The 143540-nt window shown below is 45.3% G+C and overlaps 1 protein-coding gene across 2 annotated transcripts; it reads left to right on the top strand.

The window, feature by feature from the left end:
• The first annotated feature begins 82520 nt into the window (after positions 1-82520).
• Positions 82521-119242, top strand: CD82 (CD82 molecule). Of its 2 annotated transcripts, none has more exons than XM_058026020.1 (9): positions 82521-82539; positions 101486-101567; positions 106632-106704; positions 110016-110140; positions 111234-111308; positions 115981-116088; positions 117746-117937; positions 118230-118313; positions 118816-119242. In XM_058026020.1, the coding sequence occupies exons 2-9, from the start codon at positions 101505-101507 to the stop codon at positions 118891-118893; spliced, it is 798 nt and encodes a 265-aa protein (XP_057882003.1). In that variant the 5' UTR covers positions 82521-82539; positions 101486-101504; the 3' UTR covers positions 118894-119242. The 2 variants fall into 2 exon arrangements, with proteins under 2 accessions (XP_057882003.1, XP_057882002.1); XM_058026019.1 differs by lacking the exon at positions 82521-82539 and adding an exon at positions 82717-82801.
• The last annotated feature ends 24298 nt before the right edge of the window (positions 119243-143540 follow it).

The following is a 143540-nucleotide window of genomic DNA, read 5'->3' as shown; positions in this document are numbered from 1 at the left end:
ATCACTTGAGTCCTATTTCAGCCCTCTAAACAAAACAATGGGCTGGCTTCTACTGCTTCAGGGTACTATCACTCTTCTTTTCTTTACCTGTGATTCTGCAGTGGGTCCTTGAAAGCATGTGCAGGAAGTCAAAGGGAAACTGGTGAAGGGCTCACAGCAAAGGCTAAAGCATTCCTGAAGGTAAGATAATACAAGGCCCTCCGGTCTGGCAACAGCTTTGGCTTCACATGCTGGTGAAACAATGATTCTCTAATGCTCTTGAAAAGTCAGCACCAGGAGTGCTCCAGGGAAAAGGATTACTTCTGTCAAAGTTTCCTGGGCCTCTGGGATGGGATGTCTGGGCACCATCCATGGACAGGCTCTGCTCTTTGGTCCTGAGGTGAGGAAGCTCTGATATCTCTGCATGCCCTACAATCCACGGAAAAACCAAACTGAGATGTGGTCAGCTAAAATATTTTTCTTGGATCACTTTGGTTTCGTATCTATGAACTGTGGGAGAACCCCTACATTTTCCTGCTGGAGATGCCAATAGAGGATAGGATGACCATTGTTTCTCCTCAGAGTTTTTCAGTCCAGAGGAGGCTTTGAAATTAGCCCTTTCCTGGAACTGAAATTGTTCTGACAAAGCCAGAGCTTTTTAAGGAGTGTATGAGTGTCCATTAATTTCTTCAGAAAATGCCCCCTGAGCTCTTCCTCAGGAAGGGAGCTATTAGATATAGAAGGCTGAGGAAGGTACAGAAAGAAGATCTGGTGCTGCCCTTCCTTTGGCTCATGGACAAAACAGTCCTCTCATGTCACCAGCTCCCATGTCTTGCATGCTGGGTGGCAGTGGGGACCCTTAGCAGCAGACAGAAGTCTGCTCCCATCAGCATTAAGCCCAGAGCTCTCCAGCGACTCAAAATATTAAATACCCTCCTCAGGCTATTCCATCGGGGCAGAACAGTGGGTGGTGAAGCAAAACCAACAGTTACAATGTTTAAATTACATAACAGACTTCTTCAGTGTAAACCTGGGCTCTCCTCCTCACTTCCCCTTACCCGGCACATCTCTTCAAAATTGCTTTTGTCAGTCAAACATTGTTTTTTTTTAATATTCATGCTTTTCCCTCTTTGACCTGGTTATCTTGGCACTCAAGGCCCAACTGCTAGCCAAACTAAGTTTAATCCATGCATCAATGCACCACTCCCATGTATTAAGCTTCAGAGAAAAAAAAAGGCATGAGAGAAATATATTGAATATGCATTTAAAATATGTATGTTTGAAAAATCTATTTCATTAAACAAAATTAACTCTGAGGAAGAGTTGGTGAGAGGAAGGGCAATTATTTTTCCTGACAGGTGAAGATGTTACCAAAGTATTTTTGTATATGTCATTATAGAGATGTGGTGATTGGAATTCTCCATAAGAAAAGCCTCTTGAAGATGCTGGCACACTGTTGGCCCAGCAAATAATCTTCCATCAGTGCTGCCATCCATCCCATCATCCATGTAGGTTCACCTGATTTATATTCAAGAAGTTATAGAAGCTATAGAGGAGGCTGTATGCTAAAAATGAGCAGTCATAATGCAACACCATTGCATGGTGGTGATATTTATCAGGACAAACTAATCAGCAAATTAACTGGTGTGGTTCCAGCTGTGGTGCTGAGGCGTCATGTTGTAAATACCTATCATGATACAAGCTGTGGTGTTGCTAGTTTGCTCTACTGTGTGCAAACAAATGAAAGGAGGTTGAGATGAATAATGCACCTTGGACTAGTGTCAGTCAGTCCTGAGCAGCTGCCCAGTCCCAGTCCTGCACTGTCTGTTTTGTTAGTCCCTAGGGAAACCAAGGCAGGAGGTCACTCACTCCAGTGGGGAAGTGCAGAGGACACCAGCATTTAAAGCTTCCATATTTTGTATGAGATGATTTTTCTTTAAACCAGATCAATATGTTGGATAAGGCATGTGTTTCTGCTTAGGTCAGGAGTGAATCAATACAATCCATGTTTGAGGAAGTGCAAAGACCAGGCTAGAGAGAAACTCAAGGGAGAACAAGCGAGTTAGTGAGCTCGACTGAGCTTCTTCACAATTCAAAGGTTTCACTCATTCAAAGGGCAGTCATGGATGACCTACCTTGTGCAAGGTCTGGGGTGCATCAGCCTGTGGGCTCTCACAGACTCTCCTGTTGAAAGGGCCTCAGGTTACACCTGGCAGGATAAACCAGCCATCAGACTGCTCCTTTGTGCATCCTGCAAGTAGATGCTTCCCAGCATGATATGACTGAAACCTCCTGAAGCTTCAGGCAGCCAGAACTGCTTCTGACAGCATCTACTACTTGTCTGACCACAGCTGAGGAAGTAGAAGCTGTTCATACTGTGCACAGTTCAGCTATGTAACAACTGAGCGTACATATACAAAAGAAATCTTCTGGCAAAATGAGGATTTAATTTGTTGGTTATAAACTTGGAAACCAAGTTACAAAAAGAAACCCCAAAAATCCACCAAAAAGCCCAAGGAAAGCAATGAAATGCTGACCAGTAACCTGACTCCTAATTCCTTTTTCTAGCTCTCAAGGAAGGTATGTCAGCTGAAGCAGAACAGGAGTCATTTGGAAAACACTTACTTATTACCTTTCTGCATCTAACCACCTTGAAGATATATTTCTCCATGCAAGCTAGAAGACTATGTTAATAATCCATCTTAAATGCCATCTTCCTTCCAGTGATGATTTTTAAAGTTAAATTTGGGGGAACGGTTGACCTTGTCAAACACTTCACCTACCCCTACTGCAGGAAAAGCTTGCTCTGGGCAGTCCCCCACAGGGCTACCTCCTTTCTTGCCCTTCAGCCAAGATGAAGCTCTCTGATTTCTCAGCTCCTGCCTGTCTCCAAACACTTTTCCCAATTCTTCTGTCCAACAGCAACATAAATACCAAAATGAGCAGGAAGGTGGTGATGATTTTGAGACATTTGAGGGATTAAAGCTTTCCAGAAGTGAGGGTAGCAAAGCATAGCCACAAACTGCTTGAGGAAGTTGCAGAACTTCTACTGCTTGCAACTTCTATGGAAACAGTTGGACAACTGTTTTGTCAGGAAGGACAGAAATAGCCTGCCTTCCCCTGGCATAGGAAGCTGGACTGGACAATGCTTCAAAGCCTCCTACAGGCTGCTTTTTTTTATGGCTTACACTTCTGGGCAGTCTCTTTTTATTCTTCCAGTCTTATGTGATGGCAGTGAATCCAGGAGTGTTTCCCTTAATACTGGCAGAATGCATGTGAAAAAATCCTATCCTGCCTTATCTGGCAGGAGTAGATGACAACATTTTCCTGACTGGTGCAATGCCAGGAAACCAGATATTGTAAGATGCAGACTTTATGTATCTACCTTATCAAACTCTCAATCTTCAGATCACCATATGATGATCTTCATAAGATATACCACATATGACATAATAATTATGTGAATGACCTCCAGCATGTTTTTCAAAGTCACCACTATCCTTACCTTTTCCTGAGTTTCTAGGCTAAACCCATCACACAAACATGGCCTTCTCATTTGGTACTACCAAAGGACTTCAGCTAGGGAGACTGAATGGTGATCTAAAGCAATCTGTTGTAATTTGAACACCAGGATCAATAATTGAAGCAAATACACATTTTACCACATAGCCCAGTATAGCTTTCCTGCCTTCTTATTAATTCATCTGCAAAATGACAAATAAAACAGCCCCAAAATCCAAACCTTAAGTAGTTTGGAAGAGTTTTCTTGGGTTTCAAGGCATGGACAATGAAAAGAGTCCAGCTTGGTTCGAAAACTACAAGTTTTTCACATGTACTTGTATATATGAGCATATCCCTAGGAATGCATATAAAATAATGTACTGGGAGGAGGTACATACATATGTGCATAAATAAAAGAAATAGAAAGGGAAGAAGGTGGCAGACTATGTGTTTCATGTGCATGCATTTGAACATATTTGCATTCAGGCACATTCACTCCAGAAAGAGCAAGTTAAGAACAAAATACAAAAGTCAAATTTCTAAAGAAAAAAAAAAATCACATTTTTGGGGAAATGAACATTTTATATCAGTGAAACATTGAATACCACACAGTCAGGCAGTCTGTCAAGAAGGAAGCGGTCATCATCCAAATGGTTTAGAAAAGAAACCCAACAGAAAAGTGATGTGTAAATGTAAAATAAATAAATTTAACATAAGGCAGTCCTGCTTCCAGTCTTGTGTTAATAAAGCAGCTATTAGGTGGAGACATTGTGGTGATGCCTGAGTTGACTTGGTTGGGTCTTTTTCAATTCTTGCAAGACCCTAATCAGTGTTACTTGAAATGATTACGTGGGTTTTAAATAGCAAGAAGCAGTAAGTTTTAATGGCATGTCTGAATGCTGTTCCATTTAATTTCTATATGGAACAATATTAAACCTCTAATAAATAACCTGTGTCTGAAATGGTCTCCCTCCCTCCCTTTGACACACACAGGCCAGCTCCTAGAAACATCTTTGATGTTTTTGCCATGTTCTGGGGAGAGATGGCAGAAGGAAGAATTAAGGTGGGGTATGGATCAGATGAGGACAGCATTCTACAGGAAAGAAGTATGTTTCTAATTTTCTAATTTTCCCCTTACTTGTCCCTTCCAACCCCCCCCCCCTTTTTTTTCTATAGGAAAATATAGTTTAGGGAGTAGTGAATGAAAATAACATCTCTGTCATGGGTCAGCACTAATCTTATTTTATGCTAAATCCTGCTTTTTAGCAACTAAAAGCCAAGATAAGTGGTGCTTGAGTTATTGTGAGCCTGGGGTGCAAGATCCAGACAGCACGTTCTGGGACATAAATAAATGAGGGCTTTCACTTCAGACAGATATGCAAGCTGAGAGTTTTCCATTCCTTTGGGTCCAGGCATAGCTAGATGACTTTAATAAATGTCACAGAGACAATGTGGACAAAGGCACAAAAGGTGTGATCATGATATAGTCCCATGACATCATTCAAATCTCTGCCCCAGTTCCCACCTCTGAGTAACTTCTCAAGGGTAGTCCTCCCTTGAAGCCCCTTCCTTGTGATATTTTCTTATTCAGATGCTGGCAACAAATCTTGCTCCCTGTGTGGCACAGCCAGTCCCTGGATGAGAAGGGATTGATCCCTCCTAACAGAGATTGTAGAAGGAACAGTGCAGCAGTGCCTACCCCAGCCCCTGGCATTCCTCCTCCTGCTTCACTTCTCTCCATCTTCTCTCCACTTTTGGCCTCCACCATCCCAGTCAGGCTCATCTCCAGTGCTTTCTAACTGGAATCTCCTTGGAGCAGGGCACTGGCACTGCGCCATGCAACGTGCTGTTTTGCAGCCCTGAAAAGGATTTTTCTTTATGAACAGTGGCAGACTGTCCACAAAAGATCTGGATGTGGATTAAAATCATCTACTTTAAACACACAACAAAAAGAACTTGCAGAGGGAGTCAAATATTGTAATCAATCAACCTAATCTGGAAAATCATAGGAAGCAAGGGAGGGAAAAAGGAACTGCAGGAGAAATTTGGAGGACAGAAGCAAGGATACAAAGCCTCAAGTGGGTGGCTATTTGAAAGCCGAAGGCTGTAAGTGGGAAATCCTAGATAAACACAAGGGTGTATTTATACCTTCCTCCAAGCTGGCTGACACAGGTGCTCACCAGACATGGGTTACCTGGGTGGGCTGATCATGGGGCCACACTGCTGCAGGGAAAGCAGATTGCTGCAGGGAGCATCACATGCCATCTGCAAGGTGTGTATTTGGAATGTGCTGCCAGTCCATTGGGTACAAACTGCAAAAGTTCATTTGAACCCTGATAGTTTGCTAGGGGAAATAATAGACCTTTTATTTTTTTTCCCCTAACATTGATACTATTTCCCCACGTCCACAGCCTGATTCCTCACCTGGGCATTCCACATCTGCAAGGCTTTTGTTATTAATGTCATAAATCATGGTTAGTAATAAACAGCAGAGAAGCTCTGAGAAGTGGGAGGCCAATTTCCCCACCAAGGTGGAAGCCCCAGAGTTTTGGTTCCTTCTCTTCTCCCAGTGGTAGTTGCCTCCAGCTCTGACTGCACAGGGGTTTGTGTGTGTGGCAGCATCCTCCAGCTCCTACGTCCCCGCCAGGCCTGACTGTCACTCGGGAATGAAGCTGTCACTGCAGAAAAAGCCTTTGACTGTTCTTGTTGGCACCCTGGGGGTGCTCCATGCTTACCAACCTCCCATCACACTATGGAGGGACGGGCCTTTTTTGAGCTCTGCGTGTGTTCAGCACAGAGAAAAATGTTTCCACTTACTTTTCCCCCTCCTCTCTTTGGAATATGAGGCACACACTTGTCATGCTTAAAGGAGTGGATTTATGGTTGACTCTGTCTCTTATCTCCCCACAGAGCTCACTGGAGCTGCTCTCCAGATGGGACAGTATTACAAGCTTCATCATATAAAGCCCAGTTCAGCCTACAGCCCAGATGTTCTTTGTTCCCAGAAATATTCCTTCCCAACATTAAGTAAAAGGGAACTGGTGCTGGTATGCAGTCCCTGCTCCTTCTGTTTCCATCGCTTGTTTATGGGTTACACCCCCAGTTCCAGACAGCACACTTACCTCCCCAAAAGCCACTGATCAAACCTGATGTTGGGACTCTGGGACCTGAGCAATGCTGGGACATATGTGGGGAGACGGAGGAAAGGATCCAGCAAGTCCCTCATGGACTACCATTGCAGACTACTCCTAATGTGAAGGGTGCCTTTGCCTTTCAAACACAGATATGGGTCTCTTTTTTCAGGACAAAATGAAGGTACAAAACAAAGCTCCTTTCACCCAGGTTTCAGAGGGGAAGATGTAGGGTCTTGCTAATGGGAGATTCTGGCTAAGAAAACCACAGCTCTCAAAGTCCACCAGTGGCAGCAGTGTAAGAGCTATTCTTCTGGCAGAGCATACATTTGCTGCAGCATCTCCAGGACATGCTCTGCACAGGGTTGGGGGCCATACTGATAAAAAACATCAGTTCCCTCTCTGAATGAATCCTGCCGCTCATGGGAGCTGGTTTTCCCACTGCTAACTTTCTGGTAGGACCCAGGGAGCTGGCTGCAGCAGATGTGGAATGATGATGTTGCTGCCTGGGTCAGTAGGGATGCTCTTGGGAGCTTGCAGTATGGCCTGGCTCGGCTGCCAGCAGCATCCCTGCTCAGGCACAGCCCCCCAGCTGCCCCTGCATAGCTGCACAGCCACGGGGCCAGGCTGCCTCGAGCCCTGCCCGGTGCTGGTGGCCGTGGAGAGCTGGCCTTGCCTCGTCACGCTGCGTCCAAAGCGGGCAGGAACCTCCTGAGGCAGCGGATCATCCCCCTGATAAAGACTTCATATTTATGCAGCTTTCCCTGTGCCCTGAACTTTGCCTGTGTCTCTGGCAAAAGGGCAGTTACCTCAGGTCAGAGCACTGCCTCGAGCCAGCGCAGGGAATCAGCTTTCAATTTCAGCAGCGACTTTCCTTCCCTTTTTTCTCTTATCCCCCCAGCCATCACAGAATAATTCCCATCCCTATTAGCTTACCCCCCTCCCCCTTCCTTTCCCTTCCCCTTTGAAATCCTCCCGCCTGTCCCCAGGACAGGGCAGGGGGAGGCGGGAGGCGGCGGGAGAATTCCTCCAGATATTACACAAAAGCCTCATGTATCCCCAGTGTCAACCCCAGAGGGCGGCTGAGTAATTTAATTAAGGCAAAGGAGCTTTTGTTTTACTTGCTTTCTTTTTTGATTTTCTCAAGTTTAAGACAAGAAAGAAAAGAAAGAGGGAGAGAAATGTTAGCCCTCAGAGGAGGCGCAGCGATTCCAGCTTTCCAGTCTCTGCTCAGTCTCTTATTGAGGAAAGACCATGGGCCTGTCACCCAGAGTCCGTGGGGCTCCCCAGCCTGGGATGGGTCCCCTCCTGCAGTGGTGATTTAAGGGATTGGCATATTCCAAGAATTAGTGGGTATTCTTCTGCAAACACATTCATGCCGTTCCCTCCATCTACCCCACACCGCTCTTTGTCCTCTTTGGTATCCGTTCCTCTGTGCCTGTGTCTCATCCTCTGCAACTGCCCCTTCCTTCCCCTTCCTCCTCCTGTGCACCCTGCCTGTCCCCTCTGTCTGTCCTTTCCTGCTCTCCCTTTTCCTGTGCTCTTGGCATACCAGTTCCCTTTCTCCTCTCAGTCTTCCTCTCCACACTGTTCTTGATGAGGGAGTCTATTTTTTCCCCCCAAGTTAATAACATTTTTTATTCCTCTGCCTGATATTTATTAATTGCAGATTTTTCACAGCTGATGAAGGACATTCATGGCAGGGTAGACTCAAATGTTGGAGAAAGCAGTGGCTGCTTTCAGGCATCATGATGGGCAAAGCATCAGTCCACCCCTGTGTTAGTGGCAGCAGATCTTTTCTCTCTGTTTCTTGTCTGAGGAAAAAGAAATGGCGGCATGGAAGGGCTGAAAGCAGTGCTAGATCCATCTTCTCGTGGTGTTGCAGCAGAAGGACATGAGGACATTGTATCAGCCCTGTGCATGGGTGGAGTCGGCTGGCAAGCCCTGATCTTTGCCCTGGGGCCTCTTCTAGTGATGGGCCCAAGTTCAGCTTTGGGCCAAGTCCACAGGGTGCTGGAGAGGGGGCTCACAGGGGAATGAAGCCCTGAGGAAGCCAAAATTACCCGTGGTGTCAATTATTAAACCTGTGAGCCAAAACCTGGCCCCTGTGCCCCATCAGGAAACCCTCCTGCAGCCAAAATGTTTGTCCTTGTTCTCTCATCAGCATCTCCTGAGGGGAGGCTGAAGCCCTCACAGGACACAATCCTGCTGGGAGAGAAGGGGGCCTGTCCTTTTTGGGGCCAGGACAGCCACAGAGTCTTCTCTTTGAAAAGAATCTCTTTTCCAGCATGGAATCCTGTTCAGGTTAAGAGCTGAACAGGCCTGTTCATTCATGGGATGCCCCTTTGCAGTCCCCAGGCCTAACACTCTTACACAGGTTCCTTGGCCCAGGGACTGGCATCAGCCCCAGGGAGTGGCTTTGGGGGATACGTCCTGTGCCATCAGACCGGTGGCATGCTCCTTGCTGTTGCCCCATCACCACATCTGGAGGGGATGTTTTTCCCAACTGAGGTAGTAGATAAGTTATCAGCACTATCCCCATGTGAGCAGAGGTTCACCCTCAGAGCCAGGGCAGTTCTGTCTGTGGGAGTGACAGCAAAGCCCTTGGGCTGGGTTTGGCTGGCCAGACACCCCTCTCCTCCACTCCTGAGCTCAGCAGGCTCCTCATGGACTCCTTGCCTCCATGCCTCTGCTGCCAGGCTATGGCTACTGGGCTGCTTCCAGCCCAGCCTGCCCCTGCTCACAACCCTAAGTTCCACATTCCCTCTTCTGGCATCCCAACATGCGCAGCTAAACCTTCACCATCCCCAGAGCTTGGGGTTAGGGGTGGTGTTTATTTGTCTTTTGGTTCATAATCTCTCTGAACTGTTCACCCTCCTGCCTCCCCTCAGCCCAGTTCCCTTCCCGAGGAGCTGCGCGCACGCTGGGCCTGCGCTGAGTTCCCCTCGTGTCACAGCTCCCCCCGGCCAGGCGGCTCCTATGGACTCCACGAGCCTCGTGTCTGTGGCAGCCTCACCTTATTGAAGGGGACATATAGACCAATTAGTTGTTATACAATAGCTCTGGATAGCCAGGCAATGGGACAAAGGGCATTTGCTCAAATTAATAGAGTCTGGAATTGATTTAACTCCAGGCAAAAAAAAAAAAAAAAAAAAAAAAAAAAAAAAAAAAAAAAAAAAAAAAAAAAAAAAAAAAATCGAATTCAAACTTTAGTATCTCCTTGGTATCTCCTCAGACAATACAGGACAAGTTTTCCTTGTACCCATGTTGAATCTAGAGGTATGCACCAATACACACTGGTTAAAGCCCTTGTTCCTAAAGAGAAAACTTTGACTTTTAACTGACAAAAGGTACATGTTTTCCCTTGTGTTTAGTCCATGTGTACAAGAAAAGACCACCACTTTCAGAAAAAACAGTGCACTCAGCATAAGAGGCCCTTTTCCCTGAATAAGGAATTTATTCATATAATAGAAGGCCCAGTAGTGAGGGATGTCATCGAACTTCGCTGCTTAGAAAACATGTAAGCTTGCATCTTGTAAGTGCATCTGCAGGCACCAAAATGTGCAGCCCAAAAAGATGGGGAGGAGGGTCACAGGCCCTAGGGCAGACAGAGCCAGAACAGTCTCAGCTGCAGAGGAGGAGAGCTAGCTGAGAGAGAGAGTGGGCAAAGGGCCTTGGGGACACACTTGTTGGGCCCAGGGCACACCGGCCCAGCCGCCTGTCTTGGAAAAGCCCCCACAGCTCCACTGGGGTGACATCAGCTCACATCTCTCTGAAGCCATCTGCCTCCCCAACAGTATGTGCCGTGGACACTGAGCTCCTTTAGTCTGTTAAAGACCTCTTCATATGGGTTTGACACACTTAGAAAATACAGACCAGGAAGAAATGGAATTTTCTCGAGTGGCTAACTTCTTGTGAAAGGAACCAAGGCTGCAAGATGGCAGAGACATGTTTCCTACAGTACATGATGTTCATATAAAATGTGTTCTTGGCTCCTTCCACACACTGTTTATCCCGCCTGTGAAGCAGGAGGCAGAGAAACGGCACATAAAACTGTCCACACGAGCTGGCAGTGCTGGAGGCCCTACATCCTGCTAGCTTGGCTCTCATGGCTACCAGGCTGTGTGTCTGTAACCCTTGCTGTTCCCTCTCTGTGTGCTACCCTCAGCCTTACAGAGAGACTAGAGCTGAGATCCAGGAACTTCCATGGTGCCATTGATGTTCTAAGTGAGAAATCAAACCACTTCTGTATTGAGTAGGAATGGGATTGGGATTCATACATTAATGAACAGCAGGTCACAAATACCAGAGGTGGTTTGCAAGTGATTTTGCAAATTAAAGCACTGATGCCATGTTGTATTGCTTGCTTGCTGGAGAAGTTCAGAGTAAGACGAGGTACACAAAGAAATATGCAGGTCTCCAATATTTCACAGGTTTTAACAGCATACACGAAACACTGAAAAATCAGTAGCAGCATTTTTTGGCCAGTGATTACCCTATTGCAACAAAAGAAAGTTCTCCAGCCAGGAAACAGCGTCTCTGTCCCCAGCCTTGATCTGTCTTGCAGTGCAGAGGATGACAGTGCACATTATCATTCCTACAGATAGAAAAGTATTCCTCACTAGTTGGAGAGCTAGCATGCTGAGCCACTCTTACTGTATCAGACAGCGAAAATGACATCACCCAAGAAGGGGCAAAACACTAATTATCACAATTTTGAATATTACAAATGTTTAAAGAGCTTTTGGTGGGAAGTGTGAGAAGATCTGGAGGATATTGACAGATTCCATTGTTATGGAAGGCTTTGAATTGACAGCATTAAAAAAGAAAAGCTTTTTAAAAAAATAAAATAAACCAAACTATGAATTATATTGTTCAAGTATGTGACCCAAGTAAGAGAATCAGGGAGGTTTGTCTTCAGGGAGTTGTGATTCCCTTAGACAAGCCTGCCTGGAGAAGTAGTTCATTAGGAGAGTAAAAATAACCCAGTTTCTGCTGCTTGCTCCCTTTACTGGTACCTCTCTTGTCCCAAACACACTTTGCATTTTGAAAGGGTCAAGTAACATTGGGCTTTTGCTGCCTCTGAGCCCCAGTCAAGCCCCAGAAAAGAGCAGCAGGATCTCATGAGGCCCCTTTTCATCTTGGCAGCTTGTTACTTCTGACACAATGCAGAGGAGAAAGCTCATCCTTTTTGTGTTCCCTCTCTATCCTGGCACTACAGCCAGTAGGCATGTGCCCAAAAGCATGCATACAACTTTCTATGAAAAAAAGAAGCCATAGGAAGTACATTAAGCCAAGTTGTTACACTGTTTGATATGCTGCCTCTATTCAAATAATTCCACGCTCTGCTCCTCCAGCGCTACAGTCAGTCAGCTATTTATCTCTGACTGTTTCCATTAATCACAAGGGTATGTTTGATGGGCTGTGGGGCAGATGGGGGGCCAGGAGGGGAGCAGCTCTACTTGTTGGAAGGTGGGATGGAAATTCTTGGCTCCCCACTCTCGCCACTGCTGGTGCCTCGGCTACACCACAGCCCTCAGAGAGGGCTGGAGGATTAGGAGGCTGGGGAGACGAAGGGTTTGGGAAGAGTGCTGTCTGTGGGAAAGAAGTGAAAGCTGGCAGTTTAAGTTAGCACATGCACTGTGAAACATCATCCTAGCTCTTCTCCCTCTCTCCTTTCACATACCAGCTTTCCAGAGCACTTCACAAGAGTCTGGGACAAAGCCAAAGCAGCCAAATCAGAAAGAAAACCAGGCATCTGGCACCCAGTACCTCTGCTAAGGGCTCCCTTGCTCTGTGGCTCTGAAGAAAAGCTGTCACACCCGCAGGAGCCAAGGCTGACAGTGAACTGCTTTCAAGAGTCTTAAGCATCTGACTTTACAAGGTGTGGGGGTTTATTTCTGTAATACTGTAAATTATTACAGAATTCTGTACTTATTCTATAATAAATACATTCACAATGTAATGTGTAGCATTTTAGCCCCACGTTTTCAGGGTGGTCACCCTGCAGGCTGAAGGGCTGCAGGATGCCTTGCTGCTGCCAGGTGAAGGGCATGGGCCAGACCCAGACATTCCTGTTGCTGCAGTGCCTCCAGAACATCCCATTCCCTTCTGCAAACCCCCCACCAGCTCCTCTGCTCTGATTCTTCACCTTGCTCATCTGCTCTGGACAGCAGGTTCTTCTGAGGACAGTGAGTTTTGGAGGTTTCCTTTATTTTGGGCGTGAAAGATCTTCCCAAATGTCAGAGGCTGAGAGAAGTCCTTTTATAGGTCCAATTTTTCAAACAACTGGGGTTTGAAGCACATCTATAAATTTCTTCATAGAGTTCCAGAAATTAATCTTCTGAGGACCGCAGACAACAATAAAAAACCCAAACAACCCAACCCAAAAATAAAGAAGAGTAATGGCAATTGATCTTAAAAATCCACCTAAACCAAGGAACTGGAAAGGAAACAGTAACTTTGCCAAAAGGCCTTGAGTACAGTGGTATTTTCATTCTGGTTTGCACACAAGCCTACTATTGATATACCAGGTCAGAAGTCATATATTTCTCTCACTTTGTAGTGCTGAACTCTCTGAATTAATTTGATGCTAGAATTATTTTTTTTAAATGGGAAATTCACTTAGAAAGCATTAGGAGAATGAAAGGAATGACAAATATGAGTCAAGATTTGAATATACTCTCCAGCTTAAGAGCTGGAAGTTAAAATACAGAATTTTTCATAAAAGAGATTCTGAATTTTCTCTTTTAAATATATGTTTTTATTTCTTTTAATGGTAAATCTCTGAAGTTTTGTTCTTTTGTTTTGTTTTCTTAAAGGAAGATAGAAAGAAAAGACTGTGTTTCGGTTTGTCAAAAGCTGTTAAAAACATCATCCAGCTGCAGGTCCCACAACTGTAGATGACTTTTCTGAGAGACCTTCCTGGAAGGTTGGAGGAGAGAGAGGAAATCTTCTGAGGGGCAGTTGGCATTTGAGCAGGACATGGAGTAAAGATACAAGGGGCACTTTCTTCCCCAGTTCCCCTCTGTTAAAGGCCATGGGAACACAAATTTTGACTAACATCACTAAGACAGAAAACACAGAGAAGTAGGGGTCTAAAAACCAGCACAAAGGTAGACTGTGGGGACAGCTAGTATGTGATTCTCAGGGTTGACATCAGCATGCTGGATGGGATCCAGCAGGAGTTTAGGACAAAAAAGTGAATTGTGTGTTGATAGAATTTCTGGGATCCTAACTTGGAAATAAGCTTCTCCATTTACATCGTTGGGCCATGATCTAGCTACATGCTCAGAAGGTGAGTTTGTGTATCAAGAACATGAGTCGCATGAACAGGACACGTTGACAGGGCAGCCTGTTACAGATATGTTCTAACAGCTACGTTCTAATTTTGTCAAACCCGAAGTGACACGACCCACAACCCTGCAGGAGCCCAAATCTGGTGGCAGGCACAGTGAGATGTTGGGGAGGTGGTGAGAGCAAGAATTCAGTGGAGGGCTCTCACAAACTGCTCGTGTTGTAGATGTGGGCTGCTGTCAGGCATTTCCAGCCTGGATCTCTTCCTGGACCTGCAGATCTCCTCCCTGGCAAAGAACTGTGAAACGTTCTGGCTGATTGATGGCCATTTTTCCAGAAAGACATGTACCACAGGGGTCTCCCAGGGTGTCCATTCTCTAGGCAATCATGCCCACCAGAGCAAAGCCCACTGCTGTGGCCCGTGGAAGCCCTGGCAGCAGGTTAATGTCTGGAGTCGCTGTGAAGGTTTCTCTCCAGCTGTGGCACCAGCCTTATCGCGCTTGTGCTTTCCCACGTTGTATTTACCCTCTCAGGTTTCGTGTGTTTTCCTTGGGCTCCCCTTGGTAAACGTTTGGCTGCAGCATATTATTAGGGATTATTAGGGAAACAAGAGCTTGGTATTAAGTGATGATTATGCAATTTATTCTGACAGCGAAAAACGTGAAAAGAGGAAATTGACATTTGTGATTTTAGTTATGCGCTGACAACTATAATTAATCTTAACTCCAGCAAGTACCAGATAAGTGAATGTGATGGGAAAGCTTGCATTTTCATTGCTGCTGCCTAGGGACAGCTACTTAATCATGGCAATAAAATGGCATGAGTTAAGGAATTAAAGAGAGCAGAAACTTTAAGCTAGATTAAATGCAAATAAAAGAGAAAGACATGAAAGTGCAAAGAAATTCAGATGCATAAAATACACAAGTGAGCTATATAGAAAAATACCACTGCACAAGAGTAAAATAGCAAGAGATTATTTTATTAAAGAAAAACAAAATTCTTTCAAAAAATCAAGCTAAAGGCAATTGTAAATAAAAACAGGAAAGGGCTTACTTAAATCTAATACACAGAAAAAGGCAGAGCAGCTATTTTTCACTGTATTGATTTAAAACATTTTAGAAAAGTGAATGAAGATTGATCTTTTTGTCTTTTGAGGAGCAAAAATTGTTTTTTGATATGCCATTATTTTAAAATGAAAATGACTGGTGATTTTGATAAGTAAAACGCATCGACCATTTGCAGTGAAGAGGTCTAAACCAGCTTTAAACCCATGAAGTGAAAACGAATGTTTTTTTGGTAAGTCCTGGTGGGAAAAAAACCAGTCCTTCAACCCATAATTTCTGTTCATTGGGTATCAAATTAAGAGATGGTACCCACTGCCTTCAGGCAGCAGGACAGGCTAGATGACTTCTTAAGCTTGTCTTTCCCTCTGCTTACCGCTGGTTGTAATTGAGTGGAATAGGATACATAGTGTTCCCTTTCCCTTTTCCCACTGAGCTGTTTTCTTCAAGCTTGTTTTAAAAATGTGCTTAGTGCAGGGAGAGTGCCTTGCTTCACAAATACAGCTTTGACTGGGGTCCCAAGCACTGCCATAATGGAGATCAGAAGAGAAGGAAACCATCTTCTGAGGAACATTTCAGAGGTGTTATTATCACTCTGCATAACATCCAAGGCCACGGGCTCTTCCACAATGCAGATCTACCTAGAGTTTTGGCTATCTTCTGTCTTCTAGGAGGTGGCTTCTCCTGAAAACAAAATGTGCCTTAATTTTTCAGAATTTAGTTTGATACAAGCTAGAGTGAGACTATTGTTTGCAGCATGTCCTGTTTGGGTGTATCACTGTACTTGATCTGTGGCTCCTGCAGATGGTGGAGAGGAACCCACAGGGGCAGTGCTTTTGGACATGTGTCTCACAGAATGTGCACCACTCTGTGGAGCACTTGTCCTCTTCCCTTGCATCCATTCACTGTGGCATGTGCTTCACCATTAGTGAAAATGGAGGCCGTATGTTAGTCCATGGGAATGATCATCCTGGGCAGCAAGGTACACTTTACAACTCTTCTTCTTAAAGATTAATTTTAAAAGGTCATCTATTCCATCCACCTGGTGGATAAATCAGAATACAGGACAAGATTTAATTTTTTGATCAAAATCTCTGATTTCTGTGATGTGGCTGGAAATGAGGCTACCAGTGCTCCAAACATCTCCTTGCACAGACAAACAGGTTACTTTTGCAGGGTTAGAACTGAGAGCCTACAGACTGCAGTACCTCATCTGAGCCATGGAACAAAAAGCCCTTTGTATCCTTAACTTCTACATCCATTACAAGAAAAATCTTCACTGGAATAAATTTTAAAATTACAACAAGGTAATTGTGTAACAATGCTGACATTTAAACAGTGAGATGCTTTAATAACATGTACCAGAATAACAATTTGATTGAGAAATCAGATGTTTTGGGACAGATTTAATTGGACATTCTGTGATGTGTTAGACCATAGATAACCAGGTTCATCAGCTCATTTAGGACTGCTAACTCTGCACTTTTTATCCAATTACATGCCCAAGGGAAGGCATGTTAACTTCCAATAACTTGACTGTTATGGTGTCTCAACAAATCACTGAAGGTGTCTGAATGGTGAGCGAAGGGAAGTCCTTGCTGTATCTCAGGAAATAGCTGCAAGTGGGTCGTGTTGCCCACCCTCTTAGGACTGATAGATTGTCAGAAAATTTGCCTTTTTTACAACCACTGAGTAGATAAACTGTGTCACGAGTTTTGCAAAAAGGTGTGAATTCATTGACAGGAATTGATTTCAGCAGTCTTCTACTGTGGCTGAATTTGGTTTTTATGCCTTAAAGGGAAGAGTCACAGTAGTTATGAAGAAAAGTTATTGACAAAGACATTTTTCATGTAAATAGAAGCCTGCTTTGTTTTTAGATCTGCCAAGGATGGCAGCTTCCATTTTTTCTGCAACAACCTTGCATAAGGATAGGATTAGAAGGCAGCATTCATGTCTGGCAGAACAGCTTATGATTCCACCCATGGACATGGGAGAAAAATTAAAAACTCCTGAGCTTGAGTAAGAACTTGACAGGTAGAAGAAAACAGCCATTTCTCACTGCAACACAATGTTAAATAATTGTTCATATTGCCAAGAGAAAAATAGAAAAATCCACCCAGTCACATGATTTCAAAGCAATTTCTGTGCTGTACAGAGGGTATAGTGGGTGCACTAATTATAAGGCCATTTCTTAGTCTTGTAAGTCACAAGCAGGTCAGAAAATGAGAACTTCAGTGCTGTGTTCTGGGCTTCACCATGTCCTATCAGGCTTTGTGATGATCTGACAAGATGTTGGTAAAATGGAGGTAATGATGCTCATCCACCTGGTGGGGAACAGAGCTGAATATTGAAATTCAGAACAGTGATACTAAAGAGCTGTGTGCAGTCTTCATAACTGGCTTAAAAATAGTGTCTTCAAGTCAAGACTGCCCTTTCTACCCATCCTCTCAAAAAAAAAAAAAAAAAAAAAAAAGAAAGAAAAAAAAGAAAGAAAAAAAGATTGAAATGCCATAAGAAAATTTGAGAAACACACGGAGCTTGTGATATTTGGCAATATTACCTTGCAAAGGTTTTCAGTGCTCTTTGACAACTGGAGAGATTATCTGGTCCAAAGCATTCCTTTCTTAGTCCAAGTTTTATTTCAGAAGTAGCTTCTTTAGGAAAGGCTAGCTGCCAGCCCTGGGCATGGTGTGTCTGCACTGATGAACAAACATTTGGATCTCCAATTTCAGCAGGACTTGGAGAAAGCACTCCAAATTCAATGTGTTAAACATTTCCATCAAGATACATAGCACAGACAGATAAAGTTAAAAGACAGTTTGAGCTGATTCAGAGGCCATGTATATTTCCAAATAAATTCAATTTACCAAGACTGACTCATAAAGGGAGCCTAGTGTCAGTAAGCCTTCTAATAGAAAACGTGCAGTCTTTGTACTTTGTGCGCTGATGTGTACCAAACCAGATGGCACTGGCTCTGGGATGGAACAACCAAGGCTCCTTTCCCTGCAGGGACAAATGTGCTGACATTACATAATGCTTACAGGTGTTATTCGATATAACAAACACTAATAACAGACTTTCATCTGCAGGAGGACCTTGCCCAAAGGCCTCCAAGCTCCTGAACATAAATAAACCCCAAACATAATTTGCATTAAACAGGCAAAATGCCTCACTGAGAGACATAACAGTAACAAAGTTTGGGAGAAGACTTGGCATACTTTGATCACCCATCTGTAATGCTCAGTGGCAATATCAAGAGCAAGAGAGATGCAGTGGCCTTGTCTCCTGTTCCTTGTGCTCATAACAGGAAGGAATTCTTCCATCAGGGAGAACTCTGGCAACAAGGCGCAAGCTGCAAGCAGGTTCTTTGCTCTGTGGGCAATCCCTTAGAGAGTGTCGTGACTGCTTACTCATTCCCTTTAAGATATATGCAGGCCTCAAGGATTTTTCAGGTTTGGGTGTGATCCCAGTCTCATAAAATATCTGGGAAGGACGCTCTGCAAATAAGACCTGGCAATCTCTGAGCCTAGGTCTTTGGGTTTCCTTCTGGAGGTGAGAGGTGGTTGGCCCTTTTCAAGCATCTTTGATCCTTCTTCCAGCCCAAGCAGTTTAGATCCTCCATGCAGAGACCTTGGGTGAACCTGCAACTACAGGCATTGATGTTGCCTACTGGGAGCAGCAGCTGAGGTTTGTTACTGTAGGGTTATACTGAAACCATTCCACCCACAGACTCGATTGTGGCTCCTCACTGGTGGCAGACAAGACATCAGGACAGTCTGAGAAAGACAAGGTCTTAATGATGAGGAAAGGTAAAGGCTGTTGTATTAACCAGTTAATTCAGTCTTAAAGGTGCAGGTTAGCTCTCAATGCTCATACAGGGCTAATGCTCATCTTGGAGAGGATACAAAGAGCTGGATCAGAACTACTAATGACCCTCTTCTATTCCAGATGGGTCAGTTTGCAAGTAGTTTGCTGGCATAAACCCAGAGACACATAAAGCATCAAGTCTTCGGTCTTTGCTGGAGGAAATGAATTACAAAGAAGATATTAAAGCAATGTGTCTGCACTCATTTTGCATCAGAAAGATGGAAGGAGTTCATTTCAATCCTCCCTCCCCCTGTCATCAAGTGTCCTAACACCAGTGAAATCCCTTTCACATCAGGTCAGGCAGATCGCCTTTCAGCGGCTGCTTCCCGCAGCCAAGAGGGAGAGCAGGGCTGGCCAGGCAGCGGCTGGGAGCTGGGGTAGGCAGCAGGTGCTGAACACTTGTGGATCCCCGGAGTTCCCCAGCCCTGGGACTGGGCAGCCAGCAGTGGGGAGAGGGCTTTTATCAGCTCTTGCTCTGCATGGGGCTGGAGGAATGCTGCCCTGCACCGGTGTGCATGCTGGGGCAAGCAGGATGGGTGGACGTGAGGGGCTGCTGGGGATGGAAATGCTGCCATTGCTGCCCCAAGCCATTTGGGGCTGCAGGAGAGTGAGCAACTCTTGATTGCGTGAACAAGATTGGGCTAGACAGGGTGAAAGTTGCAGAGTCTGCCCCTCTGTGCTGTCACCTCATATGGAGTCTGACTCTTGCATGCTCTCTGCAGCACAGAGTGTTTGGGGCAGATGGAAAACACACAGGAGAGGTTGTGGCAGACGGGAAAGGGAGGAACAGCCCTGTGCTGAGTGGTACCGACAAGGGGTGGTGAACTCATGAGTGGGCAAAACATGTCATGTTAAACTGTACCTTACCTGCAGTGGCTATTCAGACATGTTTCTGTGATGTGCATCTACCTAAACACACATTCACAAACTTGCCTGCTGTCAGCCTACTCAAACCAGATGTCATATGGAGCAAAAGGCTTCTTTTGTGTGAAAGGAACCACAGGCACAGAGCAAAATGAGGTGTAGGCAGTGGTGAAAGACAGACTTGCAGAGCAGGACTCCACTGCACATGTGGCAGTGGGAGAAGCCATGGCATTGCAGTCCAGTCTACAGGCTCTGGAAAGGAAAAGGTGCCCAATACCCTCATCACATCACAGGCTACATCAAGATGAACTGCAAAATGAAGGTGAAACAAGATGAAGTGATTTTCAGATAATATGAATCCCAAGCAGATTTTGCCACTGGTGATAAAGATTAAGGCCTTGTTAAACACAGCAGACCAAATATTTGTGGAAGATAAATTTGTGCTCCTGACATGAAACGTTTTGCAGAGATTTGGGGAGGTGGCATTTTCCCCTGCATTCATGGATGGGAATAGCAGATGGACAAAAGAGGAGTTGCAGTCACTCACAGGAACCTGATGCTCATAGACATTCTTGTGTTATCACTCCTTGGTTATTGCCATGTCCAGGTGCCTCACAGTACTTAGGCAGCTCAGTCTGCAGCAAGCTTAAGAAAAGAAAAAGAAAAAATGTGTCCCTGAGCATATTGAACAGGCAGCTTCTCTGCCTTGGGCAGTCCCTGCTGGAGAGTGCCCTCCCGCAGCACTGCTGTGGATTTGTCTTTGCTCTGCATGAAGTTCATTGCACTGTCTGATATCAGATATTGTCTGCCCCCCAAAGGACTGTTTTAATGGTCATTGAAACTGGGTAAATTATATTTCTGATACACACCATCTGCCCATAATAGAGCTGAAGAAGCCATGCCACTGAGCAAGTTTCCACTGAATAATAGCTAACATTTAATTTTGAGTGTGAGGAGTAATTTTTAAATTTTTAATCCAAGTTTCAATCCTTACCAACACTGAGAACTTGGATTAAAAAATTGCAATTGGAACTCCAGAGGTGGAGGGGTATTACTATCTCTCTCCATTGTTGCTTACTAAAGCTGGGGCAGTGAGAGTCCTAAGTTGGTCCAGAGGGAGCCATGCTTGCCTTGCATGACCTGCTTGTCTAACAGCAGACACAGGACTTTTCTGGTTTAATTCTCAGTAGAACATGCTGGAATACAAATGATAAAGAGAGACAGTAGATCTTTGGTCTTGACTTATGTCCCGTGGACCATGGGACTGTGGGACAATGCATGATTTTACCATGATTTCTTGTTTGATAGCATGGACTTCATAACTCAGATGTTCCTAGGACATTATTTCCCTTCTTTTTCTTCACTTTAAATTCACAATGACTGCAACTATTTGCCCTGCTGCAGCTTCAAGTTTTGGCCTTATTTCTCAGCTTGCCAGCTCTTAAGTCTGAGTCTCAGGCAGGGCCAGACACAACGAAATCAGGCCAGCTGAGCAGCAATGAGGAACTACAGATTTTCAGATGGGCTCCACTGAATCTGAAACCCAAAACTTCTGGCAGGGATTGAGGAGAATAACAACATCAAATAGCAGAGTCCTACAAATGTAACAGTGCAAATGGGACATAATATTTAAAACCAGCAATGCTATTTGTGGAGAGAAAAACAAGAATCATTTGTACTTAGGCTTCAATTCAAGTTGTCCTTTAGTGCAATAATTCAATTAGAATAACATGAATTGTTTGCCCATTCCAGAAAAAAATTAGATTTCTTTTTAGTTTCTCTTGTTCTTTTACCAAGGGTATCACTCATGCATCCAAACAGTCTCCTCATTACCTGAGAGGAATATTCCTAATTTCACGCACGGCCTTTGCATTTCCCTGGGATATTACAAAGGAAAGAGAATGTGCTTGGCATATTGCAAAGCCTAGAAACCAGTATTGCTCATCTTATTAGACACAGGCAAAAGATAAAACTTTCAACCTCAAATTTTCTGGGTTCTAAGGCAGGATTTCCTACTGCTCTGCAGTGGATCATTTCCAAGAGCTTAACAAGAACTTCTCTGGTTTGGAGGCTACACAAGATCACGTCTCAAACTAGACTCCTTTTACTCATGCCAGAGGAGTGGAGCTGTCACTGTCTCCTCTCTTTTTGTTTTTTGTTGTTTTTTTTTTTTTTGTTGTTGTTTTTTTTTTTTTTTTTGTGATACAAACCAGGCACAAGAACTCCTCACTACCTAATTTTTCCTTTTCAGAGGAAAAATGTTCCTACAATTCATTTTCCACAGGAGTTTACTTTTACAGTACAGCTACTTCTCAGTTACACATGAAGACCCATGAAAGGTGTTGCTGGAAAAAAGAAGAGGCTTGGACTTCTGATCTTCTATTTTCTCCTTTGTTCTTGAGAGCCTTGTTTTGATTGATCAGTTTGAAAGCGAGGAAAAGAGAGAAAACACTAATATTTACCAGATACACTCACTCCCAGATTCTTCCATTTCTATGTGTAGAAGCATCACCAGGAGTCAGTGGTGTGGGGAACTTCTGCTCTGCCTCTCAGGTTGCTATGAGGATACCTTACCACCACAAATGGAAGCTTTTCCTCTGAAGGTGGTAACCTCACATTTTTGGCAGAACAACGCACAGGCACTGCAGAGCTGACACCCTTTATCAAGCAACCTTGCCCAAAAAGCCGTGGCAATTTTATTCCTTCAAGCCTATCCCTCTCAGAAAGGAAAGAGACTCGGGGTTCCTCTGCAGAGATGTAACACAGTGCTGAGTGTGACACAGTCCCAGCTGGACTGACATGTCTGAGAGCAGGGGGACAAAAGATAAGCTAAGTGATGAACCCCTGGTGCTGGCAATTTGCACGTTGGGGTTGTTGATGGTTGGCTGGCAGCCTGTAGAGTAAGAGTGGAAATGAACCTCAGCCCCAACATGGGAACACACCTGCTTGCCCAGTATCAGCAGAGCGGGTGGGCTGTGCTGTTGCTAAAGCTGTGCCTGCAGGCAAGGTCTGCTGGCCCCAGTGGTGCAGGCTTGAACAAAGCATGGCTCAGGTGTTGCTCAGGCAGATTGAGCCACTTGTCCCTGCAACTCAGTTGAGCACACCAGAGGGCCCACACTGAGGTTCCCTTTGGAACAGAAGTGGTCTGGGAACACTGATGGTGTGCTCTCCTTGAAAGATGAGGGTAATAAATCCAAGGACATGACCTTCTAAACAAGGCTGGACTGCTTTCAAGGTCTGTGCTGTAAACATGCCCTCAATGCTGCATGGGTGTAGGGATGGGGCAGCTCCAGACAGCCGCAGATCAGACACCTCATCCCTGCTTGAAATGCACAAGCTTGATAATAAGTTTTCAGTAAAAAAAGCTCAAATTATATGAGAGAAACAGGAGAAATTATCATAGCTTAAGTTTTACTGGAAAAATGTCTTTGATGAAGACTGCAGAATTAGTAAAAGGGTACAAGATTCTTCTCATCCCTGCTTTATCATTTGATCTGCTTTTAAAATGTCTAGACCACTTTAGATATGAGATGTCAACACCCTGCTAGAGGGGCACAAGTCAGGAACTGCAGAATGAGGGCATCCAAAGTTGATAGTGATTTGCAAAGCCTTGGATAGAAACCAATCTTTCAAAATAAGTTACTACTTATGGGGCCTCTTTAAACACTGATACATGTATTTTCATTGTTTTCATTAAAGCTTAGAGGTATTAGCAAGTCAAAGACTTGCTTTTTCTCACCTAGAAATGCAGAGATGATGCTATTTTTATAGAGGTTGGAGGACAACCCTTCTAGACTTCTGCAAAGCAACTTGTTTCTCAAGAGAAAATGACATCTCTTCTGTGTAGGATGCTTGTGAATGCAATGGAGTGTGATTTAGGAACTCCAGTTTATCAGTAAGGTGGCATCAGAATGCAATGTTTTTCTAGATTAAAAACTTCAGTAGTCAGTGTTTCCTGTTTTGAGCAAACTTCAATAGTTTTTGTTTCCTGTGTTACAAGAAGAAAAACCCACCAAATTGTAGCCTTTTAGATTTGGTATTTTTTGGTTTTGACTCTTCAGTTCTAGCCAATGATGTTGAAGATTTGGTCTCAGAACTTGTAATGTTGATCTGATCTTCTGACCTGCAAGCTGTAGTGCTGAACATATCCTGGAAATTGTCATAAGAGAAATACCTTATAATCAGTACAGCTAATGAAGGATCCTTTTGTTGCAGGACTCTTTTTGTGCAAGCTGTATGCTCTTCTCCATTTTTCCTGTCCCATGTGGGTGGTCAGATCTGGAAGTAAAACATTAAAAAAAAATTAACCATTTCAAATGCAAGGAATTTTAAGTTCACAGACTGTGGCTTATTGTCAGTAGCAATTTCCTGCGAATGGTGAAGAGAAGTTTATTTCTTTCTTAGTAAAAGTGCCTCTCCACTATCTATTTTTTGTCTTGCTATGCTAGAGAGATGTACCACATTGAAGAGTTCAGAAAAACAAGTTTTCTTATAAAAGCTGGTTAAAATATGTACCTTAAGATAATATTGCCTTCTTCCCTCTCCATCCTAATACCAGTTTTTTTTTCCCATAAGAAATTTTTCTTTTTGTTGAAAAAGAATCTCAGAAACTATTACATTAAAAAACATGACACTTTCTAAAATTCAGTGCTGAGATACATTTTTTAAATTATAATCAGAGTTTAAGAGAGCATTAGGAAGAGCAACACTCTGTTCAAAATTCTGTTTAGAAAAACTGTAAATTCTAACCAGTCATTATCCGCTGTTAAATGGAGTAAGAGCTGCCACCTGCTTCCCAACCCCAGTACTGTTTGCACTTTATAGTAACTCCTGAGAGGATGGCACATGTGGTAGTGGGGCTTCTGGAGCAGCCTCCAGCCCCACTGTTCCCACCCGATGTCACCCCAGGAGCTGTGCTTGTGGGGTTCAAGCAGAGCCCTGGCACCGGCTGGGGCAGCAAATGGCCTGACAATGCTGTGCTGTATGCACAGTATTCATGAATTTACTGCAGTCCTGTGCAGTCTTTCCACTCTTAGGCTGAAAGAGTAAAACCACGAGGAAATAGAAAACTAAATTTCAATAAACTTAGAAAAGCAAAGCCTGGAGATTATTTCCTCATTTCAGTACATTGCCATCTTTGACTCGCTCTTGAGAGGAAAAAGTAGGTTTGTAATTCATCTTTTGATTACAATTCATTGAATTACATAGAATATATTGTGTTCTCTGCAGGAAGATGTCATGTCTAATGTATATTTTTCTTTCAAGTGTGGTAAATCAATAGACACATTAAATTAAACACCCTGAAAATATGCCTACTAAGCATATTTAACTTGTGAGTGGCACTTCTACTTGAAAAATCCAACCCCATCCATACTCCAACCCACTTCCCAAACCTGTCTCAGAGGTTGTTATTGTTATTCTATTATCTTCTTTTTTTTTAATCAGAGGAAACATGGCCCAAATTAACCAATGTGACTGAACATGCAGTTATGTTTCCTGTTTCCTTCCTCCTCGTTATCTTACTTTTGTGAGCTCAGAAATATGCCCACCAGAAACAAACAGGTCTCAGCTGCGAGCAGCTGGCTCTCTACTGCTGCAAGAAGTCCCAGGCCAGGGCTGAGAAACTGTGTGTGAGAGTGGGCCAACTGCTTCTCCTCTTGCCTTTGCAACATGCTGCCATTCTGTGTGTGGGCTTTGATTCATGCACCCTACTGGAGGCAGTCCTAGGAATTTTTCAGCAGCTTCAGATAATTAAAAATGAATAATGCCTTCAGCACAATAACCTTTGTGCTAATTGCTTGGATATTAAGCTGCATTCCTTTCACTTTGCCCTTACATTTACAGATGCTTGCACTAACATTGAGTGGTACCATGGAAGTGGTTAGGGTGAAAAATAGAAAAGTTAAGACATCCAGCTACAAGAAACCAGAACATTCAATATTTGGTGTCATGTAGAAGGCAGTGTGGGACACCAATAAACAAATTTCTTGGCTTTTTCTGGTAAAATTATGACCTCATGCCAATTAACAGTGGTAACTAAAAGTCTACAGACCAAAGCTTTGTCACCAGGATGAGCAGGGCGAGATGCACCTCAGCCCTGCTCTCCCACCAAAATGTCCATGTGCATCCATGCCTTGCTCTGCAAAGGTCCCCAGGGTGGCCAAGTTAAGGTTAACAGGGAGGCAGGCTTTCTACTGTGAAGAGAAACCCACAGATTTGAGGTCAGCTTCAAAGCCAGGGGTGGATTTTAAAGCCTTTCCCTATACCTTTGGCATGGCATTAACACAGCTGACAAAATGTGCTCAAAACTCAGTGGTGGGGACCTTGAACATTGCTTTTTGATACATGATCAAGTTTCAGTATCAAATTCACACAGATCATAAAAATAAATCTATGCTTTTTTGATAATATTGTCAGTAATGTCTCAAGGAGAGCTCTGAATGGAGCAAGAGAATAATTTCATTTCCACAAGAAGTGAAGGACCATTTTAGTCATCAGGAAAATATGGCAGGAGAAGGGTGTGAAGGGCGTGTCTCAGCAGGGATGGAAAGAAGAAAGGCCCCAAAGCACATGGACAGAGAGACACTGAGGGAAGCTGCTCTCAGCAACAAATGAAATTTTGAATCTTACGTGAACAAGGCTGATAAGAAAAAACTACAACTGTTTGTGTTAGCATGTTACACAGAGATTGAAGGGAAACAGGAAGGTCAGAAAGGAGAGTAGATGCAATGAATAAATTTTAATTCACCAGTGTAGGAAGTATTCTGAGCTTTCATAGAGTGGGCCATACCTGAAACATGTATTTTCTCTGAAGACCTCTACTCCAGCACATCTGGAACTGATTTCTAGGAGAAGCCAGAGGCAGTTTGCTTCACTCCCATATGAGATGCACCTGTGAGAGGCCCACGAATCACCTTAATAAAAGTGAGCATAAAAAGGGTCATGGTCTTATGTGGTGGGGAACCCATGTGGAGGGCTCAGATGCGTGATGGTGTTACTGCACATCACCTGAGCCCTCCTGATCCAGCATGTGCCCTCAGCTGTCTCTCAGCTGAGGCAGTATGTGCTCACTCACTCTCCCTGCCTGCAGCTCAAGGCCTGGGGACCTTCCCAGGTGTGCTGTGGGTTTGGGGCAGCCAGACAGCTTCGCCCGTGTGTGAGCCCTGGGACTCTGCCTGAGAGGGTTTTGGTGGTGCTGTGTGGCCAAGAGAAGCATTCATCAGCAGCAAAGCTTGTTTCACGTTATGGACACTGTCTTCTTTAGCACTTACACAAGCTGGGGAGAGACAGGGACTGTAACAAGCAGTTACAGGGAGAGTTTGTATGCCTCATGTTCATCCTCCATCAGTCCAGGAGAGTGTTGGGTACAGCAGCCAGAGCCACTAGAGGTTTCACAAATTGTTTTAAATGTGTTCATCTTTTGTTATTGTGAAGAACAGATGCTGTCAATATCTACTCACTTCATTTACTGGATTTTGAATCAGGGTCTGATTTTCTTCACCCTTACTGTCTTGCCCACACCACCAAAGCCAGCTTCCTTCCAAGCTACTGATCTTTTAATTTGGTTTTTCCCTTCCTGCCCTGTCCTGTGGCTGCATCCTAGCAGATGAGTGCCTGAGGTGGGGAGAATGCTGCCTGGTGGAGGAGTGGCCCCGGGCAGAAGCTTCATGTGGGGGAGTGTGCAGCAGTTTGTGGTGCAGAACTGTGAAGGGGAACAAACAATCAGCAAAACTGACTGAGAAAGCAGTGAGAAGGAGGGGGAGATTAAGCCACTCTTTTTTTTACAGTGTATTAGCTGAACCATGGTGCCATTTTCTGAATGGTAGGCAGATGAAACATTATCTATCTGTGCAGAGGCAAGAGAATGAACTGAAAAAGATTCAGGAAGTCTAATATTTTCATTGTCTTTGATTGCCACTGTACATTATCAATGGAAGATGTTTCTGTCCAGTTCAGTTCCTCTCAGGAGATGCTACATGGCTTGAACAGACTCAGGGAGACTTCACTCCCACACTCCTCCTGATCTTTACTGTGAAATGCTGCTTTGCATCTCTTTTGCTCCCCCTTATCCTAATATGCTCTCATTGGCTGGGTCCCACTCAGGACTCCTAAGCAGGGAAGGGAGCTGTGCAGCTGGCAGGTCTGGTCCTGGCAATCCTCCCAATAGTATTTTTGGATGAGATCTCATGTGCTGAGCACCTCATGGCACTTTCTGGAAGCCACTGTGGCTGCAGCTGTGGATCCAGGGAAGCCACATTCCCAAGTGCTGAGAGCCTTCTCCTGAGCACCCTGCTCCAGTGCCCAGGCAAAGGGTGTCAGCATTTGGGAATGTGGATTCCCTGGATGATGTATCCACCTTTAGTGACAGCAAAGACATGGTACTGCCTCTTTCAACCAGAGGCACTTTGCTATTCATTCTGGGGCAGCCATTTAGTCCAGGGAAAAGCGCAGGTAGAGCTGGGCTCAGAAACCAGACTGGTTTGATGTGGAGTGGTAATGAAGGTGTCATAGACAGAGACTTCACGCAGAAACAGAACTTGGCCAACAACAGTGGAGAATTTCTTTAGTCAGAGAGATTCCCAAGATTATACACTCAAAAATATCCATCACTGAAGCAATCAGAGGCCACATGTTATGTTTCCTGTCTCCCTCATCTACGTGTTAGGGGGCTCATGCTTGTAGCTCTACACACTTCGTGTGTAGGTGCAATTCCTTCATACACACATCTCACAAAAGGCAAACTGGCTTTTCCTTGTCCTGTCCCACACTCACAGCCCCCTCAGCACTTTCACACCCACAGTTAGTTTTCTGGACATAACCTCATCCAAGTCCTTCCGAGAGCCTGCACGCACCTTGATTTTTCCTTGGCTGGAAAGAAATTTGCCGTGTTTGGAGCGTTTCCTCCCCACTCCATGTGATTCTGATTTCACTAATTAAAGTTAATCTGATAAAGGGAGGAACTGCAGAGAAGAATAAGAGCACAGAGGCGGGCGGGCAGGGGTCACACAGCGTGCCACAGAGACAGGGCTTTGTGTCCGGGGAGCTGCTGCAGGGCACACAGGGGAGCGGCGCACCGAGCACCTCATCTGTTTGGCCCATGGGCTGCCCTGAACTGCTGGCCACCCTGGCTGCCCGTCCTGACCTCCCCACTGCCCTGCAGCACAGCCAGCACCCACAAGGTGCGGTCTAATGAAAGGCATCAGGGAACAAAAGGAGCGCTTCTGCCTCCTGAGCGTATTTATCCAGAGCAAAGCGAAATGCGGGCTGGCTTGGGGGATGAGTAATGGGTAACAGAGCAGCTTCTCATGTCCAGGTCCCTAGCCTGGCTGGTGCCTGGAGGGCAACACTGCTGAATTCATTGCCACCTGATGGTGGTGGAAGGGTTTCTGTAGGAAATGAACACTTGGATTTCAAGATAAAAAGTACCTTCTCTGGACAAAACGGTTGTGGGGGTAAGGGAGCAGTGTGTGGGGCTGAGTATCCCAAAGAGAGGAACACTGCCATTCATGGCTTTGCCACACACAGAGCTACTTCCCTCCAACTCCCCTAGCAACACCACTGTGTGGAAAAAGCACATTGACGCATAACAATGCAGCTCAGTGGGAAAGATACCTGACAAGGTGTCATGTCTACCATTGAGAGTAGGCAAGGCCATGATGTTCCACTTCATTGTTCAATATCTTCTCCAAAGAGCAACCTCGATCTTTATGTCCAGCAGATTTACAGTGGGAAAGATCTTCAGAGAGAAATGGCCACTCAAGCCATGCACATGCATGTGTGGACTATCAGAGGCTGACCACTGGAAAGCTGGGAAATGAGGAGAGCTCACCCTACTCATTTTTCTGAAATTATCTTGTTGTTGTTTAGGTGCTAGAATTAATTTTTCTGAGCATAGTGCAGTAAATCAACCTAAAAGCATCAGGAATTAACTTTGTCCAGCTGTCTGGGCAGCAAGCAGCCATGGGTAGAGCTGGGAGCAGAATGGCCTCCTGCCCCAAACCTGCCAACAGAGATGTTTGCCGAACCTCTCTGCTGAGGCATGATATTCACACACAGCTAGAGATTTCCCACTTCTCTGCTTTCTTTAAATGGCTGGTACATACATCGAGTTCGACAGCACCCCTGCCCCGCCTCTGCAAACTCCATTCATTGTTAACTTGTTTAAATTAAACACAAGCATGGACAGGATCAGCAAGCAGCCGTCTGTTTCAGGAGTGCTTCTACTTCAAATGTCAGTCTTAGTCCTTTCTTGCAGGGCTCTGATCTCTCATGACAATTTGATTAACTTTACATTTCCTTTTATTGTTGGAGAAACATTTGGAAAATCTTAACATATCCTACTGGCTGGTTCTGAGACCAAGATGGTGATTATGTCCGTGCTTAGCATCATCCATCAAAATCAGGCATCTGACAGTCAGACTACCTGAAAAATATGTCATTCCTGAGAAGTTCATGGGCTATAAAATTTCCTTACTTGTGAACAATCACAGGACACTCCTTTTTCTCTCTACAGCAATGCTTTAACTAGGAAATGCTTAAAAATCCTCATTAGAAGGGAACACTTTGTACTGGTTTTCCCAGATAAGAGGACATTCTTAGCTCCCACCAGCTAGAAACTGGTATCTGGGTTTTTCCAAGAACCACATTCCTGCCAGGACTCCCTTATAGGAACATACTATTTATGAAGAAACTCCCAGGATATGACAGAGCCAGGGAAAGGGATGCTCCATTTCAACTTAACAGAATAGCTCGGGCTCTTTCCCCTTTCCTCATGCTCACACTAATCTCATAAGAGTCTCAAGCCTCCGGCACATACTCATGGCTACATTTCTGCTGGCCTCTGAGCTTCTGGATTTTGGCTCAGCTCCAGAGGGTCAAGGCACCAGTGGAAAAGGCTGGAAGAGAGCCTATTTTTGTCTTTATGTTTCAATACCAGGATCAGAAATAGAAGTGGTAAGAACCTCATGGAAAAAGAGCACTGTTTCCTGGCACTTTTGATGGAGTTAATTACCTGTAGACATTTAAATTCTTTCCCTTGCACCATTTTCATTAATTTGAGGGTGTAGATACTCAGTCATTTTGAAAAGCCTCACCAGTTAACTTTATTTCTGAGGTTATTGAGACGAATTCTTCTTCAGAAAGCACTCAGAAGTCACAATTAAGCTGATGCCATTAGGCCATGATAAATCTACCCCACACCTAAGCCACCCATTTACCTGTTCAGTAAAAGCTAAAATCAGTACTATCATATTGTAGTCACCCAAAAACATATCTGGGAAACTTGGTCTCAGATCCCAGTTCCTGACAGGCATTCCCAGGGTCTCAAGCAGTACCAAGTACTGAGGGTCTCTTGGTAGTTACTCTAAAAAGTTAAGCCTCATGTCAAACATCAGGGTATGTGCATCTTACAGCACACCAGTCCCCAATGCTTCTTATTGGATTTGCAGCTGCTGCTGAACACTGCAAGTTGATGATCCTGGTACCAGGATCCCCCTGATGGATAACTGTAATAATTTTATTCTAGTCTATAATTTTCAACCCCTGGTGAATTCCTGCTTCATTTTTCTGACATTTCTAATATTTCTCTGCTGAGACAAGCTGCCATTTCAGACTTTAATAATGAGTAGCTCTCTTCCCACTCAGAGGATAATTATGATTAGCTATAAAATAAGAGCTGCTTGAATTTATAATAAAGAGTCTCAGACTCTAACACTTTGTCAGTCAAATCCCTGCAATAGAGAGGTCTAAACCCTTGAGTAATGTTTAGGCTCCTTATACCCCCAAATATCTGTACTTCTATTTTGCAACACAGTACTAAAGCTCTCTGCAAGAAGAAAGCAAGCTATGAAGAAAAGAAGAAGAAACCACAGCCATGGTAGAGTTAAAAAGAGAGCACATAATGAGAGCTGGAATCTGGCCCCTTATTACCAGCTCTCCCTGCCTGACTTCCCATAAAGCCCAGGCCTAATCCAGTATCTTGCTTTCAGTGCAATGGGTGCTGGGAGGGCTCCGTTCCCCACTGTCCCAGGGAAGTGATAAAACCCCATGTGCCAGTTAATGCACTGCCTCTTATAGGCCCATGCAGCAGGTGAGCAATTATCACTTGCAGCCCAGCTTAATGCTTTACAGGGTCTGAGAACTGTTTCCAATTAGCCTCAGTGTGCCATGGAAATTAACTCATTTGTGTCACCTTGGCTTGCAAGTGGACTGTGAGGAACTGGTGAAACAACTGGAATTGAGTGCAGGTGGAACTTCACCTCTCCTCCTGCTCCTTGGCACCCCTTGCACTGGATCTGGGGGGGCTATATTTGATGGAAGAAAATAGGATGGAAAAACCATTTTGATCCATAACCAGGACCTGGGGGAGGGCTTGATCCATCCCCAGAGTCTTGTCTCCATGACATTTTTCCGGGCTGGTTTTCTGTGTCCCAAGAAACAGGCTTCCAAGCACTTCCCTTTGGAATTTTTAGTAATCTCATGCGGCTTCTCAGCATTTGGCCTCTAAAAGCCTCTTTTTATAAAGAACTGTGTCATATGTGTGTTTTATCTGTGAGCCTTGTTTAATGAATTCTTTCAGACATTATGAGCTGATTTGGAACCTGTTATAAAGCCAGCACCATTCCACCAAGCTTGCCACAGTGTTGATGCTGCCAGACATTTTCTCTTAAAAGGATGTTCTGAAAGTTGATGTCAGGGCTAAAATTAGGCTTAATACTTGTAGCGATCCTTCTGTGAACTCCTGATATAACTTCAGTGCCCATGAATGGTGTGCATATCAAAGGAACTATGATCTCCTGGACAAAGACCAAGAGGATTGAGGAGATCTCCACTCTTCTGAGCTTCAATATGAAGAGTACTGTGTTATTTAGAGCACATCACTTCATCTCTCTGTGCTTCAGTTGTCTGCCTTCCGAGGTTACAGTAGTCACATTTTGTTGAGATTATATAATTAAACACATTGTGATATTATTTAATGTCAGTGTTGAAGAGACTTCTTACACTGATAGCTTGATTTTGAGCTTGGTAAATTCTGCTTACATGAGCTTCTTAAAGCACCTCACTCTCGAAGAAGGGACACAATATATTAGCTGATTGTCATGGTCTATCCACCCAAAATTATCTGAAAATGACTGATTGAACTTTAGAGATAGTGTGCCTGTGTGTTATATTTGGACAAAATAAAAATGAAAAAGCCAAATTAAGCCCTCTTATTAAATGATCCTGTTCTATAGAAGAACTGATTATAAAATGACTGAAGAAGGGACTCTGAGTTGTTGATCCTGCTTCTGTGGCCTGTACTCTGAATGTAAGGTTATCACAGCATAACTGTGGTTACATGAGGGTAACTGTGGGGTCTGAGCTGTAGGCAGATGACCTGAGATCTAACCTGAATTCCCAAGATTTATTGCCATTTGACTGTTTGCTTTTTTTCCCCTCTGCAAGCAACATATAGCTGCAGAGAGCGAGAGCCTGATCTGTATAGATCCCTTGCAGGGCCCAAAATGGCACAGCAGCAGCATCATGGCAGGCTTGTACCCATCCCTGCAGGGATTGAATTAGCAGCAGTAACGACAGGCAGGGCTTCTGAACGGGCTGGAGCAGCAGGAGAGCTTTCGGCAGCAGAGGGCCAGAGCCCGGGGCCGGGCCTGCACCGCGGAGAGAGAGGCTGCGCGCCCAGGGAGGGCGACTTCCCAGAACTGCAAATGTCAAACGGCTCCGCAAGCAGAATCCGGCCCGGGCCCAAGCCTAAAATGTCAGGCCGAATCTGAACTGCCCCAAATTTGGATCTGGATGTGAAATCTGCGGCTTGGGACCATTTCTGGTTTATATTTAAAAAGCTAATTGTCTCTTTGCCATGAGTAGCGAAGTGTCGCAAGAATGGACATGGAAGCGGCGGATTGAAATCTGTCAGGATTCTATTTTGCAGTAGTTGGAAAAAAACCTTCTTTCCTGAATGCAGGGAACAAATTTTGCCACATCTGCAAGCCAGGGAAAATCACTGGAAATTCTGGAGTGAATAATTATACACAAATGTTTACAAAAAGTAAATAAGAAGAATGTATGCATAAGTGAAGAATAACAAATGACATGTGGCCAAACCCCTGAATAGCTACTAAAGCCTGGGACTGGGGTATGCAATTTTCACATCATTTGCAGCCTTGGGCAGCTAGAAAGGGTGGAGAGGTGATATTAGTGTACAACGGCTGCTCAGTACCTCATATTTATAGTAAATTTCCAGTGGCCAGGGAAACATCACACAAATCCAGCCTGGGAAAGGATAGCAAATGCCCAGGATAGCCAGTTTCCTGGGTATTGCTGGCCAAGAGAGAGGATTTGAGCAGTACTTGCCGGTTTCAGGCCTGCCTATGCCCAGACCCAGACTTCTGCTTTCATTGCTGTCCCTCGCTTGCTCTAAGGCCCTACGGCCTGTTCATATTCCAGAGACATCTGTGTTTTTCTTCTTTCAAGGACTGAAGGTCTCATCTTCCAGTAGATATTACTTCCTTTCATGTATTTGCTCCCAGCCTACATATGCATCCCTAGAGGATGGGGTCTGTTCTTTAGAGCCTCCAGGACTTTTGCTTTGGTTTTGTCTTTTGCCGAAAGCAGCTAAAACCTGAGCTCTGGGTTCCCTGGGCACCTTGGGTTCCTCAGGGTTCCCACCTACCTCCAGGTCCACAACCCTCTCTCTAGGGGCATATTTCTCTCATGCAGAACCTCAGCCTCTCCTGCTGCTAATCCTGAGCAAGAAAGAAGTACAGAAACTGCATGTGAGCAGAAGAGATTTCATTTCTCCTGCTCTCAAAAGGAGATGTAAGAGAGGTCAGCTTCCTGGTGCACTCAATATCATTCCACTTTGGAAATGACCTGTCTCCAGGAGAAGGAGACCCTTGATGGTTTTCTCTTCCCAAGGCTAAAGTAATGAGCACCCAGCAGTGATAAGAGTGAGCTGGAACCTCTACCATCTCTCAAGGAGTGTGAGAAAAATCATTCCTGATCATTCTTGGAGTTACAGGGAGATGGTAACTCTGCAGACCCCCATTCATACTAAGTAGCAGAGAGCTGAGCTTCTGGAATATGGCAGTATTCCTAAGCACCTCTCTGCTCCACCATGTGGATTGTTGGGACCAATCTTCAACTTACTGGCCCTATGAAAAATAAAAGACAGAGAGAAAGCCAATTTATGAACTATCAGAGTGAGTAGCATAGCTGTAGCTTTTTCAGAGTTGGTTTTATGACCTGTTGTTTCCAGGTGACTCTTGGCTGGTGCCAGGGTTTGCCTGGCACAGAGTCAGTGAGGCTGTGGAGTGGGCTTGAGGCAATCAGATGGAAACAGCACCCCACTTTCCCCTTGTCCTATTGATAGCTGGCATTCAGCTGGAGCAGCTTGGTGAGAATCTCCTGGGTGATTTGAAGTTATTATATCCTGCTCATAAAAAATATATTATTTTTGTATGTGGAGAAGAGCTGTTGACAGCAAATCGGAGAGTAAAGCAGAACCATATCAGCCTGTGAAACTGGCCTGCAGAAGATGATGCATTACAAATTACATTGCAGGGATTTCCTCCTTGTTACTGCACAATAACAGGGCTCATTGCACACATAATTTACAATATCTACGTAGGAAAGCGTGCAGGATGTGGCAGCCACATAATACTCTTCACCTTCTCCTAACTCATAGCTGACTGCAAGAATACAAAATTACTACAAGCTGCATCTGAAAGTAACAGAGTGTTTTAATTGCAATGTGACTGTGAGGCTGTTAGGCAAGAATTCAGTTTTAGCTAGAAATGGGAATGATCTTGGATTAGATTCTCTCCAAAAACTAAAGGCTGTTTTGTTCTGGGATTTGCAGTCAGGCCACTTGAGACCCTTTTCTGTCCCAGGATGAGATGCAAACACTTCCCCTTCCTCACCTCTCCTTCTAACCAAGTTCAATAGACATACACAGAGACACAAACCCAAATCAAAAACCGGCCAGGTGCAGCAGACTGCACTGCATTTCCCCTCTCTCACTGTAAGGCTGCAGACTCTGTGGTGCCTTGCCAAGCCACCAGTGCCAGCAGGGCTTCTCTGGTAAGCATACAGTGAAATGTGTGACCTGCTGGAAGAGCCACCCCAGCATGGTGTCAGTGGTTGGGCTGACCTGGTTGGGACCCAGTGCCAATACTCAGGGCTGGCTACTCAGCACGACATGGGGGATGGAAGGGAAGCCACCCTTCTGTCACTCTCTTATGGTGGCACATTATTCAATGCATGCAAGCCTGGATGCTGCTGAGGAGCAGGGGCCCACAGGGTTCTTCTCTCTCTGAGACAGCTGAGCTACATAGAAGGTGTTGAGGCAAGAAACATCAACCAAAAAGAAAGCAAAAAACCGAAACCAGAAAACACAAAAACCCCTCACCAAAACCCCCCCCAAAAAAACAACAATGAGAAAGAAAGGTAATTTTTGAGGTCCTGCTTGTTCTGCAAGGTTGTAAAGTTTTGTGTGCTTTTTCTCTGCTTATATGCATTTTTTCATTTTCTTGTTTTTCATTCTTTTTTTAACCTCCTTCGCTTCACATCTTCTCTCTGTTCAGGGAAATGCAAAGGCAGCTTTCAGAACCAAAATGTGCAGAATTGACGGCCAAAGGAAAAAGTGCAATATCCTTCCAAGCCCATACCTTGTGATTTCTCAGTTTTTTTGAAAAAAAACCCCAAAATAATGGACTGTTATTACTAGAACTATTAATTAGGTTTTCAATAAAAGAAGGCCACAAATGACACTATTTTCACTGAAAATAACAAAACCCCCAAAGACAACAAAGCAAAAAAACCTTCAAGATGAATGAGGCAAAACTTTAAACATTTTCAGCTACTTCTAGGAATGAATAATTGGCTGTGGCTTTTATCTGAAACCTTGACTTGGTTTTTAGCTTGGCAGCTTTAGAGCAGACAGCAGAACACACTGATCTGCAACATGGGGCATGGGAGAGCACAGCAGGCAGGATGCAACTACCAAGTTTCCTGGTTTTCAGAACTACCTGGATTATAAAGAATCTGATAAATACCAACAGTGACAAGATGGTGCATATTTTACCTGCTTCTTTTGACCCTGTGGGCATGAAACCCTTCTGTTTTCTGTGGGAGGAAGATCCATTGGCTCAGAAATAAGGATAAGAAAACATTTTTGCCCTTGCAGATGATGCTGAGGCTGAATCAGCAGCTGTTCCTGCATCACTTTCTGGGTGCTTTCACATCATCACAGCTTGTTCTCTACCATGTTTATAATTTGACCCAACCTTGGAAAAGCTCTTTTCACTCTGTTCCCTAATTTAAGATGTAAAATCCATTCTCTTAGAAATCCATGGAGGCCTTGTCTCTATCTTTATTCGGGCTGGCACTCAGCATGTGGCCCTGGACCTCAAGGCCTTTGAGAATGTCTCCCGCTCCTTTAATTTCTAAACTCTCCAATACTCAGTTGCTTTTCTTAGCTTTTCTTCCTTTTGCCTGCTGATGCTTTTGGCCCCTGTTGCAGCAGCACTTCACTGTCCTGTACATTCCAAGTGTAAGTGAATTCAGGCAGATGCCACCTGGGGTCGGTAAATTCCTGTACTTACCTAGCACAGGGCCAAACCCACTGGCTGTGGGTGGCTGTTGAATCAGTGCTGCCATTGGACTGGCATGAGAGAAGAATTCAGCAGTGTTTCCCCTCACATTTTGCTGCTTGTGTCTGCACTGTGCCTGCCTGCACATCTGAGCAGAAGGGCTGTGCCAGGTTTTGCTCCAGAGTATGAACAGGGACCTTATCTCATTCCTGCAGACAAAGAGTTAACTCCCTCCCCAGCTCTCCAGCAAGAAGGGGATTGAGAAGAGATTGCAGCATCATTCCTTAGGCATACCCAGATGCTCAATATTAACATAGGCAGCTCTCTGAAGATTTTTTTCCTGCTACCCATTGGATGGGAAAAATATTTGGATGGAGAAGTGGTTGGGGTATCACTTTGCAGGTCTGGAGTATAACTCAAATGGAAAGACATGTAGCTCCAGTTACTTGATGTAATTCAGAACACAGAAGAGCCACCTCTTGCTAAGTCAGTATTTAGTTTTTGATTAGCTCTTACTTCAGTGGTAAAAGCCACAGCAAGCTGCAATCTTGAGCTTTTTTTTTTTTGAGTGTACATATGTCTGTATGTGAGGCCAAACCTCAATCTCAGTATCTTGAGCATCAGAGCAGGCACTGAGATGTGACTCATGGTTGTGTATCTAGCTACAGTCTCTAATGAAAGAAGAAAAACAAGACAAGACCAAACTGGAAATTAACCAAGCTCATTAAAAAATCCCAACAAAACAAACCAGCAACAAACCTCCATTCCTTTCAGCATTTTTCTGTAAGCTTTTTTTATGCTTTTCATCTGGCTGGGTCATGAAACTGAACTCCTCTCCTGGCAGTGTAATGCAGTTCTCATGCCACAGGCAGGTATTATTTTGTTTGGATTTCCAACACTACTAAAGATGTTTGTATACAGCCCTGTTTTCACCCCTGCTGTGAATAAAAGCAACGTCAACAGAATAAAAAGTGAAAAAAGCAAAAGCTTTCCTTAGTGGTGCTGTTGTCCCTTTTATGACAAAACTTTAATCTGAGCATAAACTAAGCTGATGATTTTCATTAAAATCTTATTATAAATGGATGATAATCTATTAATTAAGATAAAGAAGTGAAATAGGTGACTTGTCTGACTTGGAAAACTTTACTGACAAAATAAGGGATTTAATTATCTCAAAAAAAGAAAGAAACTTAGCTATTCCCAGGAGTACTCAGGGGCCAGGAAGGGATGTTGAAAAGGAACAAAATGCTTCAGAACCTTTGTAAAAATACAATGATGCCTGGCTGAATAGTCTGAATTATTAGCTACAAACCATTGCTGTGAATGTGCGCTACAAGATCAATAAAGTTAGGGTTTTCCAGAAGAGTAAACCTCGTTTTCCCATTTAAGAAACAAGCTTAGTTTTGGAGAACTATGTGTTCCAGTGACTCAATTAATGCTGTAGCTTGAAGAAACCTGAAATATTCTGGGGAAGATAGCAGGATATATGTTTGTTCCAGTGCAAAAACCTGCAATCTTTGATAAATTACAGAGCATGATCCCAAGCTGTTTCTGAGATTGTCTGAGCAGAAGGTATTTCCCCAGAAACCTCCAAGGTTTGTTCTCTGTTTCTAATCATTGTGACTGCAGGCTCCATGAGCCAGGGGCTGCTCTTTGTCATCCTTGGTGCCTGTATGTGCCACAGCCTAGTTTATCCCTCTCCCAGCTGACAAGGAAGGTCAGTCACTTCAGTCCTAAAGTTATTTCTGTTTCTCATTGTTCCTCTATTTCATTATTGGCCACTATGTACATCCAAAGGAAAGAAATGGAGGATGTAAGGAGAATTAAGAAAGAGTTGCCTGGCACAGCAAAGCTGTCTGTCTGCACATGATCTCCCTGTTCTTTGCAGCTCAGAATTATTTTGAGTCCAAGTTTTGGCTTTATATTGCTCCAGGATCATCCTTGATCAGGGTTGTGTGCATTTACCTCAAGGCCTGGGAAAACGAAATAACTTGTGCCAGTTTCATCAACACCTTTCTAAAAACAACACAAAGCAATACCAGAGTGTTGAGCTAAATATGTTTGACAGGCCATGCTTTTCCTCCTAGGCTTTAAAGTCCAGGCAGCATAGACTATGCACAAAAATGGGGTGGTTTTCTCCCCACCCTTCCAAAATGATTTAAGCCAAATGAAGGATGCCTGATTTCCAACCTGATGCAAACTCCAGAAAAATGTGAGGCCAATTTTGCTGTGTCACAAGCTGATCTTTCGCAGATGCTGAAAAGCTAGGAAGTGCAATTATGGGGAAATTGCACTAAGGCAAACAAGTACATGCCAAGTCCTGCCACTCTCCATTACTCACCTGAGACCCTTGATTGTGACAGACAACAAGCCATCTGTGTGTGCTTTGTCAGAGGGGAGAAAAAAGTAATCCCAAGAGCAGTGCCTGAATGGAGGAGTGGGAGAAGTGGGGGTGGCTCCCAGATGAAGCATGCACCCAGGAGCCACTGCAAAGCCATGGTGGTATCCAAGAGCTGTGTGCTAGCTCAGGAGTGGTGGTTAGCAGAGACCTTTGTCAGGGTAACCCAGACAGGGCAACCCCAGTATTAACTCAGTATTACCTCAGTATTACCACAAATGCCCCCACTGCATTTGGCCATCAGGGCTTTCTCCAAATCCCTGGACAACAGCCTTCCTGAACATCCCATGTGAAGCTCAATTTTTATGAGAAAAGGTTTCCAGGCATTTGAAGATGTCAAATACTTCCAGCCCCTTCTTGGACCAAAAATAACTCATGATCTTCTCTTTTCAGAAAAAATTACTCATATTCTGCTAATGCTGTTTCCCAGCTGGGCTGGATCTCCCTATTCCTGAGGTATCAAAGCACAGAAAAGAAGAAAACAATGAGGAAATAGCACAAGAGGGTGGGGAAAGGAAAGAGACGCTCATGCTCATTGAACCTCTGAGATCACTCAGTTTGCAGGTCCCCATTTTAGGGAGGGGTTGAACAGCATCCCCTCCCTTGACAGGTTTCTTGTGGGATAAACATGTCAGAAGGCCCCACAGTGCAGGAATGGGACCTGAACAGATGGGATTAAGAAAGATCTGCCCTGGTCCCTGGAGGCTTTTCTATCCTTATGGGTTCCCAGGGGAAACTGTCTCTGTGGTGTGGCACAGCTAAGCTGCAGTGGGGTTGGAGAGCTCACTGCCTTCAGGGGGTAACACTGGGGGCTGGCTTCCATACTGCACAGGGGTCATCTGCAGGGAAACCTACTCCCTACTCCGCAGGACCATGTAGAGAGGTGCGTTTGTGTCCTTCCAAAGCTTGTGTACTGCAATTACAGCAGTAATTACAGCACTTTGTGGAGGTTGATTCCGACAGCACATGAGCACCCCAGTGGCTGGCAGCTGTCAAAAGTGTGTCCCAGAGGGGGAAACTGAGGACCAAGGAACAGTGCTTTAACATTATTACTATCTACAGTAATAAATAGTGATTGGAGAAGTGATCACAGTAAAACTTAAGGAAAATGCTGATGATCCCTAAAACCGGGAGCTGGCATTTCAAGGTGGATGTGGCACCTTCCTCCATGGTGCCGAGCAATTGTGCTGAAACGAGGAGAATTTTTGGTGCAAACTCCATCCTGAGGGGGTGGGGAGGGGGGCTCTGCTGCCCTCTGCCACTGTGGGGGATCCTGGCTCCTCACGTGGGCACCTGCCCCAGCCTGCTGGGCACAGCAGCCCATGCCTGCCAGGGGTGACCCTCACCCCTTTGGGCAGTGAGAGCCCCAAGGGCGAGGGTGGCAGCGAGGGCTGAGGCAGCTCAAGCGCTGCCTGTGAACAGAAATTATTTCTGTGTGGCTTTGTCCACATCCTCTCATGCTGACGTTCCACAAGTATTTCAGCAAACACATTTGCTTGCAGGAATGTTGGCAGATCAGCAGAATTTAGAGAATATCCAGGGCTGGGCCCAGCTGTGTTGTGAGCTGGGGAGGTGCCTGGCGTGGGGAAAAGAGGCTGTGTAGCCATGTGTGTTGAGGCATACCTCAGCAGCTTTGGGTGGTGCCCATGGAGCAGAGGGCAGGCTGCGAGACCAGTCCCACATAGTCCCTGAATAAATCTGCTCATGCAGGGGCAAAAAGTGGAATCTGGTTATGTGAGCACCAGAAATCACAAAGCAGAAGCACCAGGGCTGGAGAGTTGATTTCACCAAGTGGAGAAACAGAATCCCCTCGAATGCCAGTGTGGGACAGGAGAGCATTTGGGCACAGCATGGCAGCACAGCTCAGGGAGAAGCCAGAGTGGAAATACTGAATCCAAAGTCAAAAGGGGTCACCCTACAGTCATCTCATGCCAAATGTATGTGAAAAGGAGACTTTGGCACACAAGTAATTATTTTCTGGTGAAAACCCTAGAAAATGGGACAGTTTTGGTTCCGATCAGTGCAGTAGTCCTTAAGGATCATGACTATGGGGAAAGCTTCCCTGTGCTCTGCACTCTGCTCACACTGTCAGCTGGATGGGACTCTTGAACACATCTGAGATCCTCTTGAAACAGTGCTTTCTTTCTGGCTCCAATCAGGACTTGGAGAATGGAAATGAGAATAAAGTGGGAAACAAAACTTGCACTGGTTCCCTTGTTTCAGAATGAGACTTTTACACTCTGCTCTTCCTATTGGGACAGTGGAGAAACCAGGGAAACAGAAAGCATTTTGCAACTTCAGAGGAAACAAAAAATCCATGATTACTTTATTAGCCTAGTAATTAACCTTTAATCCTCTTTTACTCAGTACGCAGGGCTCAAACATGGTTGCGCTGTAGAGGTTGCAAGAAGCCAACTCATGGCAATGCTTGAGAGTTTGTATTGTTTGGGGACCTGGAGAAATCACCCCGGCTATCTCCCACTCCAGGAGGATACTTCAGTGGCTGCCTATGCATGTGAGAAATAGCTGATGAGGAGTTAGGGACTCAGTGCATTTGGAATATGAATTTGGAGTGGATGAGCTCCTCAGAAGTATCCATCTTGTTACACGTATTCAAAATGATGCAGCTGAACACATCACTTTTTGGATTGTGTTTTGATGTGCTCAGAAGACTCAAGACAGCCTCCTAAAGAGGCAAGTGGGGCATTTTTCTGTCACAGAAGAGATTTTAGAGCATGAATGGATGCCTTGAATTCAGTTTGCTGTTCCTTTTGGCTGCTTCAGTTGCATCTTTCTAGATAACCTGTAAGTCTTACTGTGAATCTGCGCTGCCATGACAGTATCTGTATGCTACAAATCAGATCTGAGACAAAAGAGTTTATTGTCTTTGTCAAATTATAATGGATTTATGGATTACTGAACAAAATTTGAGTACTTTGAAGAACTGCCTGTGATCAAGTCTTATTGATCAAGTGTGAAAGTGTTTGTTGAGCTGGTTTGCATGCACCCCATAAATGTAGAAAATGACCCTCCACTACGAAAAGGTATTTTCACTTGAAACTTGACACCAAGTGAAGTGAAAGGGAAGAGAAAAAAGTGAGTATATCTGTAACTTCCTCCCACTAGTCTAAAAATTGCATTGGCAGGCTTACAGTTGGCAAAAGACATCAACGGATGTGACTATTTTTTTGCATTCCTATAAATTTAGGATGATGGGTCTAATTTAGGAGTTTACAAGCAGTTCCCTCATTTACATCAGATCTCAATACCTCATGCATCTTTCCATTCCCTACTGCACTCCTTCAGTGCATGGACTATCTCCCTTCTCTCCACTCTCCTCTGGCCATCCTGAAGTCATTCAGCTGGCAACATGAGGAAAGTATTTACTGTCTTTATAGATGCCTTTGCATGCAAGCTGGTATGTAGAAAGAATGAAGAGATCTGGCCAAGGGAGTGACCAGCACATCCTCCACAGAGCAGCAGTAAATGCTCATGAGCCACTGGCAGTGCCAGCCCAGAGCCCAGCGCTGCCCACTAGTGAGTTTGGGAGTGTTAGGTAAAAGATGCTTTACCGTTAGTTTTAGATTTGAACAGAGAGAAGAAAAGTTGCTCCAAGATTGTCCATACCCTTGGCAGCTTCAGGGATGACATCTGAAGGTTGTAATTTCCAGGCTGGTTGGATTTGCTTCCTTGCAAATGGAAAGGCCTCTGTGATAGAGGTTCCCAGGCTACTGTGGGTGTAACCCACCCTTGTGCTTAGAGCCATTAACATGTGTGGCAGTGTCCTGAGACTGGCAGTGTTGCTGTGCTGACAGGAGGGCTGCTGGGGAGCCCAAACTGCAGGGGCAGGAGGATGCCAACCAGCATGGGATGCTGGGACAAACCCCACTGCATTGTCCTGGATCCCACGTTGCTCCCAGACCAGACCAGCTGCCGTGTTTGTGGAACAATGGGAGCCCTGGGGACAATGTCATCTCCTGTCTAGAAACTGCTCTCGGATATTTGTCCCCCCTGGCACTAGCAGGGCTGTTATGGTTTCCAGACAAATGGACGTTTTCATATGCCCCGTATGGGGCTTGTAGAATTTTGGTCACTTCTAGCCAGAAGACCACTGAATTCACTCCACTTATTTACCTCTCTGAAACAAAAACAAATTCTGGATTTCTCTTCATTCAAGACAGGCACAGCTTTCCAACATATATATATATATATATATATATATACAAATACACACACACACACACATATATATGCACACACACACACACACACATATATATATATATTTTAGTTGTTGTTGGGATTTTTTGGGGAAATTTCTAAAAATAGGTCAGAATTTAGTCTTCACATAGTAGGGGATTTGGAAAAACTACAGTTGCATCAAGTACAAATCTCTTCTTCACTCTCCATCCCATGAGCATCTCATTGACTGTGTCAAGAAATCAAGTCCTGACCAACCAACCACACCCAGCCCAGTTCTGGAGCCCCACCAGGCCCTACTAAGAGCACTTGAAAGACCCACCAGTGCTGGCACAGCTCAGACATGTCCAGCCGTTCAGAACTGGCGCCGTGTCACAGTGCATCAGCCTGAAATGTGAGTCAAGGTCTGCACCTCACAGATGGGAGGGTGTTAGCAGGCTCCCTCACTGTTGCCAACCTGTCTGCAGGAGAGTGCTTATTCTTCTAGTTCTAACAATGCAAGCCGAAAATATTTCCTTTCCCTTCCTTCTGGTACTGCTGGAGGCTTCACAGTTAAGTTTGTGCTGCCTCCAGTCTTTCTTAAGAGAGGCTGGGAGTACAGAGGATATGCTGTATGAAGAAAACTGGAGGTAGGAATAGTTTCATCTTCTCCCAGGACTTAAGGAAACTTTGAAGCTGGGCCCACAGATGGACATTATAGTTTTCTTTAAAGTCCTGGGCATCCCACTGACATAGCTGCAGATCTGTGGGGAAATCCAGCTTTGGATCCAGTTCAGGAAAAGAGTGTGCAAGACATGGGCTCATCTCACTCCCAGAGAGATACTTCCTGTCTTCACAGTTCCCTCTGAGCAACATGAAGTGAAACTCTCATTTTCCCCCTGCAGTGCCTGCTCTGTCCCTGGGCTTCCATGCAAAATTTGTCTCTAGTGAATATGCTACGGGAGCTTGGGGAGGCTTATGTAGCCAGATCATATGGAGGAATTGGCACAGGCAGCAGGGAGCAAAGGAAGACAAGACAAGCTATAGATGGAATGTCTACTGGGAGATTAAATCCAATAAGGGAATTTATTTATGAAGGCAATCATCACAGTCATCGCAATATGTAAGAGAGCTTTGAATTCTGAAGTCCTTATAAAGGAAAGGGGTGTTTGCACAGAAAGGAAATGGACAGGAGATCCACGTCATAGTTTGGATTTGAAGACTCAGTCTAAATCCATTCCTAATTCATAGAATGGATTCTACCTCTATTGATAGAATGGATTGATTCTACCTCTACCTAATTGATAGAATGGATTCTTCAACCTCTGAGGTTGAAGCATCATTGTATTTCTGGGAGATGACAGACTGTAGCCTTTTGCTTTACTTTCCATGTGCTTCTTAGGGCTTGCCAGGATGTGTTTTGTTATCCCTTGAGCATGCTCCTGCTCTGCATTTATCAATGTCATTGCCACATTGACGTTGCTACACTCATCTTTGGCAGCAGGAATAGACAGGAGCCAGCACTGCTCTTTGCTCCTGCTCAGACTGGAGACAGGGACACTGCACCAGGTGGTGTCAGAGGCCTGGGCACATGCCAGAGAGAGCTGGCCCCCAAATTCAGCAGGACTGAGACTGGGGTGGAAGAGAATAGGGCAAAGGCACCAAATTCTGACTGTTCCCAAGCTCACAGAATTGTGCTGATGTCAGTACTAATTAAGATTTTCCAAGGCCAGTTTGAGCTTTGATTACCAGCTGACAGGTATGTACTATTCCCCTTCTGGGATCTGCAGCTCCCTGCAAATCATCAAACTGTCTTCAGTCAGCTTTAGACCAGAGGAGTTTTGCCAGAGGCATCCTGCATCTGTTGCATCGTATACAGCACATTAAAACCATCTTTAATGCTCTTTATAAAGAAACCACAGTTGTTAGAGAGTCCTGAAAGCTCAGCCCTCATGTACTTCCTTGCTGTGTAGCTATTTGCCTGTGTTACCCCCCTGTTGCTTTCAGACATGGTAGTACATAAGGCAGCTAATCATTTAAAGCTATATTCATCCTTCTTCTTGGAAAGCAATAGTGGCAGATACATAATGACACACTGGATCGAGGGGGGTTTGTTCAGCCCCATCTGTAATTTATCGAGTGGGAGATGCAGGGGGAATGTCTTTGTTCATTTGTCTCATTCAAACATGCCTATCGCAGCCTCTTGATATCCGTACAATGGTCGGGCAGGGGGAGGGTAAGGAAATTAGAGAGGAACAAATTGGTGACAGCCATCACAGGAGACAGTCCCACCAGTGCCTGATGGAGAGCTGCAGAGCCCGCTCCTCAGGGAAGGGCCACCAAGCCAGGGCTCACGGGATGGGGGTGACTTAACTTCAGCCCCCAGAGTGACACAGGAGGGGAAGCGTGTGGCGCATGCTGCCAAACACGGCTGCTCTATGTCTGTGTTTTAAGTGGATGTAAAGGGAAGGTTCCCAACCATGTCACTTATATAACCCTAAATTGGGTATCAGTAGATGCTCTTGTCAGACATTCATGCCAGCAGCCACTTTGCCTTTCTTATCTAGGAGTTTTTCAAAACGCATATAATTGTGGAAGTTGGTAGGACTTTCCCATATCAGATAGTATTTTAGGACTAATTAAACCTTGCAGCACCTTGAGACTCCCTCAGGAAATGCAGTTGAGACTTTTCCTCTCGCCCAGAGTAGCAAACTCTGCAAAAGGAGCTGTTTTTTAGAAAGGCTGCAAAGAGCCAGTGTCCAGTGTCATGGGCTGGAGCGAGGCCGGGCTGTCATTCTTACCCTAGAGCTCAGTGAGCAGCAGGATCTCCTGTGAAGAGCCAGACTGCACAGCACTGCTTGGCATTTCAAGCAGGACTAAGGACACAGCAGAGGGGTCCTTGTCCTGCTTGTCACCAGCACAGAGCAGAGTGGTCATGCTGAGACTCAGCACAGTGACTACTGCTCCCACGGCCCCCCATCCTCTGCTTTACTTTGAAAACGATGTTCAGTGTGTTGGCTAGTTTCACTGTGGTTCACAAAGTACATGAAATATTCCTGGATATACCCGGTGTCGTGTTTAACGTACTGCTGCATGTTTTGATGCTATAAAAACAGAGCAGTTCCATACCAGCAGCAGATGATGCATTGACAGCAACAAATTGAAATGTTTCAACATTTTATACCCATGGAAATTGATGAAGACTGCCTTTTCACATTCACTTAGAATGACATCTCAGTTTTAAAAGAGAAAATTTCTCACAAAGTGGAATTTTACCTTCCCATCATCCAGGTCTGCCCCTCTATTTATACAAGTTGTGAAAGCAGAAAGGTCACTTCTTTGTGTATCTCTCAAGCTTTAACAAAAACAATAAGGTGCCCAGACATCACTGGAAGAACCATAAAACTTTGACAGACAGGCAGTGTTTCACTGTTAAACCTGGTCTCATGCCAAACCTTAATGTGAAAGCATGAGAATTTCAAGAAGGAATGGCATTAATTGGTATTTCCTGCATGGTCTGAAATCTCAGTATCTCCCCAAAATATGAAAGTGAACAGACCATTCATACTGTCTGACACAAATAAAATGTTGATGGGACGTGAATTCAAAAATGGCATCTTGCAAGTCATATTGTTGAAAATCTATCCTTAAATTCATATTTTCAGCATGGCAAAATCTTAAAATATTTTCCTTTTTTTGCAGTTCTGATTAAATAAGATTTTTAGTTAGAATCCATTCCATTTATCTGAACCAAGAAAGGAACTAAGCTCAGATTTTAGCCATTTGAAAGAGAAGAAATTGTGAAAATATTTTTCATGACTTTATCTGCTGGGTAGGCAGAACAAAAGAAAAAGAATTGTTTCCTGGAGCTTCTGTGGTCACTCAAGTTTTAGAAACAGGCTGCTCTGATATCACAGGAATATTCTTTAGATTTCCCTTTTCAATCTGATCTATAGCCATCATTTTAATTGCTGTGATCAGGAAGTGTGTGGCAGCAGCTTGGTTGGGATACGAGTAGGTTTGAAAGCTCTTCTACACAACCAGAATTTCTTATTTGTATTGATCTAGCATGACCCCGCCCAAAAGGAGATTTTTTTTTTTTCCCCCTAGAAGTTCTAATATTTCCTTCTACCTGGTCAGTAAAATCATGTGAGGAGCCACTTTCCAAAGCCTGGGCACAGTGTTCAAACATACAATGTTCAGAGCCATATCTGAGTGCCTTGAAATACCAGCGGTATTTGCATCCAGAGGGAGAAGAGATTCAGGGAGTGAGTTCATTTCCATTGCTGCTGGAGATCAGAGGCCCCCAGTTTTGTACATCAGTTTTCACAAGCTTAATTTTACTGACTTTCTTGCGGTTATTCCTGATTTACGACAACAGGAGATTAAAATGAGGCTTAGGGAGGATAGCTTCCTGCTGAAATCCCCAAAGAGACCAGATCTTGCATTATTTCACATCAGAGTAAACGATTCCTTTGGACAAAAGAAACCCATGAAAGAGATAAATATCCGTCCAAATGCTAAGACAGATGGGTTCCTTCAGAGCATTCTTACTAATCAAATACATCAGTGCCCCCTTCAGTAATGTGATGGGTGAGCTAATGTGGGATATATTTCATAGAGACTGGGGGAGAGGGCCCAAGTTTAGCCTCCCTGTCGATGGGGATGGCCATCCTGATGATGACCTGGAGGGTGGCTCCATGCAGGTATTCTGCACCAGGAGTTTGTCTTCCTTCCTTCCCATCAAGTCCTGCCACAGCTGTACAGACAGACGAGAGAGTTTGAGCAGCCACTGCAAAAAGATCAAGTTAACAGTATAAAAACTGTCAGGAGTCAGACATTTGTGGTTTAAACACGGGGAAGGTGAAAATCTGGTATATGCCATTTTCAGAGATGCTTTGTTTTGTAGAACAAATAGAAAAAAGACATTTCAGGCCTTTGCAGAAAAAGCCAGAACAAGTGAACAGACCTTGGCAGTACAGTTCCCCCCAAAATGAACAATGGAAAGTAACAAGGGCCTCAGGACACTATTAAGAATTAAAAATAGCATCTAGCAGAGCTGAGCCTGGCACTCTCCTGGCATTTGGCACATGCAGCTCAGCAGCAGCCGAAGGGTGCAGCGCTGCCCTGCAAACCTACACTGGTCAGAGCCCATGACTGCAGGGGTGAGCTGGGGGAGCAGGGCAGCAGGAAGCAGAAGTTAGAAGTACAGTCTTGGGATTATAATCCATAGGGATGGGCAAAAAGTGCATTTTTCTTCCTGCGCTTCCAATAGTTTTCTTCTGGGTTCTCTTCAGGATGGATTAGAGCTTGTTTGAAGCTTTTCCATGAAAAACAACACAAACACAAGTTTCCATTCATCAAGGTTTGGATAAAGGTGGAGACTTCTTACACATACTCTGAGCAGTGGGTCTGGGTCTGGATCACCTATGGCCCCAGAGAAGGCTTTAGCTGCTGGCCATTCTCAAGAGAGAACACCCACCTCAGGGTTTATGGGCTTCCTATAAACATAAACTCAGAAAGTTTTGACCTTCTGAGACATGAGAAAATTCTCTAATTAAGCTGTTTCCAAATCCTTAACCAAAGATGGTTTAGGATACGGCAAACAATTTTTTTCTCTGAAAAAAACATTATGCAAGAAAAATCTTGCCCTGCTTTTGTGAACCAATGAACTGTGAGAGCTGTCTAGAGCTCATGCTGCCGCAGAAGCTGCTCATCCACACTGCTGCTCATATTCCTGCACTACTGCCAGGAACTGTAGGTCTGTTTGACCCCTGACAAGCCAATCAGACACCAGCAAGGTCTTCTGAAACTTCATAGCATCTTCTGCACCTTCAGACTATCATCAGCTTTACCACACTCCTCATGGCCTTCAGGCCTGGCAGTTTGGCACTTGTAGTACAACTTGTGTAAGACTGACAGCAGCCAAAAGCACCCTGTGTGCCCGTCCCTGCCACTGGGCACACTCTGAGTGGGCTCTCCCCTGCCTGCTGGCCTGGCTGTGTCCCTTGGGATGCCTGCTGTGGTACCCAGCTGCCGAACAAAGGGGCAGTGGTGTGACAGGCACCGAGATGCTGCAGCCAGCAGACTGTCATCTGGATCTACTTTATTCGGGAAAACCACTTAGTTTACAAATATTTGTATTTAAATTCTTTTCTGCCCACTTAATTCAAGCCTGTGCTGCAAAAAGAAAGGAAACCTTCCTTAGAGACAAGCAAAACACAAAGGCGAGGTGGAGGGAACTGCTCATTCACTAATACCACATTTTCCACAATGGAAATAATTGTCTCTCTTCATGTTTGACAGTAATCTGCAGTCCCAAAATAAACAGGGCTCCTCTCAACTTTGCTTCAGGCTATTTCCCATCTGTCAGAGGGGAGCAGGAGATCGCAGACAGCTGCGGCAGAGATGCAGCTCGCTCGACTTTGTACCCCTCACTTTCACCTCAGAGGATTGTGGTGGGAAGGGCTTAACATCCTCTGTTGGCCATCAGGGAAGACACACAGGTCTGCCTCATCAGCCAGTGGAAAGCCAGGACTGGCAAGGGAAGGAAAAAGCAATAAGCTCTGGAGAGTAGTAAGGGCCTCTAAAGGAGCAATATGGGCTGAAATGCAAGTCAACTAAACATGCAGGGGACCGTGTGGTGACCAAAGGTCCATCTCTTCTGGCCCCTCTGGGACCTGCATGATGGAGGCTTAGGAAAGGACAAACAAGGCAGATTTCAAGCATGTATTTCCGGACTTCCAGAATTTAATATCCTTGTGTTTAACAGCTCTAAATGATTTTTCCCCTTTAATTTAGCCTCTAGTAAGTACATTATTTATATCCAAACATCCTGTGACAAAGAATTCCATGGCTCAACTCTAGGCTGGATTAAGAAATACCTCTTGGTGTTTTGATTCTGTCACTAGCTTTTTTTTTCTAAGTCTCTTCCATTCTAGAAATGGAAGATTTGGTGACTAACCCAGGCCAACCATTGTTGTCTATGCCCTTCTCCTGTGTTCCCTCAGGCTTCTCTTTTCAGGAAATGGAGGACAACGTTTCATAGCAGGATATGTAGGTGGCTCCCCTGGTGGGAAGCCAGGGGACCCCAGTTTAGTACGTACACATTCCTTACTGGCTTACATACACACTAATTTTGGGTGTTTTTCCTCATTGTTGCTTTCCTTATTCAAATTTAAAAGTAATTTTAAACAGAGCGTAAATAGGCGCACTTTCTACAATGTGAAGAAATTAAAGAGTTACCACCTTTCTCTGGTTGTTTTTTGTTTGCTTGGGGTTTTTTTGTTTAGTGGTTTGTGTTTTGGGGGTTTTTGAGGGGTAGTTGTTTTTTTGGGGGTTTTTTTTTTTTTTTTCTTTTTTTGGTTAGGCTTTTTTTGAGGCTGGTGACAAGATCTGTTTAGTGAAAAGGACTACAACTGCAAGTAATGGCACTTCTCCCAGCAAGATGAACTGGTTTTAAGACTGTGGTCAAAGCTTGGCTTTCACCAGACTAGCCATCAGGGGATACACAACAGGCAGAAGGAAATAATCATGTAGTCCTAAAGGGTTCCTTAACACATGGAGGCTCAGACAAGGAGATCAGGTTTTGGGAATAATGACTGGGAGAATGCTAGCAGGGAGGGAGATGCCGACATCTGCACCATGTGGCTGACAGACCAGAGACAATTCAGGTCCAGCAAAGAGCAAAAGGCTTCCTATAAACATAAAATAAAATCTGTGAAGGCAAGGAAAGGATTCCACTCTGAGGCTCTCTGGGGATTTTTTCAAGAGAGTACTCAAGACCTTTCCAAATTTTGAGCTGTTCTTTGATATTTGACATAAAACTAAAGGCACCCAACTCTTTCAGTAAGTATTAGGACAAGCAAAGACTTGACATCTATTGCCTGAATGCATCAGGACAGTGTTAATTGGGAAGTAACCTTGAACCTTCTAAGAGGGGGAAATCTTCCCAAATAAGGTTTTTGTGACACTCTTGTACTGTTGGACTTGACCTCATGAGAATATGTATGAGCAGCCTGCAGCTATTGAGGGGCCGTGGGCTGTCAGCAAGACTTGGAGAAAAAGGTTAGCTTGCTGAAGGCTTAATTCTTCCTTTCTTCTACAGGGAGAAGAAATCACCAGAGACAAAATGGATATTGAAGTCAGAGAGGGGAGCCCTGCAGATAAGCAGCATCCCAGCAAACTGCTGAAGAGTTCTTGTTTTGAGTTCAGCCAGAAAAGTGGAGATTTTTTATGCCACTTTTAAATGCCTCCCTTTCTGTGGGTGTCAGAAATGCTGGCCTATGAAGGGTGATGGATGGGTATCATAATTGACAAGAAGCTCAGCACTAAAGAGGAAGTCCGGAGGAACCTTGTGGCTTCAGTCAGAATTTCCTCCTGCATAGTTTGGCTCAATGCAGAGTCACAGTCAGACAGAGGAGATGAGCAAAAGACAGCAAATGAACAAGGTTTCTGGATCACAGTTTCAGCTGAGCTGAAAGCCTGGAGAGCTTTTAACATTAAAAATGTAAAAATATTCATCTGAATTGTTGTTAACATTGAAAATACTTATCTTTTTCAGGCTCATTTACATGTCATTGCCTTACCTAATGGGAGCTACAGTGAGAGTTCTTCATGTTCACAGTCAGCTCTACAGATGGGATATCCCTCTACTCTGGGATGAGACTACAGATTCCATTATGCCCTTACACCAAGCTTTGATGATGAGTAACTGAAAACATTGACTCTAAAATGTGAAGAGTGACTTTTGATAGCTCACTAAGGTTCCTATTGCAATTTTTACTTTAGGAAAAATGCCTTATTTTTGGCTGAAACACCCAAACTTCATTTCTTCAGACATTTTACTTTCTAAAGAAAATTTGAAATTGTCCAGAAATGCGCAGGCAAGAATTTTAAGGAGAGCTAGTATTTGTTAGAAAATAAATTAATATAAAGAAGAAAAAAATGCAAACACAGAAGCCTTTCTATAGGCAAGCAGAGATTTTCTGCACACACACACAAAAAAAAAACCCTTTATAAAATATTTCCCAATTTGAGCAATGTTATATTTTGACAGTTGTAATTATAATGGCCTGCAGCCTTTGACTTTTCCTTCATGGAGCCTTTGCTGCTAATGCAGAACTGATTTAGAGTCTGGGGTCCCTTCCAGCAGCTGACTCTTATTAGATCTTGTTTCCGGCAGCAGGAGTGAGTTGTAAATGACCAGGTAGCCCAAGACAGGCAGGAGGAAGCCTCTCAGTGCACAACTAGAGCATGGAGAGGAATGGCAACTTGGGACAGCTCAAAGGGAAACAAGAACACAGGTACTGTCTTGGCTTTCCAAAGTCCGATGGATGCAGATGACTTGGGCTTTTTAAGGCAGGTTTGATGGAAGTGGATGGTATTCCTCTGATTTGGAGCCTTCTGAGATCAATTTGCTTTGTGATGCTGGATAAGGTCCCAGTTTGGAGTCCTGCCTTGTGCTCTGTGTTGCTGGTGTAGGAACACGTGGCAGTGGGAATGGCAGTCACACCACACCTCCTCAGTATTTGGTTTATCTTTCCCTCTTCTGCTTTTGCTTTGGCAGCACCCCTCACCCCAACACAGACACAGACACAGACACAGACACAGACACACAGACACACACACAGACACACAGACACACACACACAGACACAGACACACAGACACACAGACACAGACACAGACACACACACACACACACTCAGGGAGCCCTCTGGGTAGTGTGGGAGCTCCTGTGCCATTGCCATGCATCAGGCAGAGGAAGGAAGATGAACTGAGCATGGATCGTAGGTCCTGCCCTCTTTGAAAACGGTGTTTGACCTAAGACTTTTGTGCTCAGATGAAACACTTCTGTCCCTGACTGAGGCTGGGAGCCTGGGGGCACTCTGGCCTCATGGTCTGTCATGACCATCCCTCTCAGATAAGCTGGTTGCTGACATTTCCTCACTGTGGCTCTGGAAAAGGAGGTTTCCATACCCTTTTGGGCTGAAGCATTTCAGACTTTAATGACTCAAGTCTGTGGAACAGAAGCAATAAAGATGTGGGAGAGAAGGAGGGGAAGCAAACTCCCTCTCAAAGGTACCAAAGTGTGTAACACCTCGTAAAGCAGTGGGAACTGGAACTCAGAAAGTTATTGGAATCAAGACTTTCATCTCCTGTCAATAAAGCGTTATCAGCACCGAGCCCAATTTTCAGCTCTTAATTCCAGATGTGCACATTGGAACTTCGTGCCTCTTCTCATGCTGAAACCTGCAGTTAAGTTCAGGCCCCAGGGCAGATGGAAGGTAAACTAGAAAACAGAAGAGTTCTTTCCACTTGTGTCCAAATTCAGGAGTGTTAGGCTATGCCCAAGATTTAATCCCTATTTTCCTGGGTTCCAGTCAGGACAAAAGGCTGTGACCTTATGATGTTCCCTTGATGAGATAGAACTACATGGCCGAATTAACAGGAAAGGCCATGAGCTATGGCTTCTTTCAGGACTAGAAAGAGAGAAGCCATCCAATTTCCTGGACATTCTGAAGCCTTTCACATGGAAAAATTATTTGAACAAAGGCAACTGGCTACATCTTTTCTCCAGAGGGATCATAGTACGCACAGAATTGAAACCATACACTTATATAATATTGTGGGATAGTCCAAAGAGGTGGAGACCCCTCACAGTCTTTAGTGCCTTTTATTCATTCTTCCACTGCCTGTTGTTGGAAACACAGCCATGCCAACTAGAAGCCTGTCCTGCTCTTCCCTTCCAAACTCATCCTGCAACTCTATCCTGAGAAACCAAATGTTGCAAACCATAATCAGTGAGCTGGAAGTTTTATGCCAGAAGGCAGCAAATATTGACACCATTGGACTACACATGAGGACCTTGAGGAGAGGACTAATCTGGTACTGTTCAACTGGGGTACAGGAGGTTATATCTAATCCCCACTGCCTCTGAGAGTCACAATTTACTGACTAATTTTATTCACCAGTAGCTGACTATGTCGCTCCCACATGAGGGTTAGCTGAGATATGCTCCCACAGCAGCAAGAAGGACACCCCACCTGGTCATGCCCTTCCTTTAGAGAGAGGGTTGGTAGATGTGCAAGTCAGGTGGGAGCCATGCAAGGGTTGAGTTCATTGACAATAACAGGAATATGCCACTTGGATGTGTTCACAGTGCAAAACATGCCCATCACCTGTGCCTCAGGAGACCTCAGGGTACACTTTGGCTACCTACTGATTGTGCTTTGAGATCTGTGTTTGAAGTCACAACAAAAGAAGACAAAATCTCAGTGCGCCAAGGATAAGAGTTGCACAAGGCACTTTTGGCAGCCACTTTACATGGTGAGATAATTAAATGTAGTGGCTTTTGGGGTAAATGAAAGAGTAGTGCTTTTTTCTCTTAGTCTCAATTACATATTTGCCAAGGAACCATCAGAGAACAGGCAGCCACATTTTTGGAATCAAGCATGCAGGGCATTGGAGATATTCCTGTACAAAATCCAGGGTAAATTCTCAGGGAATAGGGAATCCAGAGGAAAAAAAGGCAAAGGGAGAAAGGATAAGAAAGAGAAAATGACAGAGAAATACCCCTTGTGATTTGCAGTAAGTCTTCATGTTCAAAGTGAAAGCGATAGAAACACTAAACATTTTATAGTGCAGCTTCATTTGTTTAGGCTTCCCTACTGAGCATTAAATTTTATGGTACTTTAAAGAGTGCTTGATAGTTTTGTAAAGCCCTGCATTAAACACACACGTACACACACATGTGTGTGCGCACACGCAGCTTTAACAACCTCAGCATCCTGTAGTGGCCCAGTACATTCTAATTTTACACTGTGAACTTAATGCAAGGCATCAGAGAACACCTTGCTAGGAGAGAAGTGTTTGATGTTGGAGAGGAGAGAGGAGCAGAAGGAGAGAGTTTGGAGGGAGGCAAAGAAGGGCCAGTGGAGCCCGCTCCAGCCCTGCTCCCTGCAGTCTCATGAGAGCCTGTTCTCATCAGCAAAGCAGCCAGCATTGTGTGTGCTGTCCACAGGGGGTTTGCCTTTCCCTGGGTTGTCATCACATGGATGTGCCTTGCCTTGCAGCCAGTCGCCCCCAGCAAGCTGAGGTTGGTGCTGGTTTGCAGCGCACAGGCGGAAGGTGCAGTTGTGCAGCAAGGCATGAGGCACACAGGGAGCACCAGGCGGGGAGCACGCTCTGTTGACAGGCTATCAGATGGATGAACATATTATATGGACACCAGGGGGACTCCCAGGAGCTGGCCTGGCTTCCCCTGCACCCAGATGTATTTGGATTTATGGGAAGGAACTAGCACCCTTCAAAGGATTTCCTTTCATGTGCCCCACACCACACACCCTCCATACCTTTCTGCCAAAGCTGTGATGGACTTCTCATGTGATGAGACAGAGTAATGAGGGAGGTCTTAAGCAGGTCTGAGGCTCCAAAAACTTCAAGAATATACTGAAGGCACTGAAGAACTGTTCTTCCTTGGAAATACCTAATCCCCTTCAGATGAGAAGCTCCAACCTGTGTGACCCCAGAGCCATGAATCACCTACAAAGGCTTGACTCAGCGTGCTTGATTGTCAACTTAGCAGTGGAAAAAGGGATTTCTTTATGGTTTTCACTCAGGAACACTCTGTCTCCTTAGGACTTCAGAGGAAGACCATTTATCAACAACTTTGTCTATCCCAGCTTCTCTCCTTGACACTCTGAGCTTCTGACTGTGACAAGAAGGTGGATGTCAAGCTGTGGGTACAGAGAATGCCATGTGGCCAATCATAGGGTGTTTCTTGAATTCCTCTAGTTCTCCCATCAAGCTCTGACAAATGGGAAGCTGTTGCTCCAAGCAAGCAGAGTTATTTTTTTCACACTGTATCTACTGTTGTACACGTTCCTAAGAAGAAAGAGAGAATGGAAATGTCTGCCGTGAGAACCAAGTGTTTTTCTGGCTGTAGCTGCAGGTTACAGCTGCCTTCAAGCTGCAGCTTAAGAAGTGGCACTTCACAAGGTGTCCCTCTGTGCCCTGTGGTGGCTACACAGCAATTCATGAATTCATTGTGTGTATATACAGCTATAGTCTTCTGCCATGCTCAGCAATAGAGAAGAGCTGGCAGCAGAGCCTTATGCACCTGCTGTACAAGAACCCTGCAGGGCTCTGGTCCCCCAGCTGTCCGGGTGAGGGCCCACCCTGCAGCCTGATACCTGGGAGGGAAGCAGAGGTGTAGACAGCTGCAGCAGGTATGCTGCAAACAGCACTCCATGCTCTGCCACACAGACATCTTATGATGTAGCAAGAGGTGGGACAGGGGAGAACAGCACAGAAGTAAACTGGGAGCATGTTTTTGTTTCTTGTTTTAGTTCCCAAGTGATATAACCGCTTCACTGAAGTCACAGGCTGGCCCTCTTACTCAGCTCCATAACAGCTTTTTGCTACTCCATTCCTCAATGCCAACATCTACCAAGTAGCCTGGCCCAGCCAACCCAGGAATCCAGGCTCTTTATCCCTCCTGTGTTCAGCTCCTCTGAAGGGCAACCAGAGCATTTTAGTGTAGTTTCAGCTCTGTATTGTGCCCAGCCAAGACACCAGCTACTCTTCAAATCTGCCACCAGAAATTATTAGGATGTTTAACAAAACTGTCAACAGGACAGTGAATTCACAAAGGTTTTTCTTTCTCAAATGCATCCTAAGGAGAAGAACCCAAAGACTCTGGGAAGGTCAGGTTCCCCAAAAGCCACGTACTTTAGGCAAGGACAGTCAAGGGATTTGCAAGTAAATTTCCTTGGCTGTCCTTGCAACTGAAGAAGCTGAAGGTGAAATTTAAATAGCAGAGAAGATGAGTTATATGGATTTAGAACATGCATGTTCTGTATTTTGCATTTGCTATATTTAGAGGAGATTTCCAATAGCCCAGTAAAAGTGCTTAATTCCTAATTTCTAGTGACTCAATTATCTTTGATTTTAACTGTGTAGGTTAAACAACAATATGCCTGAATTGTCCATTGAAAGTTGCATTTTGAGCACTGAGAGAGAGAGATCTCATGCAGAGGGAGTCATGCTGCAGTGACACAGTGTGGGAATGTGACCTACCACCCTTTTCTCATGCAGTGTGAGTTGGACAGAATTGGCACTGGTGTGCTGGCTGGCTCCTAACTCTAAGGCAAAGCAGATTTTGAAACCAGGACCAAGTAAACTAGGATCAGGATCTGGGTTATGAGCAAGGAGAAATTAAGTCAGACTAATTAGCCCTGGGGACTACCTCCAGTGTAAAACTGTCTCCACACACATGAAACAATTCAGCCTCACCAAGAAAGCAGCCTGAGCCCCATGTCCATGCCACAGCATAGGAAAGCACATATTCTGGCTCAGTCTTGGCTCCCACAGAAAGCCTACAGCAAAAATCATGGCTCTCAAGAATCCCATTTCGCTGCTCCTTTCCCAGACTTTATTGTATTTGGGAACCCATCACAGGTCAGTACAAATTATGCAGATAAGGAAGCTTTAAAAACATGCTTCTAATTATTCAGGTGCCTGGTCAAGAGCCTCATACTTTTACTCGTGGTACAAATGACTTGTCTTTTTCTTGGGGCCCTCTCCTTTTCTTCTTCGTCTATTTTTATTTCTTAGTCTTTCTGTCTTTCCTGTGAAAGAGAACTGGGGGAGCTGTTTAAACATCATTAAAGCCAGCTACTTCTCACAAAATATATGCTTGCAGAAATAACCCCATTGCACTGGGGACAAATAGATCCTGGTCCCAGAGCTGTCATCACAACCATATGCTTTGTACCGTGTCTCTGAATGGATTCGTCCCAAGGTGAACACGGTAATGCTTGGAAGTATTGCATTTGTTAAGCATTCTGTCAGGAGTGTAAATCAGAACAGGACAGCATCGTTTCTGCTGGACAGGCAGGATCCTAGCTGGTTCCTGGAGCAGTTGTGGGGACTGGACATCACATCACATCCCCTCCTTGCTGGTGAGGAGGAGCTCAGGCCTGGCTTATGGGAAGGTGTTCCCAAACTAGTGCTCATGAGCCCTGCCAGGGTCATGAATCCAGACATACAAACAAAGGTAAGGGCTGCAACCCCACTAGTGAGGACAGAAACAAAGCAAAACAAAACAAAGGCCATGGGATCACTAGCATAAGGTGTTTTCTAGGTGGGTTCCTCAAGGCTGACTTGCACAAATTTAGTCATCCCTTGAAGGACAGTGTCTACTTTCTTGTGAGCTTGTTCTTCTTCTGGGAGCCACAGCAGCATGGGCACCCAAGCATTTCAACTCTGGCAAAGCCAGTCTGTGCCTAAACTTCAGCACATCATTTAAAGTTCGGGATAGGGCTGTTGGGCATTACCAGAAAGAAGCAGCCACAAAATCGGAAGTCTCCCCAAGTTTGGGAGTACTCAGATCCCTGCATTCACTTCAGTTTCCTCTCTGGCTTTGTCTGGGAATGTTTGTGCCAGCAACCTACAGAAGAAAATGAAGTCCATTGCACACAGATGCTTGGCCAGCTCTCAGTAATGAAACACGTCTTTATCGTCCACAATTTTTGATTTAAGGAAGGGGCAAAACTGCCCACAGTTTGCAGAGAAAATAAAATATATAAAAAAAGAAGCAAGCCTCAGTGCTTAGGTTGTGAAATGCAGCTTCCTCGGGACAATAAAGACGTGTTTCATTATGGAAAGTGGCCGACCATCTGTGTGTTTTTGCCTCGTATCCCTCAGATCTGGGAAGTAACAAGGCCAGTTTTGCACTCACTTCACTGACTGTAACTGTGCTGACGTGTCTGACTTTGTAAACATTGCCAGCCTTTGGGAGTGAGGACCACATGCCTGCTGCTCCTCTGGGCACGCTCCTCTGGAGGGGTGCGGGGAGCCGCTTCCCCCCTGCAGCCAGAGACACTTGGCTGTCATCTGTGTGCACTGAGCTGCCCTGAAGGACTGTTCCCTGGGTGACTGGCAGCCTCTGGCAGGGCTGGGATCACCTCAGAGCAGTAACACTCATTCTGTTTGCAGGGCGAGGCGTGACACCCTACCTTGAGAAAAGCAAGGCTAGACAGACTGACTAGTCAGACAGACTTTGCTGCTGAAATCCTGCTGTGCCTCCACGCATGCTGCTCCACTGTTTGCTCTGCTTAGACTGGTTTTCAAGCAAGGGCTTGCTGGACAGATGCATGTGGAGCTGGATGCTTCCTCTCTGTACACAGTGTATGGCACTGCAATGGCAGTAAAGGTACCCCTGTTGCCCCTCATCCCCTAGCATGGCCCAAAGCTGCCCAGTCATTGCCTGGCCCTTGCCTGACTTGCTGACACTGCCCAGCAAGGTTTCTGCTTGAAGTGAGACTTTCCAAGCTGCGGATGCTTCTGCCTGCTCCCCTGTCCTTGGCTGCTTCTGCTGAGGAACAGAGTAAAAGGTCTTGGGAAAACATGGTGCTGCCCTCTCAGAGGCTGCCTTTTCATATCAGCCACTGCACCTGACCTGTGGGGACTTGCCAGAAAATAATCAGTGCCCCCACCATGATCTCCAGCCAGAGCCATGACTTCTTAGCCAGAACTTGTGTGGTTGCAGCAATGGGTGGTGCTAGAGGAGGCTGCCATGGGAAGGCGAAGGAAGGCTGTTTCTTGGGTGGGATGGAACGGAGGGTGAGATGTCCCAGGGATGGTTCCATTTTGGGATCAGGTTACTCTTGACATGGAAAGTTCCATCACTCATATCTCACCTGCTGAAGGCCCAACCATCAGGCAGGTCATTGGCTTTTACATTTTTAAACATATTCTTTTATGTTTCGGGCTCACTGTACAGTCTGTATGTCCATCTATCTCTGATGCTTCCTAGATCCATACAAGTGCCAAGGCCGCCACTCGTTAGGAACAAACAGTTCAAGTTTCAGAAGAGACAGAACTCTGTGAAGAGTAACAGTTTATACCTACCCAACATGATTGAAGATGTACCAAAATCTACTCATGCTGCTCCAAAAGCCATCAAAGACAGCATAATGACTCCAGCTGTGACCACCAGACTTCAGATCAGGTCCTAAATGAAGCCACGTGAACCATATGTGGTCAGAAGAAACAGAGCTCTAAGTGCATAATGTGGCAAAGATATGACATTTTCCAAACAGTGGGAGAGAAGAGAAGAGAAGAGAAGAGAAGAGAAGAGAAGAGAAGAGAAGAGAAGAGAAGAGAAGAGAAGAGAAGAGAAGAGAAGAGAAGAGAAGAGAAGAGAAGAGAAGAGAAGAGAAGAGAAGAGAAGAGAAGAGAAGAGAAGAGAAGAGAAGAGAAGAGAAGAGAAGAGAAGAGATGGCCAGAAGAGCAGAACAGCAGAACAACATAGGTTTCCCCTGTGTCTGTTCTGAATGGCTCAAAAAGGGTCATACAGCACCAGAAGCCCTTATTTCTAAACACGATACAAGGAGCTGATATTGGTGTTTACACAGTCATTTTAGGGAAAAAAGAGTTTAATTTTGACAGCACCTCACCTACAAGTGTACCTGGATATCATTTTTAGCAGGTGCATGTAATCACAAAAACTCCAATCAAATAATAGAAACATTAAGTTTCAGCTCAAGATCAAAAAATAGAACCAAAACTTCTACCTTGGCTCAGGCTGATGTGTCAGCCACATGCCTCAATACCTATAGCTTCAAGATCACTCATTCCTCCAAGGCACATATGTTCATCTCCCTAGGAAAGCTAAGGAACTTCTTGTCCTGGGCTCTCACCAGTAAAATCAGTCAGCAACAGCATTCCTGGGAGCAATGCAATGAGACCAAGCTTGGGGAAGTTTCTGCATGGGGAGGTGTTGTAAAGCAAGCCTTATGCAAAGCCCCAGGAGCAGCACAGCTCAGGTAACCAATACTGGGGAGCAGGTGTCCAGCCATGCCTGAGGAGAGTTTGCAATCCCCTTTGGGGCTGGAGAGGGCTGAGCAGGAGAGTCAGGGACAGATGGGTGACAAGGCAGCATTATTAAAAGCGGGAGAGATGGCAGCATGAATGATCAGAAAGAAATGTCCTTCCAAGGCTGGGGTCACCTGCCCATTATTTAGATAACTCTAAAACTAGATTATATAAAGGAGTTGAAGAAGACATGGCCTGGATCCTTCAATGGGTTCCCAGAGGAAAGCTTGAGATAGGATTTAATAGCTTTTTCCCCCCAGTTCTAATTTCCATTAAGTGCAAGCCTTTTTTTCTGCCAAAGCCAGAACTCTAGGTTCCTTTGAAATTCCTGGCTAAATGCTCCTCTCTTTGCACCAGGAGAAGCATGGATTTAATTCCACAGCAATCACTGGATCACACCCAGGCCTTGTGTTCAGGCCTGCCTGATGTCCCTGCCATGTCCCTTGTTCCAGCCTTCCCACAGACACTGCTCATGTCTGTGCAGTGCACTGAGCAGCTGCCCTGTCACCTGGCAAAAGTTAGTCCCTGTCTCCATCAGGCTACAGTGTAATGGCTTTTTCTTTCTAAACAAACTGGTTGCTGAGCCACTAAAACTGGCATTTTAGAGTCGGTAAATTGCAGTTGCTTGGCATAGTGCACCCAGACAAGCAAGGAAAAAAGCAAAGAGAGCAAGGGATTTGTGCACACAGTGTCCAGGTCAACAGTGGTTTATTAGGTCCCATTAACCATATGGTCACGATTATAATAAAAGTCTGAGTTATGGCCAGTGACATGTGCAAACCACTCCCCCCTCCTCAAAAGCCAATATATATATGATGGGTGTAGATTCAATGTGAACACAGACCTATATCACAGGAGTTTTTTAACCCTTTCTGGTCCCTAGGGGAAAGGAAGAAATACATGAACAGGCTTTATCTGATAACTCTTTAAGGTCAGCGAAGCCTCTCAAAAAATAGAAACTCTCCTGTTACTGCTCTCTTTTTCTTCAAGGCTTTGCTGTAACTTCTTGGAAATGGAAGGCCATTCTTAAATGGAAGGCCATTCTTATACCATCAGGCCCCAGAAATTAGGATATTTTTCCTTTCCAGTGGGCCCAGCTCCTGCTCCCTATCTGCCTTGTGAAGAGCCTGAGTGGTTCTTCTGAGCTGTGTGAGTGTAACACCGAGCAGAATTTGCCCCTGCATATTCCTGAGCACTTTTGTAATGGCATAGCTCTGGACTGAAAGACCTGCATGCTGGCCCTTGAAAGTGAGAAAATATTCTTGGTGCTGTGAAGACATCCCAGTTCTTTAGTACCACTCATGTAGAGTGCTCACAGTACTCTGCAGGCATGGAATGATTGGACATGTGAGATGCAAAGGCTCTTCAACTATTTCATGGGTCAAAGAGCCAAGGTAAAAACAGGCACTGGCTAACATAACTGATAACACTGGTGACAAGAGAAGGAAAAATCAGAGATCCTGAGTAGGGAGAAGTAGAAAAAATTTCACAGCTATTTTCCTGGCCAGGCCAGAGAAAAAAACAGTGAAAATGAATATGCAATTTAAAAAATTCTTTCCGTTTTAATCATTGTGGAAGTAATTAACCCCTGGAATGAAATTTAAATGTGTGACTTTTGCTTAGGTGATGTGCCTTTGGAGCAGAAAGACCAAACTGGCTGTGAAGGGCAGTGGCTCCTGCCGGGCTGCCTCCTCCTCCTCTGTGCCACGTGGCAGCAGGTCTGCAGCTCCATCTCCTGCAGCTCTGGGAGGCTGGGACAAGGCCTGCTGCCCTCAGCCTCCCACAGCTGCTGACAAGGGACACAGAGGCCTGGAGGCCCACACAGAGCCCAGGGCCATCCCTCCAGCCACTGCTGCTTCCAAGCCCTCTGGAGAGGTGACAGTATCGGCAGCTCTGCCCTGTTGAGTCTGGCTCTTTGCCTCAAGGTCTCAGAGTCCGTGAGATAACTCCAATGCCATCCACACTTTGTCCTGTGTTTCCAAGTGATTAATTTGCTGAAGGACTTATCTTCTCTCAGTGCTCCTTCCTTAGTCTGCATGTTAGCATCTTGTCCTCCAGTGTGAACACACATCAGGCAGATCTCCTGCTCTTGTAAACTGGGACATGTCTGGTGACACCCCACCCTAGTTGTGCTCTTTGACCATAAACACTGATATTATAAAAGATATTTCCATTTCCTTGCTGTAGGGAGAATCCAAGTCTAGCTCTTCACAGTTTGGATACATCATCACTAAGGCATGGAAGGACTCCTCTGCCTCTATGTCACTGTTACAGGGCTCATCTGAAAAGCAAGAGTTTGTGCCCTGATCACAGCTTGGAATGAGGCTGGTGGCAGAGAGCTGCCAGCAAGGCACAGAAGGTCACTGCAGGCAGGGGAGCAGTGGCTGTGGTGACTGTTAAGGAGGACCTGGAATTTCGGAAATATTATAAATACATGCAGCAGTGAAGCCCACTGGAGACAATACCCAGGTCTGTTCTCTCCTCAGGCATCTTAGCAGTCTGCAAAGCAAACAATACAGCCAAACAATTCCCAAAGTGCCATTATCATGCCTAAACCATGTACTTATCCATCCTCTCTCCCAACATGGCTGCATGTTCGGCCTCAGCCCAAAGTCACGCAAAACTCAGCTGTTAGCACTTATCCGAGCACCCCCTCCTGGCACACAACCCACCCATCCCCTCCCTTCAGCAGCTTCCTAAATCTCGGTCCAGAGGACTGATTTGCCTCAGGGAGTTCAGTTCTTTTGGAGAAAAGGCCCCGGTCAGGAGCTCAGCTCACCTTTCCATCACTAGGAGCCGGAGAGTTTCAGACAGCAAATCCTGGGACATAAATAAAAGTTTGGTTGAAACTTGGAAAGTGCCGGACGCGCAAAGAAATGACCTAAAAGGTAAAAGTCAAAGATAAATAAGAACAGTTCATGTAAACTGTGTGCTCATCTTAACAATAAACAGAAAGGCTGCTGCAGAGAAACTTGAAAGGACTCCACTCTGCAAAGATGAATGGTTTGCTGAGCCTGCTCTGGGCTCCTTTTGAGGGGCTTCAGCATGAGTAATTGGGTGTGAGAAGCACTGGCTCACCAGGGCCGGAGCAGGCGAGCTCCAAGGAGGGGAGTGTAATGATCACTGGGGTTATTTATTGTTTCGTTTGCTCATTAGCTTGGCATCACCTTCGGTCTGCAGCCGCAGCACGTGACAGCTTTGAAGCGGCGCCCCGGGTGTCGCGGGCGCTGTGACACGCGGTTTGATGTGTGACACGCGGTTTGATGTGTGACACGCGGTTTGATGTGTGCCCCGCAGCTCCCGTAGGATTTCCGCTCTGCGCTCCGCTCAGCCCGGCCATCCAGCTGGGGATAAATCACCCTCCCCTGCCCAGAACAGCTCAGGGCTTTATTGCTATTATCTATCATTGTATAGTCCTCCTCTGGACGCGTGCAAGCTTACTGTCTCTCAACAGTGCGGGCAGGATTTCAGAGCGCTGGGAGAGCTCAAACACGGGGAGCTAAAGCCCTGTGGGTTTCCCCAGGCTCACTATTCATCACAGGCAGCGTGCGGAACTGCAGACAGGCCTGCGATGTAGCACGGCTGGTTCTGGCTGAAGGCTCTTTCCTGCAGAGGGGCAAGCTCTGCAGAAAGCCCATGCACGGCTCCCCAGGAGCAGAGCAGAGTCACTTCTGCTCTCTGTGGCTCTTGGCTGGAGGCTGGCTGAACTTGCACTCCCCTCACCTCCTCGGCAATGGCAAATCTTCCTTGCTGGCACCCAGCAGTGCTGGAGAAGATGCAATGTTAAAAGACAAGCCCAGGGAGAAAAGAGGAACTGACAGAGAAACTGTCAGTCCAATACAGCTGCAGAAATGCCAGCTGACTGCTTTTAAATTTAACATATAACTGAGGCTTTGGTCCAACACATTATGGACTCCAGCAGGCCATCTGCACAAAGGGAGACTGCCAGTATCAACATCTTGTGCCATTAGCCACCTTCATTCCTTTTATTTGGCACCAATTTTTCCCTAATCTACAGAAAGCCTGTGTTACAAGTGACAGTCAGAGACCACAGGCTTCCCTGATGTGACTTGTGATCATGACAAGGTATCATGCGATAACCATGGTAAAATACAAGCTCAGTCAAACTACATTGGCAGGAGAATGCCAATAAAGAAGCTCTGTGGCTTGAGTAAGGTGAATAACATCCCAAACTGCCAAATTGCAGGAGCATCTGAACTGTCCTTGTTCCCTAGCAAATCTGAGATCTGGTCCACTTGGCTTTCCCTCACTTTTTATTAAGAGGGTTTGACCATGTTCTGTTAAAGGCTTGCTAGGTCCTATTGCTTAGGGTGAGCATTAGGAAAGTACTTATGATCAGAAATAGCCACATCAACAAACGTGGGTAGGCATTGTCCAACCTCCTATAACCTAATATCAATTAATGGACTGAGAACTCAGTGATAAAGGAAATATGGGAACTCCTCTCTTCCTCCTTTCAGAAAAAAAACATCTAGTTAGCAAAAACTGATGTAAACAGCTAAATGCTTCAAGATGTAACAAAAGGCATCAGGCTTTCAGTTCTGCTGGGGGAAAACTCAGAAGTCCTCTGTCAAGAAATTTGTGTACTCAGACAAGGAAACCTGGAGACTACAGGCAAGAGCCTTTTAGAAGATCCTAGTTGCTGGTAAAGAGCTCAAGAGATCTAACACAGAGAATGGCAATAAGCACATGGCTTGGCCATAAGGGCAAACTCAAAGTCAGTAATTTGTCCAGGGGGGTGGATGTGAGAGGCCTTAGAAAGCAAAAAGGTGTATTTGATGCTGTGGTTTATATAGTAGTTTTTCTGTGAGTGCCTACCCAGGAGACATCCCTCTAACCTCTCCGGAGACAGAACTACAATGCTCCCATGTGTTGTTCTGAGCATCTTGGCACAACCATCCTGCAAATATCTCTATAGTCTCACCAATAGTTTTCAAGCTTTTGCTAACAGCTTTTACCCTGACTTCTCCCTAACTCCCTTCCCACCTTCCCATCCCAGCTTAATGCTAGATAAGCAGCAGATCTCCCTTTTCAGAGCTGTTTTCCCATTTTTTCCTGTGGTGCTCTGTTCTGACATGTGCCCCACATATGGGCCAGTGTTTGGTCCCCTGGGGTTGCAGGCAGGAGGGCAGCTGCATGGCATGGATGATACCCTTATTAACACACTTCCTCTCCACATTCTTGAACTGGATGTCACTAAAATGCTTTGGGTGATAGTCCCAGTTCTCTGCCACCCCTTCTGCACCAGCACAGAGGATTGCTAGGAAGGGCAAAGCCAGGTTTTGCAACAGTGGCTCCATTCCCTCCTTTTTAGCTGTGATTGCACAGTGACTCTGTGTCTGGCTTCTTCCACTGTCCTACCTGGAGCCATCCAGGTGAGTGTGGATGCAGTACCCAGGTAAGTGGACCCCAAAGAGGCCCTGGAAGCCTGCAGCAAAAGAGTGCTCCAGCTGAAAAACCTAAGTGCACCTCTGTGATGCTGGCTGACAGACATATTAAAGGCATCTATTTCAGCTCCTTGGAGCCAGATGCCTCCTCCTTCCTCTGCTGGGCAGAGAGCCGGCTCAGCATGGAGTTTTCTCTCCCATTTCCTAGGGATGTCAGTCAAAAACAGGCTCTTGGAAGTTCAAGCGTGGCCAAAAGGAAGCAGATTTCAAAACACACCCCTCCCTCCATTCCCCCCTTCCTAGGCCTTTTGTTTCCAGCTCCCCCTCCTCCCATCAAAGAAAGAAACAAGAAAAGATTCTGGAGTCACCAAGCTATGATCTATCATTCTTTCAGGGGAGTTTCTTCTAATATTAATCAACACAAGACTCTCTCCCCGCCTCCCCTGCCCCAAGGGAACAGTGGGCTTGGAAAGCTCAAGTGGGTTTCGAATGGATCTTGCGGCAAAATTCCTCAGTTCTCAGTTGGAGCGAGATGGTGTCGGTGCAGTTGCCAGGCTTTCTGAAAGTCTTGGAAGATAAATGAGATTCACTGCCTATTGCCCAGTGCCATGAAGGAACAGGACACCCAGAAACTCTTCTGGTTTTGGCAGATTAGGGCCAGAGTCCCTGCTTTGCTGCAATTGTCCCCAGCGAAGAAGGTAAGGCTCCAGCTGGGAGCTGATGACACCTTCTACATTTTGCTTTTCAACCCTAAACTGGATTGCAGAAGCATCAGGATTATCCTACATGTGTCAGCTGCTGACAGACCTTCAGGGGTGACTTCAAAGTGACACAGAGTGAAAGTACAATTTCTCAGGCCACTTTTTCCCCTCCAGGTCTGTCCTCTTGGTGTCTCAGGGGGTTTCAGCAGATAAGCACAGGAGTGAGCTGTTTTCCCCTCTGTGCCCCATGCTGACAGGTTTGCACTAGGACATGAGGCAAGTTTGGGCTGTTTGGAGGGTGCAAAGGGACTGAGGAGAAGCAGAGAAGTTGCCTTGTCCTGCAGTCTCTGGCCCAAGTACAGCATGAACGCCTCTGGTGTTAAGCTCTGCAGATGAGCCAAGGAATGTCCTTGGTGGCTGCCAAGTGGGACACTCCTGTTTGTGCAGTTCAAGATGCTGGCTGGCCTCCCCTCAGGCCAGGGCTTGGGCTAATAGATGGCAAGAGACACACAAAGACCTTCCAGCTCATCCTTTCCTGGAGGTAAGGCAGGTGTCCAGTCAGTGGAAATTAAAACCACGACTCCATCACCGCTGATCTGGCTATTTTGCAGAACATCATTTGCAAAGCTTTGCACCCAGGCTGTTGAAATAATATTGTCACTCGATTTACTCCAGTTCATTAAAACCACAGTGGTGGTTCTCTAATCTTTCGTGAAGCTTTGCCAGCTCTGCTGACTTCATGGATTTTGGCACAATCTCTGCCTTCACATCCCTTTGACTTTTTCTTTCTTTTGTTATTTATTTAGTTTAAGCATTAAGGACCACTAAACAACTGTGTTACTAGTCCTCCTGATAGCTCTAAAAAAACAATAGATGAGGATGAGGGAGAGCAAAGAGAAATCTTCCAAAATCCTGCACGAGAACCTGGGTGTTGAAGCATAAGTGGACTGCACCACCCATGAAACATCTCCTGAGAGAGTCAAACCAAGTCACAGCAGGAGATTTTTCTGCTAAAATAGTGGGTGACTTCCTGAATACTTTGTTTAAGACAGCTAATTCATCTGACATACAAAGATGGTGACACGAACCTCCTCCACTACCAAAAGTAGGGACTGAGTCTAAACTTACAGAAGTCTCCTTCTGATGACAGATAATCTGGTAACAATCTCTTCAGTATATGCTATCAGCAACAAAGGTGTCCTCTTTGAATCATGATTTCTAGAAGACTCTAGCCACATTTTATTTACTTTTTATCTCAGTCTAAAGGGAGATGATTTCATACTCCCTGATTTCTGATTTTCATTTTCATAGAAAAATACTTAATATTAGATTTTTCTGGATATAATAATAAAAATTGTGCTAGAGTTTCAGAAACACTGCTTGATTTGATTTGTTTTATCATTTCATTTGTTTGTATGTTCTTGCTTCCACTATTTCATAGTACTCACCATAAACATATGCTGGACACACACTTGGAAGTAGTGTAAAAAGGATAGCAAATATAATGTAGAAATGAAGGAAGACAAAATGGTATTTGGAAATTTGACACATTTCCAAAACCAGAAGCAGTATTTTTCTGAAACAAAAACTTTTATAAGTGTCTCAAATTGTCCTAAAATTCTGCTTCACTGAAGCTTATAAACATATTCGTTTTCATTTTTAGTTTAGACAGAAAGGAAACTCATCGGTGACAACATCTCCTGTACCAGAAGCATTCAGAGGCTGAAGCAGCCCACGGTCTGTGTCTTTAAGAAGGAAGGATGACAAGGGGCTGGCGTGCAGTGGCTGTTAGCATTTCCAAGATGCTTTGTATTATGGCAGGGCTGAAGAGTTGACAGTCTCTTCTCAGTTCTGTGGTTAGCTGGCTACAGGCATAAAGTCATTACTTTATATTAATGTGAGATGTGAACATTGTTTTGCTGGTTGTAATTATTCTCCAAGTGGTACAACCTTAAAAATTACAGCTTTGGAGGATCTCTTCCTCTGTAGTTCTTCCTGGGAGTCGCTGCCTGGGTCGGTTCCCAATAATGAGATTTTCTAAGGAGGCTGGGAATGTATTGATTGATTTATTTGCTTTTGGATGCTAATTAACTTTGATGTTCAGCAGCCACACTCCTGGCAGCCATACTGCATGGAGGGGAACAGCAGAGCTGGGCGTCTGTTTAGGAACAGGACCACTGTGGGGGTCAGATGGGAATAAGTGTCACTGGTTTGTGCAGCATTTACTTCCTGAGCCAGAAGCAGAAACCCTTTTGAAGGGCCCTTCTTTTCACAGGACATGCCAAACGACAGAAGCAGGGGAGTCCCTGCACACCAGGCTTTTCTAGAATGGGCAAGACAGATGGAGACACCTCAATGTGGGGCTGCCTTCCAGGGAACTGGGACTGAGAACTGTCCACCCCCGTCCAAGGAGCTGTACCTTCTGGCAAAGGTTGTCTTGCATCCACTAGAGCCTCCAACTTCCATCCTGACCAGAAGAAAGGCAAGGCAAAGACATCGGAAACAATTGCTTAAGCAGTGATGAAAGGGACCAGCCTCCCTTTATCTCCACAAAAGACACTGTGTCATCAGGCCTTGCACCATATTTCAGCACTATTCTCTCCACCGAGCCTGCCAGCGAGGGGCTGCACAGCTGTGCAAGCAGATGTGTTCAGTGGTGATGGGTTCAGTGGTGTTGAGTCTAAAGTCTGGATGAAATCCAAGTGGCTTCTCTTGCACAGGCAAGAGCCATCAGCAGCGATGACCTCTGGTAACACTCAGCTCTCAACAGGGTCATAACCAGAGCCTTCCTCTCCCTCACCATAGCACTCAGTATGCATTGAAATGAGGTGCTGGAAAGCCAAGAAGCACATATGAGCCCTGCTAGGCTTTGGGATCATGTCGCTGTGGCACACTCATCCTCAGGCCAGCAGAGGGAATATAGTTGGCTATTGACACACACTGATGTTTCCTCCTCAGCCCAACACTGACAAGCACACCAAAGGTGTCTGGCCTTCAGCTAGGGTGCATAGTGTGCTTCGAAGTCCAAGTGAATCTGCAATGTTCAAACTCTTTGCATACTGGAATGTGCAAACACATTTTTCCTCTTTACTGCCTCCCTCTCCACTCTCTTCTAGTTTTGTCTTAGTGTGTGTTGTGGTGTGCTGTAATGTCCCATTTTGGCCTTCCAGGTCACTTTCCCAGGTGTGCCTATACGTCTCTCCCTTCCCCCTTGCCCCCATGCTGAGTGAGTCCTGTCAATCAGGCTGAACATTCCAGCAAGGCGTCGTGTGGTTGGTCAAGTTCAAAGGATGCCCCTATGCCTGGAGGTCATTGGCCTATCTGGGTGTCATCTTCCCCTGAGACCCTGCCCCTCTCACCTGGTTGGTGGCTCACCTGTACCTCCCCTCCCCCTGTCCCTGAGCTTAAAAGGTGAATCAGACCATGTGGTCGGTGTTCTGTTGGAGCAGTTGCTCACGTTCTGACCTCTGTAACCATGGAATAAACCTCTGGACATTAAACCCTCCAGCAGAATCCATTCCTTTTCTCTTCACCATCGCCTGAAGCCATTCCTCCTGAGGTAAACGGGGTTCCTAACAAGCCTGGACTTGTTCAGTGCCCAGCTGCAATCTCCAGCGAGCCAAGGTATCTCTGGGGTGACACACCGCAGTTGCTGCCTTTGGCCCGGCAGCGAGGGTCAGACTGGCCCAAGCACTATCTAACTGGTAATATTGGGAGCCTTAATCCAATAGTGTGCATCAGGGTAAAGTGAAATAGGAATGGAGATGCACTTATTTGTTATGGTACTGCAAAAAAGAGGTGTCCTCTTTTACAGGGCAAACAACCCTGTGCTTACAGAATACCATTATAAGAGCTGTAACTCTTAAATGTTTACATGATGCTGCATCTACTACAGCAACACATGATACCCACATTTTTGGTAGCAGCCTCCTCAGCCATCATTTTGCCACACACATAAGTCAGCAAGACCTCCTGCATGCTGCTCTCGGAGCTCTGGCTTTGTGCCTCTCCCCCAACCAATTTATACGACACTCATAGTATTTAGCAGCTTGCCACTGTGCCAGAGCCAAGCCATAAATCCCTTGTGGAGAGTTGTGCTATAAATGTCCACTTAGACCTCTACACTGGCAGGATGAACCAGGCTATCTCCCGGGGCCACCAGGAAGTGGCCCCTTCCCTTCTCCTAGTCACGTGGTCACCCTTAGGCTGGAAAGGGCCAGGTACCTGATGCTGCTGCTGCTTAGGAAGGACCCAACCTGTCTGGAGCATGGTGCTGTTGTTCAACCACAGGATGCTCCACGCTGCCTTGTCCTTCCAGTGTACAACTCTGGGCAGTGGCCCCAGTTATCAATAGTGACATAAAGGTTTGATATCTGGACACAGCTTGGTAGCTGCCTTAAAAGCCAGTCTACAAATAATGCTGCAGAAAAGGTGAGTGAGGAGAGCCCCAGTTAAACTGGACAATTCACTCTTGAGCAGGATGCAGAGAGCCTCACTGAACTTAGAGTGAGACGACTGAAGCTCTGCTCTCTGGGGAGAGATCTAGCGCAGGCAGATGGCCCAACAGACCAAAATCAAACAGTTTTCACATTGCAGCAAGAGGTGGCAAGATGAGAACAGGCAAGAAAAGCTGTAGAGACAACTGTTCCTGCTCATGACAAGGAATCAGCAGAAAGCTGGTGCTGCTCATCAGCAGGGTGGGTGCAATTATCCCTCTAGAGAGCAGGCAAGTAGTAAGGTGTGAATCATTCACTCACAGTAAACTGATCTTTGGTTTCCTGCTTTCTCTCTCTTTCTAATCCTGATCTGATCTCCCATGATTATTCAGATATCAAACTCCTCTTTAGCTGCCATGATGTGCATTAGAAATCCAGTCATGGGCCAACAGTTTGAGCTTAGGAACAGATCAGTGGGTGTTACGGGATCATTCGTTGAGCTCTCAGACAATGAAAGGACAGTTTTTTCCCAAACCTTCTTACTGACTGCCAAATTTAATGAAGATACATATTGGAACAGTCAGCACTTTAGGTGGTGAGACCATCAGTTGTCTTCTGTAATGAAAAGGGCATTTTTTTCACCCCTCTAGTTACTGAAGCTTGTTGAGAGAGACTGCAAGAGATTAATTGCCCCAGCTGAAAAGTCTGGGCCTGCTAAATCTCGTAGGGTGGCTAGCTGGGCAGCAGTATTGCAACATGAAGATGACTCAGCCACATAGCATCTTTGCTGGCATCCCATTAACTGCTGTGGAGACGATTATTTCTTTATTGCTAAACCAAGTCTGTCAGTGGCTTGGGGCATTTCTATGAAAAATGTAACAGAGGAATAATAATTCAAAACATGTCAAACCAGAAAGCCGTGGCTCATCATATCAGACTCCTTCTGCCTGAAAATCAACCAGTTCAGATGGTTCAGAGTGGGTGAACCAATGCCACAGATGCTGATGACTTCACTGAAGGCAGTGCATCCTTCCAGGAAAGCAAGATCCTCTTCTCATACAAGCTCCCTAACAAGTATAGAAACAGAGAAGAGCAGAGTAATTCTCAGAGTAGAAGCTACATCAGCAGAACTGACTCAGAAGCAAAATTTGCTTTTCAAAGTTTTCCAAAAGGCGTCAGCTGCTCCTGGGTGAAGTGATGCTAGCAAGCAGCGTCCAAGTTACTTTCCCACTGTGGGAACCAAACCCTTTTAAAACTGTTTTGACTGTAACCAAGGAATTAGAGAGATGGATGAAGCCAGCCGAAAGTGTGACAATCTCCTAAAGGCACACAGATGGTGAGCAGACACTGCAAACTGATTCACTTTGAGCGATCACTTTCCTGAAGCACATTTTGGACAGTTTTCAACCTCTCTGAGGACTTGAGGAAACCCGTAATTCCTCCAAGGCAAAATGAGGGGTGGAAAGGGAGAAGGAAAAAAAGCATGATTTTTCCTTGAAAAGCACATTCCCACATAGTTAGTTATTTATTTGCCCTTTGACATTGAGAGAAGCTCATCTCCAAGAATGATCACCCATGGCTCATCCCAGATGGAGGTGGGCAACAAATTTCATTGCTAGCGCTAACCATGAAAAGATTTTCCCATTTTACTAGAAACCACAATCTCCCATCGTTCCCATACTGTTTAAGTGATGTATAGCTTGGTAATTGTCCTGAAAGATAAGGGAAAGCCTCCTCTGTGGTTGCATTTGATATTGGCCTGATGTATGGGATTGCTCAGGGGAGGTTGTCTAGAGAGAGCGTGGAATATGCTTCTCTGCCTCTTCTTGCTGGGGAAACTCTGCTGGTGGCAAGCAGCATCCTGAGGGTTGAAAATTGCTTTCCCACATCTAACACCCCTTTCATAGCAGCCTTAGTCAGTTTTTGGCATGAGGACTAGAATTAAAGAGTTGTTTATAGCTGCTCCAGAGCCTCCTCTGCACCAGGGACTAAGTGGAGCTGCTGAGACTGCTCAGAAGGCTAGGAGTGAAATGGGGCAGGGCAGGGAAAGTCCTGCAACTGGAAGAGGGCAAAATCTTCTGGAGAGGGAAACTTCTACCCCCAGCAAGTGACAGAAGTTCCTTTTCTTGGGTCAGAAGAAGGGACAGTGGACATATCCCTGACTGACTGACTATTAGAAACACTGGTTGCTGAAAATCCAGCTAACCAGATGAACCCTGACACAGAAATCTTCCAGCTCGATGCTATAGGGAAGAGATGGACCAGACAACTCTGCAATGTCTCTTTTTTTCACTTTTCAGGGACAAACAGGGGATCCTATTAATAATTTGTGATAAGATTGTCCAAGCAGTCGGGACAGGCAGCCACTAGATGGCATGTCCATCCTCATCCAAACTCACAGGTATCTCACAGCTGTGAAAGTCCAGGATACCCTGCTCATCCCACACATGCACAGCAAAAGGATGATATATTATCTCAGATCTGCTCTAAGAAAATGCTGGCACAATTTGCAGTTATTTTGCATCAGGGATCTGCAATCTGATGAACATTCCTCTGTGATTTTAAAAGGATTTAAAAATAAGCTGCACGCAGATTTTGCCAACTTGCACTCACTGCTTTCAGTGAAGATGTACTAGGCCTGCAAAGAGCATTTATGTGCAAAACAGCTCGTAAAAAGAAATATACAGTGCTTTGTTCTCCCACAGGAGGGCTAGTGAATTATTTGGATAGAACCCACATGAAGTAAGACGTTATTGGTAGACACTATTTTCCAGATCCTCAGCTGCTGTTATGTGGTATACTTCCCTCATTTATACTAGCTGAGCGTCTAGTCTCTAGGTCTCCAGATCACAATTAAGCAAGACACCAAGCAGTCTTTGGAGAAAGGAGCTTTTATTTGAGGGGAATGCCAAACACATTAAATTTGGACAATTTTCTCTCGGAGATTTAATCTCAGAGGAACTGGCAGAACAGAAAAGGCCCAGAAACAGGAGTGGATCAAGCACATTAGTACCTACATGCCACGAGCCACAGTGTTTTCCATGTAGCTGCAAATACCTGAAGTCTTTAAAGCAGAAACTTCCAGTGTATCTTTAGTCTCTGAAAAACTGGCTTGCACTATATATAAATTGAAAAGGAATCTAAACTTTCAAATTTCCCTACCAAGTAATTCTTATATACCGTAAAAAAATTGGGTTCCAGTGCAGTCGTGGTGCACCACTGAAACTCTGGAGTGCTTTATATGGTGCAAATAACAAATACTCGTCCCCAGGAGAGCACCACTGGCGATGCAGCCCCAGATTTGAGACTAAAGGGAGACACCAAGTGGAAGAAAGACTCATGGCTAATTGCAAGATGCCAGCGGCCCTCAAGGATTTAATTCCTCTGGGTGGTTTGCTGCAGCTTTGTGTGCCCAGGTAGGTGATGCAGGGGTGCATTTGGGCACTTCACTGGCCATGTGGTCATTGAAACGTGCATCCGTGGGAGGAAAGAGAGAGAGGCAAAGGCGGAAAAGAGATTCTTTCCACTGCATGATTTGAAATGGCTTAGCATAGCAAGGAGGAACTTGGATGCCTTAATAAATGAAATTGAAGGGAATTAAGTCTCTAAATACTTTTGTGGATCTGAGCTTATGTAAGAAGTATCAGTGTCATAGGATTGTTTGTTCCACTTGCCTTGCTCCTTTAGGTAAATCATGCTAGTGCTGCACACAATTCCCTGGGAAAACACCCAGCCTGCCAGTACCAGCTCCCAAATACTCTCATTTACTTCAGCAGACCTTAAACTGGGTTCTCCTTCCTCAGTTTTTCTGAGGGGTTTATATTAATTGGACTCAAAAGGATGACTTCTCACCAGCCTCTGGAGCTGTGAGGCGTGGAAATAATATTGCCTAGGCAAGAGCACCTCTCCTCACACACACCCCTCTCAGATCAATGGGGATCAGCAATGTTCATTCCTCTCAATCCAATGTAAAAGAAAGTTAAAAGAAATTTCAAGAGATAAATGAGTGTTTAAAAACATTTATTCAGTCTTCTATCAGATGAAGCTGGTCCAGGTCAACATGGGTGCCAGAAATGAACGATGTATTAGATCTGCCCAGACGTGCCCATGCTCTTCTAGTGCCAATTCTCTTCTTCATACTTTGAAAGACAAGGGCAGATGCATTCAACTCTGCATTCATGCTATGAACTTAGCAGGAAAGCAGTCTTATCAGTACTCTGGCTCCTTCTTCCTACCATGCAGAAAAATGCATGTACTTAGCCAGCAGACCAGCCTCAGAAATACTGTTATGGAAAGATATTAAGCAAAACAGCTCAAATCTTGTGGGAGGGTACTAATCCCATAGTGCTTTGGCACTTTGTAACCTCACAGTGCAAACCTGCACATAAAATCCAGAATATCATTTCAGTCTGTAAATATTAGATCAAAAGAAGCTTATAGTTGAAACTTATTGTGCTCCAGAAATCTGCCTTTAGAAACAAGATTGTACTTGGTTCCTGGAAGAGCAGTGGACATTCTTGCTGCTCTCTGAACAGGAGGTTGGGATTCAAAGTTACCCCAGTGAGCAATGAAGCCCTGTGCAGCTGCTTGCTCGCTTGCTCACTCCCTATCAACAGGATCAGGGGGAGAATTGGAAAGGTAAAAGCTGGAAAACTCAGGGGTTTAGATAAAGACAGTTTAATAAAAAAATATATTTAAAAAAATTAAAAAAAGGAAGCAAAGTCAGGCACACAAACAAATCAAAACAAGGAATTAATTAAGTTCTTCCCACGGGCAGGCAAGTGTTCAGCTATCTCCAGGAGAGCAGGGACTTGTCACATGAAGCGGTTACTAGGGAAGACAAATGCCATCACTCTAAATATCTCCTCCTCTTCCTTTCCCCACACAGTTTATAAAATGAGCATGATGCCATATGGTCTGGAATATCCCTTTGGTCAGCTAGGGTCACCTGTCCTGTGTCTCCTCCCAACCTCCCATTCACCCCCAGTTCCCTCTCCACCGTGGCAGCATGGAAAGCAGAAAAGGCCTTGGTCTGTGTGAGCTCTGCTCAGCAATAACAAAATTACCTCTCCATTATCAGCCCTGTGCTCAGCACAAATCCAAAACACGGCCCTGCACCAGTCACTGTGAAGGAAATGAACGCTATCCCAGCCAAAATCAGCATGCCTGCAGAAGACACAAACAAAACACCTTGTATCTCTAAGGAAAGAGAGCACACCAGAAAAAGCAGGATACTGCTATGTAAGAGGAAGAAAAAAATTTTGGTGTCTACTATAGAAGCCTCAGGAATACAGTCAAGTTCTTCAGGTTTTCATCCATATCTACAGGTGTTTAAAAGGACTGAGCCTGAATGCTCCCACTTTGAAATTAATATCTGGTTGCCAAAGTTGACTGCAAAAGGCACAATGAGGACTGTAAAATTGGGTTAAGTCGTATATTCACCTAGTTTCCTGAAGCTTCGCTTTGGGGATGTTCTTAGCCCAGGCATGCCCACGAGCTCAGCAAAACTAGCAAGAGCTCCTTAGTGAGTGGGATGCATTTCTGAAACCCTTCCAGTAATTTTCTGTCTTATCTACCTCAAATGAGCACGCCCATGGCAACAGTCGTGGATTCTTCTCAATCCAGAGACATCTGTGACCTGCTCACACACCTTCTGAGATTTGTTTCTATGAGTACTTTTTTAAAAGGGAAAAATTATGGAAAGCACAGGATGGTAAATCTTGATGATTTGTTCCAGCAAATTTCCCATCTCAAGGGTCAGATAGATATCCAACGTGTATGGAGGCACATGCTTCCATACTTAACAGATCTACTTAACATGCTCCTGCTTAACAGATCACAAAAACGTAGAGTTCAATAGCCCCAAATCTAGTGAAGACACATCCCTGTGTGTTGGATTTTCTAGCACTTATTGAGGGGGATCAACATTTTCTTGCAAAATACCAAGTTTGGGATTGCAGTTACCTCTGTAATAGTCAAATATGAGGGACCCATACTAGGATCCAAAATAAGCCAACTACGGACAAATCTGCTTCCCAGTTATATGATGCCTCTGGCAGAACAGTTTACTTATAGCTTATCCAAGTCCAACCTTTGGAAAACTACAATTGCCTGCATTTCTCATTTCAGCCAGGGGAGGGCAACTGGTCATCAGGAAACTAAGATCAGTTTACTAAAGCTGCCGTGAACTTCGAAGTTCTAAACCACAGAATATGAAAAATATTTTAGTCCTGAAAACACACCTTTTGATAAACATGTCTTTCCTTAATATAAATTAAAATAATCCCCTCTTGCACCACAAGCCTCAGCATCCACTGCACTTTTATGGCTATTCACTCTAACCATTATTTTTCTATATAATTAATCTGATACTAATCACAGCTTGGGACAAATAAAAGAGGATTCCACTTACAGTGACATGAACACACTTCAAATTAGACTTGAAATTTTAGACTGTGCTTTGCATTCTTTCTATTTTATACTGTGCTATCAAACACACACTAACCACGAACTCTATGTTGTTTGGTCATTTTGTTTTTAACTTGGAGTTTAAACAGAAACACACTCCCCCCTCCCCCTCAGCAATTCTTTGCTCTATTTTTGAAGTCTCTTCTCCTTGTCAAAGCAACCTTGAAAGAACTTTTTTTTTTTTTTAAGTTAGGCAGTTTGTACTGATTATTACAGTCCTTGTCACGATAACACCTGGGCCACTCAATGTTTTGGCCCTATCAGGAAAGAAATCCTTCCTCTCTTAGAGTCACAGTAATGTGAGGCCAATTCAAAGACTTTTTAAGGGAAATAGATATGCAAACACTAGAAATCCACGTGTCTTCCTGTTTCTCTGTTCCCCCCAATGCCAAAGACTAATTTCCTCCTTCTGGTGTATGTGGTGCAGCACAGCAATCTGTGCCAGCTGCAACTCAAACCCTTTATTCTCAGAGATCCTCTGAGACTAAAGAAAAGAAGTTTGGTACCTTCCACTCTTCAGCCTGCAGTCAAACAACCCTGAGACCTTTCATCCCAGCTTCAGAGAGATATGAAGAGCTGCCTATACATAAAATGGTGGCAAGTTTCTTGCTTGCATCCAGCTGTTCCAGGATGGCCCCTACCCAGCCAGACACGGGTCTACTACAGAGAATGAGGGGCTGTAGCTCCCTCCATCATTAGCAGCCACCCATAATTAGCAGCCATCCATGCCATATTTGTGTTTTTCATTGCAAAGCAATGGGGACTGTGCAGCTTCTCACAACCCTGGGCAAGGCTGCAAGCAGCCATAAAGCACAGCCAGCCAGCTCCGTGCAGAGCATTAGTATTCCCTTGTGCCTGAGGAAACAGACCTGTGTACAAATGAATCAGAACCTGTATGAAGCTGCATCCCAGGGACTTGGACTCCTGTGCAGACTTCCCTTGTTTACCCACAGAATAGGCCATGACTTGATTTGGTACAGAGATTAATTCCTCCTAAAAAGAAAGTATTCATTTGACAGGGAATGGTTGTTGTGTTTGAAATGAAGATGGCCCAAGGCAAAAACAGATTGCTTGGCTCAATGACCCATTGGCTGGTCTCTGACTGCCTTTGAAATGGTATTCAGTTTTCAGCCTTACATGCCACATAATGGTGGGTTTCTCCAGCCTGGGTGTTTTCTTACAAGCACTTTTGTCTAATCACTAGCTGAGAATCCAGCCTGATGTGTACATTGTAAAAGATGCTGTTTATACTTGGGCTTTTAGTCTGCCATCTGTGCACAGCTTAGCTACAACATCGCAGTAGATCTGTTTCTCCTCTGCTGCCAAGTCCCTGTTGCAAGCCTTCTCAAGAGCATGATTCACGTCAGACTTTCTAATAAAATTCAGGCACTTTGGAAGCTCTTTTTTAAAACCTATTCCCTTCTCTCAGCAAATGCAGTGGTACAGACTTAATGCTTTTTCTGGACTCACTGGTTCATATCCAAGTGGCACTCGAGCATAACCAGTTAGGCATGCAGTCACTGATGCATATGTACTCCCACACTGCCCTTGCTAACATGGATCCTGCCCTCAAAGCCTCTGACACAAATGAATTCAGGCACAGAGCTGCTGGCACAATCCATCTGCACTGCACCTTTAATCACTTTTTATTTTCAACCTATTTTCTTTAAGAAACAGCCTTTGCACTAATCCTCAGGGGAAATATTTTGAGCCGAGGCTTCCTTCCTCAAAGTAGGACAATTTTTGTAAGAATCAGAAACAAGCTACATGCTCAGTACCTGTAGGCTTGGATAATCTGTTGGCACAGAGATGAGGAAGACTAAATATAAGAACAGGCAGATGCTATTTCACCTGCCCCACCAAGCCTTGTGTCTTTATAGGTAAGCATTCTGGCTTACAGGGTACAGGCATAAGCCTGACCAGAAGTTTGAATTAAAGACAAAGACTATTACAGACAGGGAAGAGGTAAAGAAAAAGTACTCAACATTTTGTTTGAGAATAGAAGTGTTTTTAATGAAGCTTAATTCTGCTTGAAAAGAGATACTGGAGTGCTGCTGATTTCCAGAAAGACACAATCCCCAAGACTGGTTGTAAATGAGTTTTCAGATATCGTCCCACATAATTCTCAAGCATAATTTGTCTCTTAGACACTAACAACCAGCCTTACAAATTTTTTTTTGGTATGAGGAAGGAGTCTGAGCAAAATCAGACAGCTTGCAGGCCATGGATAGCCTGGTATTCTGTGAGCAGCTGCAGAAATAGGGGTGGTGAGACCACACCCACAAAAACCCCTTTGCAGAGCGAGTAATTTCACTTCCACCTTAATGTCCCTCTTCTTCCTCAGCACCTGCACTTCCTCCCCTCTCCCCAGCCAAGCCCTCATGCCAGCTGACGAGCCTGCAGCTACCTGCTGGTGGCACAGAGGAGGACGTGGAGCCCAGGGTGCTGCTGCACACAATGCGTGTGGTACTCAGCAAGTGTCACCTGCTCTCCAGGTGCAGCCTCCTCCCTCAGCCCCTCCTGCCTCGCGCCATCCATGCGTGAAGGAGGACTTGTTATGTGGCCTGGCCCTGCCCAGTACATGGCCACATGCTTATTGGGACAGAAAATATGTCCACAGGATAAAATACAGGCTAGTGGGAAGGCTGCGGAGTGCCACTGCTGAAAAAGGGAAGAAGGATGAGTTTAATCTTGGTACCAGAGGAGCTGCAGGGAAAGGTTTGGGCTGGATGGGGCTCTAAATACTAGAATGAAAGTCAAGTAAATTCAGTGAATAAAGCACAGCCCAGAAAAGGACCTTTTAAATTATTTTCTTCAAAGCCTGGTGGCATAGTAAGGGATCAGCCTTCAGACACAGAAAGAGGCCCAAGAGGTATCTTGTTAGGAGAGAGTAAGGTGGCCATGGGACACCTGTCTCAGCACAAAACCAAACTGGCTTTTGCTGCCCCAGGAATGGGGACTGAGACTTTGAGCTGCACGAGTTGACTGGTCCTCCTCCTGCCAGGACAGCAGAATACATGAAGGTGAAGAATGTTGCTCCTCAGAATGGTGAGGGACCTCCTGATCTTCCTTCATGTTAGGATTGGCTTGATGGGTTTGGTTTCAGCATCTGTGAAATGAGGATTTACAGAGAATCACGTTGATACTGTTAGACTGCCTTATCACTTTTATTTTTATTTGTGTGCTCCCAGTAGAGAAGAGGCAGGATCCCATTGGGCTAATTATGCCACGTGCCAAGAACAAAGAGCTGGTGATTTGAGCTTGCTGCCTGTTGCGCAGAGCGGATACACTACACAAAACAGAGAAGCCCATGGAAACAATGCAGTGGCACTGGTCAGCAGAGCAAACAGCAGCCACAGCATGCGAACGCCACACCATCTTCACACTGCTGGAGGCACTGGGGCAAACAAGAGCTTAACGGGGTTTGGAGGGGGAACAATGTGCAGCCCGGGGTGATGTTTACAGGATTCACTGGGGCAGCGAAATAGCCCACTGGAAAAATCTTTCGGTGGGTCATCAGGCTTGCTTTCACTGGGCAGGGAGCCACAGCGTGCGTCTCGCAGCACCAGACAAGCTGCGAGCGGCCTCAGAGGGCTTTAAGGGGTGTTTGTGTGTTGCACCTACCTGGCGGGCCAGGCAGGGGGCTCGCGGGAGGAGACGGCTCACGGCAAGTGCAGCGAGCAGGGCAAAGGGCCCAGCGCTGCCCGGCCACCTGCCCCAGGGAGCGGGCTGCCTTGGGCTCGGTGGGAGAGGAGGAGGCAGCGGCCGAGGCCTCACAGGTGGGCAGTGGGAAACTCGAGGCTCGGTGTGAGGAGCGAGCAGCACGGGCTCGGAGCGGGCACTGCCGGGCGCTGCAAGAGCCCACAGGCGCACGGGCACGGCGGGCCCGGGCGAGGCGCCGGCTTGCGCACGGCCGGGGCCGGGCAGAGTCCGCCCCGGGGCCGGCTCAGCGCAGCCGCCGGCTCCGCCCCGGGGGCCACATCGGCGGAGGGGGGAGCGCTCTGCCGAGCTTAGCCGTGCCCAGCCCGCCGAGCGGAGCAGGTAGGCGCGCTGCGGCCCCCCGCCCCAGAGGGGTCGGGGAGCGGGGCGGCACGGGCAGGGGGGTGCGGGCCGGGACGGCGCAGACCGGGACAACCTCCACGGCGCCCGGACACCCCGCTCCACTCGACCCGGGGGTCTCGGTGTGGCGGGACGGGGCCGTGCCCGGCGGGGACTTCCCGGGGGTGTTCTGCGGGCGTTTCTGGTGGCCGGGGCGGGAGCCCCTGCTGCGGTTCGGCAGCCCCGCGGGGCCGGCAGCCCCGGGCACCCCCGCGCCCCTCCGGCGGGGCTGCGAGCGGGCCGGGGGAGCCGCTCGGGGCGCCGGTCCCCGCTGCTGGGCGCCCCCAGCGCGCCCCTCCACACTCGAGAGGGGGCTGAGCTGCGATCTCCTGGCGGAGCCGCTGTGCGACCTGAGACCGCGCCAGGTGCAGCGGACACGGTGCCCGCAGGAGCGGGTCCGGCTGGCCCGGCGGGCTGCTGCTGTGCGGGGATATCGGCCGAGTGCCTCTGCTGCCTGCCGATGAGACTGGGCATACAGCTGGCTTCAGTCGGCTCTGTCTTGATTGATTTCCAAGATGTGGATTAGATGCTTCCGTAGCGATCTTACCCTATTACGACTACAGAAATCTGGTGCTGGCTCAGCCTGCTGTGTCCCTTTTTCCTTCCTTCCTTCCTTTTTAAGATCCCTGTGAGCAATTCAGAGTAGCGCTTGCAGTTCAACAGCTGGATAGATGCTTTAAATGCGAATTGTATTTGCAATGTGACTGGTAACAAATCTGTTGATAAGGGAATAGCGGCTTGTTGCTCTCCAGGCATGCTGATTCTGCCCCAGAGCATTAAAGCTCTGCTGTGAATGCTTTCATATAAAATGGGGTGTTTGGTACAAAAAAACCCAAGAAATCAAGAACCCAAACCCAACCATCCTGGGTTCTAAATATTGGATTCAGTGAACTGTAAAGCTGCTTTAGGATAAAGTGTTTCTATGTATTGGACAAGCTCTGGTATATTGTGTATAAGATGAGAGCGTGAAACTTACTAGCTGTGCAAGGGAGGGACAGTGTGCTATTGCAGTGCTCCCAGAGGCAGTGGCTGGGGAGAAGAGCTGCTCTTGGAGATGTCTGAGCTGCTGTGTAGGGTGGAGGTTCACAGGGATGTAACACATCCCACCACTTGAGAGGACTCTGGTTGTTAGCTTCTGACAACACCCGTGTGCTTCTGTACAAGTGAGGGTGAACAGCTGGAGAGTGCTGTCTTGAAATCTGCCATCAGTGATACTTCCCCTCCATGGGTTTTTTGTTCTTTTTTACTTTCTCAGACATCTTGGGCTTAAGAAAAATCCCCTTCAAGGCCTGAGATGTGAGCCTGCTGATGTGAAGCTTGCTGACTGCATAGGAACTGTCAAGCAGAACTCTGTGGTTAGAATAATTTTGGTGGACCACAAGGTTGAAGTGTAGAAACACTGCTCTGAAAATCTAGATGGAGGTGTTTAGTGGGAGGAGTATTCTCAGTAGTGTGCTGCTGTATGCTGATGTCAAGCATATGATAAACTGCAAAAATGACAAATTACTCTGCTCTTACTAAATACTTCATGAGCACTAAGTGGGAAGAAAGTGTTAATGAGGCAGAAGGGCACTGGGTGGTACAGTGAGTGACCTGTTCTGCAGTGTCACTGCAATGGCATCAGAAGACCTGCCAGTGTTCCATAGCAGAACCTCTTGCAACAGTGAGGTGGTTTTTAAAATTTACATTTATTTTTGGTCCTTTGGTGGGAGCAGAACTCCTAGAACTGCAGTTGTGCTTCTTTACAAAAAAAATAAAATCCTTGGATGTTTGCTGATGCTGGGCAGCCCACACAGGTGAGAGGAGCCTTTGCCAACTGCTCTGCAAGCCTGTATGTGGAGGAGTGGCTCAGAGGAGTGAGTAGCCTCACCTCACTCATAACATTGTGTCATTTAGCACCCCTTTTAGAGAAGGATCTTGCTGCCCGAATATCTTTGCTTGGGGTAGCCTCTTTGGACCCAAACCCTTCTTTGGCTGCATTTCTCCATCCTTGTCAAGAGCGCTGGGGGCCACTGAGATGACATTCTCATCCCTGTGCTGCAGGGCCGGGTGAAGTCTTGCAGTGTTTGTTCAGCTTCCTACCTGTGTGTGACAGAAATAGAGCAAGACGCAAGCTGAGTGCCTGGAGAGAGCCCTCCCCGTGGGCAATCTCTGTCCTGCTGCATGGAAGCTCCTCCCTTAAGAGGATTTAGCAGCTTTAATGATGTGGCTCATCTGGACTCTCTTCATTACTGTTATTGTCTCTATTTTAGTTCTCGGGTGACAGGCAGGTGTAGTGTGACCTACAACTGTAAGCTGGTGCAGGAAATGCTCTAACGAGGCCTTCCCACCGCTCCATGGAGGTTTTCTTGTCCCTGCTGCTCAAACTGCTCTGCTTCAAGCTCTTTGAAGTGCAAGGGGTGGTTTCGCATGAAATTTCCTATCTGACTGTAACCAAGGATAGGTTTTACCACTCTTCTCTCACTCTGTGTCCTGGTCTCATAGCTGTAGGGCAGTAAGGGTCTATTCAGGACTGCAGGTGTTCATCCAGTAGATGTTTAAGTCAGAGGGATGCAGGTGGGAGTTTTGAGAGCTCTGGTAGCCACAGGCCCCAGGGCACTTTTCAAACCATGGCTGTGGTTCTTGGTGCCTGCTGGCATTGCTGCATCAGGAGGCACGCAGCACAGGCAAAAGCATTGCCACAAAGACCTTTGGGCACTGATGGGATAGGGTCTGTTATGGGAATGCCAGGGGGTTTGGATCATGCTGTATGAAGCCATATTACTGCTCCACTTTAATGGTGCCTGTGGCATGGCAGCCACCTTTTTCCTGGTCTGGTTTCCCTTGGCCAGTGAGTGGGAAGTGCTAGAGGGGGTGGGTTCTGTCAGGGCTCAGGCTCTGTTTGAGTAGCTTGGAAGGCTGGAGGAGGTAGCAGTTATTTCCAGTGGGCCTGTGTAACAAGGGGTGATCGGAGCCACAGCCTTCTTGCACTTTTTCCTCAGTTTCCATTGTGGAAAAACTTACGTGCACCAAAGCTAACTTATTACTGCCAAGAATTATGGCACTCGCCCTAGAGTGCCTTAACTTCACCTCTCTAAAATAGGAGCATGACATCTTTATCCCCTTCTTCTCTCCCCCTGCCTTCATTTGTCTCTGCACATGGATCATGCCATCCAGAGTCCTGGAGTCCTTTTGTGCAGCAAAGGGGTAGCCTACCCACCACCAAGTGCTTGTCAGCTTTAATGGACAAAGAAATAAACTGTGTCCTTGCACTAATGCATCTGTTGGAGGAATGTGGGATTGGAGCTTTCTACAGGCTACTGATTAATGACAGACGTGTGAAGGGATGGCTGAGTGAGCCACCTTTCTTTTAGAACTAATGAGATGCAATCATTACCTAACCACCTCTGTGTCTTTTTGGCTCTTCTGTATTCTTAGAAGGAATGAAATGGAGGAAAGGCTAAAAATTACAGGCTGTCTTGGCATGGTGAAAGGAATAATACAGGAGGCACGGTCAGCGCCAGCAGTTCCTTGACGGCTGGTTGGCTGTGGCACAGCCTGTTTGCTGAAAGCTCTCTGGGCTATCAGGGCCTGGAAACACTGAAGCAGTTAATGGCTGACTTCAGTCTAGATGGGGTGATAAGTGAAGCAAAGGAACTGTGTAGTGGAGATTGCTTAAATCACTTCTTGTGTGCACTCTCAGATTCAGAGCTAGCTAATTTTGTGGAAGAAGGATGAGGCATTACTGTGAGCAGCTCTGCAGAAGGGACTGTCTGGCTGCCCAGAGGAGAAAAAGGGAATAAAACAGTAGCCTGTGGGGATGGGAACAGGGATTGGAGACTGCCAGCTCTGAACCCAACCATGTGTCTTTTTGAACACGGGGAAGCTGGGTGGTTTCTGGCTCATCCAAAGTAAATACAGGAGAGAAAGGGAAGGAGACTAAGCTGGGGACAGGCTTTGTCCTGTGGGAAGAGGTGCGTGCACAGGCTGTCTGGCTGACTGCTCTAGTTATTTGTCTCCTTGGTGGAGCTTCAGAACTGGGACACCACCATTTAAAAGCAAGTCAAACCAAAGTCCAGTGCATGTACTTAATATCTGAAAGTTGCTGGTGTGATAAGTGCCCTGACTGTCTTTAGGGAGCTCAGGAGCTGAGAAGGACCAGAGGAAGAGCCTTGCACAAAAGGCGAAGTACTGGTGGAATTTGTTCAGGATGCTGCTGGGCTGCTGATTTTAGTTGCTTTGCAGCACAGCCTTGAGGCAGGTGCATCATGAAAGCGCTTTACCCTTTACTACACAATTGTTACTGAGCTGTAAGCAGATTGCTGATCTCTTCCAGTATGATGATAATCCCATGGCCATGTGTACTGGAGAAATGCTGATCTGGGACGAACCGTATACATTAGGATATCCAGCAGCCTGAAGATTTGAAGTTATATAATGGGGAGTTCCCTTTGTAGGCAAAACAAGTCTTCTTCAGTCTTTCATATGCAAGCAAAAGAACGGATGAGCTGTCAGAGCTGCAGCCATGCACCTTGAGCTAAGCTGGTCTTCCCACAGCTGGAGTTAGGAACTGCCCTTGGTCCCTCCTGTTCCCAGTGTCAAGGAGGTAGTTTGGGAAAGGAAGGGAATTATCTCAGAGGGGTTTGCACAGCAGGGACTGAACATGCTGTAAAGTAGCTATACCTGTAGGGAACGAAGGAGGCTGTTTCCCAGAGTTGTTCTGGAAAAGGGGTTACAGTCACTGGATCTAAACATATTCTTCTCCAGCACCTTGCTTGGGTCACTGCCTCTGTGATCCATGAGGTTTCTGTGCCCTTGCCAGGAGGGTTCAAGGGACTACAGAGGAATGTGATGCCCTTAGCTCCTGCCTCTACAGGAGAGCTTCATGCAGCACCTTGTCTCTCTAGTTCTAAAAGTAAGCTGCTCCAGGATGCTGGTTTTTCTTGGGCTGGTACACCAGACTGGCACAGGTTTGAGCGACCTGGCTCTGGGGTTTTGTGCATTGGGTTGCTGTGGGGCCACGCCTTAAGCTGTATTGGTGCTGGGCTTCTGGAACAGCATGCAGGGCAGGTGTGGAAGGGGCATTTTTGGCTCTTGACTAGGACTTCAAGAGCTGCTGCTGTCATCCCATAATATAAGAATATGCAAATCCTTAATGCCTGGAGCTGGTATGTTTCCTGTGATAGATGGTAAGCAGTTTTGTTGGGAATCAATTGCAAAGTCTAAATTAAATAGATTATGTGTACTAGCTTAGTCTAGTTAGACCTTTCCAGGGAGGCTTCTATATCTTTTGTGACATTTCAGTTTGTAAGTGTTCTAGTAACAGAGGAAAAAATATTTGTGTTGGGAGTGTCTTATTCCCTTACTATACGATTTTTTTCTGATTTCTTTTTGGTCATGCAAATGGCTTACTTAGTATTACTTGGAATGTGTGTGGAAAGAAATTGAAAATAAGTTCTTTGTTCAGTGGTGAGAGTGTCTCACCAAAAACCAAGGGGTTTTTTGGACTTTGGTCCCCAGAGTTATGGCTGCTTTTGAAAGTTGCTATGCAGACTACTCTGCTCCTCTCCTCTCTGCTTGTAATAAATTAATTTGTAGGGTACTCTTTGCATAAAAAGGTGCTGTTCTGAGTGGTGTGGTAACAGGACACTGTCTCTAGGGCTGCATTGGTTCCTGGGGCTTCTTTCATGTGGTGCTGTGGCACAAAGTGTCCTCTTGCCTGCTGTGGAAGTGGATTGAAGTTGCTGGTAATGAGTCAGTCTTAAGTGGCTTTGCTGGAATGTCCTCAGCTTCCCAGTGTGCTTCCTCGGCCTCTTGGTCCCCTCACTCCCTTTATTGTGTCATGGAGCTAGGCACCCTGTAAGACACAGAAGCAGAGCAGGACTCAGATTAAGGAGACAGAGTGCTGACCTGCAGGTTAGCAAGGCTGTTTGCCCTTGCTGCTGCCTTGTGTTTTGCACTGACCAAACAGATATGGGAGCTATTCTGCAGCATCTGTGCTGCATGGTTGAAGAAACTGGGGCTTAAAAGGCAGGCAGGAATTCTAATTATGCTCATCTCTGAAGTCTTTCAGGGGAGGCAGGACCAGATAAAACTCCAGTTGCCTAAATGTACTTTCCCAACAGTCTGAGAAGCTGCTGGACTCTTCTTTGCATTCAGGTCCCTTTCTGATTCCAGCTTGCAGCTATGCACGTGGAATAGCTAAAGAGCTCTCTGAGCTGTGCAGTGAATCTGCCTATTCCCCGAGGAAGCTCTTTTAATTAGAGAGGACTTCTGCTCCGCAGCTGCTGTGGAACAGTGCTAGGCCACAGCTGTGTGGAGAAGCCCTGGTGAGCCCTGTGAAACAAGGTAAAGGCACAGCCCTTCCCTGGTTCTCATGGGTCTGCTGCACTTGTCTGACTGCACAGGAGTGTGGGGAGAGGCTTCAGGAACAGGAGGAGTTCCTGCAGGCTGGTGGTGTGGGGGAGTGGAGCCCTGTGTGATAGATCAGCCCTGCTAGCGAGCCCCAGCCCCTCCCTCCAGGTGGGCCTTGGATCCTCCAAGGGTGAGAACACCTCGGGCAAGTGCAGCTGAAATTGGGGTGATCCTGGCTGCTCCTGAGGGCTTGGTGATGCCCATAGCTGCTGGTGCTTCTCCTGCCTGATGTGAGAGGACCTGAAATGTCAGAGTTTCCTCTTGCCCTTTCTCGCTGGGGGAGGTATTCTGACTCAGGGCTTCCTGGAATGAAACTGAGGTGACAAAAAGGCAGTTGCCAAAACTTCTTGGGAATTTTTTAATGTCAAAAACTGCATCAAACTGGCTGCTGCCTTGGCAGAAGAGACTACTTCAAGGAAGGTCTATTTTGAGGAATGGCAAGCTGCTTTAATTCCCAAATCCAAGACCTCAAAGGCTTCTTTGATTTGGTGCTGCAGTCCTGCTGGTGGCCTCAGAGCCTGTGTGTTTTTGCATTCATTACCAGTCCATCGTGTAGCAGCTTTGAAGGCTGTTGTGGCAGTGATTTAGACTTGATCCTGTAGTAAAACACTAGGTTCCTTCTTTGTGTAGTTTCAGGCAGATAGGAAACCTCTTCCTATCCCAGCCACCAGCAAGACCCACCGGTGTGTCTACAAGTAGGTGGCCATGCACTGGTGCTACCCCTTGGGAACCCAGCAGTTGCTCCTTGTTTGCCCAGAAGAGAGGCAGCCTTTGCCACAGGGTGTTTGCTGTCAGGGAGAGCAGCCTGTGCAGCCATGTGTGAGCTGAGGCAGCTCAGCAGCTGTGTGGTGCTGTCTGATGGTATTCCATAGGTTATTCCTGTGCCCAGGATCTCAGCCCTGGTGCCCTGTGATGGGTGGGAGGAGGAGCAGGCAATGGGGCTTTGCTGGGCTGGGTTTCAAGCTGCTGCAGTAGCAGGGGGTGGGTGTGTATGCTGGGGGCAGAGGGAGCCATGGGTGACGACCATAACCTGCCCAGGTAGCATGCATGAGACCTCTTGCTGTAGTTCTAGGGAATTAGTGAGTTTGGATTGATTAAAAATTGTAGAGCTGATCTGAAATAAAACCAGGTGGGTTGTGAGGGGAAAGACAACAATACAGTGGGACAGAGGCAAGCAAGAAGAAATTGTGTCTGCAATCCTATTATGAAGTAGTCTTAGCCTCAGTCATGATTTATTGATTAAAGATGGAACAGTCTGCATTTTTTCCCCCTGAAATGGGAGCATTTATGTCTGCACTGAGGCTCATCGGATTATTTGTAAATTAGTTATTCTGAGTTCTTTCTTATTTTAAAGTAAATACCTCTGAACTACTCTTTTCCATCTTATTCTTCTAGCATTCCTCCATCAAATAGTCTTTGGAAATATTTATGCTCTAAATATAGAAAAGGAGACCTTTTCAGGAAAGAAAAGGCCACCCAGCTTCTCTTGGTTCAGGTTCAGCTGAACCCGTTTTCCAGACCACTGTGCATAGGTCTGCAGACTCCAAGGAGGCCCCTCTTTTTCCCAAAACAGACCCAGCTTTTCAAAGTCTTGCTGTCTTTTTTAACTGCCAAATTCCTAGGGAACCTATCCCATATGTCTGTGCTTCTTGGCTTGAAACAGTTCTGTCCAGAACCTACATATGTAGTGCTTAGAAGGATTGATTGATTATTTTCTTGTTTTGGGGTGGTGTTGGAGGAGTGATCTTAACTGCAGGTGGCAGGTCTGTCACTAATCAGTGTTTTTTTATTGCTCCAGTTAATTCTGCTGGGATTACCTGCATGGTAATGTAACAATCGTCAGGGTGGCAAAACCGCTCTGTGTGTTGTAGCCTGCCTTGGAATTCAGGACCATCTTCATAGAAGGGCAACCAAAAGTTTTTGGTTATGTCCTCCAGCTGGCTAAGTGTTTTCTAGAGGACCCCTTTGCTTTCCAGCCTTGTCTTGCTGAGATTTCTTATTGTGGCATTTCACTTCCTAAAATGCTTAGACTGGGAACAAAGCAGCTTCGCTGCAGCTTCTGTAACAGCTCATGCTGTGTTATTCTTGCTCCTCACAGCGTTGCTCTTTACTGCTGTACAATGTTGCTTTCTTTTCCATTTTCTGTCTCCTGTCAGAAGAGCTTGGCATGAGGAGAGTGTTCTCTAAAGGTGAAAGGAAAAAGTGCTAGACAATGCTGCCGTACATCTGAGAGACTGTACAGCAGCCCCTGTTGGGACTGACTGTTCCAGAGCAAGGTTTGAAATAGCTTCTGTGTTGCATCCTCAGAGTGATCAGGCCAGCAAGGGGTTTGGCTATTGTGGCTAGGTACTGCCAGTTATAAATATGAAACTATTCGTATTATTTACCATGATGTTGGAGAGGGAAAATGTGGTTGAGGTGAAAGTTTTTGAGTACCAGGAAGTGACTCAAAATATCTGTGATTTAAAGTCCTGCACTTTAGGGCTTTTCTTGTCCTCCTGCCCTCTGTGTGTCATCATTTTGGAAATGGGCTGCTTGAGACAGAGTCCCTTCCTCAGGAGCTTTTTATAGTTCCAGCTTTCTCTTTTCATTTGTACCCTTTCGTGGTGTCAAGTGGCATCTGTGGCATGAAACTCAGGATGTTGTGAAATGTTCATCCCCAGACTGTCTGTGACAATGCTCCCCATGTCAGCAGGGCAGACCACGCTCCAGCAGGGCACAAGGTCTCCTGTGACCCTGGGGTGGTCTGGTGGAAGTACAGCTTCTTCTGGGGCAGAGGCTGGGTCAGGGAGTGACCTTGCGTGGCTGTGTCACTGCTGCCACACACAGTGGCAGCACACAGTGTGTGTGATTCTGTACCACTGAGGCTGGAGACCCCAGGCTCAGCTGGCCCTGCCTGCTTGTAACAAATGGTGTGGCTGAGTTGCCTTCCTTGTCTTACCCAGTATGCGGATCTGGGAGAGATCACGGGGTCCTTTGTGTGAGAATCTAGCAGGAATCCTGTACTTCAGATTGCTGTGCTGTCAGCCTGCAGTGGGGGCCTTCAGGTTGGAGGCCCCTGGTGACGGTAGGGCACACCTTGCTGAAGAGGGGCAATTGTTACAGCTGCTGATCTGTGCTCTTCTGTTCTAGAATCCCAGGTAGCAGTGCCAATGTACTAGCAGGGGCACAGGAGTGGTTAAGTAGCTAAATATTAGCAAAAGGTCTATTTGGCAAAACCAAAGACAGTCTATTTGGCTGTTTCCAATTGTATCCCCTTGCAGCCTGAGGCACTTTCCTGTGCCAGTAGGACTTCTTTTCACTTTCCAGTCATGATGGGTTTGCAGTACTCTTCCAGCTCTACTTAGTCTGTGGGCTAAAGGGTTAAAGCCTCAGCTTCTTTAGATCAATGCCTTGCTGCAGTAAAGAGTCTGATACAAAGCATGTGATATGATTAAAGTAGACTATTAGCCTGTCTCTTCTGTTGTTCAAGGAAGATTACCTAATTCTAAAGCTTCATAGTCATTTAGAATAACAAGCCAGAGGCCTCTTCTGTTTGCTCTGTGGTGGGTATTGGATTTTTGCTTTGTTTGTTGGTTTGGGGTTTTTTTCTGCCACTTGAGAGCATGTGGAAGTACTCTAGGGAGAGAGTTCTTTGGGAGAATCCTTGTGGCAGAGGACACTTCCATTCTCCAGTGGGCTGTCAGCTGCAAGGGACTTCATTGCTCTGGTGAGTCAGAACAGTTTGGCAGGGTGTCTGAGCTCCTCCAGAGGTTTAATCTGAGAAGGACAAGGGAGTGCTCATTGCCCTATGCCCTACTGAGCAGGCAATCTCTAGAACTCGGACTTAGAAGTGTCTGGCTTCAGCTATGAAATGAACTCCAGGATAACCTGCAGTTACTGGCAGTGGTGCTGGGTAAGCTCAGCTTCCTTCCTATGCCAGGTGCTGGTGCCCAGGCTCTGCTCAGCCCATCCACCTGTCTGTGGAGGTGTAGGGTGTGAAGGCCCAATAAGCAGAGGGCAGGTAGAGGGAGAAGTTGTTTGTTTAAGTGTTGTGCAAGTTGCTAAGCTGTGGAAAACTTCCTGCCCTTGAAGTAAGACTACTTTCCCTGCTAATTCCTGAAAAAAAGAGTAGGAAATCCTCATTTCCCAGGTCAAGCAGATGCTGTAACTTCTCAGAAATGTGTTTGTCATAAGTGTGTTGAATCTAACCACCCACTCGTTACTTACCCTAGCATCTGAGAAAATGGAAGTAACTGAAAACCAGTTTGTTTGGAAGGGGAACTTTATGATAAAAAGTCCTCGACCTTGACCTCTTGCATTTTATGGGGGGAGGAGGAAGCAGGAAAGATAAAAATCAGTTCTACTACCTGGCTCCTACCTAAGTCTCACAGTCTCTGTTGCTGTTGCATAAAATAGAAAAAAAGGCTTTCTTCCTGCCTGGATTGTGGTAGCTTTTGGGTGCCCTGGCAGAGTCTGAGGAAGGTGTCTTCAAGCCAAGTGGCATTGGGAGGGATAATATTGTGCAACTCCTTGGAGGAGATTTGTTGACCTCCAAGGCATTGCTTGCATGAGAAGGGAGATAGGGGAGCCTGTCCTGTGCATGTACTTTCACCTGGGATTTCCAGGGTGATGACTGGCACAGGGAAAAACACTGAAACATCCCTTGTGCTGCAGAACCATGCTGGGGAGAGGCTTATCAGGTAAGCACAAGCAGAATGCTCCTTGCCTGTGCTGGTCTCCCTGCTGCAGTTTGGAGTGCAGGTCCTGCTCACAGGTTTTGCTCCTTTGTGGGAAGGTGTGGGGCAGGCCAGAGCAGGGGGACTGCTTCTGACACACTGATGCCACTGACAGATGGCAGTGGGAGCTGGTGGGCACATCCATTTCAGAGGTTAGGTTTGCAGCCTGGCAGCTCCAAGTGCAGAAAACAAAGCTGAGCTGGTCTCGTTGTTGAAGCGATTAAAGAGCCAATGTAGTCAAGTGACAGAGTTGCCCAACCAGTTTTGTGAAAACTCTGCATTTTTACTGCGTTGTGTGCTGGCTTTTAGTCAGTGTGGAGATCTCTTTCTGGACCTGACCTGCAGAGCTTGTTGCACAACTAACATTCTAATACATGGTAATTAAAAAGAGAAAGTCCACTAAACTCTACTTTTGGCTATTTCTTCTGTCTGCTATTTTTGGTAAGTTGATTAATTTCTTCTACTTGTTGTTTTTTTGTTTTTTTTTTTTTTTTTTTTTTTTGTAGGGGGAGAGGAGAATCAAATGACTTCTGGGACAGTTTGTTGGGTTTGGGATTGGTTTTTTCCTTCCATTTTTGGCAGATTTCTATCTCTGGTCTTGATGTATGGAAAGTTTTGCTTAAGTCAGAGAAACGCTGTCCTGCAAATACTGTCATGCTGTGCAAGCATGAGTGTGTAGGCTGAAAATAGCAAAGAACTTTCTCAATTTGCCAGTTGTAGGGACTGAAGACCTACTTAAATGTTGGCTTTCAGTCTGAAGTGTGAAGGCCAGATGTTCTCAAAACGTGTTACCCTGCTTGTAAACATAGAGATAAAAACTGACGCTTCTAAAACCTCTGCTGCTCTTTGATACTGAACTGTGAGCTTGGTTTCTTTTTAAGGATATGATAGTGGTTTATAAATGTCTGATCACTTCCTGTCGAGCATCAGAAGTACATTTCTAAAATACGCATTTCCTTTTTACAAACTACATGCAAAGCAAAACATGCTTGCTGTGATAAAGCACACTGAAAAATCTGTGCCATCCTAGGAAGTCCTACAGGTGCTTTCTAATCCAGGGTCTTGCTGGGGAATGCAGTTGCTAGTCAGATAATTCACACAACAGTGTATTAATTTTAGAAGTCAGACAGAAATCTGCATGTCTTACCAGGTGCACCAGGAGCAAGTCTACCTTTGCATTGTGAGCTGATAAGTTCCCTCAGAAACTATTTCTCAGGAGTAGTTCTTTCCAGTGGTATTTCTGCAGTACCTTCTGTAGCTGTTGCCTTGTTCTAGTCTGCTCCCTTTGCCCCAGGAGTAGCAAATGCCGTGGGACCACACTCACGTTTGAGTCTCTGTCCTGCAGATGTCTTGCAGATGCTGTTAGGGTCTCTGTGCATGTCTGTGCTGGTAGTTCAAAATTTGTAGGTAATTGAGTGTGATGCTGCAGTTTGCTGGCTGATATAGCTATGCTGGTCTTTCTGTGCTTAGCCCTCAGACCATCTCCTCTACCATTGAAGATGACTACTTCAGAAGAAACTCTCTAGTAGTAGATGGAATAAGAGAGGATCTGGTTTGTTCTGTTTTCAAAATTTGTAATATGCAGAAATACTTTTCTGTCTTGTACTGACACCTTCCTTCAAAAAGCAAGTGTATCTGTTTCACTGAGATACACACATATAAATATATATATATAGAGAGAGTATGTAATATATGTGCCTTAATTTTTAGGATCCAGCTTCTCCCTCCATCCTTCCACTATAACTTGTGAAGAGATGCTATTTGGAAAATTTCCATGACAAACATAATCTTGTTTATGTTTTCAAGGTCAATACACAGCTGGTATTATCTCAGTGAAGCTTAAAGGAAAGTTCAGTGAATTCAGACTTGGGTCATTCATCAGCTCTGTGGTTATTTGCTTGCCAGAGACAAGATGTACCTCCCAGGTGTACTGAAAGTCTAAGGCCTTTGTATATTAATGTCAACAAGATGAACTCCTTAGGATATGCTTTGTACGTTAATGGGGCTGTAACTTACAGTCCCTGCCCTCAGGGCAGCGATGTACCTGGTTAACAGGAGACTTAGTAACTCTGTCATTGTTCATTAACTGGTACTGTTGTGTGAAGCTGTCCTGTCTCATCAGTCATGATCAGGAGACTTTCTGATTGCCAAATGTCTGTTCTGCATGTGCATGGGTAGAGAAGCAGCTGGGCTTTGCGGTGAAGGGTTCAGAATCCTGCAAAGAATGACCTCCTCAGCCCCACGGCTTTGTGAGCTGCCCCTCACCCAGTCTCTCCTGCGTGGGGATGTCTGCTTTGGAGCTGGGAAGTGGCCATTTAGTGAGCAACTAGTGTGCTGGCTTCTGTGGCTTCTGGATTGGGATAACACTGTAAAAAGTAACTGCACTGGCCTTCAAAGTGGCCTCAGCCTCACGCAAATTGCTGTGCAGATAAACATCTTTATGGAACCAGCAGCATGCTGATCCCTTCCTGGGGACACCTGCTAGTTGGGCAGAGGGAGCCAGTTGTGCAGCCTGAGTACAGCAGTGGGAGTTCCATCTCCAGGATTTCTTGGTCGATCTGTCTGCAAATGAATCCAGCTAACTTTGGCCAGTGTTGTGGTGTGAGAAAGAAAAGACAGGGAGGTGAGACAGGATCAGGGACAGCTTTAGGTATTTTAAGTGTCCGGGCTTGTAATATCTTGAGGGAAATGACCTGTTGCAATGTGTAAGACTTAACCTAAGTGAGGAAGGTGGTGCTTGTTTGTTACGTCAAGAAGCACCTGCAATTCTTGAAATCAGGTGTGGCTGCTTTGGAGGTTCCTTCAGTGCATCAGCTGTACTTTCACTCAAAGATCCCCCCTTCCACATCAGATACAAGATGTGAGAGAGGATCAGGAGCCTTAGGGTATGTTGCAGAACCTTAGTTCATAGTGCTGTCTGCTGCATCTCTGCCTCTGTCAAACTGGAAGTTTCTCCTTGAGCAGGCAGGAGGGATAGCAGATCTGAGCCATCATGCCAACCTTACAGGGCATTCGAGGTGTTTGTGGGGGCAATGGAAATAGCAGCTTGTCAAAGCCAAACCTGGTGCTGGTTTGACCCCATCCTAGCCTGGTAGAAGTTGGTAGTAGCGTGTCCTATAGGGTCTACCTTAGTTTTATGTCCCCTGGTGTTAGAGCCTGAGGGGTGCTGGTGGGGAGCAACTGGTCAGAGTACACAGAAACAACCTGCAGCTTCTTTGTAACCAATCATTTCCTGTCCTTAAGCAATAGGATGTGGAGAAGAGGAGGCAGCCTCCTCAGGCTATGTAGATACAGTCAAATGTGAATGCTCTTTGCCTGAGCAGGAGTATTGGGACTGACTTTCAGAGCTCAGTGCGCTTGGGAACATGTGTGCTGTCCTTAAGGGTTTGCACGATCTTTGGGCTTTTTTGTAAATCTACTGAGACAGTGATTTACACAGCTGTTCTGCTCTGGTTTGTTTTGTGGTTCTTTTCTTTCATTGCTCCCATAAATGAGCCCCTTATTTGTGCTGTACAGTAACTTGGCAGCTGAGGTGTTTCAGCTGCCAGAGCTCATCAGGGAGAAACCTGTGGAGTGAGCATGAGGGTGGCTGCAGAGGAGGGCTGAGCCCTTCCCAGCAGAGCTGTATGGCCCGGGCATGTACAGAGCTAGCCTGGGCCAAATATCATTAACTTCACTGAGCACCAAGCATGCAGTGCTTGCTGGGTGAGGCAGTACAGGATCTAATTGGATAGAGCAGAACTGCAATTAAAAATTAACTTAGCCTCTCTGCCCCTTGACTGATGTGGTTATAATGTCTGCACATGAATTTTCCCTCTCCTGCCTCTGTGGCCAGTGCAGGTCAGGAGGCAAAGGCATTGAGCTCTGCCCATATCACCTGTCCTTCTCTGGGGACTGGGAGTTTCACAGGCTCCTGTGACAAAAATAAGTTAACCTCTATGCTGTGATAGGACTCCTCTGCAGTTGCTAACAAGGCAGGTCTCTGTCTGCATCTCCTCAGGCACACATGTCCTGGATTTTATGTTCCTACTCCCCATGCAGGTCTTGCTGTCACTGCTGTTGCTGGGAGAATGATGGGCCTGAGACCTGGAGGTCACGAGGGGACAGGAAGTTATCCCCTGATGTCAGTGTAGCCTGTGAAGACTTGTTCCATTTCTTCCTGGTAGGAAACCCCTGAGTTCTGGATCAATTGATGCCTTCCTGGAATTAGTTCTCCCTTCAGGTCCTGGGCCTGAACACTGGGCTAAGAAACACCTGGATCAACTTCACAGCAGCTAACCAGGCTGTGTTGGCAACCAAGTTTTTGTGGCACTAGTGCCTCAAAGCAACACTGCAGAAGTAATCCTGCATATCTTTAGAAGATGGAGAATGAGAGGTTGGAAGAAATGCATTCTGCAAGCTGATGTTGTCTTATGAAATCCTCTACAGAGCTGGCGTCAGTCTGGTAATGACAGGGGAAAATTGCATGTGTATGTACAGGATTGTTGAAAAGAGTGGATGTTGCTGCTTGAAGATGAAAATTCAAATGGTTAAAGCAGTAGGAATGGAGAGGGAGAGGAAAAAACAAATAATGGACAGTCAGTGGAATTTGAAAGCTGCAGACTTCATGTATTTAACCTTGCATGCATTGCTGCAAGACATTAAAGCTCAAAACTTGACCAACTTCAGAAGGCAAACTTCAGCTTTTACTGCAGCACGAGCTATGGTGCTTAAGTTGGCTTTTCGGCACTGAGTGGCATTTGAATATGCCTGGTTGTGCTAACTCCAGGCTCATCTGCTTCCAAACCTGCCTTGTCTGAAAATTTGTTGAGCTTCTGCTTCTACTGTATGACAGTGTTGATCTCATGACTGTACAATTTCAGAAGATGGAGTTTTGAGGAGTTTCATTGATGTAGTGGACAAAAATAAGTTAATTTGCAAAGAATAGAAAACTGGAAAATCTGTAATATTTCAGTGAAGCTCTAAAGTATCTTAAAAGCTTGAAGCAAAACCTTAGATTCTTTTTCTCTTCTGACATGAAAACTGTACTTTGAATTACTTTATGGCTAGGGGCTATGAAAGAGATAGGTTGCCCTGTGGCAAGAAGAGAATGGTGGATAATGCTGTAATGCCACTGGGGTTGGATATTTGTTTTGGGGTTGTGTTTTTAATAAACATTGAAGTTGGTATGCCTTTAACAAATAGCTAGGAGTAGAAGAGCCCTGTTAAAAATATTGTATTCTAGTTACCTCAGGCATATCTTCTTTCCCAGTAAACTTGCTTTGCTGCTTAATTAGCTGAAATAACTTTTATAAAGATCTTAACAGCTTTGCAAATCTGTTTTCCTGAAAAATCAAAACAATGTGGGCAGAGTTTAAGTAGGCAGCATACAGCTTTTGGTGGTAGGAAACAAGTCAGTGAGTACTGGGACTTGCCCCTCCAGTTTGAAAATTAGAAGGATTGCACCTGGGATCAGATGTCTTAAGGTAAGAAGTCCAGTGCATTGTGCAGGAAGTTGTTAGCTAGCTTAGTTCTTGGCTAGGTTAAAGAAGAGAAAAACATATGTAATTCCCACAAGAGAAATTCATCATCACCTAGGGATCTGGCTGCCTTTGCATTCTGGTCAGACTCCAGGCTCTGGTTTGTGATCCTATTAAGAGGAGATGTGTTCATGGTGAAGGCAGGAAGCAAGCCAGCTGGATGGGAAAATTCACATCTTAGTTATCTTCTCCAAGTGCTGCCTTAGGTGTTGGTACCTTCCAGGACTAGTGGCCTGAGAGAACATTTCTCCTGCAGAGGAAAGGAGGCATTCTGCTAACAGAGAGCCTTCACTCACTTTTCCTAGGTTGGTAGTGATGCAGCTGTTGTTTAGTGCATCTGTGCTGGAACAGAACCAGCTCATGGTGATGGCTGCACCCAGGGGCCCTGAAAATGGCAATGCTGTGTGTTTGACATTTGGTGTACATATGGACCAGAAACTATTACAGGACTTTTCCATGGCTCATTTGAAGGACCTACTTTTGGGTACAACTGGCTTTATGGCCTCTGACCTGAGGAGTTAACTGAAGAAAAACTGACTGAGGTGTTGCTAACGTGGCTGTGCAGTAAGAGCTCCTTAGGTGCAATGACTGCTATACAGACAAGATTTGAGACCAGCCTGCAGCACAGCTGGCTGACATTATATATCTCTTCTGCTTCCCATCTCAATAACATCACTGCTGGGCAGTGATGAGCTTAGCACAGTCTGTAGCTGTGGTATTCCTTGAAGTTAGAGCAGCAGCTTGAGCCACAGAGTTCAGACTAGTGCTCTCTCCTGGTAGCTGGAGGGTGACCAGTGCTTGTTGGGAAGGCTGGCCAGTTACAACAAGGCCCACATACCAGTTTAGCTCCAGGGTTAACCTAAATATTTAATAGGATTAAGCAAAAGCCTTTGATTGGAACAAAAGAACAAACTGGGCTCTGGTGATCCTTGGTACACTGAGGCTGACAGCAGAGAACCTTGCTGACCTTGCTCTCTCTTGGGGCTGTTCCTTCCCAGGCCAGGCTTCTTCCTCTGGTTGGTGATTCTTTAAGGGGCATGGTGTGTTTGGAGCAAGGAGCTTGGTAGAGCAAATTTTAAGGAACTTAAAAGTTCTCTGTTGCTTATGTAGGAAACAACTGATTCTGGGCCAAGAAGGAGAAGCAAAAAAGCTGACAGAACCACAGAATGGTTAGAAGGGACCACTATGGTCGTCTGGTCCAACCTCCCTGTTCAAGCAGGGTCATCCAAGAGCATATGACACGGGTTTGCATCCAGATGGTTCTTGAATGTCTCCAGTGAGGGAGACTCCACACCCTCTCTGGGCAATCTGTTCTGGTGTTTGGTCACATGTACAGCAAAATTGTTCTTCCTCATGTTCAGGTGGAACTTCCTGTGCATCAATTTCTGCCTGTTGCCTCTTGTCCTGTTGCTTGGCACCACCGAGCAGAGCCTGGTTCATCCTCTGACACTCTCTCTTCAGGGTGAGACAGACATTGATGAGGTCTTCTTTCAGTCAGCTCTTCTCTAGGCTGAGCAGGTCTTGCTCTCACAGCATGTTCTTATAAGAGAAGTGCTCCATCTCTTAGTAATCTCTGTTGCCTTTAATAATCTATGTTGCTCCAGAAGCTCCATGCATCTCTTTTACTGCTGTCAGGGAATTGTGGTAGCCTGCATCACTTTTCACCACCAGAAGTAGTAGCTAGGATTGATGTTGTGATTGATGCTACTATTGCAAAGTCCATATAGTGATGGAATTAGCAGTGTGTTTGTGATTAAATCTCTTCTGTAATTGCTCTGTGTCACTCTCCAGGAGATCTTGGCGGCAGTGACTGCAGTGTGCTGCTGTGTCATGTTTTACTGTCCTGAAAAGGCAACTCTGGTATTCCGTGGTGTCTGTGCATATGCTCTGAGGTCCACCAGAAACCCAGAGCTCTGCACAGGGCAAGGGTATTGCTCTGAAGGTGCCCAGAGAATCTGTCTGTGTCATAACTCCTTGTCTGTCTGCTTTCCCCTTAGGTCCTGTAAGTGAAAGAAGATGGGGTCTGGCTGCCTAAAAGTCACCAAGTACTTCCTCTTCCTTTTCAACCTCCTGTTCCTTGTAAGTATTTTGAGCATCTGTAGAGTAAGAAGGAAGGCCTGGACCAAAGCCAGCTAGAAAATGTTTTTTTTCTGGATGTTGGCCTAGTGTGTTCATTAAACAAAATGGCCACGGTTTTGGAAGGAGGGAGAGTACCCCTGAATTTGGGGGATGTTAGAGCCTCTGTGTTTGTCTCAGGTATGCCAAGGTGTCCAGTCCCAGTAGCCACCTGCTGCTTCCAGTGCACACAGCTCCATTCCTGCATTGGGAAGGGAAAGCAGAAATTACGGGTTCTTTCTGGAAGGAGAGTAGTTGTAACTAGTTTCTCTGACACATCTGGAGCAGCAGCTGAACTGTCCCTGAGCAGCAAAGCTACAAAACCTTGCCAAGTAATGGCAGTGCCCTCCTAAATAGGCCAGCCAGGCTTCAGAGAGCAACTCTAATTTTGTTTGAGTCCCAACGGCTGGTTTTGATTTGTGACAAGATGAATTAGTCCAAGTCTCCTGTTTGAAATGGAGTTGGGAGGTGGGGGAGACTGGGACAGGCTTGTCTGGGGAAATAAAACAGCCCACTGGGTGCAGTTATTTTCAAGTGTGAGGTTTAGCAAAAGACCAACTCCTCCCAGATTGGGTCTGGGAGGGCCACACACATTCTTGCATGCATCTTTCTGATGCCTGGATGTTGTGTGTCCTGTGGCCAGTGATGGTACTGTTGGTGATGCCTTCTTGCAGTGGAATGGTGTAGTGGGGATGTGCAAGGTTTCAGCTTTCCACGTGTCAGCAAGAAAATAGCCTGTCTCATATCAGTATCCTTTGTGCAGTGTGTAAGGAAAGGAGGGGTCAGGCTGGGAGAGAAGGGAGGGAAGTGAATAATGATAAGGTGAGCACTGCTTTCTGGTCTCTGTCCCTGCACACATCTTCACTCCTGCTTCCTGCTGGTAGCACACAGGATGAACTTGAGGCACATCTGGATCTGGTTTCCCTTGGCTTACTGTGCTCGTTTTTTGCTCTCTGTGTTTCCTTCCATCCCAGGAGTAGGTAACTGCAGTCTAATGGTCCAAAGTCAGGGGTGCTCAGAGCATCCAGGGGGAAGGTTCTTGGGAGGGAGAGGAGAGGTATTTCAAGTGCCACTGGGTCTTTCTGAGTATGATTTAGTCCACTTTAAAGATAGAAAAAAATCATCTGAGTCCAGGACTCCTCTGCAGATACCAGCAGCCAGTCTCTCCCCTCTCTAGAAGAAGTGATACATTTTAAGCAGCATATAACAGCCAGTCTACCCTGGGAGGCAGAGGTGTATTTGTTAAGACAGTGTTTGAGTCTTGCTGAAGCCCAGTATCTGGCCACTGTCTAGTTTTCCTTGATGCCCAAACCTCAGTCTGAGTTCATTAGCTAAGCTCTGTGTGGAGAAAGTTCTCTTCAAGAAAGCCAGCCTAGCATATAGGAAGGGGAGAAGATGACAGCCTGAGATACTGCTGTACCTTAAAACACTGTCACTGGTTTCGCTGTATGCTGTCTAGGGTCATTGTGGCACCTTTATTCCATGTGTCCTCTCTTTCCCTGCTCTGCTGAGCCAGGCATGGCTGCAGGCAGCCTGTGGGGAGAGATGTGCTCTCAGGAGGCAGAGTTGGACTGCTTTGTTGGGCTGACCCACATCCACGCTGCACTTTCCTATATTTTGCAAGACTGTCAGGATGGCAGGTGCTGAATCCCTCTCAGTGTCCTGGAGAACTCCAGTTTGAGTACTCCTGTCTGGATGGCCAGTGATTGGAAGTAGCTGTTCTTTGTCTTGTGCATGCCCTGCTCCGAGCCAATCCTCTGGTGTAGCACCCAGCCCCCTCTCTGTTGTGGAAAGCTGGTCTGATTCACTAGCTGGACCTGGAGAGTAAGAACTTTGTGGTAGGATGTATTGTGAGGTCTGTGCTGACTCAAGGGAGAGGCTGCTTTAAATGAGCTCTTTAACCTTGCTGTGCAGTACAAGCATTGTCTTCCCCTCGGACTGCTCTGTCAAAGTGGGGTCTCCAAAGCCACTGTGTTCTGGCTGAGCTTGATACTTGTCTGGAGTGAAGGTTTTGAGTGTGCTTCTGTCTTGACTGAGGGCAGGCTTTTTGCACATACCAGATGTTGAGGAAGGTGGCATACATTACTCCCTCCATCTCATAGGAAGGAGGTGACATGAGACATTTTTCCATTATTCTTGTTCAAGGTCTGAACTGGGGAGGGTACTTGGTGATTTTTGAGCTTGTACAGTGTGGTAGAGCTATATTAATTAGCAGAGAATCTGCTTGTATTGAGTTGCTGTGAGCTGTCTGCACAGACAGTTTTTGAATGCCTTGTGCTGCTTTTCTGAAGCTGCTGAGCTTTGTGAGGAGGGTGCTTGAGCAAAGGTAAGCACCAGTGCTGCTGACAGAGCCCTGTGTCTGCTCTGAGCCTTGAGCTTAGCCTATGTGATTGCACCCCGTGCAGGCCAGCCCTGGCTGGCTGAAGTGTGTTCTTCAGCCTTGCTGATGCTTGAAGCCTGTAGAGAGATGCTGGTGACTCTTTTGAGAAGTTGAAACAGCACTTCCCTGCAGCTCGAGGTCTGCGAGAAGGTCGTTTGCTATAGCTGAAGTAGTTCAGGGACTTAGTGGTATTTTGCAGTCTTGGAGATTTACTTCAGGGAGGGGTTTGACCTGCTTTGGTTGAAGGGAAGAAGGTTACTTGGACTGCCTGCCTACTTGCTAGAAAAGATACCAGATAAGCTTGGAGTATAATCCTGGTTTCCTAATCAGAATTTAACACGTCTGCCTTCTTGGCTAGCAGACACGTGCTGCAGCACAGGCTTCTCCTTAAAGGGAAGACAGCTCTGCAAGACAAGTTTAACAGTCTCTGGAAACTATTTGTTTGGAATACATAACTGTCTGTCCTGCTTCTAATCCCTTGTAAATACAGCAGAAGGTAGCTACCTAAAGCAAAGCCTGGAGTTTTAGAGCCTTTCTGTTGACCCCTGTGCAGGTTCAGTGTTACATCACACAATCCTAGCATGAAGGAAAGCAGTGCTGGGGAAGGAAAGCTGGGAACCCCCAGCTGCTCTTTCCAGCAAGATGAATCAGCTTCATCACTGCTTGGTTTATCCAAACCCCTCTTGACTACCTCTCTGTGGGAAACTGCTGACCCTGCAATGAGGGATCTGCATCCTTCTGGCTTGGATGTAGAAGGAGATTTTGCTGAAACTGGGGGTGAAACCTCCACCCCCCAGGGAGGAGGGGAGACATCTGTTCCCCACTTCAGGAGTTTACAGCAGTGGAACAGAGGAATTAAACTCTGTGGAAAGCAGATGTGATTTCTTCTCTGGAGGGTCTGAAGACAAGCCAGTGGCAGAAGCAGCCTTGCTATGCAATGCAAACTCCTAAAGATGCTGAGCAGAGATATTATCCTACTAGGAAATAAATACACTCTTGTGTTTCCCTGCCTTCCCCTTGTAGTGTTTTCCATAGCAGCTCCTGGTAAGCACACAAGCTGTGGACTGGAGCAAAGATCAGAGTGAAAACAGGCCCTGGATAGTCTGAGCACCTCATGACAAATAACTTGCCAGGAACTCAGCTCAGCAGCCCTTCTGTGTTTTGTCAGCAACAGCAAAACTTAGGTGACATATCAGGGTCAGTGAACCAAAAGGGATGTCACATACAGCCTGGTTTGCCTCTTTTGTTAAAACAAATGCTTATTAAAACTATAGTTAAAATGTGAGACTGCCTTAAACTGTCTATTCAACAGTTCTTGATACTACCAAGTTTGAGAGGAATTTTTTTACATGTCCCAGCTGTTGCATGTTCGAGGGGCCTTTCTAGCTTGATCAGCAGACTGAGCATTGTGGGCAGCATGTTGGGACATAAGGCAAAGGGGAATTCTTATTTTCTAAGATACAGCAGCTACATGCTTTCTGAAGCTGAGTCAGTATGCTTTGTAGGTGAGAACTTGCTTGATGACTTTCTAATGCTGTCCCCAGAGCTAACTACATGATGCACCTTCTGCCAAGACAGGAAAGCTTGCAAGCAGCTTATTTCAGACTGTGGCTTTATCTTTGTTCAGAAAAGCTTCTTTGTATGAGCAGCTGAAGCCTAGAGTAAACTTTCAAAGTATGGAGCCAATGCCTGTCCATACAACCCCGTCTGCCAGCTTGGTTTGGGTGGTGTTTTGGCATTTTCTACATCTCCCAAGTATTAAAGCATTATCTAATGAAGCACACAATTGCAATCTGTCTTTAGCCCTGTTAGTTTATTTCACTTCATCCTATCTTGAAATCCTGCTGATGTGAGAACAGCTGCTTGCAGTTCTTGTCCACTCCTTGTTTCTTCAAAGCCTATTTTGGACCTTTGCACAAGTGTTTTCGAGTCCTAGTTGGCTGAACAGCACAATTTTCAGCTTCTTATCAAACCTGAAGACTTGCTGATACATGAAGGCTAAAACAAAGCATGCCTCCCCCACCTTTCAAAGTGAGATGGGAAAATACATGCATTATCTTGGCTACTGAGTTGAGTGTCTGGATTCAGCTGAGTTCTCACAGGGATGTATTGCTCTATTAATCCTTGCCCCACATAAGACTGTGTGGTGAGCAAGGCAGAGGCTAAGGCTAATGTTTCATAACTCTTGACTCTGCTGAGGCTCAGGTATTCTGCCAGAAAGTAGAGGCCAAGCCTCTTGGGTTTCTCTATTTAAAAAATGTTTAAAATCATGTGTTTGTCTTTCCTTGGTTCTTCACAGAAGCAATGCACTTACCTTTCTCTTCTGACAACAATGTTCTAGCAGCAGGGTGTCCCTTCCTCAGACTGTTTTGAATGGTCCTCCCATACAACATTATGTACTATTAAAATACTGTGTGAAAAACTGCCAAGCAGATCTTGGGGCTCCTGTGCAGTTGGCTGAGGCGTTCTTCCTGGAGTTGTGCTAATCCTGTTTACCCTGGGAGGAGTACCACAGGGGAGATGGGTGGGAACTGCAAAGGAATGATTGTTTTTTAACTGGAAGTATGGATAATAGCGACTGCCTCCTCTTATTTATCTAAGCTTATAACTTACACAAAGCCGTGTGTGTTTTGTTCTTGCTCTTTCAGATTCTGGGTGCCGTGATCCTGGGGTTTGGAGTATGGATTCTGGCCGACAAAACGAGTTTCATTGCAGTTCTACGTAAGGCTGTGTTTTTTCATCTTCCTTCTTTTTCTAAATTGGCTCTGTTCTGGGGCTGTGTTTGACCATGGTGTTGTCTAGGAATAGCAATACTTTTGTGCACAGTCTGTAGCCTGAGCAGTAACATGGTGTTTAGCAAGATGGGATTGTTATCAGGGACATGGTGAAAGGGAGCAGCCCTGGAGACACAGCATTCCTCTTAGTCTTGTTGATTGAAACACCACGGTCAGACTGAGTGAGACTACTGCCTCTTCAACCAACAATCCAAATATTTTGTCTTAAACACAGGGGCTAGTATTTAATCCTATTTTCACTGCATGCTCTGTGTTTTCACAGTGATTTCCTTATTACCATAATGTGCAAATGACCCCTGTGCAGTTTTGGTGTGTGAGTCCTCCACTGCTTTCTTTCTGTAATGATCTATTTCAATTTAAATGTTTTAAATGCCAAAGAAAGTAAGTACCTTACTTTGATGCTTCATGTACATTGAAAGGAGGTGGTATGTTTGCTGCTAAGCAGTAGAGAATGCAGATTTGGGGTGTGTGTGAAGTGCTTTGACTACTAAAACATACTCTTGATTACACTTGGTGAGACTTACCCTGGGCAATAGAGAAGTTCTGTATTGTGCAAAGGGCTTAGCTTTCTTCCCCTAAAGTCAGCCACAAAGTTTGACTAGAGTCTTAACAGAGAGTCTACTTTCTGCAAAAACCAAAACCTGAGCTGGCTTAGCAGAGTCTGGGCTTCAGAGGACTGTAAGTGGACTTTCAGCAAATGAGTATCTCAGCTCCATCTTTCACAAGCTCTGCTTCCTTTGAGCTCTTTGCTAGACACACATCAAACTTTTCTGCTTGGTGGTTCTGGTTACTTGTTGTCATTACCTTCAGAATTGCTGAGTTGGGCACCAGCCTCAGACAGTGCAGGAGGGCTGCCTGCATGTGGGGAATGCACACCAATGGCATTCATAGCCCTGCTCCCAGCTAGACTGATTCTGCAAAGGGCTTCATCTCCCAAGTCCCCCTGAGCACTCTGACCTGGTTTGAGAGGTGCTGCATGGAGAAGACACCCCTGCTAATACCACACATGCAAATGTTACTCCTTACTCTGCTTTTGCGCTGTGGCAACTGGCTTGCCACTGCAGTACTAGAAGGTCAAGAAGCACAGCAAGAGATGTTGGTTAATAAAGCAGGGGCATGAGCAGAAGCAGAACGTGCAGCCTAAATGGAGCCTATCATGGCCTGGCTGTTTGCAGTACCCCTCACAGTCTGAAGTGTGCTTAGTACCTGTGGGTCAGCAGCTGATTCTCTCAGATTGATGAGTGTTACAGCCACTTGTAGAGGGAGAAGTCCCTGAACTTGGCCCTGTTTCTTCCCATTTACTTAGAATCTCTGCTAACAGAGCATTTAAGAATTTAGTTTCCTTCCTGGAGATTTCCAGTATCAGCTCTCTCCCTGCCCCCTCACTTCCTTTCCCATGCCTTGCCCCTCTTTCCCTCTGCTTTAGTAACCTAGGCATCAGGGAGGGCACCCAGCTGCTGCCAAAGGAGCCTGTTGTACTTGCTTGGCTGCCTGCCCAGCGCAGGGGAAAACGCGGAGTGACGGCAAACAAGCAGGAGTTGAATGCCCTCGGAGCCTGCTCTTGCAAGACAAGACTCTTGCAGATGACAACTGCAAGTGTGGCTCTTGTCCCCTGACACTATCAGTTCTCCAAGGGGCTTTTGAGTTGGAATTAGCTTTTTCTTTCTTCTAATGAGAATTTGACAAAGCAATGCTTTCTAGCACTGTGGAGGTGCTGCAGCCTGGGCACTTGAACACTGACTGGCATGATAGCTGAGCTGATTTTGAGGGAGGGAATAGGGTAGGTTTGTGAAGGCCACTCCTGTAAGGCCACTGCTTCAGTAAATACTTTGCAGTATAAGCACGTAACCTGCACAGCAAGAGTCACAGGGCTGGTGAGGAAGCAGGATTCTGGGGTTTGTGGCATATGTCCAGCCAGGGAGAGCTGGCTGAAGTGACCTGTGTGACAAATGGATCTGCTTCACTTCTTGATAACTGAACTTTCTTCTGTTCAGCATGTTTTAGGGAAAAAAGTTTGGAAGCTGGTGGCTTGTGCCAGATATCAGAAGCAGGGGGAAGTATATATTAGGGGGGAGAGTATCAGTCTGGGCTTGATTATTCTCCTTTAACATATTTCAGGAGAATCTCAGAGGAAGTTTGCCTCCTGAGACTTCCTTAGTTCAGGAAACTAAATGCTGAGCTCTAAAAATGTTATTTTCGTTAATCACTGGACATCCAGAATTCCCCTATACTCTGTAGCTTGCAAATACAGGAATTTCTCTTAATGATAAATGAGGTTTCTAGTTACTGTTTCTAGACAGAGCATCTCTTCAATTTTTGTGCTGTAATGCAAGAAATAGTCTGCAAGAAATAGTCAGCTGACCAGCTCAAATGTAGGAGTTTTTCTTCTGTTGCTTGCAGTACTAAATGCTGAGGGGAGAGGGCTGACATCACCAGCATGTCTGAAATAACCTGACCTAAACTTGGTTGAAAACCTGCTGAGCATTCAGAAGCGCAGACATTAGAAACAATAGCAGGGGATATCTAGGAGGATTTGTGAAAGTAGCTAATTTGGGTTTTATATCTGTTTTGATCCTGGAATAGCATCTGTTTGCAGGGTGTTGTGCACAGGTGCTTCAACAGCCTGTGGTAGGTGCCTGGCCACAAGCCATTCAAGCCAGACTTGCTAAGTAACCTGTCACATCATCTGTGCTCAACACTAGCTGTAGCTTGTTGCATGTTCCACTCTGCAGAGTTAGTTTGTCCCAGTGTTGACTGCAAGTGGATAAGTGAAAACAGAGTGGCTACCACAAGAAATAGTGCTTCAGAGTGAAAAGGCTATCCAAAAATGGGGTTTAGGACTTGGAAGAAAGCTTCCCTGAAGATAGCAAAGGGAATTGAAGCAAAGAGACAGTAGTTATGGAGTAGATCATCTTTTATATTACTGTTACTTGCAGTACATTCATGAGGGAGTAAAATTCCAGTAAGGAGATAAGCCTTGTTTGGAGACAGTTATTTGTTTGGAGTGACCTTGGGTCTTCCAGGCTTTGGAGTCCTGCAGGATGACTTTTAAGTCTACTTTCATCAAAAGACAACCAGAAGCATCTATCTGTTACCGTGTTTGGCACACATCTGTGCAGTCTGTTTGGAGCGGACAAAGACAATTATCAGTAGATATGGACACAGTTCTATAAATGGTGATGACAGACGTATATTTTTGTCAGCAGCTAATGTTGTTCCTTCTCCTGGCTCCTACAGAGATGTCGTCTCCCTCCCTGAAGACTGGTGCATACATCCTCATTGGTGTTGGGGCACTTACCATGCTGATGGGGTTCCTGGGCTGTCTTGGAGCCGTCAATGAAATCCGGTGTCTCTTGGGTCTGGTGAGAGTATTCATTCCTGTTTTAGAGCCAGCCTTTAATACATCTCCTGCAAAATATCTGTTGGATTGTAGATGGGACTTTGGTCTCCTGGGGATGTTATTCCTGCTAGGTCAACTTAGATCTAATTCTTAATTGGCACACATTAAATTCTCCAGCAGTCAGCAGACTGCAGCAGAGCTCCTCAGACATTACTGATAATAAGCTCAGAACTGTGAATGAGAGAGGATGTCACTGACACTTCTTGCACACAGTGAGTTGAGGACTACCAACTGAGAAGCATACCCTGTCCCCCTCACCCTGACTTCCCAGTTGGTACTGTGCTCTCAGTGGTAGAAGAGCAAGTTCCAAAGGCAGTGAAAGAAAAGAGGAAGAGTGATAATATCCTGTTATGCCACATCTGTGGAAAGTGCAAGAGTTGAGAGAGACCTGTATGTCAGGACCTCTCTTCAGGCATTTCATCTATAGGAAGCTTTCTGTCCATGATAGGTGAGATGATACATACATCTCAGCCTGCTACATGAGTCTGTCTTATGCAGAGCACATATGTATTAGAAACCAAGCATGGCCCACACTATGTGTCCTGGTATTAGCAGTATCTTGTCTAGCAATAGTAGCTGCCACCATTTAAAAGTAACCTCAGCAGTTTGCTGGTGAATCTTAAATTTAGATCCTCAAATAAATTAAATAGCATGTTTTAAAAGGGTAATTGATTTTTCTAAAAAAATACATTAAAAATTAGGTTTGTAAAATTGACTCTTTTTTTTCTGTTGAGGCTTGAGGTAGGCAGAATCCAGCTGATTGATTGAGGCCAGAATGGTCTGTGAATGGAGTTGGATGTGGGAGAGAGTCCCAGTCAAGATGACACATGCAGAGAGGGCGTGTAAACCCTTTCCTTCCTGAAGGCTTTCTGTTGGCCTAATGGGAGAAGTGCTGAACTGCACTGCTCTGACATTGGTTCCAGCCTTTTCCTGGGAGGGCATTGTTGATAGCAGAGTTCGTCTGCAGGCAAAATTGTTGTGTGTAATTTCATTAACTTTTGTACACAGACCTTTCTAAAGACTGACAGTGATCACCTGTTGTTTTTTGTTTCCAGTACTTCACCTGCCTGATGATAATCCTCTTAGCTCAGGTTGCTGCTGCACTGGTCATCTACTTCCAGAAAGAAACGGTGAGTCTTTATTACCATGCATCTTTTCCTTAGTCTTGGCTTGGGAGAAGGGTGATACCTAGAAATTCTTTTTTCCAAACTGGGCTATCCTGCTAGCAGGCATAACTAGATTCTCCTTTTCTCCTAGCTCAATAGCTTTGCTATTTGATTTTTCTGTATCTGCCTCAATAGTGCTGTTTTCTTAAGGATTATGAAACTTTATTTGGTATGCAGGCATTATTTTTGGGTAGTGGGAATAATGGGGAAAAAAAAAAGTCCTAAAATGCTTTAGACCATACCTTCTCTTGATCCTGCTGTAGACAGCTATTTGGGCAGGTAGTAGCAGTGGTTTCTACCATGTTGCCATCCCTGGTGTCTTGAGGAATTACCAGCCTGAGCACTTTTTTGACTGGTCTTCCTCCTTGTGCCATCTTGTTCTGTCCTTTCAGTCTTTCTGCGTCTGTGGGTGGAACTCTTCTTGAAAGAGCTGTCCTCTCTCCACAGAAGCAAACCCAAATATCTGATGGTTCCCGTTCTACAGCTGGAGTTTAAAGCCAAGTGGTTTAATATTTTGAAGTGGATTCCTTTGCCAGGAAAGCAGTTTCACAGTGTGTGCTTCTAGAGCTCCAATATGCTTCGTAGTGTAAAAGGGAGCTACCTGGTTTTGAGCTACCTAAGTGCATTGCAACAGTCCATCTTGGTTATAGGTTGACTGGCCAAGGCAGTGCCTGATCAGGTCTTCAGTTACTTAAGAGCTAAACTGGGAGCCACATTTATGCAGTGGAAGCAAGTTATAGCTGTGGGGTCACTATTGGCTTCGGGTACAAGTTGTGGGTAACCCTGTCCTTTGCTGCATAGCTGTATATACTACTGTGTGGCTGTGCTTACTTCTCCTCAGCCAACTCTTTAGCTAGATGGCTACAGAAAGCAGAACAGTTGAGGAGGTTATGGATGGGGCCGGGTGGAGAAGTTTGGGGCAGGGGGAAGGTGCCTGTCACCAGCATAACTGATGTAAGCTTTGTTACTGTGGTGACTGAGCAGCTGTCGGCTGGGTTCCTTGCCAAATGTGGTGTGACTGTAGCTTGCTCTCTGGGCTGGAAGAAACTGAAGGAGAAACTAAAACAGTGACTAAAACTGGTGTGTAAAGATAATTCTCAACAAACAGCTCTGACTAATGCAGATATGGAGGTGTGGAGATGGGCATTCCCCTGCGATGGGGAAATGTGACTTCAAACCAGGAAATTCTGTACCTCTGTTAGCATTTCTCCTCCAGTTGCCAATCTACTCTAGAAAACTCCAACTTTTAAGCTGTAGTTCTTCATTTAAACCTCATCAGACCAGGGAGAGTTTAAAAGTGCTGGGGGTTGTTTTCCACAGCTGTTGGAGCTTGTGTGATTGGCATCATCACTTTTATAGATCTGGGAGAATGGTCAGGGAAGCTGGGCTTTGAACAAATGCTCCTGTTCAGTCCCTAATGAACAAAATGAAATGAAAAGCTGTTCTAGAGCCATTCTCTTTTCAGGGATCCTCTAAAGCACCTGCATAGAGCACTAAGAAAAGCTGCTTGAGGAAGGTCTTGGCTGAAACCTCCAGCACAGTGGTTTGGGGCTGCGCTTCAGTGCTGCTGTGCGAGTCGCTCTGCTTCGCTGGCTGTACGTCATCCCAGGGCAGCTTGGAGCACAGTGAGGCACACTGAAACTGCTCAACAGCCAGTCCCCAGATGTCTATTGTGTTCTTTGTGTTTATTTCTTTCTGACTTCAGGAACTTGGTTAGATATAAAACAAGGAACAACAAGTGTGAAGGAAAAGATTTTGGATCCAGAATGTAGCAAGGTGGTACTCAGTCCTTCACTTGTAACTGAAGTATTTATTTCTATGGATTCACTTGAAGTTATTATTGGCATATCTGTTTTCCTTTTTGGTGTCAAAATCCTCCCCCACACTGACAAATGAAAGTATACTGGAATAGAGTTAGTGTAACTGTAAAAGGCTGAGCCTCTGACAGGAAGGCTGCTGCTTTGCCTCTCCCATGGGCATTGTTAGAGGAATGCCCCTTCAGACTGGAATTGCCCAGTACTTTTGGGAGGATGTTGATGCAAGATTAGTTTCCCTACATTTGTTAGTGGCTGAAACTCTGTGGTGGGGGTTTTTTGTCGTCAACAACATAGTAACATCACAAATGCTGCAAATGATATTCTGCTTTGTGAACTGAATGTTGCTATCACCTACATCTAGTAGATCACAAGCCCCTAAATGTGTGAGAGCCTGGGCAAGTTCTCTCTTGGCCTAGTTCACACAGTTCTGTGCAGCTTGGCTCTGAGTGCCTTGAGTAAAGGAGATTGGTGGTGTTTTGGGAATAGCCCTACTTGCTAGCTATTGTTTGCAGCAGACAGGCCTGTGTGATTGCATGCAGCGACTTGTCTGGGGCTGTGGACTATGCATGAGTTTCAGAATCTGAAGTGACATGGCAGAGGAGAGCTCCCTCCAGTTTTTTGAGCCTGCTTTTGTGTGCAGGCTAGATGCTAATAAGTGCTGAGGAAAGGATCTAGCTTGGATCTGACAGGAACAGGATAGATGACTGACAGTGTCTGATAGGGGAAGAAGCCTGCACAATCTATTGTGTGATCAAAGACCTGGTCTTGCCTCTGGCATTCAGCATTCCCCATCTCCCTCTACAGTAACCCATGTGGTGGGGAGACTGACAGCCTTGCTGCTTTCTGGCAGTGAGCTGTGGCTTTGGTGCCTAGGATCTAAGTGCCCCTGCTTGGAAGTGGTGGGATTGTGCTTTCGGACACTGGGCTTGCCAGAGTGGGAAGGGGCAAGAAGCCCTGAAAGCAAGGGTAGCCATTTCCTGAGGTATTCATGTCTCACACAGTGCTAAGTCCTGATAACTTTAAATGGGTGGAGATGGTTAGAATGTTGAAAGCCTGTGCGTTCTGTGTGCCTTTCTGGCTTGTTGCTCTTTCAGTTTTCCTCTGCCAGGTGCTTAAGGGTGAACAGCTGCAGATGCCTGTGTTTTCCCTTTGGGCTGCTTTATAGGTTAAACCCACAAGCAAGCTGCCTATGTGGCTCCAGAACTGTGCCACTGTTTGCATAATATTCCCCCTCTCTCAGATTGCTTGCTACAACACCTAGGAAAGCCTGAATTTTTTTTTCTTTAATTTGAAATGCTTCACTTTTTGAAACAAGAGCTGTTTGCAGGATTTCTTTGCTGTTCTTTTGTAAGACTAAGGGCAAAGCAGACATACAGCTTCCCTATGCAGCTGTGGTTGGGGACATCAGGTTCAAGTCCTGTCTGCTTGTGGTGGGATCCTGCAGTAGGCTCCATCTGACCCAATAGCTAAGGGGCAAGATGGGCCCAGGGTAGGAAAACAAACCCAGCTCTCCTTGCCTCCCTCTGCATGTGGAGCAGCAGTGTGCAGGAGGGGTCAGGGTGGGAACTCACAGGTTCAGTAACTGATAAGGCTTATGGCAGCAGCCAAGGCCAATCTCATTAGTGAGAACCAGGTCAGGTTGCCTTGATTTGAAGGGAAGAAAAAGGGAAGTGAAGTAATTAAAAGGGGAAGAGATAGACATCATGAGAAGAAAGATCATGCAGCTCCCATCCGTCTGGCCTGACATAGCTGATCCCAGTGAACTGAGCTGCAGTTTTCCTAGGAAGAGGAGTTGCTGATGTAGAGAAGCTTCTCTCAACAGTAGGCAGTGCTTCCTCTTGCTGAGTGTCCTGGTATTTGTCATGGTGATTGAAAATGCTTGATAATAGAAGAAAAGAGAAAACCCATTTCCACTGATTTGAAATATGCTGTAGCACCACAGTCAAAAAGGTAACAGGTGGGATGGGAACATCCTGGTGCTTAGGTTGATGTAAGTCTATCCTATGCCTTGGGTAGTCTAATGGCACTTTTCTTCAACCTCTTGTGAATCTGGGTCTGTCCTTAGCAGTCCTTATGTACAGGCTGGTTAAGAAGAGCTTCAGAAGTAGCTGGGAGGGAGAAGGTGAAGGAGTCTGCCAGGTGGTAGCTTGCACCTCTCATCAAACTGAAGGGTGTTGTAAATATCTCTGGAAAAGGAATGGTGGTGAAGGGATGATTTGATACACCTGAACTTTGTGATAAGACTGTTAATGAGCAGCATAGGTAGTTGTAATACTTCCTGTCTTAATATAGAAACAGGACTTGTGGGAATTTGGGGAGAGGTAGATCAGCACCTTGTGAAAAAGGCAGGTTTCCATCAGCTGTGTATCAGCAAACCCATCTCCATTCATGAGCAGAGTGGTTTACACCTTCTCTGAGCAGTGGAGATGAGCTGCAGTGGCAGAGATCCTGGAGCAGGGTTAGAAACACATAACCTGTGAGTCCTTAAGGCAGTGTTGTCCTTCAGCTTGCACTTAACCTTGCACATCTGTCTTGTCTGGGGCAGGCAGTTAGTTGTTCAGCCTGTGTCTTAGCAAGTAACCATACTTGATCTGTTTCCTTACTGCTCTCCTGGTTTGTAGGCTTTCCCCATGTCCTGGCAAGGACTTGCTGGTGCTTTGGCTGTTGAGCAGCAAAGCTGCTGCCCTTACCTGTACTTGTTAATTATTTGCAGTCAGCTTTTATGAGTGACTGTAGCTTTGTATGTGTATCTGAAAGACCAAATAAAAGGCTACAAGAACTGATAATCTAACTCTCCTGCCTCTTTTTTTTCTTGCCAGTTGAAAGCTGAGTTGTCTGGCATAGTTGTAGGTCTGATTGAAAAGTATGACCCTTCGGATGAAGATAAGAGGAACTTGCAAGATGCATGGGACTATGTGCAGATACAGGTGAGTTGTGGGGGGCAGCAAGAGGTAGATGATGCTATTTGTCAGTGCAGGCAATGACCTTTAAAGTAGGCTGAGGACAGAAAAGCAACTATTGCATATTGATCTGGCTGATCTACAAAGTGGCCTGTGAGGTTTGGTGCCTGCAGACTAGAAAATGGTCTTGCTTGGTGCTTCTGTGTCAGACCCTGAACCATTCTTGTCTGCTGAGTGTTAGAGCTAGCTAGTGTTGGCTGTGTGCTAGTGTATCTAGCCTGTCAAGTGGCTCTCCAACACTTCTCTTTTTCTGCTAGGCCTCCTGAATACTAATGTGTGAAAAACATTCTGTACATGATTTTTGTAACAAAAAGTCCCTAGTTTATTGCCAGGCAAGTCAACAGCACCACCTGCCTTACTACTTGGTGCATGTTGCTTGCTTATTGTGATGGTTCTTTTGCAAGTATCGGCGTTCTTGGGAGCCATCCAACTGCCCATGGTTTCTGTTTTAGCATCAGGGTCAGCTCTTGAGCAACTAGAGGGTATTCAAGCACACTGGAGTCATGACAGCTGTTTACTGCCAAACCACAAGCTTCAGAGCTGGCTGGCTGTTGTAGTTAAACACATGGCCAGCGTGGGACTGATGGGTAGTAAGTACAAGTAACAGCATTTGTCTTCTGTCTGTTCTTTGCTTTGCACAGCACTGACCTGCAGTGTTTCTCCTCCTTGGAGAATGAGTTATGTATGTTTTTTCACTGCAGTTGTAACTCCTTGGTAGTGAACTCAAGAGAAGCCTGATTCTACTGTGGAGAGAGGCTGCTGCTTGGGCCCTTCTTTTGTGTAGGAACAGAAGAAAAAGGTTTTGCAGAGATAGAGAATTTGAGTGTTAAGAGTCTACTTCATCTCACACACTGGAGTTAGTATTTGAAAGATGGTGGGGTTCTGTAAACTGGGAGTTTAAAGTCCAAACCTCTTGTGAAGGAAATGTAGTTCCTTCTGGAGGCTGTGTCTTCACAGCACCCTTTTGGAAACCAAATGCTTGTCCTGATGTGGATGTTCAGCTGTTTGTATCTCATGTCTGTTACAGCAGAAACGTTACTTTTTCTTTCCAAGCAAAGAAGGATTTTCCCTAAACTTCTACCTTGACGTAGGACAAGCCTTTCTGCTCTGTACTGCTGGGCAAGCACTGGGATCCATGCTTAGGATCTTACTGCTTGCTAGACTTCCCGATGTGCTTTTCCCTTCAGCAAGTAGGGTTTTATCACGTGGCTCTATAGGAATGTAGGTGTTTCTTTGGACGGGAATTTTCCTTATCCCGTGTTGCAGCCGGTCCGTGCTGCTCCCGGGCGGGCGCTGGTGCGCGGTGCCGTGCCGGGCCTTGGCGGCCTGGGGACGCCCCCGTGTGGCGGCTGCTGCTGCCCCGGGCCGCGGCGGAGACCGGGGCCCTTGAACTCTTGTTTTGTTAGCAGAGTGGCTCTTCGGTAGGAAATAATGTCCCTGTGTTCTGGGCAGCTCTGTACATAAGCAGCCAGGGTGGCGTTTAGCGCTGCTAATTCATGCAGACTGTATGGCATGACTGTTCTTGCACCGAGAGCTCCTGAGTGCTTCTACCTGCCTATTGTCATGGGCAGTTATCTTGCCAGTGCAAAGAGTAAGACTGTAATGATTTCTCTGTCATTATTAGATTGCCTGCTGTGGCTGGACTGGAGCAAAGGAATGGGAAAAAAATGAGATTCTAAGGAACAAAAGCAATACTGAGTATCCGTGCTCCTGCTCCAATAGATCTAAGGACTTAGTGGAAGGAAGAGGTTTCTGCAATCTGGAAGACCCTCTCAATGGCACAGCAACATATGCTGACTGGCCTGTTCATGAGCAGGTGAGTGAGTATGTCTGGGCCCTGTGAAGCTTCCACGGAGGCTGCCTTGCCTTTGTTCCTCTGAAAATCTAGAGCACTTCTTTCATGTCCTTATTGCTTGAAGTACCTGTGGAATTTGGGGCAAGGGGGGACAGGGTGACAGGGATCCTGCCATTTTCTGCAAAAGCTTCCATGAAACATGGTATAGCATGTAACTGGGATAATTCCTGTGTGCAAAGATATGTTATGGATTTTCAGTTTTGACATATTTAGATCCATGCTTCTCTTCTTTGTGGCTGTGTTTTCTCTATAGGGATGCATGGATGGTGTAGAGGAGTGGCTGAAGGACAACCTTGGTATCATTCTTGGGGTTTGCACTGGTGTTGCTGTTATAGAGGTAGGTAATTTCCTGACATGAACCTATACTGTCTTCTCATGGAGACTTTTTTAAAGGCAAAGCTGTTTTCTCAAGTAATAGACACCTGGTTTAATGACAGTGCAGTTCTAGCTTGTGGTTGTGTCTGCCTGAACTGTGGCTTTTGTTGACTGGATTAAAAATCGAACAAAGCCTTGTCTACTTGTGGTTCTGCCTGCTGTATCTGACTTTTGGCAATTCTGTAACCAGAATACTGAGGCAAGCAAAATCCCACTTTAGTGAAATCCCATTTGTTGCCTTAAAAAGCTCATAACATAGTTTCCAGATGAAGTCACATCTTTATGAAGCCAAATTTTTTGTCATTTCAGTTTACTGCATTTGCCTTGTGTTGAGGACTAACTCTATTCACCTGTATGGTGTCATTAAAAGATGTTCACTGTATTCTGCTCCCCAATATCACCTGTTCTTCCCACCTTATCTGTCTGGTTGCTGATTTTGTTCCCGCTCTTCATACTTGTTCCAGCTGCTGGGGATGATACTGGCCATTTCGCTTTGCAAGAACATACACAGTGAAGACTACACCAAAGTGCCCAAGTCTTGAGTTGGCTACTCCAGAGCTACGGCACCGCAGAGAAAGGAGCAAACAGAACATTCCTGCCCAGACTGTCCAACAACCATTATTTCTTTGACATCCCATATCTGATACCACTCTGCTAAGAACTGTTAGAGCTGCAACACAGCCTGATCTTCTGTCAATAGGGCCCTTGGGCCACCTGCATCCTGCCTCTGGATTATTTCTACTTCAAGAAGCAGAACTTAAACTGTCTTGTGTCACACGAGACACTGATTAACCTGAGGGAACAATGCTTTTGCTGTCTGCTCCATGTTAAACAATACTATTCATATCTTCATTGTGCAACCCACTGGACCTAACATACAATAACTTTTCTCTCCCTTGCTCTTCTGCACATCTTTTCACCTCCCCCTGAAGTCTCATGAGCCAGGAATTCTGTTGAGATTCCAGTGCTTTGGTAGCTTCACTTGCTTCACTGACTTGTGGTAACTAGTCATGCTTTATAGGCCTTCTCTTCCCTTGCAGTTGACCTGATTCAGCTCCTACTGTACATCTTCCAGCCTAGGTTCTGATCTGAAATACAGAGAGCTACTGTCACACTCGCTTCTCCTGTTTCTGGAGTCAGCTATGCCTTGCCTTCAGTGGAGCTCTTCCCTTTGAGCATGATGAGAAGCCACCAGGAGGGAGCCAAGCCTACTTGTTTATTCCTAGTGTGACCTGGCAGATTGTGGTGGTGGTGCTCAGCTGCTTCTGGAATGAATCCCTTGGGTTTTGGATTTGACACGTTTCCCCCATTTGCCTCTTTATCTTCTCCTCTCCCCCTAGCTCTGCTTTGCTGGCTCCTGTCAGCTTGGAGGTTACTTCAGAGACTGCTGCATACTGTGGACTCAGCCCCAGGCTGGCTCTGCTCTTTGCATTCTTGGTTTGCCAACTTTATAGAGATTACAATTAATTTGATTCTTCCCCTGCTCCTTTATGAACATAAAATTTGTTAGCTGTGGATTTAGATATGAATATGGAAATATCTGACTGGATTGCTGATGCTGTATATTGGGAATATCACTGGTATCAGTGCCCAGTATAGGTTCTGTAGCTGGGATGTAAAGATAAATTGCTTTTATTTCAGTTGTCCATTCTTCTGATTCCACTGTTGTCTGGAGCCATGGCTGCATCCTGAGTTCTGCCTCAAGTGCTAGCACTGCAGCAGATAAGTAGCAGGTTCTGCAGTTGTGCAGGCTGCAGGTTTCTGTGCTAATGGCTGGGCTATTTGTTCTGTTGAGTGGTCAGCAGCAAGGAGTGATGTAGACCAGAAGAAGGTAGGAAATGCACAAGAAGCACTGCCCCAACTGCTTACATAAGAGAGCTGGGTGCAAATCCTCCCTTTCAGAGGTGTCTTGGGCACAGCAGATTTCCTGCTGTTACACATGGTACAATGACTGTGACATCAGGAAGCTGGATGGCAGATAAGTGGATGGTCCTTGCCAGGCACCTGTTACAAGGTACTTGGTGAGTGAGCCTTTGCCTTACAGAGGTGGTTCCAGGACTGTCTCCTGACAGGGGTGGGGCAGGTAGTAATAACCCTACTTGGTAAAACCTACTTGGTTTTCCTTCTGGGAAGAAAGGCTGGTGCAGAGAATCAGGGCCCCAGCAGTGAGTCCCTGCTCTGTCTTGGACAGATGATTGGGGAGTATGACTGGGCAACTGGTTTTTGTGGATAAGGTTTGCAATTCTGAGATATCTGCCCCTTCCTGCACAGATCCTTCAAGCTGACCTTTTCTATAGCAGAAGGCACCTTTAGCAGTAAAGCTTGCTAGCTTTTGTAACACAAAGTCTATTCTCTAATGAGTTCTTCTTATTTGTAAGATTCTTGTTCAGTTACAGATGCCAATGCTGAGCAGCAAGGAAAAAGGAGTCCATTTTGGATTTCCTTTTTTGTTTTTGTCTGTTTTTAGCAATGTCTTCCTACTGGAAGAAATGCATGTACAGATATAAAAGTCTAGAGAGTGAATATTTCTGTAATAAAGACTTTGCTAAAAAATATATCTCTCTGCCTGAGACTTGTGTATTGAAGTGTTTTCCCCTTGCTTCCTCTCCACCCCTTTCTGCTTTACGTGCAGATCACTGACATCTTGTTTGTTCAAAGTACCAAAAGGTCTGATGCACATGTGTGAGATCAGTGTGGGCTCTAAAGATCCTGCCCAGCAGGGGGAGGTTACAATTTTTCTGGGCTGTATTCTAAAGTAAACTTTCTCTTGTTTTATGAAGTATGTTTGTCTTAGGGTGAGCTGACTGAGTGATAGTTCCTTGAACATGCTATCTCCTAAGCAAAATACTTGAAGATGTTACTTCAGATCTGCACAATCTGCACAGTTTGAAATCATAAGCCTTGGGGACTAATTCTGATGAAATACAAGGTTGCTGCTATGCTCACAGTGCATACAGCTCTTGCAAGCTTAACTATATCATTTTTTCCTACTCACTTTCAGTAGGATTCCTCAGCCCCTGCCCTGACACTGTGAGAAGGAAGAAAGCTAGATGGCCGTTTTTCATAGTTTATGTCACCACATGCTGGCCTTGACTGAAAAGCTCTTCAGAAGTAGATAGACCAACTATATAAATCTTGCTTTTCTCAGCTAAGGAACTGAGAAGTGGATATGAGCTGGATCTCAAAATTCCTTCAGATCCTGCACCATATTGGTGCATCTGGACCAATGGCTTAGAAGAAACTAAGATGGTGTACTAATGAATTTTACAGCTGTTGCTTTAGGAAGTAATAAGCATGGCCTAAGTCCTCATATATGTTTTGAAGAAACAGTGAAGTTTGCAGAGAAGGCACTGGGATGCTACAAGACAACACTGGTGGCAACTGTTCTAAGTCAGGATTTCAGCAGCCCTGACCAGATGAGTGCAGAGCAAGAGGGCCTTAAATGGATCCTGGAGCCACAGTAGGGTGCAATGATCTGTCCTACTTGTGAGTACAACTTGTTCCTTTAGGCTGTCCTGGGCTGTGCTTGAGGAGAGCTTGGTTCTTGGTCACATGGAGTGTCCCCTTTCTGTTTGATTTCCCAGAGCACCCTGCTTTAATCAGGAGGCAGTGCTTTCCCAGGGCCCCACAACTTGGAGGGCTACACTCCTGGCAGAACTGCCAGCCCTGACAGATGCCTCCTAGGTGGGAAGGGCGCTGCTGGTTTCCACCCAGCCTGTTGTGGAGCTGGAAGGAGAAAGCAGGGGACTTGAGGACAATTGCTTGTCCCAGCTTGTGTCCCCAGCTCTGCCCGAGCTCTGTGGAAACCACTTGCCTTTGGCCACTGGAGGGAGGTGTTCCACCAAGAAAACCCAGCCGGGCTGGTCCCAGGGGAATGGGAAGATGACACTGATCGCTTCCGTCTGCTCCCGGTTACTCCTGGCAGCAGGGTAGCTAAATTAACTTGTAATTACAGATGTATTCTCCTCGTAAACGATTTGTGCTACATGCTTGGCATTTTTAGGGATAATTTTCCCTTCCATTTCTTGGGGAAGCACACAAAATTGGATATTTTGTTGCATGTCTTCCACTATTGTGAGAGTTGTGTTTCCTTCTTGTGTTTCTGCTCTACCTAGGTCTGGAAGTTCAGCATGAGGGAATTCCCATGATGCTTCTTGTCCCCATTTTTCCCTGTTTCCCTTCATCCTCAGTTCCTTTGAGTTGTCAGTCAGAGGGGAACGAGAGTGCATTGAATACTTAAAAAATTGATTTCAATAAGATTCCAGGAAGAAAGTCCTCAGATCTTCAGAGATTAAGAAATCTCTGCTGCTGCTCCTTGGGCCAGGCTCCCAGCTCCTCTCCAGAGGTGGAGATTTGCTGCTGGAGCTTGAAATCAGCCTAGCACTCAGACTTCTTGGGAGCTGCAGTGCTTGTCTAGCAAAGCCCACAGGGCCAGCCTCTGCAGAAGCTCAGCACATGGAAGCATTTTGTGCACAGCCAATAAGCTGCTCTGTGGCTGTCCCAGGCCAATAATTAATATTGCAAGAGCAGAGTTGTGACCACCCTGTGGCCTGAAGCAAGGCCCCTGGTAATGAACTGGTGACGTTTCTTGTTCTGTGTGATCATGAAGCACTCACGAGCTGCTATAATTCTTTCCATGAGGTGTTGTTTTCTTTTTTCTGGAGTGGGAAAAGGAATTGCATTAGTTCGAGTGGCTAAGGGTAAGTCTGTAGGTCACAATGCATCTTGTTTTCTGTATGGAACATACCCCAATTTAACATGGGGCAGCTGTTCTTTTCCCTATAATTCTCCCATGTGTGGTGGGTGGTGTGGCTGGTCCCTGCCAGCTTTGTTCAGGATTTAGGCTGAATGTGGTAGACTTCAGAAAAGCCTGGTTTCTGGCTGCCAAGGGACAGACTGCAAGTGCTGGTGTCAGACTCTGTGACATTGTTGAGGAAAGTGAGGAATGGGCAGCCACAGGGGCTCGCTGCTGAAAAGCCAAAGGACCCTGGGGTTCTCACAAATGCTACCACTCAATGCCATAAATGGAGAACCTACCCTCAATTATTCATGGGCTGGCTCTACCCCATCAGCCTCTGAGACTCTGCTCTAGCCTTGGCCTTTTATTACATATAAGCCTCAGTTAGCAGCCAGCATTTCTGAATGACATCTTAAACCAGGTTGATACTAAAAGCTTGTCAATGTAAAAATCTACTAGCATGCGAGTCTTCGAACACTTGTACACTGGCAAAAGGCCCTTAGCAAAAAATACGCAATTAGTGAACCAGAGCTATTAGTAAAATGTTGCTAGTAAAGCTACTAAATGTGCTTTAGCCATTATAAACACTTTCTAGCAGGTGTGTGCTGGCAGAGTTCATGCAATTTTTTTGCCTTGTGGCAGGAATCTTCTCTGCCAAACATGGGAAATTACCTTCTCCTAAGTAAATTCTGTAACCCTGGCCATGAATTCTTTCTTCTCACAAGGATAAATTGTCTGGTTTCTCTCCTCTAAGCTCCTAATAATACAATTGATTGGGGTTTGTGAGCTGTTTGGCTTTTGTGGGGAGGAGTTAGGGGAATATTGGATGCTGTGTACCTGGAGAAAAACTATTCTCAGCTCTCTGGGCAAAAAATATTAGCTCCATTTAAAATAGGGATTTAAAAGAAGGATAATGCTCCAAGTAATATGTAGATGCTTTATGAGGTATGGAATCTGAGAGGGAAGATGCTGCTTTAGGCCCCAAGGATGGTATTTTCATGCACTTCAATTAAATTTCTCTCTGTTATCTTCTTTCCTATAGCTCTCTCACTGATGAATGGCATCATGGAGTAACTCCTCTGTCCTCAACAATGCAGAGTTTAGCAGAAAGTATGGAAACCTACTTCTGTAACTACAACAGGCCTTATCTTTAGGAAACAAGAGAGCCTTTTCCTTTCCACCTTTGGGGTCCAGATGTAACTCCCATTTCTTCACAACGTTTCTTTGAACAATGGCAGCAGCTCAGGGATTATCCTGATATTGCTCTTCATTCTGTGAGTGTTTACCAGGTTAGGAACTATACTGACATCAGACCTAGGCCTCCTGCAGGACCCCAGGTCCTCACTGTGTCACCAGACTGCCAAACTTCTACCATCATGTGTTTCTGGCCAGCGTTATCTGCTGTTCATAAGCTTAAATCTTTTCCATGTTGTCTCTCCTTGTCCAAACAATTTTTCTGGAGATTGTCTGTCTGCAATTCTTCTGGAATCTGTCTGCCACCATCAGGTAACCAGCTCCAAAGCAGCAGTTGTGACAGTGCAGGAGATCAGAGGATTGTGCACCAGACTAACTTTTTCCTTCTTTTTGCCCTCCTTAGAGTTACAGACTCGACATATGGAAGTTCTTCAGAGACAGCAAGAATCCCAGAGCATGTGATCATCTGTATGGCTTACCCAGAGTGCTTCCTGGGTATTTTCTGCCTAGCCCTTCTGGAAACTATTTGGGGTTTACTAGGGTGGAAATGTGAGGTCCTGTCATGTTATAGTATAGGCATGTGCTTTGTGCACTGAACTTGCAAAATGATGTCAGAATAGTATAACTCATGCAGTGATGTCTGCAGACAGCCTGGAACAATAACCCAGCACAGTGCAGACCTTTAATTTTGGCAGAGGTTTTTTCACTATACTCTAAAGTATTCAAAAATAAGTTGTTCTTTTGATATGATGTTGTAATTAACTCTGGTAAGCACTGATTAGGATTTTTTTTGCATAACCATTTTTCCCTTGAGGATGTAAGTTCCTCTAAAACAAAGTGGTTTTGGTTCTTTTTTTCTTCTGCATAAGCAGACTGAAAATAGTTGAATAACTTCTGATTGAGGGATTTCTTCTGCTTTCTCAGTGGTTACCTCATAGTAAAAATTATGTAAAAGACTTGAGATTGAACAAAATAGGATTATAAAGCTATATTCTAAACTTGTGACCTAAAACCAGGGTGTGTTGGTCTTCTGAGGTGGGATAGACTAAGGAATGCTTGCCAACCCTTTCAGTAACGAGTTTTTTCTGGTGTTCAATCTAATCCCCTTTCTTCCCACTCCTCAGTGCTACTTGAGGCTGTTTCCTCCATCCTGTCACTTTTTACTTGGGCAAAGAACCTGACACCTGAGCACTTGTATTTTGGAGAGGCTTCTCTAGACAACTGTGGGCTTCAGTTGCTACAGAGCAAACTTCAGAGCTGCAGAACAAAGTAGGGCAGAGCAGAAGTGAGGTGGGCTCCATGTGGTGTGTGAGGGAAGCTGCCTGGAGAAATCAGTGGATGCCTTTCCTCAAGACCAGTGCATTCCCAGTCACCTGGAAACTGAGCACAGTTTTACACAGGATTTTGCTTCAGTGCCTGCATGGCAGCAGGTGTGTCCCTGGTGTCACGTTGGTGCTTGGTGGGAGCTAATGTCTCCTTGTGTGCTGAGAGGCTGGGGAGAGAGGTGGTGGAGAAGCTGAAATGATGCAGCCACTGCTACTGGTGTGTGAGGTTTGGTGGGTGTTTTTGAAGAGATTTTTTTTGTCTTGTTTGGTTTTTATGTGGAAATGCATGAGTACCAGGTCTGTATGAACCTGTGGAAGTGAGGTGGTGTGGAAGGTGGGCTGGGGCAGCGTGGGAGCCTCTGGAAGGTGAGGTGTACTCTTAGGAATGAACTGCCTGAGGAGGAGGGGGAGGCCTTGGCACATGGTCTGGAGGTAAGGGAGGTGTCTGGGACAGAGAGTGGTGGTGTGGGCTTGGCCTGACAAGGCAGTGACAGGAGGAGCCACCCCAGAGCAGTGCCCTGCCCTGAGGAGCCAGCCAGCATGGCCAGGTAGGTTGGTTTGCTGAGCAAGTGCCAGGCCGTGGTATGGCCATGAAGGGTAGCAGGATGAGTTGCAGCCAGCCATGGGGGGGATGCAGGAAGAAAATTTCTCTGGAAGAGTTGTTCTCAGGGGACTGGGACTTACAAGACAGGTAGGCTGCATTTCAGCTGCAGCAGTATTTCAGTACTGAACTACTGTTTTCATTATTTTATCTGCTGTCAGGTGTCAAAGCCACCTGAGAGTGAGGTTTGCCACACTGGTTCTTGCCAGCAGTGAGAGATGGATGAACAGAACCTCTGTGCCTGATGTGAGCACTGCAGTGCAGGGCTGCTGTTGTGGAAGGAGCCAGCAGGGAATGCAGAAACCACAGCACCTTTATCCTTAAGCGACTCTGTTGTCTTTCCCATTAACTTAAGGATCAGTTTGAAACCAGTTGTTTATAAAACAATCTGTGAGGTTGCCAGAGTAGCCTTTTGAGTAGTTCCAAGTATTGGCAGTCTGTCTATTGCCTTATACACTCTCACCACAGATGTTATGAAAACAATCTCCTGCCTCCTGTAACACCGAGATTGAACATTGGTTCTCACGCTTGCTGCCTCTTCCTGGAGTCCCCAGCAGTTCCTGCTTCGGCTAATGAATACCAAAACTTGATGAGAAGGTTTGGCTGCAGGATGCTGTGGGGTCCAGTCTCTTGGCTGTAACCAATCTCCTAACACTGGTGAGCTGTGAGCAGAAGTGGGAAGATGTCCTTCCAGGGACAGAGGTCTGGGATTTGGGAACCTTCTCTTGCTTTCTCTTAGATTTCCCTCAGTATCCCTGTGGTCATTAGTGAGGAGCTTGCACTTTGTGAGAGTAGTGAAGCTGGTTACACCAGCTTTTATGTGATGAGAAGATGCAGAGAGCACATCACAGTTCAGATGGCTATCATAAAATAAAGTTGGCAGTTTCATGCCTGGCTATAGTGGAAGCTAATTAGCTCAAGTCTCTCTCATCTGAGCAAGGCAACAGCAGGATTATATTGTCTTCCTATTAGGCAATAGTCTTGCCTGACATGAGATGTCTGGCGATTCTCATAATTGCATACAGCTATTTACTCTTTACCAACACTCAATTGTCTCACTCTTTAATAGGCAGCAAAATTGTAATGAGATCTTCTTCTCTCCTCTTGAATTGCTCACAAGCCATGCTGGGGACTCCTATGCTCCAGTAGCAAAGGGAGGGTAAAGCAGAGGTAGAGGAGAAAGCAGTCTCTTTGTCTCTACCCTGAAATCAGCTTGGTGGGAAAGGTTAGTCTGCTAGCTTCTGACATAGTGATGGAATCTCCTGAGTAACTGCTTCATGCTCAACCCTTTATTCTCCCAGACCAAGACAACTGGGCTGGGATTAAGAGTTATCATTCTGTTCTGCCTTTCCTTGCCTAAAGGGCAAGAATAAAGGCTGGTTCCAAGAAGGGCCATGGATATTTAGGTGCCAGTCAGGACAGCCTTAGGTGAGGCCAGGCTTGGAAAGCATTCAGGAGAGTTTGAGGACTAAAAGGAGTTTTGGAAATTTATCCAGGACTTGTAGTTTTAAGAGAAAAGTTTGTGAAGGTTTTGGTAAATGCATGAGGCTTGATGTCGCAAGTGGTTACTGGACTGGATTTAAAACTAAGATCAAGAAAAAAACTTTGGCATGATCTAAGGCTTCACTTCAGCCACAACCTGGTCTGATCTTGATGTGGAAATCACACCCCAAAAGCTTATATATAGGGTGCTGCAGAGTCATCAGCTGTAGATCTTGTCACCATTATCCTACAGTTTCAAGTTGAAACTGTTTTTTTTTCTGTGAGTCACACAATATATCAGAGTGCTGATTTTACTCCTTGGAAATCAAGAGTCAAGCTGTGTAATAAATCAGAAATGTTTGATCCTGCCTTACTCCAATTATACAATTATATTTAATTTCAGTTTTCCATTGTCTAAAGTGTCATTGCTTTGTCTTTTAGCAGTTTTTCTCCTTTCAATGCTTTTTCTCCCTCCCTCACCTCCCACAACTCTAATCCTTCTTAAACTAGGGACTTGAAGAAAAAGGAGTGTGAAGGCAGTGTTGTTAATAGGATAAAGTATCCCATTTTATCCCATATTTAGTTGCAGACCTAGCAGCTTGAAACATTTTGATTTCTTAAAAATCCAGGGAGTGGGGCTCTTTGGCAGAAATTTATCTTTTCTCATTCCATGAAGGTTTCCAACTCCATTAGGCCTTGGAATGGAAAATGCACTTTGGAGGCCCTTGAGCAAGTTGCTTTGATATGAAAAGGGCTCAAGTTCCTGTGATCTGTGTGTATGAGGATTTCTTTCTTGGAAGCAGTTCCTCAGACCCATGTTGCAGAATGCCTTGTCATCCTAGTGCTCTAATGCTCCTTTCCAAAATGCTCTGAGGGGGTTGTTTTGTTTAATGGGAAGAGGAGGCAGAGAAGGGAGTTTCCCTTGTGCTTGCCAAGGTAAGAGGCAAACCTCTTCTGAAGCTACTGCCAGTCCTCATAACCCTCATCACCTGCCATTACCAGAGAGTTTATGAACTTCCTCAAGGGCTCATTTCAAACTAAAGTGTCCATGTTCCTTCTAGAGCCTGCTGCTTACCAGCTCCATCCCAAATTCACAGGCACAGGAGAGATTCTCAGAGCTTCTAACTCTTAGCCATAAGCTCTCAGCATACTACATTAAATGCTGCCACCAGCTTCAATCAGAGAATGCAGGGTGCCTCTCAGCAAGAGAAGATGAGGAGCTGGTTTAATTGGGACTTTTGAAGATGGGGCCTAATTAGGTAATTTTGTTCATCTTGCCTGGGGATAGTAGGAATCACTGCAAATAGCCAAGGGAAAGTTTTATGAGGACAGTTGAATATCTGCTGCATCTTCTTGTTCTTTCCTCTGCAGGCTGGAGCTCCTCAGACTGCTTTCAACTGATTTCAGGATTTTTTATCATTTACAATTGCTGCTCCCATCACCCCTTCAACAGCCTTGTTCTACTTGGCTATTTCCCGATTGGGAATGTGCATTCCCCATCTGTGATCCATAGTGGAGAGCAGCAAACCTCTCTTTGGGTCAGATACTTCATCTAAGGGTGAGGTGATTCCCAAACTTTTCTCATCCCAGAAAAACTCTGGTTATGTCATCTTCCAAAGAGGTAGAGAGCTTTGCTTTCTTTTGTGATTTCCTCTTTCTGGCAAAAATCTGTGATCACTTTTTTATGTAAAAGAAGCTGTCGGTTTTTATTCATGTTGAAATGCCTACAGATTTTTCAGTGAAAATTAATAAAACCTGGAATTAAAAGAACAAAGGGGATGTGCACTGAATATTCTTTCTATTTTTCAGTAAATGAAAAATCTTCAAAAGGAATCTGTTGCACATTGCTCTTTGTGTCTAGAAAAAACAATTTCTTGTCTAGCCCCTGTATGTATGTAAAACACCTTGCCCTTTCCCCTCTCTAATGTTAAGATTTATAGGCTTCCTTTCCAACTGCTCATCTTTCTTCCACTGAAGGAAAATAAAAACAGCAATAAATTTCCAAATTCAGTTGCCAAAACTAATTCATCATTTGAACATAGGCACCAGCTCTGATAAGATATGGACCTGCATCATTCAGCCTATTCCATGAATTTTTATTTAGTTACTGCTCTTACTCCATTGGGAAAAAAGTTCAACTGAAGCCAAAAATTGGTGGGTCATTTTCCATCTAACAGTTCCATATGTTACCTGCCAGGCCCCCGTGTGACAGAGTTGTGGCTATTTGGGAGCACTGTTCTGTTATTCTGTATTTAGCTCCAGTCTCAGTACTGGGTATATAAAATGAAATGTGTTTCTCCTTTCTTCTCCCTTTTCATTTATAGCTTTGTAAAAATCCCCAGCCTATATCCCAAGGCCCACTAAATCTTTAGTGTCTTTTAAATCAAGTACACAAACATTTGTGATAAATAAAATAACACATTTATATTAACTATCTCATTCTCCTAATAGGTCTCCCTAAATTAACTTATGTCACCAGTAATGTGTTAGTACATACATTTGTATTTCTGTTTTTCTGTAATATCTTCTCAGGAATTTCAAAGATGCAAGTCTCCAAGTCTATCAAACTTACATACTTATTTTTCCTAAATGTCTCTATGAAACATAGATGTATAACTTTAATTTTTAGAAGAATTGTATAAGCATGATAGAAGAATTGTGTCACATGGTAACCCTCTTACCCTCTTTCTGTATTTAATTTTTTTTTTTTTGCTAGAAAAATTTAGCTTCCTTATTTCTGATCTGACATGGCCTGAATGGTATTCACTCTTCAGCAACCATCTATCTTGGCACACTTTGGATTTTGCTAAGTGAAGAGACATTTTCTTTCATGCTCATAATGTTTCTGTGAAAATTGGTAAACTAATCCAGTGGTAGTGGGGAAGAGAGAAGTAGAGGCAAGACTGGAAGGAGCCATAAAATTCAAAGAACCTTCTTTCAAAGCCAAGTGCTCCCCAAAGCACGCTTCATCTCTCTAACTTTGGGAGCACACCTGGGGTGCCTAAACTGACAGCCTAGTCACAGCTGAAAACCTAATCTGAGCTGGGAGGTGAGCCTTCAGTGGCTGAGCCTCAGAGATCAGAGTCATTTCTGCAGGGCCCTTGGTACCTCTCTGCCCCTTGTCTGTGGAATCTAAGCATGGGTGACTCCATTACACTCACCACACACTGTTACCCTGCCCTTTGGTTAATGTCAGACTTGGCAGGTTCTTCCAGGTTTCAGCTCTTGAGTAAGATCTGGAGTGTCTCTTGGGCTAAGCTTGTGGCAAACATATGTAGGGGTGTAGACCACATGTGTGGGGGTGATGGGGGGAAAAAAATAGTGTGTGGAAACTTCTCTCTCTCCTCTCCACCCTCTTTGTCACCAATCCATTTCCATGGTTTAACATTTGTGATCTGAGGAATCTGTTCCACAGGCCCTATTTCTGGCTCATTCTGCAAGTTATTCTGTTTAACAGGCCTTGCCAAAAGTGGTTGATGATAGCATGAGGAGAAGTCTAATGGCTTTCAGCTACGCTATTCACATGAAACCCCGGCTACAGAGCTGACATTAAGTGAAATTACTGCTGAAACAGAACGCTCTCATCTCTTTCAGTGAAACCTGTTCTTACTGAGGTGTGATATCCTTCCCTCAGTGGCAGTACACGCCATTAAACTGTTGAAGATCTACAGATCTTCCTAATTTACAGGATTATCTGGCAAATGGTTTTGCTTTGCTGAGTGTACTGGAGATAGGCTCTTTCCTCTTCACTGAACTTCACTGATCCCAGGCTTCTAGTTTGGGGTGGGTTTGGGGTTTTTTTGGTTGGTTTTTTTTTTTTTTTACTGTAGGTGGCTTGGATCTAGGCACCTCAGGAAAAGTATTGCTCATATAGTCTGTGATGCCTGACATGAGGTGAAAAAGGCTGTTTCCAGCACTATCAAAAAATGATTGCAAGGAGACTACAGAATTTCTTGAGGAAAGCAGGCTGCTGGCAATGCTGGTTAAAACTGGGGAAATGTGTGAGAAGGTAATGAGAATTCATTGCTGGGAAGCAGAAAGGTAGGAATGGGGACAAGGTCACATAAGCACTGCTAATGTCTCATATCCCTGGCTTCTGAAAGCCTAGGTGCTCCTACTGGAACTCCAATGGGCAGTTTCAGTGCCAACACCTGAGGTGGGAGTGGGCACTCCTATGTCCAAGGAGAGCAATTCTGCTGCTCTGGTAGGGTCTAGATCTCATCTCCTCACTGCTGACCCAGGAAAGGACAGAAAACTGGAGCTTTTCTTCTGAGATCCTTACCAGACTGCAATTCTGATTAGCTGTGGCTGGGCAAGAATGCCAGGCTTCATTAGAAATTTCATCCTTTTGAAATTCCCCAGGAGCCAAGCAAGGATAAAAGAAGCATCTACCAAACAGGGGACAATAATGAGCATGTAGGCTGCTGGCAACAACAGGCTGAGTGAGGTACATCCTGGTGCTGCTCCCTAATATTCTCCATTAACAGCCCACAGGCATCCTGGGGAAGGAAATACAGCAGACCAAAGGCCAGGGAACAGACAAAACAGGAAAGGTACAAGCATTCAAGACCCCTTGCAAATGAATCTGATTTATTAAAATGTATCCCACCTTCAGTCAGAAGCTTTATCAGGTGCCCTCCTGACCCTTTGTCCTTCTGTCTCTTTGCTTTAAGCCTGTTGTCTAGCTGGGAGTTCTGCCTTGGCATTTGTAACCATGTCATTTTATCAAAATTGCTTGTTCTTTGACTAGATCCTTTTCTCATGGCTCTTCAATTTGAGCCAGCTGAATTTTGCTCGGTCTCCAGTAACTATTTCTTTTTCTGCTGTCAGTGAGTATGGGAATGGAGGAGTTTGCCTTCTTTTTGTCATTTCTCTAACTCCTTCCAAGCAGCTGGAATTTATTTTAATAAAGTTCATTTCAATGGAGCCTGGAGCCATAATACATGAGGCTGTGATCTCAGACGAGCTCATAAATTAAGAAGGGTCAGCTCTGGTCGCTGCATGCATAGGAGCCCTCCAAGGACACCCTGTGTGCTGCTCAGCCTGTGCCAAGGCTGCAGTGCCTGCCAGGCTGTGCCTGCCCAGGAGGCTGTCTCCTTTGGAATGCTGTCTCTGGCCACTGCCAAATGCTTCAGAGGGAGATACATGATCCCTGCATTGGGTGGGTTGTTCTGAACTGATCTTAAGATCCTTCTAGACCTTTGTGGCACGCAGTGGCTGGTCTGCTGTCTCCTGTGTGCAGGGGTAGCTGGGGGTACTGGGCTCTGGCTGCTCACACAGTGCCTGGGCCACTTGCTGACAGTCGTACAAAAGGTGCTCCTGCAGGCTGCTCTCCTGCCAGCCCCACCCCAAACTTCTCTGAACGGCTTGAAGGGTCAATGCACCACAGAGGTATCTTGACTTTGTGAGGGAAGGAGCCAACTTGAACATGCCCTTTGCAGTTTTTCCCCTGAAGCTAGGAAATAACTATGTGTTTTTACATACAAAAGATATATAGTCTTGTCAAAAAGACTCCAAAAGACACTGACCTCCACTGTTATGCTGTAGTAGTTCTGACTTCCCAGAAATTACAACTTATTTAAATAAGAAAGAACTTTTCTTGTTGAACTTGCAATTGTTGGTTCACATTATGTCTCTGACAGAAAGACTGAAACGCATGTCTGCTTGCCTCCTCCGCTTATTAAATGCTTTTCTGTGTGTTAATCCCTATATTCAGCAATTATGTCACCTCTAAAACTTCCCTTCTGTAGGCTGAATTAATTGGATAGAATAAGCCTTACATTTGAAGTCTTGTTTTTCAGTTCTTGTGGTCCTTACTACAGATAGCCCTGCTCAGCGATAAAGCCTGTGAGCTTTGATATCCAGCAGCGTGTTTTTAATTCAGATTACAATAAAATCCACTGATTGGCAGTAAAATAATCCTTTAGGCAATGCTTGACAGTGGTTTTTCTTCATCAGTGAACCTACTAATTTAACCTTTCCCCTCCCAAGTCAAGGAAACTCCCAAAAATACTAGGCATTTTTTCCTGTTAACATTTAACAGCTTTTCTAATACCCTGATCTTGACTTAGTGTTTAAAACAACTGTGAGACATGGTCTCTGTTTTCTGGAATAGCACAATGTGGAAAGAGAGGCCCTCAAAGAGCAGGAAGGCCTTCAGGTCAGGAACTTTCAAAAGCTGTCCTGTGACCTTCCCACCACAGAGGGATGTACCAAGCTCAGGAGAACCCTCTTCCCTTTTTTTATAGTCTCTGGTGGTGTTGAGTGAGATAGGACTATTTGTTTTCCTTCTCTTGTTTTTCTAGTCCCTTTTCCTCTTGCCATAGTGTGCTACTTCACCAGCCATGGAGTCAGAGTTTGCATAGAGATATTATTCACCAGAAGATTAAATTTGTACCACTGCTCTGCTTCCCACTTCTCTTTCTTGGTGCCTTTTCTTTTGCATAGTTTCAAGATTATCTCAAAACTTTGGAATAAACAAGCTAGAGTCAAACACTGTTTGAGCAGGCATTAGGTGGGTTTTTCCACTGACAAAATTGATAACATTTCTCATTTCTGACAAGAGATTAATTTTGTGACTCCCTTCAAGTTTTTTTCCTCAGCCTAGAAATCTGCTATCTGTCTGGAGTGCCGAGTGTTTCAGTTTTTATTGCTTTGAATGTGGAACACATCAATAACAGACAGGGAGATGCTAATCTCCAAGTCTCACTTGACTTTGAGTTTGTTTGGTGTCTGACTCGGAGTCTGCAAAGGGACTGTGACGAAACAGTGTTAATGCTTGTCACTAATTAGCTTCCTCACCTTCTCAGTGTCCTTGCCTTCACCTGAGAATATTGCCTGCATGGTATCACAGGAGTGGCAGATGCTCTGAATCTGGATACCAGTGCTGACGTACAATCCTGAAGTCCTGTATGGACAGTGACAAGGACTCAGCCAGATGGTTTTGCTTGAGAATGACTGGATATACTCTGTAAGGCTGTGTTTTATTTTCTTCCTGCAGCAAAGATACTCTCCAGCATCCAGACTGCATTTAGTTATAATCTTTCCCAGGGTCAGTGTCCAGGATGTATTGCAATGTCTCTTGCATTTTGTGGTGTTGGTATCAGGAGGCTGTTACTGATTTCAGGTGTGCTACAAGAGCTTTCTTAGTAGCTATTAGGTGTCCTGGATGAGTGTGCTGAAGTGGCAGAGACTGTTATGCTGCTTATAAGGTTGATGCAGGAGAAAGGTATACTGAGTTGAGTCAAACCAAATGGAGAGTGGGAGGAAGTTGAGTCAGAGATTCTAAGCATGCATCAAGAAGAAAACTTCACACACTTCTCTTTCTCTTTTGCAGAAACAAATAGGATTCTGTAATGACCTCAGATGTGTTGTGTGAATGGGTGTGGATGTGGGTGACTCTATGAGTGTCTCCATAACATGCTACAGATGTTTTTCTGTTTGCTTACTTGTTCTGGACATTTTGTTCAGTTCAGCTTTGTATTGTTTTCCAGACTGTTATAAAATAACTCATCCTCAGGCACTGGGCACTAGTTGGTGGAGGTATAGCATCCACTCGTTTCACATTTACCACCTCCTGAGATTAGGAAGAGCTGCCTTCCTGCGCCAGAGTGCACCAACAGGCTCTGCAACACTCCCTGCCCCTAGCAAGGGTTTTGGCTGCCTGTGCCCAGGAGCAGGGCTGCTGTGTGCAGCTGTAACCTGGGGTGAGACACTGTGAAACAAGCTGTGTGAGATCTGTGTGGAGCCTTGGCAGGGTCCCCCCTGGAGAGGCCTGGGAGAGTGGTGAGAGGCACTGTTAAGCCCAGGCCCCTTGTCCTTGCTGCAGCTGTGTTGCAGATATGCCTGACCACGTTCCTACCCCCTGGTCCCTGACCCAGTGACTGGAATTCACAGCCTGGCTTGAGAGCTGCCTTGCCTTTGTGGGCTTGTGTGGCAACTGCTGGCCTGAGCCCAGCCCTGGTGAGAGGCACTGGACACGCTCTGCTGCCTGCACTCGTGGGTGGGAGCACTGCCCTGCTGCCACCCTCAGCCCCTGCAGAGCAGCCCCTCCTGCTGCTCTGACACCTTGTGCTGGCAAAGCTACAGCTGAGATATGCAGGGCATCCCAAGCTTGTACTAATAAAACCAACATCCCTCACCACAGTGTAGTTTTGGAATGCATCCAAGAGGTTAAAGGCTTCATTTGGAATACTGATCACCTCCTTTGCACTAAGGCAAGTTTTTTTTGGTGGTGTTCAAGCTTCCAGGGAAAGGAAAACCATACATCAGAGATGGAGGGAGACATTTGAAAGACAAGATTGGCTTTTCATACATAATATCACAACTTCAAAGTCCACTAGCTAGCACCAGTAGCACATGATTTATTTCAAAATAGTTCCACGTGATAAAGTATTTTGAGTGATCATATGTGCCTTTTGTGGGGATTGTTTAAATGTATTGGGTTTATGGAAAGTCAGTTAAGAGCAGTCCCAGCCTCAATGCATTAATGAGTGATGCAAACTGCACAATAGGTACAGCATCTCACATGTATTCACAGGGTTCTACACATAGAGTGCTTTAAAATAGAACCTCCTTATAGTTTTTATTTCCAAATAACACTGACAGCACTTCAGAGATCTAGCAGTTCATGTGAGAGAAGCCTTCCAGCAAAAAATGGGAATTGCTCTGGTTGTCTTTCATGTGAACTGGGCCAAACTTACCACAGCCTTTAGAAAAGTAGTTTTCAGCTGCTTCTGTTTTTCTGACCAAAGAGACTGAAAACAGAGAGTGAAACGAAAGCATCTTACAGGCCACTGGAGAAGATAGAAGGAGACCATGTGAGGAGGGGTTTTCTGGCTGTGATTCCCTTTTTTGCTTCCAAAGCCCTTGTCATATTCTGTATTCGACCTAATCCCCCAGATTCCAGTGCCAGCACCACTGGGGCAATCTGTGTGTCCTTTTCCAATCAGCAAATGGGGTAGCTTCCTACCTGGGGATGACTGACTCCTGCTGCTCAGAGATTCTCTTGACAGTTCCCACCATACTGACTGAATGGACTTTGCTTGGAGTAACAGGCCCTGACTGATGAAGCAGGTAAGGAAGGAGGAATACAGCAAATGATCTGATTCATGACTTTCTCACATGCAAGTATCCTAAACTGTGGGAAAAACTCATCCACACTTCTCGAAGCCTCCACAATCTCTTCTTTGTGTCCTCTTTGATGGCAGAGCTGACAGGAACTAAGTGAGACAACAATCAGCCTGTATAGTTAATTAGTGCAATTTCCCTCAAGTGGCTTGCTGCTTTTAGGCATAGATATAATCTGCTGTGGATGACATCCATATCACTGATATTTGGAATAAAAGGTGGGAAAATATCTCCTTTTTCTCTGTGCTATCTCATCCATTCCTCATTGGTCACTGGGGATGGCTTCTACAGTCAAAACAGGACTGGGGGAAAGTACTGATGGGAGCTCAAAGGCACAGCCTAATGAATCTTGCCAAAATAAGTGCCTGAGGAAAGGCACTGAACTTCTTCAGTCTCTGTGGCCCCCCTTCCACGCAGCAGAATCTGGGTGAGTGGTTCTGTGTGACTGCAATTGTAAGGTCCATGCCTGTATCTACAAGGAAGTTCTAAATACTAAGAACATGAACCTGGGAGAAGCTTGAAGTTCCATAAAGATGTGGCAGGACCAGCAACTCAAGAAACAGTTAGAAGTGCATCACTGAAGAAGAAAGTTTATTATGTAGTGAGTATTGCGTTTGTTTAAGACTGCAAACAGATACATAGTATTTTCATACATAGTATGAAATCAGGCACTTGAGCTGCCTCCCAGTTCCCCAAACCCACTGGTTTTACTGTATCCACACTGCTACAGACCCTCAGCTCTTTCCCCAGGCAGCAGCAGAAGTCAGCAGTGTGGATGTGGATGTTCCCTGCCTGGTGCCTGCTTGCTGTGGCCTTGCAACACAGGACTAGGTATCAAAGGCCTTGGGTATTTCCTTGCTTTTCCCTAGCTCCTCTTGAAAAGCTGGCACCCACTGAGCTTTGTCCAATGACTGAAATGGGACCAAAATCAAAGCTATAATTTGTTTTCTGATAATCTCCTTCTTAGCCATTGGGAGCATTTAAGAGTGGAGTTATCCACCTGTTGTCCATTATTCTACATGCCTCAAGAGAACTTCTATAGATAAGGCCTTGAGTCTTATCCACATGGGATGTTCCTGCCCATGGCAGGGCGAGTGAGACTAGAGGATCCTTGGGGTCCATTCCAGCCTCTTAACACTCTATGATTGTTAAAATTATTTTTCCATGCCATATTCTGGTCCCTTTCTGCAAGAAAATCACACCAAGCTTCGTCATCTTTGAGTCTAAGGGTCTGGGATCAAAGCAGCTGAGATTGATCCTGCTCCTATATATTAGCTCTTTTGACCAATGCTCAGGAGAGCCTATGTGGAGGGATAGAATGCAAGAAAATATAGTGCAGAAGGTAGTCTCACACCTGAGGAGCTGCAGCTGTACCAATCACCAAAGATTAGGAACAGGCCTGCCCTTAATAGGCCACAGCTGTGTCCAATAAGAAGATGAGTGCTACAAAAGAGTGGGTTAGCTGGGTGAGAGGAGAGTTGGAGTTTGTTGGTTGTACTGTGAGGAAGGAGAGGTTGTTAGTGCTGTGAGGAGATGCACATGAGAAATTGCTGAGAAGGTATGGGAGCTCTGCAATAAGATGACAACAAGCCTAGTTCATACAGTTTAGCTGCATTTGGACATAGGACAGTGAGGAGGTAGCTCAGCTCATCCTGACTCAAATGTGAGTGTAGTTTGTTATGATTCTACACATCCAGCTGCTACGGTCAGAAATGGCAAATTCTATAATATGGTGTCAATGGCTCCACTTCTTTTCTTATCTGGTCCTAGCCACATTTCAAAAGCATGGTTTCTTAAACTCTGCTCCCACTTCTCAATTACTGCCATTCCTGTTTCAGAGAGTAACCTGCATAGTCATAAGGAGCTGTTGAAAACTCCAGGGGAAGATTAATCACAACATTAATTTAGAAACCAGTAAAATATGAGTGATAGTATTGCTTCCCCTGGGGCTGTGGAAGAGTTAACAGTTTGAAGACAGTCAAACACAGATTCTAAATGGGGCTGCAGTCCTTTCAGAATCAACTGTTCTCTTTTGATAGGTTTTTGAATGGAAGGACTTAAAGAGGCTTCTAAGTAGCAATTTGGAGGGTAAGTATTAACTAATGGTTGATACTTTATTACAGTGCTAGAGGGCACTGTACTGTTGAAGGTACTGTTTATGGATCAAATATAATAGCTAGGAGCTAGACAGTTTAATGGCTTGAGATTCCTTTGCATGTTTTGTTAAAAAGACATGTTAATCCTGACAGTGTTGTAACTCATAATAATTGCACTCCCCTGTCGCAGACACTCTCTGTGTTAAATTCTTTGTTGTCCTCACCCTGTGCGCTCCTTTCTTCTGAAAGTGTGCAAGAAAATGTAAAGTGCTGCCATTCTGGATAGAAAAGCATTCTGCATGCAGTTTGCACTGTTGCAAATGTCTGCATGTGGTTCAGGCCACGTGAAGTCTGCATTTGCTTTTCTGATTACAACTTGGGCAGCAGCCCTGCATGAAAATGGCCTTCTATCCAGTTAAATCAGCTTTAGAGTTGATAGATAAGGATGAAATGCACTTCCAACTGCTGTCAGTTCAGATAAACACAACTTAAAGCCCTTTTTACGGAATGCCCACCAGTTGTCTTGGAACACTATCAGAAAGCTGGTGTCCATCTCTGTGACTCTAAACACTTCTCACCTTGTGCACTTCAGTGTTACATGTTTCTCTGGGGAAAATTTGTTTCATCTCTGCGGCTGGACTTTTAATTTGAAAATAGGAAATAGTGACACTATCTGAAAATTCATACCTCGTCTACAAAGTTCTTTTTGAAAGTTTTGTTCACGCTTCTTTCCCTCTAAGATGTGTTTTCATAAACAAAGCGTTCATACATTTGTCTAAAATATTAAAATAGTTTTGTTTTTAGATTAGAATTCAATTTCAAAGTTAAACAGGAATATTCACTTTTTAAAGTTTGTCTGTTTTTTCTCTTATTCTCACTTTCATTTTTTCTTAATAAAAAGAGAAAAAAAGGATGTTGAGGGTTTTACCTGCTTTTTAGAAATATTTGTAGTTATCAAATTTTCTACAAGTATTTATTTTTTATACAGTTTTGAAAACCCAATTTCTAAGTTTTTACTTAGGAATTTATTTTAAAGTAACTTGACTAGTTCTCTTTCTGAACTTCAGTCAATGTTATCGTGTAAGTTCTTCCTGTATAATCAAAACATGAGGGAAAGTATGTTATTGCTGTTTCTGGCCATCACCAAAAATATCAGTCCCAGACAGTGATATCATGACAGCAAAGCAAAACCTTGAATGATGAACAGTCTGTGCTTTTACATGGTCCCAAACAGAAATACACACAGTCAGCAGACCTGTGAAATCTACTGTCCAGAAGATTTGTGGCAATGATTGGAGTGTCTTAGGAAGGAGTTTTCTGGCGGCAAGTGTGTTGTGGGTTTGGTCTTGGGTCACTGAAGGGACAACATGAAACTGAAGGTCAGGGAGACCCAAAGCTGTGAGGGCAAGCACCAACAGGGCAGCTGTTCCTATAAAAATAATAACTTTTATTGCCATTTTCTTTTACTGCAATTTTCTTTTTCTTTTCCAAATTGTGTGTATTAACTCAGAAGAAAGAAGATCACACTGAACACCTGAACTGTCTTCAGTGGCCTTTCCTACCTTTCAGAAAATGACTTCTTTCTTCACCTTGCATGGCTGTGCCTGCAAATCCCATCTTGCACATTCCCATGAGCCTGTTTACAGTGCAATTTCTGCTTGGCAATGAACTGCTATTTTTTCTGCTTCCCCTCCCATCCCCCTGCTCATGTTCTAAGCAGCTGTGAGGCGGGCTGATCCTTCTCAGGAAAAAATCTAGCTGCTGGTCTGTCAAAGGAAGAGAATGAGCTCTCCACACTGCTCTGCATCCCATGGTCCTTCCTTCCTTCCTTCCTTCCTTCCTTCCTTCCTTCCTTCCTTCCTTCCTTCCTTCCTTCCTTCCTTCCTTCCTTCCTTCCTTCCTTCCTTCCTTCCTTCCTTCCTTTTCCCTTTCCCTTCTCCCATTCATCTCAGCTTACCTTTTTATTTCCCTGCTGCTGCCTTAGAAACGATGGTGTTCTCTCATTTTATTCTCTCCTCACCCATCTTCATGAGTTGAAGACATCAGAATCATGAAGGAAATTTTTCCAAGTCCAAATAATTGTTTTGAGGAGTGACTGGTTATTTTTACATATTGGGTTTTTCTAGGGAGATACTTTACAAATATGCTGGGTTTGATTAAAATGGCAGCTCATATCAGAAAAGTAAGAAAGGCACCAGCACTGTCTGACATTTACCTGGAAGGCAGACAAGGAACTTGAAGGTGGATTTACAACATTTCAGGAAGTTTCTTCCAAGTCCTATGCATCTCCCTCTCTAAAATACAAGAAATGTCAATGATTCCCACATATTAGAAAATGGTTTCCTTACTAGCTGTTGCACATCTGTGATTTGTTTATAAGGGTTTCATTTTGGTCCTAGCCCCTTATCCTACAGTACACTGAAGTGTTTGAGTTGTTTTGTTTTGTGACACTGCCAGTGGCTACAATCTTTATCCACAAAATCTTTCTTGTAGGAGTTCTCACCATTGTGTTTTGCAGTGGATGGCACAGTCTTGGGTGCCACAAGAACTTGCAAAACTACTGGACTAAGACAAGGAAGATGAAGATTGGTGCCCATTAGAAAGTCTCAGGTAACAGTGACTGCAAATGCTCCTCATTAAGGGATGTGTGTTCCTGGATGTCTGGCTTACTCAGCCCCCTTACAGCACAGTTGTGTGCTCCTGGGTGCCATTTCAGTGCTATGATTTACCCTTTTCTCAAAATGTAGATTAATAATGGGATGCTGGCCAGCACACAGGGAAGCAGGCTAATGGCTGAGAGCGGGAAATAGCCAATTAAAGGATCAAAGTCAAGGAAATTAAGCCTTGAGAGGAAAGGGCACAAATTAGGGTGGGGTTGGGAAGAGCAGGGTAGTACTGGCCCTCAGGGGACACACCAGAGTAGGAAATGGGACCAAAATCAAAGCAGCTGAGGGCAAAATGCAACTGCTGTCCCTTGTAGGAATTGTCTTGGAAGGGAGAGAAGCAGCTCAGGAAGAGAGAAACGGAAAAGCTGTGTAATATGTACACCAATTTTGAGAATTGTTTCTCTCCTACACTCTCGGGGCACTCCTGGTGAGCTGGGCTGTGCATACAGGGCTTCCCATGTGGTTCAGCACCTGCATTAGGTGCCTGCAAACTCCTGCTTCCCTTCTTGGCACTGCTCCACTTCCCCTTACTCTCCTTCCTTGCTGCTGATGCCTGCATCCCTCCCTCACATGGTTCCTCTCTGTCATCTCGCCTCTGCTTTTGAAGTAACACTTAAAAACATCCTTACTGATATTCCCCTGCTTTTGACAAGCTAGATCCTTCATTTTAAAGCCTTAACTATATGTAGATGTGACCCTACTAAACTAAACCAGCGATTTTCAACTTGGTTCAGCATGGCAGTGAGAGCATTCCTACTTTGGACTAGAGGGAGGCTGCTGAAGCCAACATGAGGTGGCTTGAACAGCACTGAAATAGGACATTCCAAAGAATGTGCTCATATTGTGCACAGAGTGAAGTTACCCGAGAGACACTTCTGTTGTAAAAGGGTTTTTATGGAAAATTAGATGTTTACAAAACAGGGAAAGCACTGAAATATTTGTTTGGGTTGATTTCCCCCCGTGAATCATTTAAATGGCAATATGCAAAGCAAAGTAATTTTTCTTGTATGTCACACTGTTTCATTAAGGCACTAACAGAAGACACTTGATCTAGAAATTAAGATAAGTTGCTTCAATCAGTACTAAGTAGCAGGTGCCCTTAGTGATTAAATGTAATAGAGTATTTCCATTATTCTATTAAGCTTTATGTCAGCAGTTGTCATAGTTCCTCTCATGTACTGAAATACTGTGAAAACACGTTCAGAACAATATTTTGAGATCTTGGAATTAATGCTTTCTGAGAGTGTAGACAAATAGGATTTTCTTTGCATGGAAAATTTACAAAATTTTTGTTGGGTCTATAGCAGATTAAAAACCAGGAACCAAAATATTTTCTTTTCCTGCGAAGGATGAAATATTAGGTTTAACAATACAGTATATTTCTGACATAGTGTAGGGGTTATTTTGCTTCTTTATTTGCTATATTATTTGTGAAGAGTGCAGAAGTGCCTTTCTCTGAGGAGTGTGCTCTGTACCTGTCTCAGGGTAGTGTGCTCTTTCCCTGCTCTTTGGTGCTTCTCACTGTTATTGAGGGTTTTGGGGATAAAACTAAACCTATTACACAGCAAGATAGTTTATTACATAGGTTGGAAAAGACCTCTAAGACTACCAAGTTCAACCCAATCCTGCCAAATCCACCATTAAGCCATGTCCTTTAGTGCCACACCTACTAAATGCCTCTAGGGATGGAAACTCAGCCACTTTTCTGGGCAGCCTGTTCCAATGCTCAGTAACTCGTCTGGGAAGACATTTTTCTTGTTATCCAATCTAATCCAGGTACAGGGAGACAATCACTGCCCTGGTCCTGCTGGCCACACTGCTGCTGATCCAGGCCAGGATGCCATTGGCCTTCCTGGGCACTGCTGGCTCACATTCAGCTGCTGTCAGCCAACCTTCCTAGGCCCTGCTCTGCTGGGCAGCCTTCCAGCCCCACTTCCCCCAGCCTGTAGTGCTGCTTG

The sequence above is a fragment of the Melospiza georgiana genome, chromosome 6 (genome assembly GCF_028018845.1).
Source record: "Melospiza georgiana isolate bMelGeo1 chromosome 6, bMelGeo1.pri, whole genome shotgun sequence".
Lineage (NCBI taxonomy): Eukaryota > Metazoa > Chordata > Aves > Passeriformes > Passerellidae > Melospiza > Melospiza georgiana.
The sequence above is the reverse complement of the archived record's forward strand: the minus strand, read 5'-3'. Positions and strand labels throughout refer to the sequence as shown.

Bases quoted from the DNA above. Each gene is read 5' to 3' on its own strand.
- CD82 (XM_058026020.1), top strand. From the start codon at position 101,505: ATGGGGTCTGGCTGCCTAAAAGTCACCAAGTACTTCCTCTTCCTTTTC. The intron at 106,705-110,015 runs GTAAGGCTGTGT...TGGCTCCTACAG, and splicing joins GAGTTTCATTGCAGTTCTAC to AGATGTCGTCTCCCTCCCTG. The intron at 111,309-115,980 runs GTGAGTCTTTAT...TTTTCTTGCCAG, and splicing joins TCTACTTCCAGAAAGAAACG to TTGAAAGCTGAGTTGTCTGG.